Below are 144,179 nucleotides of genomic sequence, written 5' to 3'. Positions count from 1 at the left end.
TAGATTTAGATATGAAGTACAGGATGAACAACAACTAAGGATCAGTTAGAACATGGTAGATTTAGATATGAAGTACAGAATGAACAACAACTTAGGATCAGTTAGAACATGGTAGATTTAGATATGAAGTACAGAATGAACAACAACTAAGGATCAGTTAGAACATGGTAGATTTAGATATGAAGTACAGAATGAACAACAACTAAGGATCAGTTAGAACATGGTAGATTTAGATATGAAGTACAGAATGAACAACAACTAAGTATCAGTTAGAACAATGGTAGATTGAGATATGAAGTACAGAATGAACAACAAACAAGGATCAGTTAGAACATGGTAGATTTAGATATGTAGTGCAGGATGAACAACAACTAAGGATCATTTAGAACATGGTAGATTTAGATATGAAGTGCAGAATGAACAACAACTAAGGATCAGTTAGAACATGGTAGATTTAGATATGTAGTACAGGATGAACAACAACTAAGGATCAGTTAGAACATGGTAGATTTAGATATGTAGTACAGGATGAACAACAACTAAGGATCAGTTAGAACATGGTAGATTTAGATATGTAGTACAGGATGAACAACAACTAAGGATCAGTTAGAACATGGTAGATTTAGATATGAAGTACAGGATGAACAACAACTAAGGATCAGTTAGAACATGGTAGATTTAGATATGAAGTACAGAATGAACAACAACTTAGGATCAGTTAGAACATGGTAGATTTAGATATGAAGTACACGATGAACAACAACTAAGGATCAGTTATAACATGGTAGATTTAGATATGTAGTACAGAATGAACAACAACTGAGGATCAGTTAGAACCTGGTAGATTGAGATATGACGTACAGAATGAACAACAACTAATTTATCGTACGTAATTTGTGTAGTCATTACCACGTGTGACGGTAACCAGAAAACATTACTAATTTTTCCACACTACAAGAGTCTTGATTGATTTCATTCGTTTAGAATCTCATATGATTCGTAGTTTTTTCAAAAATGTTATTTCTTGTAAACTGTGTCGTATTCTGCTCCTACCACATTTTCATATATCTCTGAATTATATTTAAATAGAGTTTGTGTTGCAGTAAAAAATGATGAATTATGGACAAAGTAATTCGAGGCACTATTGTTACCAAGGTATAGAGATTTTTTGATCTGATGGTCGACATCGAATGTTCGAAAATCCCCACATTATCTTAACACTTGGTTCAGTCTGCGTACTTCACTATCTACGAACAACTAACTTAAGTGCATACTGTTAAATATTTTCAGTTGACTTGTTTGTGTGTGTTTTTTAATTTAGATATGTAGTACAAAATGAACTACATTCTGTTTAACAATGGGCTATTTCTGCTCTGGTCACTACGGATATCGAAACCAGGTGAGAGTCTGCAAACATATAGTTGTATCACAGAGGAGGTTCAGTCGACTTGTTATGTGAAAGCGTCGTTTGTTCTTGTACTTATTCTGCGACCACAGAAGCTAATTGAAAATACACTTTGGTCTAAAAGAACACGCAGAATACTTGTCAAGATATTCATGTTAATGACAAGTTGATAAGATGAACTTATTTTCAAAATCTCGTCGTTACTATGATCGAGATAAAGGTTGGATCCAAAAAAGAAACAACCATGTTTAAACTGGTTTCACTTTTTATAGTTGTACAACTCTAGCTTTTAAATAAAAAGATTTTGAAAAGCTCTTGAATTTCGCTCAGATTCATACGCGTTAAAATATTATAAATATGACTAGATTCTGAAACTTTGATGTGTGCTGCTATTAAAAGGTTCGTGAAGATCTTTATTAATTCCAACCAGTAAGAATGTTTAAGTTCCCTTTGTTGTTTGGTATATTGCCGATGCTGTTCTCAGGTAAACATCAGTATTGATCGACTAATATATTTTTCTGTCTTTCCGATGATAATTTTTTCATATTACTGTTATTGAGATGAGATATTGAGCAAAGATACAAAGGGACATTGAGTAGTTGTCCGTGATAATACCTGTTTTTGTAGGCAGAATATTTTTTGTGGTATCTACCATATGATGTCCTGAACGTTGAGTAAAGCATTTTGGATGACAAGATATTGCTGCCAGACTTCATCCAAAATAAACATTAGACACAAGTAAGGTTGAAAGTATAATATTGATTCTTTCCGGAAAGATCTTTTATTTCTCACAGTCCTGACTGGATTTCTTTTCTTGAACAAATTTGAACCGACAGCATCTGGTGTTCCACTAGATGTATAAAGAAACATCCAGATCCAGAACTTGAGGCTACAGTTTTCTAAGCGTATAGAGAAACCAATATTGTACTGAGTAAGCTGAAGATTTTCATCAAATCGGATAAGAGATGAAGATAAATATCTATACGATGAATAATATTCAACAAAAGCCATGGAGCTGTAAAGTTTCTTATTCCCGAGAAGTTATGTAAATAAGAAATAAACTTTTATTTTACAGAACATCGTAACTTCCTGATGGGGAGTAGGTGCTGTTAACTAGTTGTGTTTACTCTAGTCTGTAGCTGCTAAATTAGGAACGGATAACACTGACAGCTCACGAGAACAGCTTTACACAAAATTAGAAACAAAAACATATCTGCATGAACCTTCTCTAGATGTATAACAATGTCTAATCATAAGATGAAGTGTAGAAGTACTAATAAATGGGCGTGACGAGTACAGACAGACATCAAAAACGTTTATAAATGGTAAAGAAAAAACAAATATCTTCTGTGAATCATATATCGTGAAAAGGAACAACGAAATGTAAACTTCAACAAACAGTTTTAAATATCTGTTACGTACTTTCGTCCTGAAACTAAATTCGTAAATACTTAAAAACAAAATACAAAAATGAAATATACTCTTCAAAACAAGAAAGGCGAAAGGGATATTTTTTTTTATTCTAAAGAGAAATATTTGTAATAACGTTACAAGCTCAGAGTATGTTATGTTACACGTGTTAAGGCACTGATTGTCAGACCAAAATGACAATAAAAGTTGTGCACTTTGAAAACGGAGGAAAACATCGGATTTTTCGCCAAAACGCATTCGTGTCCAATAAATTTGTTTAAGAGATCTGCATGTTCTGCAAGTGCAACATGTGCAAAATCCCTATAAAAGTGACGGGTTCTCGGTTTCCATAGCTCAGTGATAAGCCACCGACACGCAATACAGTTACTCCAAGACTGACTGAAGCACAACGCAAAAAACGCCATTGGTCGCTTGGAAGCAGGCAAATCTCGATCAGATGTTGCCAGAGTTGTGAATGCCCACCCAAGCACCATCACAAGGCTATGGAATCGTCACCAACAACAGGAATCAGTTCGTGACCGTCCACGATCTGGCAGACCTCGTGTAACCACGCCCGCACAAGATCGCTACATCCGGTTACGTCACCTTCGGGATAGGACCACCACTGCGACGTCTACTGCCTCAACCATACCAGGGCTGCGTAGGATTTCCAATCAGACCGTACGCAACCGTCTACGAGATGCAGGAATCCGACCTCGATGTCCAGTCAGAGGCGTCATCCTCACCCAGCAACATCATCAAGCACGGCTGCAGTGGACTCGGACACATCGGGTATGACTTCATCGACGATGGAGGCATGTTTGGTTCAGCGATGAATTACGTTTTATGCTTCGTATGCAGGATGGAAGGACCCGTGTTTACCGTCGCCGAAGTGAACGTTTTGCAGCAAACTGTGTGCAGGATGTTGACAGATTTGGTGCTGACAGTGTCATGATGTGGGCTGCCATCGCCTACAATGACAGAACAGATCTTTTGCACATTCGAGGAATCTTACGGCTCAACGATACGTCGACGAGATTCTTAGGCCCCATGTGCAATCCATCATGGTGAACGTCAACGACGGTTTTCCACATGACAACGCCCGTCCTCACACAGCCCGACTCACCACTGTTTTCTTGAGACACCATAACATAAACGTTCTTCCATGGCCCTCCAGATCACCAGATTTAAACCCCATCGAACATCTTTGGGACGAGTTGGACCAACGTCTGTGACGGCGACAAAATTTTAACAGAAAGCGTCACTTGGTATAAAAATAATCTACGATGAAGCTTTACAGAGAAAATATCAAGGAGTTAAAATTGTATTAATGTAATTGTAAGCGACGGTTTTATGTCTGATAAAAGTTTATTCAACTTCTTGTTGACTATAAACGTCAATCATAAATCACGAGTGAATTAATTTATGGATCATGTTGGCGAAGCATGATTATACTTGTCATCAGACATGAATGTTAAACTTATGACACTTATACTACTATATTCTATAGTTAGTCCTTTGGAAAGTTTCAACAGTTAGAAGGATTCAAAATAATAGTAATCAAATCACACTTATTCAGTCGTATCCATTGAACACGATGCATTTCACTCAGTCCAGACCTCATTAATGTAGTACATTATGAAAAGATATAATATGGCTAATACTAGTATATGATAATTGAGTTTATTCGATTGTTACGAAACCTACAAATGACTAGTTGTGTTCTACACTCCAGGAGTATCGAAACCTGGTTTTTAATGTCATGAGACTGAATACCTACTACTGAGCCATCAGAATGAAAGATGTTTTTTTGTTTGTTTCTTATAGACAATGATTAAAATGATGTTCAACATGAGGCAGCGTTTAAAATCATAGAATACACCCATTGAATAACGTGTCCTAAAACAACGACAATTGACAAATAAAGATTTAATATCTGCTTATTAATTATATCTTCAGTATTTTGAGTTGTTTTTTGTTGTTGTTTGGGCTCAACATAATAAATGTATATTAGTGTACGTTTTCAATATATATATTTATAATGACGAAGTTCGTGTTTATTTGCACTCAAACTTCTCAGAGAAACCTGTTAAGCCAATGTCAACCAAAATGTGTATTTCAACATTATGATCTGACTGATTGAACGTTGTACTGGTTGTTTTCTTCTCTTCGTTTCTTTCTTTCTTTCTTACTTTTATGTATTCTGATAATATAGTTGTTATACAGTTTACTTTAAAGGAATATTTATGTACATGTGTGTATTTATATATTGCATGGCCTAAAGCTGATATGACAGTCGTTTGAATATTATCTTACTTCCATAAGAACAACGTAATGAATTAGGCTTGCTATAAGTAATAAAGTGACCCATGATGGTTATGATAACGATGTCTGGAACGAATGTTTTGTGATATTCATTTCGTCCTCTCCCAGACTAGCTGTGTTTCATACATTGGACACGTGTTTTCGTTATAATAGTGAAGGCCAAACCCTACTATTTGTTCAGACAAGAAACGGAATAGGTTGGCGATGTGGACTATCTGCCTCCGTTCTAGTCTGTCTTTTCAGATTTAGCCCAGATAGCTTTGATGTGGCTTTTTGAGAAATCCAACAAATGAACAAGCAAAATGACATATTTTAAATGTGTTAATTATTTGTGTTTAGGTGAACAGCGTGTTCCTCAATCATATCTGACAACTTTCTTTTTATATACTTTGTTACATTTGATGGTTTTTGACTGTCAGAAGTAGGTTCAGAAAGGCTAGAAAAGGATCACGTGATTTTTTCTTCTGTTTCTCGAAAAATATATTTCTGTTCCATATAAAAAATTTCTAGTTCTTCTTTATTTGTAGTTAATAACACAAAACTACATTATGGATTATCTGTGTCATGCCCATCACATGTATTCTAGCGTTGGAAATTCGCAGTCATATCTTTATGCTACTAGGAGGCAAGAGAACTTTCCATAGATACATTATTTTATATTGAGTTTAAATAGAAAATCTACGTCTTGTACCAGAAACACATAACTGTATGTTGTAAAATGTTCTCTCCAGGTGTTACTGCTAGAAAAGAAGTTTGATTTTTTTTTTCTAAATATTATTTTGTTTCTTTGTTTGGAAATTCTCACAAAGTTACAAAAGGGATATTGGTGTATAGTTGCCCTTAATGTCGAACCTGTAGACTATGGTTTACTTGTTTTCATTGTTACTCCTTTAATGTATCGATGGTCCCAAGGTGTTACAAGCATTTTTGTAATAACTCTAGTGAACAAATGCACATTTCCGTTTTACATACCCTGAATATATTTTCTCATAAATCGAAGCACAAATAAAACATTGTTTATGCTAAAACTAAACATGAAAGCACGTTTTCCACAGATCAAAACCGGTAATTACCCAATGTCTGATTCCTAATTAACTACAATAACTTATGTTTTTTCATGAATAACAGTAAAAGTACTATTATACGTGTAAAATATAGAATATTGGCTTGTTGTTGAGCTTCTTAGTGCTAAACAATAGTTTGTCTGTGTTCTGTTGCTTTATAAAAGTGACGATCAATTCATTTATTCAGCCAAATGTTCAAACAAATATTTGGTAACGACCAATAATTTTTTGCTAGTTGCTGTCACTCCGGTCAAGTGTAAAATAGAAGCAAACTTTACCTGAGTTTTTGCTGGCCTTTGACTTGGCTATTGCCTTATGTGTAACGAGGGGTGAATTTTATATTGTGGACTTCTTTCTGAGTTATATTTTGTCAAATATATATCACGTTTTTAAATTTTCACAATCCTTTAATTATTTAAATCTCGATTATAAATGAACTAAAATATTATTTGTTTGTGTATTTTCATTTAAACTGCTACATTAATGTCATCTCTTGCATAAAATGATTCTATGTATGACAGTTGAACTGCTTAACCTAAAGAATAATTTTATATTCTATTTACCAGACATTGACAAAGGAGTAAACATTTTTACAAAAAATAAAATAATTTTCCATACCCTCAACCAATTCTCTTAAAATTATTCTAGTTTTTTCTATTTTGACAGCAATACCATAACAGCACAGCTTCAGAGACAATGGTCAATATACAGTTTCTATTTTACCATTTTCTACTCCCTTTCTTCTGCATTTACTCAGTATTTGCTCTATTTCATTTTTTTTCTGACTCACAAGTTTTCTCAAATTTCTAAAGTCTAAAAATTATTTCCATATCTTTTGTACACTTATTAGGAAGAATTCTGCTCCCTTATTGTAAACCTAAAGGATTTTGTTATTTATTGTAAATTGTCTTTATTCTGTGCACCTTTGTAGTGCTAATACAATATTTCTTGTTCAGTATGTAATTTACCTATTTTGTATTCATGTGAATTAAAAAGTTTCAAGTCAGGCATTGACAGAGCAGTATGCCTGCAGAATTAATACTCAAGAAAACTGATTTCGAAACGTATAGTGGGCATTTACAGCTAGATAGGTAGTTATGTGCTTGTTAACAAATAAACTAGTTTCAGTTTTGTTGCTATTTTGTTCGTACGTAAGTCAAGAGAGGTTTTAACCTATCTTTACTTGCTTGTACTCCATCTATACTTACTCTCCTTTTTAATGCTTTGAGAAGCCCTTAATGGATTAAACAGTGTCAATTGTTTTTACTCCAAGGCTTTCCATGGTTTATTTTCAAAATTCAATGCTTCCCTTTAGGTGTATGTGTGTGTGTGTTTTCTTTTAGCAAAGCCACACAGGGCTATCTGCTGAGTCCACTGAGGTGAATCGAACCCCTGATATTGGTGTTGTTAATCCTCAGACTTACCGCTGTACGAACATTGATTAATGTTTTTTTTGCTAACAATAAAGACCGACATCATAACTTTTTAATGTTTTTTGTTCCAGTTAGCATTTGTGGTCAACATATGCATCTTGTACTTACATTTGTAATGTAAATGTATACTTTTGCTGAATGCAAGAAAACCCATAAACCTGTGAATAACATATCACATTCTCATGCTGTATAGCTTATAGGTTAATACCCAGTGTAATATAAAAATAATCCTGAATTTATTATTTTCTCACAGGTTAAGTATTTATATGTTTAACACCATTTAACAATGAAAGTAGTTATATTAAATATTTAAATGTTCAAGTACTTGTTTTAAGTTTCAATGTTCCACCTTATGGATTGTAAGAAATTTATTGTCACATTAGAGTTGTAACTGTAAGTAAAACCACAAATGTTCTGTGGTTAAGAATATTCACGAGTTTATTTACGATTTTTAAAATATAATAAGAAACCTTAATGAAACATTTTTATAATAAACACCTAAAATGCTTTTAGCAATTCTTTAGATATCTGATAAAATTACAGTTCTGGGTGCTTGTTTGACTTGTTTCCACATGCAGTGAATGATTATACAAAATGTTAAACTGATGTTCAAATAACTTAGATCTATTTCATTTTTTGAAATATGTTACTGATTACTTTTGATGAACTTATTTATAATATCATTTGATGAAAACCATTATGTAACACAGCCATTTGCATGCTTCTTGTAATAGTTAACCATCAGTCAGTGTAAACAAATACTAAGGTCACTTTGTTAAAAGATGTCTTAGTTAAAAACATTATCTGAGGTATCAAATATGATACAAATAGATAGCACTTGTCTCACTCCCTATATGAATTCATTATGTACATACGGTAATTTGTGCAACAGCTGTTTAAAACATTTTATGAAGATACTGAAGTCATATTCATAAGTGAATACACAAAGACCAATAATTAACACAAAAAGACCAATCCCATGTGTTTGCAAGTGACAAGTTACATACCTTCTTCCCTCACAAAATTAATAAATTGTTCTCATTGTTTCTGTCAGTGGCTGAATGTAGTCCACGTAACAAAACTCTTTGATAATGTCTGTCATCTCCATGTGTCCAAATGAAAAAAATTAATAGTTAAAAGTACATTAAATATAAGATCAATGATTTCAACAAATATTTTATGAAAGATCTTATGTTAAATGTTACATTAGTAACCAATAACATGAGGATATTCTCAGTAGCCATGATGCTTGAAATTATTTTAAGTACATGAAATTAATCAGAAACCATTTTAACCTTTCTATTAGCTATATTTTTGTGCACAAGCAATATCAAGCATGAAACACATATAATCAGTTCAATTTTGTAACTTATCATGCAGAATTAGAATAAATGAATCTATGCGATCTTGGGCATGGTAAAATATATCAAATGAAAGGGTTTGACTGCCTGAAACTAAAACTGTAATTAGATCTCATATTGGTTAAGATTTGCTGGAGCTATAATCTAAAATTTTGTACTTGACAAAGCAAACAAAAACTCAAGGTTATCCTGTGAGCTGCTATGCTGTGGCTAAAAACACATCATTAGAAATTACTATTCATAATTCACTATTAAGGACAGGAAAACTACTCAATCAACAATGTGGTACAACCACAAGGATCTATTGAGTATATAAAATTTAATAGCAAATAACTTGGTAAAAAAAAAAACTTATACAAACATCTATCAAATGTGTATAATACAACAGCAAATAGCCTGGTAGGCAAACTGTTTCATAAAGCAAGCATACCTACTTTATGTACAAAACCTAACAGACCAATTGATAAATCACCTAGCATAGCAAATACCTAAAGAACATATAACATCCAGAACCAAACAGTCCAGTAAACAACCTATTTAGCACAGTAAATATCTAACATATAAACAAAATCTTACATCAAACAGGCTGACAGGCAAACTACTTGGTACAGCAGGTATCTAACATTTACATAAAATTCAATAGCCCAATAGTCAAACTAGTTAACACTAACTACATAACACCTAACAAACATTCTAACAGGCATAAATTTTGGTACAACAAATGTCTACAACATGTGTAAAATCAAATCAGAAGTTATATCCCACAATACACAACAAAAGCTAGTGACCTACTTCCCAGGTTTATACAGCTATTGCTTTGACTTTTATTTTCTATATAACATTTCTATCCAAGTGGGGTGATGAAAGAATAAAATAGCCTAGAAGTAGTGACTGGGAATCATAAATTGTGAATCTTCAAGATTTAGTAGTTGAATGAAAACAATTAAACTACTAGTGTTGACTGGCATTAAATTTTTTTGATAAAGGTTAGTTTTCTCCATTTATAATAAATACATACACATATATTTGAGTTTAGCTAGAGATTCCATATACATACAGCCTAATAATAGGTTAGTTGTTATAACTGAAAAAAAAACACTTAAGTTGTTGACGTGGTTTTTAATGCACTGTACAGAGTTAATACTTCACAATTATAGGTACATTGTTAGTATAATCTTATAAAAATTTTAAACTACACAATCAAATAAAGTGATAAAGTTCTGTGATGTTTAATCTGATATTTTAAATGACTGAATTGTTTCTTGAAACATTTGAAATTATAGCATATTTACATTTGTATTCAATATTTCTTTAGACAAAACCTGAAATCAAATTTGTTCTACCACTAGCAACAGAGATGGTAGATGTAAAACACAGGCAAAACTTCTTGTCACTTTAAAATACACCTTGGAACATATGAAAGTTTTTAACAGAACTGCAGTTAAAATTCAAACTCCACCTAACTTTCCTGTATATTCTACAATGAAACGTCATCATCGCTACCTATTTACTCAGATTTTTCAAAAATACATTGAATGAAAATTCAAGCCTAAGTTGGTGTTGAAATTGATTCCCACTTGTATTTTCTCTCTGTAAATTGAGTTTAAAACAATGTTTATTGTATATTTATGTTGGTATTTATACTAAACATTGTTTAATTCATTAATATGTTATGTGTTGAAGATAGAACATGTGTAATTCCAAAACATTCATTGATGATGTTTACAACTGTTGACATGTCTACTATTCATTATCAGTTTTGTTTCTGTGTTTTAAAAAAATAAAGTTCTAATTACTGGAGAAAGTATTTTTACACTAGATGAAAATGAACAAAAATAAAACACACATCAATGTTAATTCACAACCAAAGCTTCCTAATTACTTTAACCAACAAGTTCCACTGTATATACTAGAGACAAAATCTCAGATCGTACTAGCCCCTCATCTTGAATATGTCTTGTACTCCTAGTGTTGATGACACAAACACAGTGAAACAAGCCTTAATAAAATATTGTGTGATAAGTAAACTTTTCCAATCTAGTCTTTACTGCTGAGTCACAGAAACTAAAATGAGTATCATGATATCTAGGGTAACTCAGTAGACCTGTGGTATCTGAAGATGTTATTTCAACCCAATTGTGTTTTAAATTTACTTTTTTTAACTACTGTTTTGTAAACAATATTTAAATCAACACAAGTCATTGGTAAGTCAATGTGACAAACCTCATACCAAACGAAGCATTAATCGATAAACACATAATGAAATTTAGTCATTTGTGTTCAAGCATTAGCATTGTCAACATCTCCCACTGACAACTCCTGTGTTACATTGGGTAAAAACATGGCAAAGGCTAGAAAGTTGACAGAGTTTGAACGTGGCAGAATTGTCGAGCTGCAAAAGCAAGGTCTCTCATACGTGACACTGTGGTTAGATTGGGCACAGTAAAACTGCTGTTGCAAATTTCTTAAAAGACCCCGAGGGATATGGAACAAGAATTTCAAGTGGTCGGCCCAAGAAAATTTCACCAGCATTGAGCAGGAGGATTTGATAGATTGTCCAGCACGATACCAGCTGATCATCGAACCAGATTAAGGCCTTTACGGATGCAGAATGCAGCTCAAGAACAATAAGATGGCATCTACAAGAGAGAGGTTTTAAAAACTGTAAGTGTCTTCCACACCACAGAACAGCTCAGTTCTTTGCCAAGAAGCACCAAACATGTGATGTAAAAAAGTGGATGAAGGGTTTGTTCTCTGTTGAAAAAAAATTTAACGTGGATGGTCCAAATGGCTTCCAACGTTACTGGCATGATAAAGTTATCCCATGGGAGACATTTTCTACATGACACAATGGAGAAGGTTCCATCATCATCTTTCTCTTTCCATGGAACAATGGAGCTTCAGGTTATACAGGGGCATCAGACAGCAGCTGGCTACACTGGCATGTTGAAGAGTCCATCCTTATTGACTGAAGGCCCTAGCTTGTGTGGAAATGACTGGATCTTTTAGCAGGACAATGCTGCAATCCACAATGCCCACAGGACAGAGGACTTTTTCATGTCGAATAATGTGATTCTTTTGGATCATCCTGTGTGTTTGCCTGAACTGAACCCAATTGAAAATGTTTGGGGGTAGATAGAAAGGGAAGTTTATAGAAATGGACATCAATTCCAAACAGTGCATGATCTTCGTAAAGCCATCTTCACCACTTGGAATAACATTCCAGCCAGCCTTCTGCAAATGCTTATATTTACTACGCCAATGCGAATGTTTAAAGTGATTCGCAATGATGGCCATGCAACTTACTACTGAGACCTCTTGTTGGGCATTTCCTACCCTGTTTAGGACTTCTTTTTGGTATGGTCTAAAACTTTTGACCAGCTAGTATTTAGGCTAATTTCATAGTGTTCACATTTTCTCTATTAAATGCTAAAAAAGTTTTTTATTTTTATTTTCCCTTTTCTTATTTTCATCTTTAGAAGCTCTACTCAAATAAGTGGTTGAGTCTAACAATGCAAAATGCATATTTTTTCTTTATGTTCATTGGCCTTTAGATTTTTGCTAGCATTGTAGATCTGAGGTATTTGAATATTAGTTTAACATTTTGTACAATTATTCACTGCATGTGGAAACAAGTCAAACAAGCACCCAGAACTGTAATTTTATCAGATATAAGTAATTGTTAAAAGCATTTTATGTGTGTATTGTAACAATGTTTTAAAAATCGTAACTAAACTCGTGAATATTCTTAACCACAGAACATTTGTGGTTTTAGTAATAGTTACAACTGTAATATAATATAACAATAATTTCTTACAATCCATAAGGTAGAATGTATAAATCACATTTAAACATTTAATATGACTACTTTTATTGTTAAATGATGTTAAACATTTTAATACTTAACCCGTTTGAAAATAATAAATATGGATTATTTTTATATTACACTAGGTATTAACCTATAAGCTATACAGCATGAGAATGTGATACATTATTCACAGATTTATGGGTTTTCTTACATTCAGCAAAACTATAATTTATGTTACAATTGTAAGTACAAGTTACACATGTTGACCACGATTGCTAACTGGTATAAATATGCACTATGAATATATTAAATCATTAAACACATCATACCCATTGCAGCTGTGTACATTTAGTGAAACTTTATATTTTATCTGTACAATGTTGATCAATTTGACCCCCTTTCTGACAAAGAAAAGTTGAAGTCAGAAAAACTGTGGTAGTTAAGGGGAATTATCTGATATTTAATGATATTAAGTGTTCTTAGAGACCTTGTTTAGATGTAGTACTTATGTGGTGACTGTGTGTAAAGTTAATAATTTCACATCATGAAGGTCAAAGTGTACCTTTTAAAGACTTATTTTAAAACTTAAATCAACTACTTTTTTAATCAATGTACATAAATACATTTGGTATAAAAACACAGTTGGTTCACCAACTTTTAATATTATATCAGTCTTTAAGTTTTAAATAAATCTATAAAAAATTCTGATTGTTTCCTAACATGAGAATTGCAACAGTTGCTCTGCAAGATTTTCCTCTTCTCTAATTTATTGAACACCTCTCCAAGAAATAAAAAATGTAACATAGATTGCTTATTGTAATACAAAGTATAATTTTTATAGCTCTAATAAACTGGATAATCAGACCCAACTCTTGCAATTCCATCTTTCACAAATTCCAATAGTTACTTTTAGTGCTCGGCCTGGCATGGCCAAGCGTGTAAGGCGTGCGACTCGTAATCCGAGGGTCACGGGTTCGCGCCCGCATCGTGCTAAACATGCTCGCCCTCCCAGCCATGGGGGTGTATAATGTGACGGTCAATCCCACTATTCGTTGGTAAAAGAGTAGCCCAAGAGTTGGCGGTGGGTGGTGATGACTAGCTGCCTTCCCTCTAGTCTTACACTGCTAAATTAGGGATGGCTAGCACAGATACCCCTCGAGTAGCTTTGTGCGAAATTCCCAAAACAAACAAACAAAACTTTTAGTGTTTCACACTATATTATTTATACCCAATAGAAAAATAAAATTTTAATCTATCAAATGATCTGTATCTTGTTTTTCTTCATGCAGTGCTGTCTATTTTAACTTCTTGTTTCAAATTTCTTTTTTGTGAAAATTACTAATTACCTTGGAGAGCTTAGCTGAATTTCTTTACAAATATTATTACGTAGTTAAAGAGACAGAATATTATTATATTTATAGGACAGTGCTTTCTGCGTGTTATTATTCTGTGTTCTTAGTTGTTTTATTTAATTGCATGAAAACATTATTGATTCTATCAATACCTTTAGTACATTAAAAAGTAAGCTTAAGTTTCATGACAGTTGACAGCAAAAAAAAAAGACCCACATGAATATTATATTCTTTGTTTTTCATGTGTGTTTTTTATTTATTATTCATATCAGTGAGTAAAATGTAAAAAATAGTAACTTATGAGATGAGGTAATTCTTCTTAGTAGGGTATGCTTGTGAGCAGCTCATGGAATACGTAATTTGACATGGTAATGTTATTTGTGTATTTGTTGAGTAGTTTACAACTTGTGTAGCAGTATTATTAGTTAGATACCATTCAAGGAACAATAAATTATAAGTAGATATATAGTGTTACAAATAACAAGGTATTTAAAATGAACAGTTCAAGTAGCCTGTTACAACTTTATATCATTCTATAAAAAAAGGGTAATTTGGATTTATTTCTTAATTTTATATGATGGTAACAAGGTCAGTTAAACCCACCAACCAAGTAGATGTTATGGTAGATAAACTAAGAGAAACAATACAAAGTTTTCTTGAAGGAAAAAAAATTGTATTTATTTAGAAAATTTTGAAGGTAATGCAAATGAAGTTTGAAAAGTTTCAGATAAAGAAAAGTATTTTTATTTTAACATAAAAACGATTTTGCATTTGGACCATTCACTCAACCTTTTACTCCATATATTTATGGACAAATCCTAAGTAAAAATACTAAATTGAAAAAGTTTATTATATTTATCTATAAAGGACTTTTACATTGTATGTCAAGTTTTGTGAAACCACATTAGGTACTATTACTTTTATGCTGCATATATATATATATTCATAGTTACATGGTGATTACTAGTTCATGTTAAACACACAAACCAATTATGGAAGTGTTAATATCAATTCCTGCTTTATATCTTGTGTAACACTATTCTTTTGTAAAAATATGGCATAAAACTTTGGTTTTAAAATATTTTACTAAGGCATTTCTACTTCTAATAAAACAGAAACGATATATTTGAAATTTCTGTTGTTCTACAGAGAAAGTTTGAAAGAGATAACCAAATAGGAGGAGTAGTTGTATCATGACTTAAGGTGTTTACCTTTGTGGTTTTAATTTTTCACAGGTTGTTTTACTCATTTACAGCTATAATTGGAATTACCACACCTTTCTGAATATTTAAAATTCATTATTTTCAAAATTAAAGGAGAAGACACGGTAAGAATCCATTGTATTTATTAATGCACACTAGGTGACAGCTGTGTTGTTCCAGATAAATGAAAACAATTACAATTTAGTGAGTTTGTTTATTAAGTTAAATATGGAAAGAAAAATTTTATTCAAGTATAATGTTCAACAGACACAAAAAATGGTGGCATTTTTTTCCAATGAAAAGTAAATGTATATAAATAAATAGTTTTTTATTTGTTTTACCATTTATTTTACTGTCTTCTGTGCAAAACGTTTTCAATTGTTAACATGGAATAGAGCAGATTAGAATGTAAAAATCATATCCAGTACTTTATGTTACACTAGTCATACATGTTGATATTGGTATTGGAGGCTGAATCATGAAAACTTGTGTTTCATAAGGAAACAAAACTCATTATTTAATTTTCTTACCTGTATAATCTGGTACAGAACTTATGTAGAAGTCTTTTTGGTGGAAAATCTCACATTATGAAATCAGTCTGTAACATGAATTTACTTTTTTCTAATGAATTTTAAAACTAGTGCATTTTCAAAGTAATAAATCATTGGACCAAGATATTACATATGTGGTGATGATAAAATTAACTTCCACAAATATTGAGCAAGGGTAAAAGTTAGGAGCCACACTTTTTGTCTTTTGATTTTTGGCATCAGATAAAATCCTTTGTAAATTAATGTCAGCAAATAGAACACCACAGTTTATCAGTTACAAGCAAGTAAAACAATTTTTTCTCAATTGTAAAATTTCTGTTTGACTTTCTTCTATTAGAATAGAATACTTGAGATAATGAAGGTATTTGAACAGTATCAAAGTGTATTATAAACTCTAGCAACAAATGTGGAATTAGCAGGCAAGTAGGTCCTATGATTTTATCTTTCAATTTTTTTTACTTGTTTGTAGGTTACCCATTAGAAAACCTCTTCCATTTCTTTTTCTGCTCTTGAATTAACTATCAGAAACTGTTCATGATCTGTTACTTTGTGGATCAACTATATTCAAGCCTCAGAACAGTATAAATAATCTAATTACAGGGTCAACTGTCAGTAAAACATATATATATATTAGGTTTCTGATACAGTACTTGCATCCCAACAATTAGTATTGAAACATCCTAACATCTATATACCACAGTTGGATCTGTAAGGTTGTCAAATCATAACTTTTCCTAAACAGTATTGCCAGTAGATATTTATACTTACTATTAATTGTGATGTGATTTCAATAATGAGTAAAATCCAAGAACAAGAGTTAGAACTTGAGTCAGTTTACTACTTCAAGTTTAACTGACACTTTAGTTTTCTTTTATGAGAACTCAGATCAGGGGTTTTCAGATGAGTAGGATTTATTGTTACTGTATAGGCATCAAAGAAAGACAAATTTATTTGACTTTTAATCAAACAGCAGTGTAAAATAAACTAATTATCTCATAAATGATTTTAAAAAATAACTTTTAAATTCATTCAACAATACATTTTAGATTCATCAATTCAACACTTGTTACTAATTTTCAGAGTACTGATTACATGATTTTGTGTACAGGAAAAGTTAAAAGAAATGAATAGTACCAGTTTTTATACTGAAATTAGAACATATGATTATCATAAATCCTCAAACTGCTTCAGAAAAAAATGTTTCACAGTCACACTATTTACTCAGGTTCACATGTTAGGTTAGTTCAGTATCTTAATGTTAATTTATAGTTGCATCTTAAACTTATAATATAAAACAAAGTTAATCATATGAAACGCAATACATTAATTTATTAGCAGAATGTACAAAATAAACTAACAAATAATATAACATCATGCAAGTGTTATGAAGCTGTTGTAGTAATACTTTAAAGTTTTCTTTCACAAAAGTCTGATTGTTGGACCTATTTGTGCTAATTCTTTATTCAGATGATAAACATATAATTCATTAAGGAAAACAATAAATTCTTATATTTCTACATACTGGTATTATCATTTATTCATTGAATGTGGATGTGGTAATTATTTGTTCAGATGATATACACAAACTTCACCAAAAGGAAAAGTAGATGTTTACAGTTCTACTTATTACTGTGGTCATCTGACTGTTGAACTAAGGAGCATTAAATCTTTGTTTGAATTACATGAAGATTAATTAAAGAGAATCAACAGATACTTACAGTTCTTTATATTAGGGTGGTTTTAAGAGTAATGGGGCAAACTGTTACAATTTTAGCAAAATACTAAACAACAATTAAAACTATTATTATAGAACTTTGAGTCATAAAGACACAGCTTCAAGTCTTTAAAAAATGATACTAATTTTGATTCCAAGTTTGCTCCTGAAGGAGGAAGGTCTACTTTTAAAAAATGCTTGGGTTATACGGTGTTTATCACTTTATAGAGCTTTGAGTTTATTATTTAAATTACTGTTCTGTATATTGAGAATCATGAATTAAGTATGTCACAGTTATGAACATTTATAAAGTCTGTGACACCTCTTAAAGTTAAAAATCCTTGTGACCCATTCCACAAACACAATTATTTTTTTAATGATAGTTTATAAAGTCTCAATAAAAATAAAAATTTCTATGAATATGATTTGTGTACTTGACACTGAATCAGTATGTACAGTTACAGCCTTCACCAGGTGTGTATACATTGGTAATAGCATGTTATAAAGTAAAAAGTATTTTAGAACTGTTTCAGTACAGTATTTATACTTGTAAGTAACATTATTTTAATTTAGCTTTACACTGATACACACTACTAAAGATATTTGTATAAAATACATTTGAAAGTCTTGTAGGCAGTCATTTGTGTATTTGAAATTAGTTTTTAAAATAAACATGCCTTAGGCTAACACTGCCATATACACCAAAAACTTCATATTTGTCAGACCCATAATAGTTAGTTAATTAATTTAAATATTAACACTAAAACAAATTCATAAATATTGGGTTTTCTGTGTAATGTGATATACTGCATGTTTCTTTGGCTTAAAATATTCGTTTCTGATGTCCAACGACAAAGTCTGTAGTTTTTTTAAGAAATAGAAACTCAAATTACCAATATTTTAATGTTAGAATATAAAATAAGACCCTTCTATATTATCTGTTTTATGAGAAATTATATTTAGAGAATCAAACAAGTTGGTCACATGCATCTTTTTTTGTTTTTGGAAATGTTTATTTACATGTACTTACTTTGTTTGCTCTAAAGTGTTTACAGCCAATCAAAAGCTCGGAATTTCCACTGCATGATTTCTCAGCCTTTGAAAAATGTGTTCATTAGTAAACCTATATTTTCTATTGTAGACTCACAAAGAAAAATAAGATGAAAAAACTTCCACACTGCTCTCATGTTATTCTCACTAACTTCAAGCCATGCTTCGTTGATGTTGTAATTTTTCCATAATTCAGATAAAGATAGTGCAGCCTAGTTGAAGCCTTTATTACTAGAGGAAATTTTTGCTTCAAATAATAAGCTTTAAGCATTGCAATGAGGCCTTGATTCATTGGTTACAGTAGAGATGTTGTATAGAGTGGAAGAAAAAGGATTTTGACATTTTCATTAATGTAATAAAGTCCCGTTGGATGGCCTGGTGCATTATCTAAAAACAAAGCTTTAAAGTTTTATTTTGCAGTTGAACAAAAATAACTTTTTAACCAGCTTTCAAACAAAGTTTTCAACTGGGAGAGCCTTTGCAGAGCTGCTTAAGTGCTCGGAGGTTTCTGCCCAATATACAAGCATAAGTTTCAATTTAAAATCACCAGATCCATTTCCGCCTAACAAAAGTTTTCTTGTGTCAGCTTTGGTGTGACATTTATCAATGCTAGAACTGAATAACCTATTACAGGTCGTATATGCGTTTTGTATATTATTATTATTATGATGGCGGCTGTTTTAACCCGCTAGATTCCTAGCACACTTTGGTTTTGTCAAATTTGAGGTTTTGTATTGTTTAAATTATTTATACATATTAATTTTGAATTATATATAAGGCCTAAGAATTTAGCGAATGTATCAGTATAAAGAAGTGTTCCGTTCATATAAAGTTTTGATGGACTTTTTTCATGTTTGGTTAATTTGCTAAAGATCATGATTTGGTGTTTCAGTACGTTAATTTTGATGCTGTATTTTTGGAAACATTTGGTTATTCTGCTTGGTTGGGGCTATAAATTTGCAGGTGGTATAGATGAGATAGGAGTGCTTTTCCATTTTCCATCTTCAACGAACTGTGAAGAATAACCATGATTTGGATCTTTGAGAGGCATGTTGTTAACATATATGATAAAGAAGATAGGGCTAATTATCCCTGTCTGGGAACACCTGTCTCCAGAGTACATAATTGTGACAAGGTTACTACTTAACGTCTTTCTCTTTAGCACGTCCTCATTTATAATTTCGTCTTTTTAAGGATTTAGGTCCGTTATTATTTAATCACATTATTTGTGCATGTGATTTCCATGTTTGTGCTGTTTTTACAAGTTTGGACAAAAATACAATATATCGCTTGTGACATGTGCGCATGAAATATGTGAGGGTTGAGTTATTTAATAAAATTGTATTTGTATCTAATAAATGTTTATACAGCTTTCTTCTATTTGAATTAGTTCAGTTATAGTTAAAAATTGTATGTTTACTATTTAAACCTCCTGTCATAATGGTATTAGTACCATGATTATTAATACGGCATGATAGATTGATATCTAAATTTCTGTTCGGTGAGTAGTATATGCCTGCTAACGTTACAATAAATGTATTTTCAATTAATACATCTATGGCCATGCATTCATTTAAGATGGTAACTTGTATTTCCTTTACAATGGGATCAGATTTATATAACAGTAGAGTTCATCTGTATTTGTACCTATTATTTTTTTTCTTTTCTTAGTACTGAATCATTTGATTATAAATCTATGATTTGCATATAAACAGGTTTCACTTATTACACAAATATCTGGTTTAATTTTGTCAGTAATTTGATCAATGTTATGTTTCTTAGAAGCAAATGCATCTTTTATGTTGATATGTAAGACTGTGAATGTAAGATAATAATTATTATCTTATTATATTGTCATAATAGGTCTTTAGTGATTTGGTTGGATTAACTGTGGTATGTATAGTGTGATGTGTTGTTTTAGCATTCTTTGGTTTATGTTAGTTTCCAATATTATGCGATGAAATACATGATGTTTTATTACGATTTTCATAATATGTTTTTATTTCGTTTTTGTTAGTTTCTGTTGTTGTAACTTTGTTTGTGCGCTTTAAGGGCACTTTTGTATTTCATTATAAATGGCTTGTATTGTTCGCTGGTGGTGGTGCCAGTTGTTTTGTTACTCTTTTCTGTTGTGTTTTTAATTTCTTATATACGTTGTTTTATTTATTTATATTCCTGACAGACTTTGTTATATGATTTTTCTCGCTACTACAGCATTTAGGTTGTGATTTACCTTTTTTGTGATGTTCATCAACACATCCGACGCATTTCGCTGTGTGTTTCTGTTGGCAACACGCTTTACTCAGTCCAACTTAAAATTTACCTAACTTTCTCAGCTCAAGTCGTCATTTTCCCACAGATGTTTGCTTGAAACATAATGGATACTTATATATTACAACATGATCCAATGACATTGCTATTGGTATACAGTTACTAACTACACTTGTCTTGTATCTGGAATTTAAAATAATATCTATGCTTAGAAACAGACTGTTAATCATGTCAGTACAAACTACTTTAAGTGATCCAACTCTTATAAACCAAATAACAAGATTTAACTATGGCATTACTTAAGCAGGAGCGTGCAGTGATATGTCCTGATCGGGAAGCTTGTTTTTTGTTTTTTTGAATTTCGCACAAAGCTACTCTAGGGCTATCTGTGTTAGCCGTCCCTAATTTAGTAGGGTAAGACTAGAGGGAAGGCAGCTAGTCATCACCACCCACCACCAACTCTTGGGCTACTCTTTTACTAACGAATAGTGGGATTGACCGTCACATTATAAAGCCCCCACGGTTGAAAGGGGGAGCATGTTTGGTGCGACGGGGATGCGAACCCGCGACCCTCAGATTAAGAGTCGCACGCCTTAACACGCTTGGCCATGCCGTGCCGATGGGGAAGCAAAAGCATATAGTGTGGATTATAAAATTAAAACAAATCGTACAGGACGGCCACTAAAGATAAAATGAATTACTTGTAGTCATTAATTATATTTCAGATTAAGTACTTTCAATTAAAGATAAAAAACAAAACATATTCGGCTACGTTTTTCTATGTTAATTCTCACCTCCTTTCCTTTTGATATAATAAACATATTCATAGAGACCATCAGTCATTATTTCCTCAAGAAGTTTTTTCTCAATCGCTATTAATACTAAACTTGTAAGTCTTTCTTCTTGTGCATTTCTGGTATAGCTGAATATTATTTTTAAATGAGAGAAAGAACGCTCAACTGAGGCACTGGTGGCTGGAAGAGTCAAGGTTAACTTACATCACTTTGTAAGTTGGTGGAAGGCAACATCTAACTTGGTATTTTGCAAACAATAAAGTAATTCATTCACTGCTTTACCTCTAAAATCAAGAGTCAGAGTATAAAACCGAAAGTTCACTTTTCAAGCGATGAATATGAAAGTATTCTTTATAATTATCTCATAATGATTTCAGTGGTAATTCAGGAAATATTTTTTATGTTTCCTCCCGTTTTTTTGTTTCAAGAAGTTCAAGAAATGCCACGTTTTTCAAGCTTTGAAACCTAATTTTAATTTGGCCGCAAACTGCATCAAAAATTTCACATTTTTCTGTATCTGATTGTAATGTCTTCCCCGGAATCATTTCTTATTCGCTTGGTAGAGGATTGTTTTCTTTGTTCTTTTAATTTCGCACAAAGCTACACGAAGGCTATCTGTGCTAGCCGTCCCTAATTTAGCAGTGTAAGACTAGAGGGAAGGCAGCTAGTCATCACCACCCACCACCAACTCTTGGGCTACTTTTTTACCAACGAATAGTGGGATTGACCGTCGCTTTTTAACGCCCCCACGGTTGAAAGGGCGAGCATGTTTGGCGCGACGGGGATGCGAACCCGCGACCCTCAGATTACGAGTCGCACGCCTTAACACGCAGTAGTAGAGGAGGATAATCCATCGACTACTGCCCATAATTAATCAAAATATTTTTTCTTTTTTTTACAGAATAGTTACCATTTTATTTATTTTATTGATATAGTACGATATTTATTTAAAAGATCCTCTTCTGTAGGACATCAAATATAACATTTATATAAGAGAAAAAAATAATGGAAAATATTTTCAAAAATAAATTTAACTTGAAATCTCTACGATTTGATGAAAGTTTCTGGGCACATGTAAAGGTTTGAGTATCCCAATTGTCAAAATTATCAACAATATTTTGAAATAAGTCAGCATATTCTTCCTTGTAATCCAACATGGTAATGATTATAATTCTAACGAGTCGGGGCCACTTTCGGAAATCTTTTCTTCAGTTCAGTATCTAAAAGGTACACACGCTTTGTTGATTTCGCAAAAAAACAAAGAGAATGATTTAAGTTTTGCAAGCAATCTGTCATACTTTTTTATCTTCGTCATTGCTTGCAACAACGTTAAATTCAAACTACACGCCACATAATGAGTGAAAAGAGCTTTTGAATACTTATCTCTAATTTTCTTTTGATGGCGAGGCTGTAAGGGAGCTCGACCCGTAATCTGAGAGTCGCGGGTTCAAATCCCTGTCACACTAAAACATGCTTGCCCTTTCAGCCATGGGGGCGTTATAATGTGATGGTCAATCCCACTATTCATTGGTAAAATGGTTGTCCAAGAATTGTCTTATGCATATTATTTAAATCGTCAAATCCACTTGAGTTAAATCCAAATTTACTGTTAAATAATAAACACAACCAGCAGAAAAGCTTCTGCAAGCTAGGACAAGCAGTTATCCATGATGTCCTGTCATAATGGTTTACACTGAATTTTAAAACTCACTGCTTTGTTCTTCCACTTAGGCTTAGAGTTGTCATCGATCTACAATTTCTAATGTTGCTTTCTATAGCGCTAACACTCTTTGCACCAAACTTGTTCACAAATAAGCTTTCAATAATAGAGCTACAATTTTTCTTATTATCTTTTGAATCCATATTCAAATCTGAAAAATGACACTTCACAAAAAATTTATGCATATACAAAAAAACAGTATTATTTAATAAATGTCTGAAGCGCCGTCACATCACGTGACATCAAAGAGGTAACAAACAACTCCGAGTGTGAGGTACAAATAATAATAAAAGAAAACTTTCAAAACATTGCAGGAAAATGAACTATACATTTTTTTTGTTCTTATTATACTTGATTTGTTTATTGTATATTTCGGCCTGGCATGGCCGAGCGCGTTGAGGCATGTGCTCGTAATCTGAGGGTCGCGGGTTCACATCCGAGGCGCGCCAAACATGCTCGGCCTCCTAGCCGTGGGGGTGTTATAATGTTACGGTCACTCCCACTTTTCGTTGGTAAAAGAGTAGCCCAAGAGTTGGCGGTGGGTGGTGATAACTAGCTGCCTTCCCTCTAGTCTTACACTGTTAAATTAGAAACGGCTAGCGCAGATAGCCCTCGTGTAGCTTTGTGCGACATTAAAAAACAAACAAACTTTTTTAGGTCATCTTCAGAATAGCGCATACGAGTTTTCCAGAATCCCATTGACAACTTTGTACTATGTAAGCTCCGTAGTTAGGTCAAACATATTTTCGAAGTAATTGCAAATTACATTCGAACAAGATTTCAATATGTTAACATATCTTTTAATCAAGCGTAAAGTAATATCTATTAAAAACAATTAATTTGACAAGATATTTTTATCACTTTATGATCCAGTTATTATAGATATTATATATCTATAATATCATCAGATTTGACAAACAGATAATGTGTCTAACTGTTGTTAAACATTATCTGATCACAGATGACGTTCTCAAAACTATAATAATGCATTCTCTTACGCATATGATTACCAATTTTATTTTGTGTGTGTTTTCAAAAGTAAAACACACTTCAGTCTTTTACTTTCAGTTGTAAATTTAAACCTTCAGTTTTTAAAATGACTATGAAGATAAATTGCATAATTCGCGAACATTTTAATGTCTCAGCCATTACATTGAGAAATATCTCGAATGGTAATACACAATGCAATCTAATACCCGAATTTGCAAATTAACATAAACCCAAAAATAATTTTCTGAATTTTTAATTGAATCTAGCTGAATCTAATTGAATACTTGTAACTTTATTCAATAATAACATTTTTGCCTTCCAGTGGTACAACAGTCTGTCTGCAGACTCACACTGCTAGAAAGCTTGTTTGTTTTGGAATTTCGCACAAAGCTACTCGAGGGATATCTGTGCTAGCCGTCCCTAATTTAGCAGTGTAAGACTAGAGGGAAGGCAGCTAGTCATCACCACCCACCGCCAACTCTTGGGCTACTCTTTTACCAACGAATAGTGGGATTGACCGTCACATTATAACGCCCCCACGGCTGGGAGGGCGAGCATGTTTGGCGCGACTCGGGCGCGAACCCGCGACCCTCAGATTACGAGGCACACGCCTTAACGCGCTAGGCCATGCCAGGCCACTAGAAAGCTAGAAACCTGGTTTTGATACCCGCGGTGGACAGAGCACAGATAGTTCATTGTGTGGCTTTGTGTTTAATTTTTAAAGACAAATAAAATTTCGGGATCAAAAAGTAGTCCCTAGTTCTCTTTTAATTACTATTAAAGTAGTTTTTATCCTAAGAGTACAGACTGTATCATGAGGTCTTTCGGTGGTTCTAAGATCCGATTTTCCGCGGTGCACAGAGTACAGATGGTCTAATGTAGCTTTGCGCTTAAACAAAACAACATTTATTGTGAGATTTAGCATTGTGTTATATTTTTTCAACAAGAGTGTCTTCTCGGTGTACACACCAAATAACCCGATTTAGCTTTGCTATAAGAGATCACACATGAATATGTTTAGAAAGTATAGAATTCTTGCTTGCCTGGTATATATTATATACAACAACAACCTTAAGATAACGTGTAATATACAGTCATATTCATATCTTGATAAAACGTGGGAGGCAAAAAACTATCTTTTCGTCCTAATTTATCAATCATCGACAATACTTACTGTTTAGTAAAACAATGGATATTTTCATTTTAACTATATGAAATGTATTTGGAAATCTTTGTGTGATCATAAGATTACAAATTCATGATATTTTCAATTAAGTATTGAAGAATATTTCGAGCAACTTATGTTTTGTATAGCAAACTTAATATTTTCCTCAATGGAAATTCTATAAAACAACATTTGCAATATTTACACAACTTACGCGTAAGATTTTACGTCTAAGCCTTGATGAATTTAATTTTTAAAAAATCATGTGATAAACATATATTATATTTTGTCACAGTACTAACTATTACATGGTAAACTTAGAGATTTCTTTAATCGTTACAAATGTGTTGCTGTTGTTTCCTAGTACTGACTATTTATAGTCTATGATAACAGTCTACCTGATATAAGTACCTAATACATCACATGATCACCAATATGGTAGGAGAAAAACTATATTCCCCACAAGCATGAACTGAGCTGAATTAAAAAGTTTTCATATAACATGAAACTTTGTATCGTTAACTATTAAACAATTATAGAAGTAAAAATAAAAATCGATCAAAAAGATAAGAGCTGTATTTAAATATTTGATGTTCACGGTTTAGTTAATAAACAGTTTATCTAATCATATCTTGTATTGATTTCATAGCACTTCCTTTTAAATAAAATATTCGTTTAATGCTTCAGTTTCAAAATTTAAAGTTAAAAAGCACTCAATCAAAAATAAAAGTCAAACTTTCTTGTCAAACATGGTTTAGGCGTGTTTAATATAATTTCGATATTGTTTTGTGATTTTAAAAACTAATGACTCAGTTGCTTGAGAAACATGTATTAGATAATGTTACAAAATTAAAAATTGTTTCAAGTTACATGTTATTATACTCTTTTTCACAATGAAAAGGTTTAACTTTCACTGGAAATCAAACTTAGTTTCGAAAGCAATCATTAGTGGGTCGAGCATGGTCTAGTAGTTAACGTTTCAGGCTGCATATCAAAGCTCCTGGATTTCAATATTTGTGGATGCTAACACACCTTTCAGTTTTGGGCGTTTCTTAAAAGAGATAGTCCTTTCTACTATTTAGTTCAAAGAGCTAGTTAAATTTCTTGTGGCAGTGATTGGCTGTCTTCATCTTGGTCTATAAATCAAAATTAGGTATGGCTACCCCTGAATCCCAGAATTATCTGATTTGATCGTTTATATGCTGTAAGAATAAGGTTTCATTAAAATTGAAATTCTATTCAGGTGCCTCAAAGTGCTATTTAGATTAGCTTAGCTGCTGAATTTCCAAGACAAAGGTAAGTAAAATTAAGCCTCACCACTGGATACAGAGTAACAAATGTGGTGTGATAGTTTTATTCTTCATATTAATTTTAAAACGCTTCTCTCTTTACTCCATAAGACATCTTCATCCAGTTACAAACTCTCAAGCTTGTTCCGCCTACCAAAAATCTAAGGCTTTGTTTCATTAGTCCCTAATGTTTGTCTGCTTTTCCGAATTTTAAGATTTCTTTGCTAGTTTAACTTTATTCATGCCAAATTTTTCGTATTTGTAACTTAACTTATCCATGTCAATCACTTTCTTACAGTTGTCTTTGAATAGTTCTTTTGCTGATTCTAAGTTCACTGTAAATCTAAGTTTATTTTTGCAGGTGTTTGTATTAGGATTACTTAACATTATTCAATTGAATAATGCTTGAATATCTTTTAAACTTTCCGTCTTGTAAGACTTGAAAGCTCAAATTTCAATAAAATGTTGTTATTTAAAAAGTTTTCTTAGAGATGTACCAAACTACATATCTCATTCTATCATAATATACACATTTCTTATCTAACATTGTTCAGTTTTGTCAAACCTCTAGTTCCAAATTTGCCAATTCTGTTCTAGGTTGTTTGTCCACAGGGAGAGCTGCATGCACATTTGTGCACATGTGAACGTGAAAGAAGTTTCACTTAATTTTAAAGCAGTACATAAGTCTGATATATGATAAAACAGGGAAATTTTACTTTTCATATCTTTTACCCTGTAATGAAACTTGGACATCTGATTTATCATGGGTAGATAATTCAGCCCTTCCCCTGTTTTTTTAAGTTTGAAGTCAAATAATGGTCCCGCTGCATTTTATAATTATTATTACTAACAAGTGTTTTTATTTTTCAAGGACGAGATAAAACATGTATTTATAAGAGAAAGATGTTTCTCACATACACTTAACACATATTTATTTTAGTGTGGAGTAGTCGCCCTGAATCGACTTTCCTGCAATACTCTTGTTATGATTTCCTTAAATTTTGAAATAGTTTTATTATAGAAGTCAAGTTTAGAAGTTAGCTAAACAGATTTAAACAAATTTCTATGTAATTAAACAGATGCTGTTCTGTTTCTCGTTAGGCAGGATGTTTATTCAATAGTCTAGAGCTTCTGTATATATAAACGTAAGAAATAATCTAAAATATATTCTAATTTAAAAACTAAGTGACGAATTATTGTACACGGCCATAATTATCTTAATAGATCTATAATTTTCTTGGGGAGTTCACAGAAACTCGTATCAAGAATGAGGCTATCAGAAACATTGAAAACAGAAATAAATTATGACGATAATCGAGCACGTGTCACTTAAAAAGACTGCTGAAGGCTGGCCTTTGAACAGACACATCAAAGTTGTTATGCAAGTATATGGCCAGGATCTTTGGTTTTTGGTGCATATTGTTCATGTATTAACATTTTCGAAATTTCGAAACATCTGACAAACTCTCAATAAAAGCTGGGATTTGTTGAGAGCGCCAGTCAGCTTCATCAGTCTCCCTCGAGAATCACAGTAGGAAATCAACCAGTCGTGTATAGTTTGGACCTCCAAGAAAGTTCCTTATTGATACGGAACAGATACAAGGCTCAGCTTCGGCATAAATAATGTTTGAATATTTTAACGTAGTACAATTTGATCATAAATGTAAATAAAGCAAATACACCACGAGCAGCACTTATCTATTTCGTAACAAGAAAGAGCTCAGAGGAAAACAAATATCTGAGCCAAATATTTCCAAGCTAACTCATTGAGTGAGAGAAGCAACAGGTCAAAATGGCAGATTAGAACCATAAAATCAGTGCTGAAAGATAAAACAAATGTAAAATGTTTCAATTGTAGTAGGCTCAGAAATGACACAAGCAGATAGATTGTTTTAAATACCCTTTAAAATATCACATGGACCGTGATTGTATGTGCCCATAGAAACAGAGATTTTGTAAAAGAGTCAGAGGCAGAGATTCCACAAAGTGAAATTTCAGTTGGAATATGAAAATGAAACTAAAGGCAGGTCTAAAAGTTATAAAGAAGGATGTGTACAGAAAGGAAAATTCACCAGCAGTCAGCTTAAAGGTAGAGCGTATAGAATGTTTGCGACTAATTGGTACAGGTACGAGGTTTTAAATAAGAATCTGGCACTAATGGATAATGTATGTAAAAAAAAAAAAAAATCAAAAAGTTAAATTGTTACAAAAATGCTATTTTCCAATCGAAAGTGGAGATGTAAATCTTTAGCATTTATCTTATATTTAAGCAGGTAAATTTAGAAGGAGATCATATATTTGACTGAGGTTTCTTAAGTAGTTATAACAGTTACTTATTCATTATCAGATTAAATTGTACATGGAGATCTTACGTTTTGAAGAAAATATACCTTCAGACTTATGATAGGTTCTTGCTGACTCAGCCAGTCATTGAACGCAGATACATTAAACAAAATAGTGAGGCTAAGGATCAGAAGCACTGGTACTTATAATTGCAGTGATACATGTCAAAGTCAAAATGGCAATAGGTCCAGGTGTCAAAAGATATAAAGGTAATAACAGTAAGGAGAAAAACGGTACTTGTGGTACTAGTAGTAACAGTAGAGAGGAACTTAGAAGCACACATAACCAGTAACTAGAAGTAAAGCAGCACATAGCAGTAAAGTAAATCAAGATAAAGTAAAAGTGGAAATGCCTAAAGAAGTACACAAATGGACAGACGTTTCAGACTACTCTACAGCTATATATGAAACATAATACCTGTAAGATTTAATTACAGTTAAAGTCAGATTGTTATTGAAGCTAGATTAGATTATAAGGTAAATGAAAGAATATTATTGAACCCTCAGAAACAGATAATCAGGCATTGTTTTGGCTGCATGTGTTATTAGAGCATTAGAGTGAAATGCGTAACTAAAAATATTTTGAATATAAACAAGAATAGAGTGATATTGTCTCATCGCAGAGCAGTAGGTAAAATTAACAATATAGAGCAAGTAGTTACAGTGGAGAAAAAAGTTACAAATCACATACCTTTATGGTGAGTAATGACATTAAAGGACCTTTAATCTAATTCAGCAAGATGATCTCTTTTATGAAAGGACTATAACTTTGAAGTTATACATAAATTAGATGAGAAATATTCAAATGTGAATGTATTAAGTAGAATTAAAACATGAGGCTTAGAAGATAATTCAGAGCAAAATATTAATAAAATCAAAAAGTAATAAATATTGCTGAAAGCCACTATGATTGGTTAGGTTTGTTTGGAATTTCGCACAAAGCTATACGAGGACTATCTACGCTAACCTTCTCTGAATTAGCAGTGTAAGACAAGAGGAAAGGCAGCTAGTCATCACCACCCACCGTCAACTCTTAGGCTACTCTTTTATTAACGAATAACGGAATAGACCGTCACATTATGACTACAGATGATGTAGCAGCAGTAATTAAAAATAATATATTAGGTTGTCCAGAAATAAATTTCAGAATTCTCACGATGACACTTAGAAGCTGAATATTGAGTAACTTATCGTTGATTGGTTTTGTTTGTTTGTTTTGGTATTTCGCACAAAGCTATCCGAGGGCTATCTGTGCTAGCCGTCCCTAATTTAGCAGTGTAAGACTAGAGGGAAGGCAGCTAGTCATCACCACCCACCGCCAACTCTTGGGCTACTCTTTTACCAACGAATAGTGGGCGTTGATTGGTTGGTTTAATTCAACGTTTGTCGCTTACAAGGTATTTTAATTGTCTACTGTTTCAGCTCTACTCAGAACAAATTTCGCAACTTCCAAGGCAGCATGGACAAAAAGGACTTTCGTCTGATTTTTCTCCGTGACTTCAAACTGGGACAAAAAGCTACTGAAACAAGACGGAACATCAACCAGGCATTCGGTCATGGATCTGTTACTGAACGTATTGTTCAGAATTGGTTCCAAAGATTTCAACATGGAGATGAAAGTCTGGAAGACCACAAAAATCGTGGAAGGAAGCCATCCTTAGATGAAAACACATGAAGGGAAAGAGTTGAGACACAGATCCTCGCACAACAGTACAAGAGCTTTCAGAAAAGCAAGGCACAAGCAAATCAAGCATTGCCAACCAACTGAGTGCGATTGGAAAGATGAAATAGTTGAATAAATGGGTTCCGAATGAGCTGACTAAAGATCAACAAAATCGGCATTATGAGACCTGTTAAGGATGACACTCCAAAAATTGAACGAATTTGAAATCGAGGTTCTGGCTCATCCACCTTATTCCCCAGACCTTTTATCTGCAGATTTTTATTTTTTCAAGCACTTTGACAACTTTTTGAACAATATACACTTTCAAAACCAGGCAGCTGCAGAATAAGCTTTCAGGAAGTTCATTGGCCATAGAAACTCTGAATTCTACAGTAGGGTATAAACAGCATTGTTACATGTTGGCAAAAGTGTGTTGAGGCAAATGGCGGTTACTTTGATTAAAGCATGTTTTACAACAATGGATTCATACTTTTCCAAACTTCACAGCTCAAAAATGACTTTCATTTCTAGACAGCCTAATAGTTTTACGTAAAATACAAATAAGTGTATTTACAGTTATACAAGAAGAATAATGTTATTTCTTACACTTATGGTGCAGATAACTTATGGTGCTATGAGAAGATAAGCATAATTCTTGTGAAAATAGAGCAGATATAATATTAGATTTTATGTGATCAGGGGATAAATAGATAATTGTTGAAGACGTATTGTTCCAACAATATTTTCGGTTACTAATACGATTACAAGAATAATTCCATACTTTCGAGAAAATCCTTAACTGCAAATTCAGTGTTACTCTTAAAGTATTAACCACTTTCATAATAAATGGAGTAGTTGTGATGCGAGGTTTTTAAACTGTTAAAAATAACACAAGAGGGTTAATAGAAGATTGTAAGCAATTAGCTATAAAGTAACATAATTAAGTAATATATATAAGCTTTGTTTGTTTTTGAATTTCGCGCAAAGCTACACGAGGGCTATTTGCGTTGCCCGTCCCTAATTTTGCAGTGCTAGATTAGAGGGAAGGCAGCTAGTTATCACCACCTACCGCCAACTCTTGAGCTACTCTTTTACCAACCACAGTGGGATTGAACGCCCCCACGGCTGAAAGGGGAGCATGGTTGGTGTGACGGGGACTCGAACTCGCAACCCTCATATTAGTGCCTTAACCACCTGACTATGCCGGGCCTCTTTTTAGCATTATACCAAAGAATAATTATAGCTGTCTCATGGACGTGAGGACAAGGTTTCTAGTATGGCGATTGAAAATTTGTACTGCAATTGACAGAAGAAAGAAATTTAAATACTTACAACGTGTTTAGGCGAGACATAGTTAGTGGTTCCCTTGCTACCATCAACATACTGAGTTACTAATATCACTAGTACAAAATATGACTTTTATTCTCAACAGGTTTGAAGAAAATGTTGTAAAATAAACTGAACTTGGATTTAAATCAGAGAACAATAAAGTAATAGATTTACACAAATAAATATATAGCTTCAAGTGATCTGGTATAAAATATTATCCTTACTATAAGGATATCATTAAGGATGAACACTTCTCTCTGATTGATTCCTGCTTGTTTACATCATCAACTTCATACATTTGACAATGAGCAATCAGTCTTCTGTGAGGCTGGGCTAAGTTCTGGAAAGTTAAATCAATCAATTACTAAACTTGAATAATATATCTCATTCATTTTATTAATATTCATCAAATTCCTAAAATCGTCATTGCAGTAAACTTTTACTTTAAAAAAGCACCAGTTTTTATGAGAATATAGTTGTTACTGTGTTATAGTCTAAGTATTGTCTTTGAATACAACATTAAAGCTTGAGAATCATTTAATGATTGGGTAACTTTTTATGTAAGTTTAGGAGTATGTCACTATAAATGTCTTGAGGTACTAGAAAAAAGAAACTTCGTTTTTCTGACTGCTGCCTGGTGTCTGTAATTTAATTATTATAACAAAGTCAAGCAGACAAAGTTTCTGTGGACTTGTTATGTAGTTTGTTTTCAGTTTCAAGATGATATTTTTGAGCTCTTTAATCAACGAAGAATTCAACAAGAAATCTTAAATGTCAAGAAAACAGTAACAAAATTGAAGAGAAAACTTAATCCACATGTTAACACTAAGAAATAAGTAATTCATTTACTTACTGGTTTCTTGCTAACAATCGTCTGCTGATCCTTAATTACTTGGGTCCCGTAGTCAGATCGAGAATTAAATTCACTTGCTTTCATTCTTTTTGTAAATTCCTGACATTATATCTCAGTTTAGATTGTAACCATCATATATTGCAAGTTATAACAAGATCACAAATATTTAAGATTTTAAATTAATAAAACATTTATTCAGAATACTTATGGAATGTTTATTACTATCTTTCATTTCATCTCAACAAGTTTGAACAATAAAAAGGGTTGATCATGATTCCAATATAAAATATGTGTTGTACAATACTAAACTTTCTTTGAGGACTTGGGTTTAAATCATCAGTTGAAACATAACTTTTATGGAAACAAAATCCATATTAAAACAGGCTTTTTTACAAGTGAACAGACCTGAAGGAAAAAAATTGTTAAGGGAGAATTACAGTTATATTAAAAGAATATTGTAATATAACTTGTCAAGAAGCAGGACTAAGAAGGAATACAGAATAACTTGATAAAAACATGGATTAAAGAAAAATTATTGTATAACCAGTTAAGAGACTGGATTTTGTTGCTTTAACAAAAAACACACAATTCTCCAACTCACTGCTCTCATATTATTATAATTTTTCAAAAAATGGAACTAAATAGCTTTGGTAAAATGTTGGCAAACAATAATTTCTTTGTATAATAAAGTGATTTAGTTTGAGAGTAATATACTTTATGTTGTGACACAACATTTGGTTTGTCTTCTTCTGATATTAAACATATGTTACGAATTTATAAGAAATAATCATTTTAATATAACCATAAATTGTTATTTTCCCAATGATTATTATAATAATAATCATTATAATTGAAACTTGGATTTACAACGCTAAAATCAGGGGTTCGATTCCCCTCCGTGGGCTGAGCAGATAGCCCTTTGTGGCTTTGCTATAAGAAAAACACACAAACACACGAACTTCAAGGACAAATTGAATTAATTTTATTTTAAATGGGCCGAGTGCATGGTTAGCGTTAGGGGCTTTGAATTCAAGAATTCCTGTCTCTTGCCTAGTTAGTACAAAAATATAAAGTAAAATAAGAAATCGCACTCACCACATTGGGGGCAGTTATTCGATTACAGTAACTTAAGCATTGCCATTTGGTGGCGTTACATCTAGACTATCACTTCAAAACGAAGAACGGTTTTCGCAGATAGATCACGTATATCTTTGTACGAAATTCAACAAATAACAACAGTCATCTCATTGCGTTTTTGCAAGTTATGGTGCCTTATTCCGGGTAAGATTCTGTATTCTGTAGCTTTGCACAACGACGAGAGGAAGAAAGTAGTGGCAGCTGCTAATAATTCATGATAACGAGAAATCCACTTGAACTAAAAGTGTATCTCAAGATGGCTGGTTGGGGTATTAAAGCTTTTATCAAAATAAAGTAGAGAACAACGTTTCGACCCTCATATATCATCTCCATGCTAACAAAAGATTAAAGTGAAGATGACCTAAGAAGGTCGAAACGTTGTCCTCCACTTTCATACTCATACCAGCCGTCTTAAGATACAGCAGATAATAATGCTTCATTTCGACGTCAGGTGTAGCGTAGACATCGATAATCATTTGAGAAAATTCTATCACGTGCGTGTACATATATATTAATAGATAACATGCATAACAACAATACCGTGTTTGTGAACAAGTGTGTATATTATTTCAACAGATACTTATTCATATTATTCCACAATGAAGATTTTATTGTACGACCGTAATAACGTTAATTTTTTACACAGATATATACAATTTTATATACATGACATACAATAAAGAAGCCGAATTATTACGAACAAAAGTAAAATTTCGCCGTTATCAGATTTTGTAGCTTTCAATTTTATTAATTGAAGGTGTAACTATTAATATAATTTTAGAAAACAAAATATACAAGGTTTTAAAGGACTTGCTTAAAACAAATTTAAAATGTAATTTTGACTAAAACACTTAAAAATCATTACAGAACTCATAGAAAAGGTGAGTTTGTAAACATATTTAAATGAAAAAACAGCAACGACTGTCTCTTATTAATCTGATACATTATTTCAGATCTTGTGGTAAATAGCATTTACTTCTCAAACTTTTTTTCCTCTTGAGCCGATAACGGAATTGCTGTTTTTTGATCAAAATAACCTTTTGTTTCTCTTGAGCTGAATAATAGAGTTGGTGTTTTTTTTATCAAAATCCTCTTTTTTTCTTCTTGAGCCGAATGATAGAGTAGCTGTTTTTTTTTATCAAAATCCTCTTTTTTTCTTCTTGAGCCGAATGATAGAGATGCCCTTTTTTGATCAAACTGCTCTTGTTTTCCTCTTAAGCCGAAAAGCGGAATTACTGTTTTTTGATCAAAATCCTCTTCTTTTTTTCTGTAGAGCCGAATAACGGAGTTGCTGTTTTTTTTTTATCAAAATCCTCTTTTTTTTCTTCTTGAGCCGAATAACAGAGATGTCCTTTTTTGATCAAACTGCTCTTTTTCACTTCTTAAGTCGGAAAACGGAATTGCTGTTTTTTGATTAAAATCCACTTTTTTTCCTCTTGAGCTGAAAAATGGAATTGCTGTTTTCTGATAAAAATCCTCTTTTTTTCTTTTTGACCCGAATAATAGAGTTGCTGTTTTTTATCAAAATCCTCTTTTTTACTTCTTGAGCCGAATGATAGAGACGTCCTTTTTTGATCAAACTGCTCTTGTTTTCCTCTTAAGCCGAAAAGCGGAATTACTGTTTTTTGATCAAAATCCTCTTTTTTTTCTGTAGAGCCGAATAATGGAGTTGCTGTTTTTTTATCAAAATCCTCTTTTTTTCTTCTTGAGCCGAATAACAGAGATGTCCTTTTTTGATCAAACTGCTCTTTTTCACTTCTTAAGTCGGAAAACGGAATTGCTGTTTTTTGATTAAAATCCACTTTTTTTCCTCTTGAGCTGAAAAATGGAATTGCTGTTTTCTGATAAAAATCCTCTTTTTTTCTTTTTGACCCGAATAATAGAGTTGCTGTTTTTTTATCAAAATCCTCTTTTTTACTTCTTGAACCGAATAATAGAGTTGCTGTTTTTTATCAAAATCCTCTTTTTTACTTCTTGAGCCGAATAACAGAGTTGCTGTTTTTGTTCATCAAAATCCTCTTTTTCCTTCTTGAGCCGAATAACAGAGATGTCCTTTTTTGATCAAACTGCTCATTTTTCCTCTTAAGCCAAAAAGCGGAATTACTGTTTTTTGATCAAAATCCTCTTTTTTTTTCTCTTGAGCCGAATAACGGAGTTGCTGTTTTTTGATCAAACTTCTCTTTTTTCTTCTTGAGCCGAATAATAGAGTTGCTGTTTTTTTTCAAAATCCTCTTTTTTTTCTCTTGAGCCGAATAACGGAGTTGCTGTTTTTTGATCAAACTCCTCTTTTTTCTTCTTGAGCCGAATAATAGAGTTGCTGTTTTTTTTTCAAAATCCTCTTTTTTTCTTCTTGAGCCCAATAACAAATATGTCTTTTTTTTTTATCAAACTGCTCTTTTTCCTCTTAAGCCGAAAAGCGGAATTACCGTTTTTTTTATCAAAATCCTCTTTTTTCTCTCTTGAGCCGAATAACGGAGCTGCTGTTTTTTTTTATCAAAATCCTCTTTTTTCTTCTTGAGCTGAATAATAGAGATGTCCTTTTTTGATCAAACTGCTCTTTTTTACCTCTTAAGTCGGAAAACGGAATTGCTGTTTTTTGATTAAAATCCTCTTTTTTTCCTCTTGAGCTGAAAAATGGAGTTGTTATTTTTTTATTGAAATCTTCCTTTTTTCCTCTTGAGCCACAAAATGGAAATGCTGTTTTCTGATAAAAATCCTCTTTTTTTCTTCTTGAGCCGAATAACGGAGCTGCTGTTTTTTTATCAAAATCCTCTTTTTTTCCTCTTAAGCTGAAAAACGGGATCATTTTTTTACTTTCAGCATAATGTTTTTAAAATCTGAAGCCGGAAAACGAGCTTGAACGTTCATCAATTTCTTTCACATCTTTCGGAGTAGACGATTGGGTGACAGGTACAAAACCTTTATCCCCATCATTAGCATCTACCTGTGAAAATAAATGGTGCAAGTTATAATTCTAAAGTTTAAAAATACATATTTTACAATATTTTGCTTTTTCTTTCTCTACACAAGTTTTTAGTTTATTTAAATCTTAGCCCATGGAAAGTATATTCTATTTTCTAGCATAGAAGAATCGAAACCTGTAAAATAGTACTTGTTTTAAAGTGTATGATGTGTATTGTTAGGACAAAAGTAATAAAGAAAAGGAATCCTGAACAAAGAAATAGCAGAATCTAATGGAATAGTTTGTTTAGGGTCGGATTGGCCCTCGATAGAACTCTGGATTTCGGAGATGGAAAGTCATGTTTGAGTTCGTAAAATACCATAAATATTTCTCGCACTTGAATATGTGAATGCGTTATAAGAATGGCAGCCAATATTTTAGTAGAAATGTTTGGTGGTGAGGTGTTTCTGATTGGTTGACTTCCCTTTTCTTTGTTTTTTTGTTTGTTCAATAATCGCATCTATACTTTTTTGTGTGAGCGGATAATGAAGGAGATGTCCGGACAGAATCTTGAACTTTGAACTACTGGTTTCAAAGTACCTGTTACGTTAATGATGGCCCGGTATGGCCAGGTGGTTAGGGCGCTCGACTTGCAATCTAAGGGTACCGTTTTCTAATCTCAGTTCCCTCAAACATGCTTGCCTTTTCAGTAGAGGAGCTAATCCCACTCTTCGTTGGCGAAAAAAGTAGCCAAGAGTTGGCGGTGGGTGGTGATTACTAGCTGCCTTCCCTCTAGTCTTACACTGAAATATTAGGGACGAGTAACGCAGATAGCCCTCGGGTAGCGTTGCGAAAAATTCAAAACAAACTAATGCTAAAAAGTCAATTAAATTTGTTTATTTTTTAAATTTCACGCAAAGCTACACGAGGGTTATCTGCGTTACTCGTTCCTAATTTAGCAGTGTAAGACTAGATAGAATACAGCTAGTCATCACCACCAACCGCCAACCCCTGGGGCTACTCTTTTACCAACGAATAGTGGGATTGAATGTGACATTATAATGCCCCCACGGCTGAAAGGGGAGGATGTTTAGTGTGACGGGGATTCGAACTCTCAGATTACGAGTCGAGTGCCTTAACTACCTAGCTATGCCAGGCCTCTTTTTAGCATTCCCCCAAAGAATAATTATAGCTATCTTACGGACGTGAAGACAAGGTCTATCATACGAGGATTAAAAATTGGTACTGCAATTGAGCTGTTCAATGCTTTCAGTATTTTTTGTTGTTGTTAATGACAAATACAAAGAAAATTGCTCTCCTGGTAAAGACATCTTTGTTCATGCATTTAGTAATCTGTAGTTTCGTCAAAGTGATTGTACGTAAATTAATTATTGCAATCTCTTATATGATTACCGCAATGAGGAAGTTTTGGAAGTAATACCTCACTTGCTCCTATTCAAATCATGTTAGTAAAACTAGGAATTGCATTAATTTACCTCAAATTGAACAGTTTCCCTTGTTGTTGTTGTTTGAGTAGGTTTGCCAACTTCTGGTATCAACGCCAAAAGCATCAATAACAGAAGAGCGGAACTGCTCGGAAACAAGGATGTCTCACTTATTTTCATATCGAACACCTTATCTAAACAAATAAAATGAGAAATGTAAGAGCCTTTATAGAAACACAACATTGGGAAAAAAGAAAATCTTCGAGGTAAGGAGGTGAAAGAAGATTTGATGGAGAACTTCGAATTCAATTTCTAACATGTTACCCTAGTAAATATAATTCTTATTTAGTTTACTTAAAAAAACAGTAAGTCATGAATCAACAAAGGAGGAACTTGCAAAATAAACTGTGATTTATGGGGCTTCCACCAAATGTTGATCCACAGAAACGTGATATTTCTGTTCCTAGATGGGTCCAGCGGTAACTTTATCGACTTGAAACTTTAAAATTTTTCATTTGATTTCCATGCTTTGCAATAAAAAACAACACAAACACATATTAACAGTATGCTGTGTTTTTTTTAAGATAATACATCGTTTGTTCTACAATACTTTGTTTACTATGCATAGAGATATTTCATCAATGTCTATTGAAGATCGGTAATAATTTACGAGTCAAAAAAGAATCTATATAAATATAAAAGTATTGTTTGTTTATGTTAATGTCACTACTTTGCAAGATGTAGATGGATCCTCACCAACACTGATGTGGAGGATATGTACAAATTTTCAGTTTTGCGATTTTTGGATGATTTTTTTTTACCCCTACTTCTCCCCTTCGTGATAGATCTTCACCAAATTTGTATGCTTAATGGGTGCATGGGGAAATACATAGAAATTTGCAGTTTCACATTATGTGTTTGGCAGTTTTTATGGGCGTTGTTTTTACAATTGCATATAAGAGAAGCAACTTTTCATGTCCATTAACCATAAATTTACATAATTTTCGTCCAGAGGAGGAATACTCCAACTAGTATTGAAATACGTCATTTAATTTAATTAAATTAGAATTAAGCTTAGGCGTGATTCATAAACTGTACTAGATACTTCAGAATACTTACTGTAAGGAACAGTTTATTTTAGAATGTAACATTTGTTTTCACAAACTAATTTCATATGGTGTTTTGGACGATTTTTTATTCACTAGAATTAATAGTAATATAACAACAAAAGATCCTGTTTGTATGTGTGTGACTACCGTAGCTTGAAGAGGATATAACCCAGAGACCTGAAACTTCACACGCATACAAGGGGAATTCTAAGGGTGTGCACCTGTGCATTACTGTTTAGATTTAACGTTTTGGCCAAGTTGTTTCCCTATAGCTCCATAATTTGTTTTTCCAATTCTCACTTACTAAATGATTTGTATTTTTCTGTTTGTTTTTGAATTTCGCGCAAAGCTATACGAGGGCTATCTGCGCTAGCCGTCCCTACTTAAGCAGTGTAAGACTACAGGGAAGGCAGCTAGTCATCACCACTCACCACCAACCGCTGGGGCTACTCTTTTACCAACGAATAGTGGGATTGACCGTCACATTATAACGCCCCCACGGCTTAAAAGGGGAGCATGTTTGGTGCGACAGGGATTCGAACTCGCGACTCTCAGATTACGAGTCGAACACCTTAACTCACCCGGCCATGCCGGGCCCATACTAAATGAACGATATATGGAGGTTCTTCTACCAAATATTCGTTTTAGACACAAACATGGAAATAAAAATAGATGTTTGAGAATTTAAAAAAAGTTGAATTGAACTAAATTGAAAAAAAAACATCAATAAACAGTGGGATGAAAAATATTAGAGAATACTGGATAATTATGAGAATGAAAAGAACACAGGAAGAAATAATCTGAAAAGCAAAATCAAAACTGTTTGTTTTAGAAAGAATTGAATTAAGTTCGGGAAAGAGCAACAGACAAGTCAAATAAAGAATTTGCACAATGAGATAACTATAGGAATAATTCAGATAACGGAGACATTTAAATGGTACATTGAAGTATCTATGAATCACGAGGGGACCTTAGAATCCTGAAGAGAAACGTGGATATTTTAATCTAATGAAAAATGTTTCACAATTATGCTACTAATATATTATTTTGAATTATTTAGTGGACACCTGTTCCGGTGGCTCTGCAGTAAGTCTAAACCACGCTAAAAATTGGGTTTCAGCACCTACGGTGGGCACACCACAAATTTCACATTGTACATATTTGTGCCTATCAATAAAAAAATAAGCAGGAAACACAAGACTTAAGATTCTACAAAGAAATATTAAACCCAGTTCATTATTCGGTTTTCTACTTATTACCAATTAGACTGGTTTGAGGGAATTCCACCCCTTATGAATAATCCCGAATATTGTCCTTCTTCCTTGTGAACACTCAACCTCTTTATTGGATAGGAAGCTGGCCTTTAAATTATTACAGATATTGAACAAACTGTGCAGCTTATACAGATCATCCATTACTCGGTTAAATAAGAACGTGATTAATAAGATGACAGTTGCTGCATATTTCTGATAGGCGTGTGCAGTGTAACGAGACATAAAAAGCTAGTATATGATTATGTTTTAATCGGTTTTAAAAACCACTTCCTAAAAGTTCACGGCTTTATTTTACTTTGTAGTTAGACCCAAAACTACACAATGGGCTATCTGTGTAGTATGGGGTTTTGGCGTTATAAGCCTTTAAAATTATCACTATACTACTAGCTTTATCCTGTTTAACTATTTTCCACTGATAACAATCATACTCGGTATTGTTATGTAACATCGAAGTTTATGACAGGAGAATTACTTAAAATTTAATTATGCTTCGTCGAACATTATGGAATTTTCTTATAAGCCTTCTATCCTCCCAAAATTTATTTCTGTGTTACACTGTTTAATTTGCATTATTGTACGAATGTTTTATCAGTAAACTTTCAGGTTTACACGAAATTCTTAACACGTATCTCATACAAACAATCTTACCGATATGATTACAATCTCAATACGCAAGTATAGTATTTCCTATTATAGGCAAATAAAATCTGCAAAATGGATCAAACTTTTAAGAAGTTAAACGAACACTTTTCAATCACAAAATACGCCTAGTAACTCGTTTTTTGTCGTTAAGGGATCAGTAACAATATATTGTTCGCTGGTATACTGTGATTCGGTATTGTTGCACTGTCAATCAAAAAAGACGTTATGCCAGTTAGTTTGTTTATAAAATATTTAGCATGCAGATATTGTTATTCTATTAAAGCTTGAATATTTTTCATTCAAAGGTTGTATTTTAAGTATTAAATTTGCCGACGTTTTCAGCAAACGTGACAACGTGTGTGTGAACTTTTAACGACAGTGGGGGCCTGGCATGGCCAGGCGCGTTAAGGCGTGCGCTTCGTAATCTGAGGGTCGCGGGTTCGCGCCCGAGTCGCGCCAAACATGCTCGCCCTCCCATCCGTGGGGGCGTTATAATGTGACGGTCAATCCCACTATTCGTTGGTAAAAAGAGTAGCCCAAGAGTTGGTGGTGGGTGGTGATGACTAGCTGCCTTCCCTCTAGTCTTACACTGCTAAATTAGGGACGGCTAGCACAGATAGCCCTCGAGTTGCTTTGTGCGAAATTCCAAACAAAACAATTTAACGACAGTGACATCTACTGATCTTCTGATCTCGTTAACTAAATAACGCGATAGTCTTTGAGTGTCTCTAATAGTCATGGCGTAAAAATTATTTTAATATTTTGTTGAAACCAAGCAGCATAATAAAAAAAAAAGTCGCTCGTTAAAATATGCTTTTCTTTGGTGTTTAAATGACACTAAATATTATTGAAACTTAAAAAGTTTAAGAACCATTTGATATATTAGAATAATTTGAAAACTTTAGTTTAAAACCTTTGAAGAAAATGTTCGAAATATATTTTGTTAATGTACGAATATAAGCATAAAATATCTAATACCGATTAGCTTTTCGATTACCAATATAGGAACTTTATGCACTCAAAGTATCATTATCAGATCTTTTGTCTTTATTATAATAATCCAGTGTGTTATGATATACAGTTGTTATTAATGCATCTCAAAATTTCTTTACAGATATATAACTTAGACTTTAAAGTATTGTCACAGGTAAATTAATATTTTAAAATTTTATCTATTTTATATCGTGTAATTGTTAATGTGTAGTGGTTAAAAAGTTCAGATGGTGCCTAAAGTGACTCCTCATGGAAGTTTTGTTACATAACTTTACGAGATGAAGCTATTCTATTTCGCAATAAAAACATGCAAGGTGCGAATCCTTAGGGTTTAGAAGAAGGATTTTTGTAGTGTTGGAAAGTTTCAGTTAGGTAAAGGAAGCATGATCCCAACAGGGCTACGTTGATAGGATACTCAACCATCAGCTATCAATCTCGCACCGGCGACAGTGAAAAAAGTAAAACAGTTTGTTAGTGAGAGTAAAACAATAACACAGCGGTTCATTGTAGACAAAGTAGGAACCTTCCTTGGAACTGTGAACAAGATAATTCAGATGGATTTTTATTTTACAAAAGTGCTGCGAAATCCATTTTCTCATCTCAAGCTCTTGTTAAACACGTAACATATTGAAAGAATATCTGTCTGTTATGAGGTAAATGAAAGTATGCTATCACACTGGACAAAATGTATATATATTTAAATGTCTTCAAAAATCGTTTTTTTTTTCCTTCATACAGTATTTCAGATGTTATTATAGAGTATATTTATAATGCTAAGTTAAAGACGCGGATAAAAAATGTCAAAAATAAGGCTAAGTACGTAATATATTGGATCAACATGAAGAGCAATATTCAGTAAGGAAATGCCAATTAGTGATAACTTCCTCAAGACAACGCATTCAGTTATACGTTCAAGACAGCATAGCATACCAGTTCCTTCAGAGCACGAATACATGCTATACCCTTCTTAGATATCTCCCATAAGTTTTGGGTCACTCATAATGGACCCTTAGACCCGGACTCGGTTGATTCGCTTCAGAGAGGAGTGAAAAAGTGGGGAAAAACAATGACGTTAGTAAGTTCAATGCCCCTTTTAGTTGAAATCGTGCTGCACAATAACAAGTTGTAACCATAACATATTCTGTCTTTGTCACTATTACACAGAAACAACAGCTGAAACTGATGCTCGAATTGGATGTAGTGTAATGGTTAGTGTGTTCACGTTGTTATTCCCGATGTTTGTGGTTCGAAATCTGTTGACGTAAAAACGGGACTCTTACCATCAGTTCCTTGTGTTTCAAAATTACATATTTAGTTGTTATTAAGCTATTTTTTGTAAACATTAACATAAAATGTGTGTATCGATAAATTGCGTGTGAATATACATTTTAAAAATGATAGACGTCTTTTATATATGCCGGTTAAACATATCTTAAACCTGGTACATTGTGGTAGTAACTATCGCTTCAAAATTAGTGAAAGATAGTCCTCGAATAGCTTTGCGCGAAATCTATCAAACAAACAGAAGTTTAAACGTTGGGTAGCTATAAAATAATGTTACCTTATGAAAAAGTAAATATATGTAAACAGTTATTCTTAGTTGTGGAAGCCAGATTAGAGACAAGTATACAATATGCGAGAATGTTCTGACTGTTCGCTTCTCTAATGTCTCGATGGATCAAACGTTTGGACGAAAAGAGAGTTTGATTAAGCCGGTTGTTTTCTCTAAATGATTAAAGAAATAAATAAATCTGCGGTTTCTATTAAAGCTCAGGATCTGAGATCCTTAATTATTTAGATTTATAGTTGCTTAGCGAGTATAAATAAGCCTAGACATTAATCAATCAGTATTTCGAAAGTCATTTCAAATTACTTTGTGTTTTTGTTTAATGCCCTATTCTTACAGCATACTATTTTGTAGGAATGCCACAGATAATTCTCAAGGTAAAATCTCATTTTCAAGATCCTTTTTGTCATTAGTGAATATTATTTTTCTTCTATATATCCTCTCTCTACGATCGTTTTTTAGCTGCAAATTTTATCAACGATTTTAAAAAAGAAAGCACAGATAAGTTCAAGCTTAAAAATAAAACAGCCAAGCAAATAAAACGAAAATGGTAATTGAAACAGATAAAACAAACCTATATTTTTTATTTATAGTCAGTAACTCTCACTGGATTCATATGCAGACTGCAGTTTGGCATAGATAACTAAACTTTTTAAACCTAATGACTCAAAATAAGTTATAAAATTACTGGTAAATGTACTAAAACACATATTATCAGAAACATGATTCATAACAAAACGATTTTCCGAGTCTCTACAATAACAACAACAAAAAACAAAAAATTTAAGAGAAATCAGCAAGTCTTCCTGTGATTGAAAGCTACACTATAAAGATTATAAGACTAAAATTCTGGGTTCAGTCTTTGTTAAGGGCATTGAACAACTAGCTTATGGTGTAGATTTGTGCTTAGCAACATAGAAAGACGAAAACAAGAATAGAGAAATTACAAAGTGAAGTTGGCTAACTTATGATAGTATGTATTTTCATGGTGTTAGTTGTATGCTGACTTTCGTAAGAGAAACGCTTCTCTTTATAATATATTCATAACACATACTTAATTTAATGAGACGGGAGAATGTTGTCCACGTGTAGATTGTAAAAATTTTCTTCTCTTAAAATCGCCAGCCTTTATTTGTAATTGAATTGTCCTACTTCACTTTTACAATAATCAGTTTTGTTGTTTTTTGTGTTGTTGTTTTATTTTGGGGGGGGGCTAGATTAACCTTCTAAACTTGAACTTCACTTTGGGGCTAGGTTGTTCCTCCTAAAGTTAAATTATTTTTACAGCTTTCTGGAGGTTAGAATGACTTATGAAACGTGGAACACTTTTATAATCAGCAGTCCTTCTTTGAAAATATGTTTTCCTTCTCTACTTAGGAACTATTTTTAATGTTCAATTGCATTACCATTTCGGATATTAATGTATTTTTCAACAAGTTTGTTTAGCTTAACAGCAATCTAATAACACTCAATAAGTTTCGAGATTTCTTAGTATAAAGGATGTCAATTGAATTATTAGAAGTATGTGCTTGTAATCAGTATTTTTCTCAAAAAATAAGTTTGCTGTGTAACTAAAAACATCAACCATATTCACGTTCACGTCAGTGCCTCACTGTTACGAAAAAGAATCATTCGATATTACGAATATATTTATATACATATTTATAATACTACCAAAATAATAACCTGTTTTCATTTACAAACACTGATGCTGAACTTTAACATTGTAGTTGATATTGTTACAGTGTAGTATAAAGTTTGCAGACGTTACACTTATTTCACAGATATCTTCTCAAAAACATTTAAAATGAAAAGTCTTAATGTTCAGTTATAATCAGTTCAAGATTCGCTTTGTGTAAATCACTGACGATAGAATTTACAGATTCCGAAACGTTTATTTAAATATGTTTCAACTGTTACCGAGGTGAGCTACTTATGTTATTAATTACAAAAACATAACAAGTGAAAAAGTGTAGGTATATGTGAAATACGACACGAGCTAGTTTTATCTTGGTTAAATCGAACATGGGAACTGTGTTTCTTACAGGAGCTCCCTATATAAAGTATTATGGCTTACCTTTAAATCAATCTCACTTACTGAGTCTCCATGGGTGTCTTCATTTGTTTCTCTCCTGAAATTTGCAAGATTATGAGGTATTGACGAAATGTTCTATACCTTTAATTACAAAATCCTACGCTGTTATAATTTATCTCTGACGTCATTTTGTATTAGTTACATTTGCACGTGGTCATAACGTTTCAAACAACCAACAAGGTAGCAATAAGTCGAACATGGTACGTCTTTCACGGGCTATACATAACTACGAAGTTTCTTAAACTAACAGGAGCCAGCACATCAATAGATAGGATTGATTCGCAGTTTCAACAAACCTTCTGTTCCCATACACTCCAAATTCAATGTATGACTACTGTGTCTCTAAGAAAAATTACAATACTACGCAAAGTTTTTAAGACCAACCTAACCGAATTTTGTGACTGTAATAGATTTTTATAGCTCCATTTGTACGAGAAGGGGTGCCTATTTTAAGAATTATTGGCCAATCACGGTTCAATTTACAGCTTTCAGTTGGCATTAAAAAATGTCCACAGTTTGCAAATGGATAGAGTAACTTTTAAAAAAGTCAACGTTTTTCAGATATTTAGCAGAAATTATTAAAAACTGTAATGGTGGATTAACGTTACTCCAGCTATCTCCACAGGACAATTCATGATTAGCTTGAATTGAAAAGCTAAATTATCGTGGTTACTAACCCTTCGAGATAAATATTTTATATTCAAAAAGAAATCCAAGTTTTTTTACCGTATCATTGATAAGACTAAAAGAAAACCCAGCCTCGAAAGGTACGAAAGATTCTTTTTAATTATGCAGCTAAGAGGTAGAAAAATGCCGAAGCTTCAAAAAAGGTGAATCTAGGTAAGCAGCACCGTAATACTGAGACAGTAACTGTCTTACAACTTCTGTGTAACATTACATGATAGAGTGAACAGGATAGATCACCTCAGTTTTCAGCAATATTATAACACACAATATGTGTATGCAGTCAAATGGACAATGTTGTTATAACTCCCAACCATCCAGACATTCTCATTAAAGCAAAGGCTGCAACAGCTGCAAAACTATTACAATAAGTGTCATAAACATGATATAAACTAGTCCTTACACAAAGGCTTTTTCTCCTTACTGTTTGTGCATGTTCAGTGTTGTTTTACCAGTATGTTTGTTACTCTGAACTAAATAAAAGACATTATTTCAAAAGAATTTTTTAAAATTTATTTATTAAATACACAAAACACAGTCATAAATGAGCAATCTATAGCAGTAATAAATAATAATAGTTATAATAATAATATAGTAATAAACAGCTTAGAGACATTAGTCAGGCCTAGTAGCTGCAAATGATAAAGGGCTCTGTCTACAATCATTACACTCAGTTATTTGAAATAGTTGGCATCTCTGAAATAAAAAAACATCATCTCCAAAATCAAAACTATCTCTGTCATCAGAAGTCACTTATACTGCATCTGACTCTGACAAGATTAAAGTTGAACCAAGCTCCACATCTACAAGTACTACTTTGTCCAATGACGCTGAGGTGTAACAGGCTGGTTCAACTAGCACAAGTCTCACAACTGATTTCACTTTGCCTGTACATTCTCCTGATCTGTCTCATGTTAATGTTGATGCATGTTGCTCTACAAGACAGCCTGAAATTGAAATAACTGCTGAAATGAAAATTTACTGGATTGTGGTAAAATGGTTCAGTCTGCAAAAAATGAAGAAACTAAAGCAAAATATCAAGGTTGTCGCTCGATTTCTCTGCTGATGATGTGGATTATTGGATTGCTTGTGGATCCACTGACTGTCAACACCACAATGGGTCATTTGGCAAATCTTGCCAGACTTTTAATAGTGGCAAACCAACAAGATACTGTTTACAAAAACTTTTCTTTGGGGTAAAAGCCAATAGTGAGCAATATAAGAGAGAGTGGTTATTGTATTCACCCTCAACAGTCAGTTTACTGCTTTGTTTGTAAACTTTTTGTTACTTAATTCTCCTCGCATTTTGGTGAAAGAGTGGGATGGGTTCAGTGACTGGCAAAGGACTGTTATAATTTATTATCATGAAAGAAGCACTACTCACCAAGACTCTATGATAATAAACTTAACTCACAGACAAGTGGTTTAGGCTTGCAACAAGAGTTGGTGAAACATATTAAAGAAGAGTGCAATTACTGGGAACATGTCTTGGGGTGTGTAATAGCTGTTATTCGTACATTCACTGAACATGAACAGGCTTTTCGAGGAACAGATGAAAAATGTGGTTCACTGCAGAATGGGAATTTTTTAGGTTGCTTGAGCTCACAGTGAGTTTCATCCATTTTTAGCAGGGCATATTTTGAAAGATGGAAATTCTGGAAAAAGAAATCCTTCTTATTTGCCCAAAACCACCTGTGAAGAACTCATTGAACCAATGGCTCAGAAGGTCCATGCGTTCATTGTTGATGAAGTAAATTCTTCTGGTTACTTTAGCTTCTCAGTTGACTCAACACCAGATCTATCACATATAGATAAGTTCAGTGTTTTACTTCGATACTTAAAAGATGGGCAGCCTATTGAACGCTTTTTAACCTTTCTGGAACTGAGAAGCCATACCGGTGAGGAAATGGCAAACTGGGTATTGCAGTACTTACATGAAGTTTGCAAACTTAATTTTTCAGAATGTAGGGGTCAGTCTTACAACAATGCTGCTAACATGTCTGAGCATTATATAGGGATGCAGAAAGAGATTTTAAAAGAAAATAAGTTTGCCATATATTTGCCCTGTGTAGCCCATTCACTAAATCTGGTAGGCTGAAACACTGATGACTGCTGTCAATTCACAGTTAATTTTTTATCTACAATGCATTTGCTCTATACATTTTTTCAATTTCAACCAGCCAGTGGAAAATTCTTAAAGCTTTTCTTGGAAATGAAAGTGTGTTAAAATCCCTCTATGATACCAGATTGGAGGCACATGCTATAGCAACAATAGTAATTTGAAGTCTTTCTTTAAGATTTTGGAAGCTTTGGAATGTCTAGTTGAAGACCAGTCACAAAAGAGAAACACTAAAAGACAAGCAGACAATATTGCAAATAAGATGCAAGAGCCAGAATTTTTTTTTATGTTGATCATGTAGGATGGAATTTTGCAAAAGTTTCATGAAGCAAGTTAAGTTCTGCAAAATGATAATGTGAACTTTAAAACATGTGCAGATCTGTACGGGTCACTAGCTGACCAACTACACACTTTAAGGCATGACTTTGAAAGATTTGAAGCAGTTGCAAAGGAAATACTACCAGATGTTAATTACAATGCAGCTTAAACTCGCAAACATGTCAGAAAGAAGGTACTTAATAATGGAGATGCACAAATAGTAGTTCTGAATGCCAGAGATAAACTTCTTGTTACCACCTTCTACACAATTGCTAACAAACTAGAAACCCAGATGAGAGGAGGATGAAAGGTGTACAAAGAAATAGCAAACAGATTTTCTTTCCTAAGTGATGAGCCAAATGATGTCACTTCATCTGCTGAAACTGAAAGGTACTCTCAGTGTTCCCAAAAGCTAATTAATGCTTATCCAGAGGACGTGGACAATAATCTCTCTGCTGATCTTTAGCAGTTTCACTCATATTTGCACCGTAAGTTCAGTGCAACAAAATCTGTAAAACCCAGATTCAGTCATGCTGAACTTTATAAAATAATTTCAAAAGACAAAATTGAATGTGCGTTTCCAAATGTAGACGTTGCACTGGGTAATTTTCAACATTAATGGTCACAAATTGCACAGCTGAGCATTCATTTTTTCAACTCAAGCATATTAAAAATCCTAACAGAACAACTATGCGACAAGACAGGCTGGATGCCTTGTCTCTGCTAAGTATAGAAGTAGATTTGTTGTGCTAAATTAGTTTTGAGGACTTGATCAAAGACTTTGCAATTAAAACACCTAGAAGAAAACTGTTTAACATTTAAATAGATATTAAGGTATAAGTAAATAATTTGCTTACAGGGTTTTAAGTTCAAAGTGAGAAATTATTGGCATCAAAGAGAGAATATTTTTGATAAAAGGGTTTTGAGTAAATCTTCCATTTTTGTTAACATCAAAGTGTGAATTTGTGAACATCAAAGTGAGAACTGTTAATTCAGAGTGAAAACAAATATACAGTAAAAATAATTCTTTTTAATTATTATTAATCAAAGAAGTGATTTTCCTCATCATTTCTAAATAAAAGGCCTCAGTAATTGCTTGATTTTGATCCATGTCCAATCTGTTAAATAAATAAAGTGTTTATTTAATATAGTTGTGAGGTTTGACCTGGAGGAAAACTGAAGGAGGATAATAAATTTTTAAACTTTTATTACACTTTCAGCACTTATTGAGTCCAACTGTCTTTTCAGTTAAGCAATGGAGAGGACGAGGGGGACACCGTCGTTGGATTGTGCTTAGGGCATCAGTTGCCCTTAATCTGGCCCTGAGGCCTAGGTAAGTTAACTACAAGTTGACCATGAAATATATTGGCATTTTGTAGCAAGAATATCAGGATTCAAAGTTGTGTACATTTCCATTGTTGTCAGTGCCCAGTACCCTGTAGAAGGAACGTTTATTAAGCACAATAGGCAGGTTATAAAGGCAGCACTTCCTTTTGCCACACACATGAATGTATGGAATAAGTATAGATCATAGAGTTATAACTAACTAGAGAAAGTGCTCTGGTCATGTGACCTTGTAACGATATGTGAAAGTCGACACCATTTTCAAAACGGGAATAGATGTCCGAATATCACTGACAGATAACTGCCAACTTCTCACACAATGCCTGAGAGTTGTGCTTGTTTTAATTGCACAGATAAGCATGAAAAGGCCACACGAACCTCCTTCCATAAGTATGTATTCACAGTGGTATTTCAGTATAAATTGTGAGCCTGGCTTTCTCAAAGAGAATTCGGATCACTTGAAAGAAATTAACAAAGATAGAAGAGACTATGCTCCTTTTTGATGTCATGGCAATCAAGAAGGAACTTGTTTTCAACCCAGCTGCAAAGAAATACACAGGATTTGTTGATTGTTGCCACTTTCAATTATCTTGTGGGGACTATCTAGCAACTGAAGCACTCATTTTCATGGTAGAATCATGTGGGAGATAGAAGTATCCAGTTGCCGACTTCCTAGTCGATCACTTGCCAGGTGACATTCAAGTACAAATTATTTGACAATTGCTAATTGCCCTAACCGATGTTGGACTTAAGGTTCATGGTATGGCATGTGGTACATCATATGCAAATCAGACAATAGCCTCAATGCTTGGATGCTCTCTTATAAGCAGTGCTATTCTACCTAACTTTCCACATCCAGCACATGCAAAAGATCTTATTCATTCCACATTTGATGCATGTCACATGCTTAAACTGGTGAGAAACTGTTTTGTGATGCAAGAAATCATCATTTATCAAGGTAAAAAGATTTGGTGGGACTACACTGAGAAGTTTCATGAAATCCAAATATCAGATAATTTATATTTAGGAAACAAACTGCGTGCCAAACAGATTTTGTGGCAACATCACAAAATGGATGTCACACTAGCAGCACAAACACTAAGTAGATCAGTGGCAGACACCATTGATTTTCTACATGAAGATCTCTGTCATCCAGACTTTGTTGGCAGTGGGTAAACAACAAACTTCATCAGAAGGATAGACAAGCAATTTGATTTATCAAATTCCAAAAATCCTGCAGCTGGTAAACAGAAGGCTCCCATGAAGTTAGGAAATTTAAATGCAAGGTTGAAGTGGCTTCTAGAAATGGTCTCTTTTATATTACAGGGTTCGAAGACTTCTAACAAGGGTCTGCAATGAACTGTCTTATGTGTGTATTTACAAGATGTCTCAGGATCACATTGAAATGCTGTTCAGCAGGATACGTCGTGGTGGTGGATGGAACAACAACCTTAAAACACTCTGCAATTCAAGTATGCTATTATTCGTCAGAATAATGATTACAATATTCTACAGTAGTTCATTTGTAATATAGTTGCTAAAATCAAAACTGGGGATGTTGCAATAATTTTTGTTTCTATTATTGTAAAATGTTATAATTCAAAGAACTCCAACAAAAGCAAATAATACATTATGAGTGTATATCAAAATAATTGCAATTAAGAAATACTCGCTAATTAGTTAAACTATTTAAAAGATTATGTACAATGTATTCCTTTTATGTATGAGACCCTGAGCTCATCATACATTTACATCTCATTATATAAATTTATGTAAAAATTGCTAAGCCGTGTATGCCAATTTAACGTTGTTATACATATAATACTGCACAACAATGTGACACTGTAAAAATGATTTTATGCTTAACATAGAACACTAACACGTACAATGTATAGAATATACAATGTAGTAGTAATATTTGAAACAAAATAGATACTTAATTAGCTATGCTGTTACCTTATTAACATTCAAAATTACAAAAATAATTTGTCAATAATACACTTTTGGTCAAAAAGGTTGTTACATGTTCGAAAAATGTGATTTTTGGTCACTTATATCATTTTAAAACTAAATTCATTTTGAGTGTTGCCCTTAAACTCTCAAGTTTTATTTCTCTACTACTATGCATTACCTGAGTTCATTTTGATTTAGTTTAATCCCTTGAACAAGGGAGAGTTCTAAGACTTGTCCCAAACACAGTGTCTGGAGTGAGGTATAAAAGCCAGGATTTTGGTGTTACAGTTGTACCGTACCTGTTGGGTTCAGGATATCCTGAATCACCACTTACTGCCATTTGTCCAGTGTATTTTCCAGAACAATTTCCGGCTGCAGCAGGACAATGCACCAGCTCATATTGCTCGCAATACACAAGATTTCTTGCAACAATGTGGTGTGTTGGTCCTTGAGCAACCACCATTAAGCCCAGATACCAACCCGATAGAGCATCTCTGGGATGAACATGGCCTTGCAGTCAGGAATAAGAACCCTACAGCAGTTACGCCAAGCACTGACTGAAGAGTGGGACAGAATTCCAAATCAAAGACTTCTTACATTAGTTGAAAGTGTGCCACGCTGCCTAGCGGACATTATTGCAGCATGTGGGGGCCACACACATTATTGAGTTAAATATTCTGATGTGAATGTAACTGTTGCACATTTACTGAAAGTTTCAGATTGATATTAAATATTTCCACAAAATGACGGTCTTATTTGTTTGACTTAGAAGTGAAGAAAAAAAGTCCATTTCTGGTGATACAGATCTTAAGTCTCACAGAAATTTCCATAAAAAAGACATAATCATGAAATATTACACCAATATTCATGTTATAAACATACTTACCAATAATTACCAAAGGAAAGACATTGCACACATTAAAAACACAAAAAAATAAAGGAACAAACAAGCTCAAAATATCACATGTAACAACCTTTTTGAACAAGAGTGTATATGATTATATATACATGTAGCATATGTAATTATAATGTGTGTTTTTTTAATTCAGCTGTGTTGCAACATAGGTGTTTCTGATGTTCTGAAAGTCCTTACATTCACCTGTTATTTATGCAAATTCTTTAATCCTATATGCCTATTCTGAAATTAAAATAGCAAAATTTAATACACCTTTGACATTGTATACATATAACATAACTAATGCTAGTTGGCCATACCTTCCAAATAACAGTGCATATTATGACTTATTTTTGACTATATTATTATGACTAGTAATATACATGTAGGTCTGATTATGTATTATTCACTGTAATCTCACAAAATGTATATTTGTTTGTTTTCTTATAGCAAAGTCACATGGGGCTATCTGCCGAGCCAACCAAAGTGAACGAAATGTACGACGTGTAATAGGTTGATATGTAACTAAAAAAAAATGATTGACAACTTAACAAGCTAGAACTATGGTATGCTAAACATCCCGACTGGCCACAAGTCAAAATTTCCCCTTACATCATTTTACAATGTACCAGACATGACGGGTTTCCAATTCAGGCAAGATTTCTGGGTCATAACAATTAGGGCCGAAACAGCACTGGCAGCATATTAGTCTTTATCATTTTTTATCTTCATGTCCATTTAATATTGGCTTCTACAAGATGAATGGGAATTAGCGCACAATGAACGGAAATAGCGCCTCGTTGCACATTTTGAAACTTAAGAGCCACAGGGCCTAAATTTGCCACTGGGCTTATAAAACTCTGCAGATTAGAGTTATCAATGTGGAATTTGAACATTTTTATATTCCAGACTGCCTACAATGCTTCTCAGTCACAAAAGTCAGGGAAATTTATTTGCTGAAATAAATATAAATAATGAGGTTATATATATAACCTCATATATATATATAACCTCATTGGCAAATTTAGACAGTATGGCTTGTACTCATACGTAAATATAGACTAAATTTCTACGGAATCAGGTACGTTATGATGCTCACCGGACATTATTCAACAATAAGGCTGGCAATTAACTGTGCATATTTACTTCATAACTGCTATAATCGCAGACATGTTTAGCCAATTACATGGTATTCTCAGCAAATACTCACCCCCTTCGAAACTCACATGTGCTAGTGTTTTGGTTGTGTGTTGTTCACATTGTTCTCGTTTTGACAGCCATTTTAAAACATTATTGCGTCACAGTCTGTGATCGGTCAATGTAAAAAACGTGCTCTCTCTCCGTCTATAACTCTATAGTACAGATCTACTCTAGGTCAGCCTGCACGGCTAGGTGAATTCATGGGGGCAATTTGCAAACAATCCCTAGCTAGCCCCATTGTGGCTGACACGCCATAATATATGTTGATAGGAAAAAGTTGCCGTACTTGGTATATTTTTACCAAATGTGGTAAATTTGGTAAAACCTTCATGAAATTTGGTAAATTTTGCTAATTTACCTGTTGCATGGCCAATAAAAGATTTTCAAATTTATTGCCTCCTTTATGTGAAATTTGACATTGTGGTAATGCTTTGTAAGGGCGAGTTTGAATGTCTAAGTGTTTGAATACGCTTTATAAGGGCTCATTGTGAAGATGCAAGATAATTTCAGACGATGATCTACCAATGACCTCAGCTTCACAAGAATAATGAAGTAATCACTGGACTCTTAACTCATGAAACATGCACATTAATTACAGAACGAAAATTCCTGTTAGCCAACAAAAAAAAAAATTATATTCCACAAAATACAACATAATAGTACTATAGTTAAACCACATTTACAAAAAGCAAATATATTGGTCCACTATTATGAAAGACCTTCAGCAATTTAAACCTGCCACATTTTAACTCCCAAGATCACAGTTAGATAAATAACTACACCAACATTAACCCACCACTTTTCACTCCAAGCTTCTCAGCCAACAACCAAAACATTCAATATAACAGTCCCAAAAGGATCAATCCTCTTGCCACTTCTATATATCATCTTCGCAACTACATTATTCTCCCTTACCTAACATATACTTACCATTGCTATTATGACGAAATAGTTATCTGTAGCACATCAAGAAAAATGCTAACATCAATTGGAAGTAGAAATTAAAATGAAATAAATCTAAATTTCTTTGAATCATATTGGACACGCACCTCATGTGGATAAATCACGTTCAAAACATACAAGCCTCAATCAGCAAGTGCACCAATTATATTAAATTCATTGATGATAAACACACAAGCTATTCAACAGACAAATTTCAGAATATATATAAAACATTTATACACCTGATAACAGAATTTGGCTTCCAGGTAGCACACAATGTCAGACACTAACTTTAAAAAATTAACAAATGAAACAATCAGATTAGTCCCAAAACTTCCACTTTAAGATAGATTAACAACGCTTGATTACCAGGACTAAAACAAGTAGAAAAAGAAACAAACTTACAGCTACATTACATAAAACGACAAACATGTATCAACACAAAATTTACGTTACAAAAAGAAAAACACAAATTAATCAACCACACACACTAACTGATGCTTGAAGAATATGTTTTATCTAACTGTCATGTTTATATTTACAGCCATGGCACAGGATACATATATTGTTAGATGGATTTCCTGTGAAAGTGGATTTTCTCTGGGTACTCCGGTTTCCCCCCTCTCAACAACAAAATTCACTTGGGCATTAAATCTTTAAGTCCCATTCCCTTTGGAAAGAGCCTTCTATCTCACTGATTTTCTTTCTTTCAAAATAATTCAAGGCCATATCAATTATATTTCATATTTAAATAATTATAATTGCAATTGGCATCTTAACTACAAAATTTAATCAACGTTAATTAAAAATTTAAGTAAACTACGTTCGAACTGGATGCAACGGAAACACCTTTTGGTCTCTTCACAACATCAACTGACAACTTTAATGATCAGGATAAAGAGGAAAACCTTTCAACAATAACATTTTCCAGTTTTCTCCGACCTCCTTCAAGGCTTTCCAGCAAGACATCTATGTTGGGTATAATCCTAGCAGTCAATATGTGACAATCCCTGAAGTGAAACAATTCGCTCTTGAGGTTGATGGAGAACGACTGTTCCTGAACATCCTCTTATGGGAAAAGCCCACATATACCATGTGGTACTTTATTCTTTCAAACAAAATTCCTGCCAACGTAATCGTTCTTAATCTTTGTAGCATGTAATATATTGTACCATAAATAAAATTATTTTTTACATTATGAGTCGTTGTTTATCTTGTTATTGTATTAACATAATGTTTTCTGACACACACAAAATTTAAACAGTTACAAAATCAAAATAAATAAATAAAACAACGGAATAACTTACAAAATTATTCAAAATAATAATTAAGATTATAATCATTGTGTCAGGATATTATACAACAATACTTTTTAACCATTAACCATTATAACTACTGGGTGAGTTAAAGCATCCGACTCAAAATCTACCGCTCACGGTTCGACGCCCGTTCAAACAAGCATGTGCACTCTTTCAATCATGGTGGCATTATAAGTTGAAGATCAATTTCACTGTTAGTTGGTAAAAAGAGTAGTCCAAGGATTTGTCAGTCAGTGGTGATGACGAACTACCTTCCCTCTAGTCTTTCACTCTTATTAAATTAAGAACGGCTAGTGTAGATAGGCCTCGCTTAGATTTGGGGGAACTTCAAAATCAGTACTACCAGAGATCCTTTTATTCTAATCAAATTCTTAATTTTATCGGCTTAACAAAGTGGTCTTGTTTCATAGCCCAAAATATTTGTAGAATCTTCACCTTTAGCAGCATATTTATTCTTCTTTGTTTATTGACTTCTCATACAAACTCTTATAAACATCTTTAGCTATACTACCTGTAGTTTATTAGCATAAGAACTCTGTACAGTACCTTTAGTAACGACCTGCATGTTTTCCTGTGTAAGAGTATGCGACGTATCGACTTATGTACCGTCCATCTATAGTTAGTAGGCTAGATGATTATTTTAGCACCATTAGATTGTGTATAAAAAATAATCTCTGAACAAAAGATTACGAAAAGGAGATTAAAACAGTTAGAAAGTTTGTGTTGAAATATAAAAAGGTTATCTTTCTTGTTGGTTTTCTTAGAAAAAAGCTACACATAGGTTATCTACTCTCTGTTTAACAATCGAAACCCCAAATTTTTTTTATTACATTTCCTTCAACGAAATGCTAACTATATAAAAAATCACTGTTTGATTTCTACGTTTTGAAGCAGTTGATATACGTAACAAAATTTAATAAAAGGCACTCTTAACAGTAAAAATTGTAGAATTATTGAACTTTGTGAAATGCTACTCGATGACTATCTGTACTAGTCATCCCTACTTTAGAATTCATAGACTAGACAGAGTGCAACTAATCAACACAACTCTTTGAATACTCTAGCTGAATAGTTGAACTGACCATCACATTTTAACATCCCCACATCTAAAAAGACAAATATCTTACATTAAGAGATTGGAACCTCTGATCAGCAGATTGTAAGTGCCCTAACCAGTAACTCAAACTATTTTTATTGGTAGTTTACCTGTTTCTGAAATTATACATGTTTAGAAGGAAATAAATAATCTTTATAAAAATTTCTAACTTAATTAATTAATTATTCATGTGTGACACTTTCACATACTTTTAAAGTGATGAAGTTCCTAATAGTAACATCTGAATAAATTATTTATATACAAACATCACCAAAGTTCATTTAATGTTATATGAAAAATCCTACTATACCATACACTTTCATATAACTTCAGAAACATCAAGGAAAGAACTAAAATACCTATAAAGATTTTTATATTAAATGATTTTAATGAAGTTCATCATATTAAAGTTTCGTTTGTGAAACAGATAAATCAATAACTTTAATTGTTGTTATGAGCCATCCTGTGGCACAGCAGTAAAACTACATAATTATGTCATTAAAAACCAGGTTTCAATACTTGTGGTGGGCAGGACACAAACAGCTCATTGTGAAGCTTTGTGCTTAAGAACAAACAAATAACTGTTGTTAAGAATGAAGCTTTGCAATAGTTTATCTCTGCTGTGCCCACCATGGGTATCAAAACCCAATTTTTAGCATTATAATTCTTTAGACTTGCCATTGTGCCACTAAAAAACAGTTAAAGAAAATATTAATTAAAACAAATCACGAAATCAAACCACTAGGTGTGACAGGCATAAATTGTATATCAAAGATAGCAAGCATTCCAGTAAACAAAAGAGAAGGTGGTGTAAACTGAACGAACAAGTCTGAAGCCAGAACATTAAAAAACTCCAGATATCCAAGAAGTGTTGTTGATGTTAACATGCTCCTACTGCTTCCCAAGATAGTCACCAATACCATTGTAGTCAGTTCAGTAAAGAGACACATAAATGGCCAGTATCAATTTGAGATCCTAATGTCTATGGAACTTCAGTAAATAATACAAGAAAAAAAGAGCTTCTTTTAATTCTCTAAGGGCAAAAGATGGGAAATGAACCTTTCTAACAAAACATCTCTTCCCAATAAATCCCAATAACAAACCAGTCAGGAAACCAAAGGAAGAAAGAAGACAATCTGACCATGACAGACATCAACAAAATCACCCAAATCATTCTCAAACTACTGAGGGGATCATTGATAAGCTTCAGAAAAAGTTGGGTTGAAGATAAAGACCTCCGAGAGGGCAGCTGTGAGAGTAAAACAAATCCAAGGAAACTATGGTTTATTTAAAGTGATCACATATTCCAATCCAGGCTCCGCACAGGACTGAGGGAGGTACCATCCATTCTTTTCAGACCTACTTGAGCTTCTAAGATGTTATACAGATTAAAAATTTATACTATACATGTTGATAAGACAATTTTAAAACTTCCAATCATCTTCAAATACAGAAATGTAAATCAAAGTCAAACCCTCATGTCAGACCATTTATCACATAATGTCTTTCAAAAATATGATTTTTGCTACATTATTTATCGGCAACAGAAATATTAAATTTACTGAATAGTATATAATATTAACTCATTGTGACAACAGCTTTTGAATTGTTCAGTCTATAGAGCCAAAGTTATCATTGATTTTTATCTTAAACATGGTAAGGAAATTATTTTAAAGCACTTATAGCTTACTTGAAAGTTAAAAAATAATAGTTGATAGAATATTGTATTACTTGCACATGTTGATATTTTGTGTTCCAAGCTGGATATTTGAAATATGTACAAATTCAGTAAAGTGCTTACAACAATCACGGTTAATTTTTATCAAAGCTTCATATGCAAAAAAAGCAGTACATGGCCAATATTTGAGCACTAAGTGCCTCTTTGTGGTTTTTTTTTTTTACTTGGTTATAAAAGTACCAGAAATATAATAACTGAAGACATAGTAAGTTACGTAAGATAACAAGAATTAAATAGAAAAATACAAGAACATTTCTCAGCAAGATAAGTACAGAACCTGCATTTGAATTGTATGTGTCAATAGTTTATCTTCACTTGACCCATGATCTTGATAAGTGGTTTATCATTTTGTTTTGCAAGATTAGTTGTGAAACACATTTCAAAGAGCAATAAAATAATAAAATTAAATGATAACAGGTGTTAACTGTACAAGCCTGAGGCTACTTAGCATAAATAATTACTATTTTCTGTCACAATCTGTAATCATTGTGGAAAAAAAGGGGTAATTTAAATTAATTTATTTTTTTGTGGTGGTTACAAGACTGGTCACAGGAACCAAGCCTATAAAATATTAAGGTTGAGAAAACAGCAGATCAAATACAGTTTTCGAGATAAAAAAACAACTTTTATATTAATTTAGAAGGTTCCAGAAGTTGTGTAAGTGGAATATGAAAATCACCTTGTACTCATTTGAATTAGAATATGGATCAAACTGACCAAGGTAAATTCAAAGAGAAATATTTGGTAGAAATACTTTGTTAAACATTTTAAATTTTTTTTTGTATTCAATATGTTTCCTAAAAGTGTACCAACTTTTGTAAATATATGTTAAGTAAACATGGAATTATGGAACACAGAGTAAACATTTATTCTGCAATATGGGTACAGTCCAATGGACCAACCCTGTCCACATAGGATTCCTTACTGTAGCAAATTACATCACAGAACTGGCCCCCAATTTTCTGATAGAATTCTCAAGTTTGGTGAGCATTTTAAAACATAAGAATATTCATCATGCATTTATCAACCCCTATGGATTCAAGTGTAACAGATTCCACGAGTCTGTTAAATAATTCTAATATTTCACATACCAATTCTTATAAAATAAATAATTTTATCTTTGTTTCCACATTATCTTAACATACTTGAGGTTCCACTGCTCCTTCAACCTAATCTCTGTACTCTTCATAAGCTTTCTCTGTATCTTGAAACATGTTCCATTAAACACAAAAAGATCCAAAGCATACATCTGTGATCACTCATTGTAGCACTGTACAAAATTAATGATGAACGTTTATTTTTAAAAGATAGATTGTGTGGTTTAGGAAAAATGGTACAGAAAAGCTACATTATAAAACAAACAAATATTGACAACTTGATAAGTAAAAACTTATTATTTTAAAGTAGGTGTTACAAACTTCTTCCCAAAAAATATGAAGTTTACTGTTTCATGTGACATGTATTGCAGACAACAAAAATAAATTCAATAATATTTTCAAAAATCATACTATTGTAAATCAAACAGTAAAAACCACAAATATTTTATTTAGTACTTTTATAGAAACTTAAAAAAAATTGATCAAACTGAGAAAGACTATTCAGGAAATAAAAATATAATCATATCACCTACCATTTCCTAACCTGTATATTTTAGATATGTGTACTATCTCTATACTTAGAAATACAAGTTATGATAATACTTAGGAGCAAGAAGAGACTTGCTGGTCCATCTAAGCTCTCTCAACCACTAAACTAAAACTTTTAAGGAAAAAACTCAAAACCAGCCTCATCATTCATACATTTATAAACCCTTCTCTTGAATTTACTGTTCACACTATATACAGAGACAAGCCCTTCCAAAGGCCACTCTACCCTGCTAGAAAAATAAAAATGTCTCAGTTGAAGATGATTTCTCCTTAGTTACCAAAATGTATATCTGTGCTCCTAGTCCTAACGTTCTCACCATTAAGTAGAAAAGAGATGATGCATCAACACTATCGATTCTTTTAACAATGTTAAACACCTCAATCAGATACCTTCTAGTTCTTCTATCAAGAGTAAACAGTTTCAGAGATCGTAGCTTCTCTCTGTATGACAGTCTTTCTATCCAAAACATCATCTCAGTAGCCTTCATCTAATCCCTTTCAAACAATTCAATGTCCTTCTTAAGTAAGGAGCACAAGCCTGAACATAACAATCCAGTCACCTATACAAACTCCCTGCATACTTCCTAGGTCACAGCAGCCTGTGTAATACAGAGGCCAACAGCAGTAATTGCCCATTCAAAAATCTCTAAACATTTTCCATGCAATCTTCCACTCTCAGGCCTCCAGCAGAAAATTAAACATATTCTTACCAGAGAACTGTAACTAAAGATAAAAGAATAAAACACAGCTACTTTATGTATACTGTCACAAATAAAAGAGCTTATTTTGAAAACTACCTTATTAAAGATTAATTTACTTAAATATATATCCTCCATTACTGCTGAAATAATCACAACAGGGTGTTTCAAAATTATATACAAACAACTCAGAAATTTATATCTCTGGAGACCTTAGAGGGTATTCAAAAGTACTCCCTTTGCAACCTATCCATTGTTCATGAAATTAATTGTCCAGATACTCCCACACAGCTGTATGATCATCTTAGACTGCATGCAGTATTCAAGGTACAAATAGCTTCAACTTTAAGTTCTTTATTATTCCAAAAACACTCATATGGCTCAATTGTATCTCTCATGAACAGTTCTGTTAACTTTCTTGGCCAGCAGTTCTTTGCATTCCTGACAGCTTCAATGTTTCTGCTACTTCTTAACACTCTTTTCCTTCCACATCTTCTCTTGTTGATATTCTGCACAGTTCCATGTTCCTCAGATTTTTCATGCAGATGAGTAATTGTTAGACATGTTGGTCCTTTTGTTCCATATTGTCTTTCCCCAGGCATGCTGAACTTCAGAGACATTTTCAAATTTCCAGTACCATTTTAGAATCGACTTTCTCTCACTGAAACTCAACTGCATGTTCTCCATCCTTTCTGTAGATATCTGTAAAAAATATTTAAAAAATTATGAAAACTGTGTATGTGGTTAATGAGACAAGATAAATTTCTAAAGTGTGTATACACAATTTTGAAACACCCTGTATTTGTTATCTTAATATTTCAGATACACTAATACTCCTTATAAATATTACCTTTCATAGCTAAATAATTTCTCAAATGCAAAGACACACACTCACACACATACTTAATTGTATCTGTATTTTCTAATTTATATTTGATGTACACAATTGTTAATCATGTCATTTATAGTATCTTATAATAAACAGTTACTTACAAATTCAATATTTCGTGTTTTATACTAAATTAAAAATTAATGCAAAATTTCTCAAACACTATACACCTTTATAAAATCTTAATACTTACAGCTTAATTATGTCAAAAACAGATCATGTAACATTACAGTAATAATTTTTTCCTGCTCAATTTAACAATTATTAATACAGTTCCTTTATCCAGCCACATTCACCTGTCAACATTTAAAGCTTTCCACATTAATCAAAAATATAATGTTATATATTATTAATTTTTAGTACTTACACAGATAGTCATCTACATCTGTTTCAAACAATTTAGTAACACTTTCTCTCCAGCCTCAGACACAACAAGTTCGGACTGATCAGTTAATCAATTCATCAACAAGTCTAAAGTAAGATAAAACAATATATATATATATATAATGAACAAAAAGAAGAATCCAAAAGTCTTTGTTAGTTACTAGAAGTTAGATTAAAACATTATACAATGTCTATGTTTAAAGTTCAGATTAATTCACACAGAATAATAATTAGATAGTAGTACTGGCCAACCATTTTTCTGAGGAATAGAAACTTTCAATGTCTCAAGATGGACAAAAGGACCAGACTGTGTTTAAAATTTACAAGTAATTTTTTTTGTAAGTATACTGTGTAAGTTATTGTAATCTGTATGGATGTAAAGATGTTTTACATGAACTTATTCAATTTTTAACAATGTTCCACACTTGATTCTTCCATTTTTGCTTTCTCTAAAAATTTTTCAGTTACAGATCTTTTGTTCATGATTTAATCACATGAATCCATACACTCAATGAAACTGGAAGAGTGGCACATTTGTTAGGGTAAAGGTAAATAATTTTTTGAACTTAAGATGAAAATATTCTACTTCATGGATAAATTGTTTCTTCAATATTACTTAGTGAAAAGTAAGCGTCATATATATGTAACACTGAAAATGTATTGCACAGAAATCCTCAAAGGAAAGTCAAATATTATTTTAAACCCCCTTTACAAATTCTGGAGATGTTAATAAAGCTGCAAGAAAAATTAACATAGCATTTGTTTCATTTAAAAACTTTTGGTATTAAAATGGAATTAAAATAATTATTACAAGTAGTAAAATGATGTGTAATTAACTTATCAAGTGATCTTTGATCAGGCCTTTATTTCTTTCTCTGGTATTTTAAGATATCATTCACTCACAAACTATTTCATAGTTAATGAAACTTATCCAAATTACAAATCTCTACCAATTCTATTCTTTTTTCTTTCTTCTTTTTGATTCTTGACATTTTGTACTTTCAAATTATTCTTTAAAAAATTAATTTTACACTGTCCTTAGACTATCTTATTCAAGATTCATCTGCTTTTGATATTCTTGTAATTCAATATTAAAACTGCTCCTTCTGTGTGAAATGGCCTTTCCTTATTCATTTCATTTCAGATTGAGGGAATTATAATGGCTCTATAGGCTTATGGTCTACTTTCATTTCAGCCTTTCATTAATGCTGATCTTTCCAAAAAGATAGTTTTGCTTCTGGTCTTTATTGTTCTGACTTAAAAGCAATTTATAATTCAAAACTCTCCTGATCAGGAATGGCTCACTCGTATTATTTACTTGTTCCTTTCTATACAAAACTTGTAAAGCTGAGCAGAATGATAATGTTTTTCCCCTGTACTCCCACCATCAATTTTACTATAAAGTACACACTCCGAGATGAGTTACAATTCTGAACTGTTATCAGAAATGAGCCACTATTGACAACACAATTGTCTCTTCATACACTTTAAATGGTATCTTCATATCAGATAGATATGCTACTTGCTACTCTTATTACACTGTGAAACAAAGATTATAGTTCATGACATATTTCTGGTGAATCATTGTACTAATTATCACATTACAACTGATTCACAACTTGTATGTACCACTGAATGACAATGTTTAGGTTTAGTATAAATATTTCTTTCATGTAGATCTATATCATTTTACTTGTTCAGTATTACTGTTTGTTTAGTACCTGGGTCTGTGATGATCTTACAGAAACTGAAGTTTTAAATACAAATAATGTGACATAAAAAAACAAATACAGTAACTATATATGTATTGTTTCTCAGTTTATGTATTATATATTCTTCTGGTATGAATAGGTTCTTAGTTTTAGTATGTTACCCATTGTATTATTACAGCATATGTACAATATACTGTTATAGAGTAGTGATCAATTTCATGAAACTTACTATGACTATTACTTTTGGTTCCAATTTTTACCATATACAGCATTTGTCACCTGACAATTTCTTCAGGACAGATCGTATGTCACAGCATGGCCAAAGCCCTCTAAAAACCAATGTTCCCTTTCCTAGTTACAGAAGGATGTTTCATTTATTCAATATGGAAATCCTAGCTATGCATTCATCTACAAGTAATATATGTAATATAAATTAATATTTCTAACATAAAAATACAGAACTTAAATCAGTGCTCATCTCCAGATGAACACATTCACATTCTTCCAATCATTGTATAGACAGCACATTCTCTATAAACAGTTATTTATCTAGGAACAGATATAACTAGTCTAACCAAACCACTAATTTGAATGCTAGTATTTCAAAATTAAATAAAGACATTTATGAGCTTCCACATAGAAATATGGATGTAGAAGATAAAGTACTGTTGTAAGCTCTATTTCATTTAAGATGGTTGTAATGATAAAAAAGTTTAATAAGATTAAAATGTTTTAAAGATTTAGGCATCAGATTATGAGATCAAGCAAAGCATCAAGAAGATTGCATGTGTAATTCGAGATAGAGTTGTTTCTAGCTGATATCATGAACCACTGTGTTTTTTGTTTCAGCAAATTCAAAAGACAACAATGAAGGTATCATTTTGTTTCCTGTTTTGTCAACATATGGTAGTTGAGCCAACTGAAATCCCTTTCATTTTCAAGAAAGAAGTTTTTACTTTAGCTTCTCTATGGTATGCTCCTACTTATATCAAACACATTGACTTCCTTAAGAAATTAGATTTACATTGTAAACGCCCTTAAAAGCAAGCAGAACATGAACATAATTAATCATATTCATCTTAATACATTATGCTATGCCTATTATATATTTAGCACTACTCTTTTCATCCATTCCCTAATGGATTTTAAAGAATTAAGATAAAAGTATAATAATAATAGTATTTCAACCACACTGTATTCATCACATCCACTGTCAACAATACATTTCATACAATCCTGAGCTACAACTGTTAATATACATAGGATACAATGAAAACAATAGTGATGTAAAAACGTTTTATATAGACAGTTCATTATAACTGCAATTGTTACAGTTTAACTGTCTTTAGAAGAAGGTAAATTAATTACGTTTGTCATAAGACATAATGTTAGGCTTATTATATATTTCTTAACACCATTTCTTGTAGATAAATGCATGTAAAGTTAAAATATCTTCACAGTACTTGACTGGAAAATAGCAATAACTATACAAAAAGTTGAATTTGCATTTACAACAGGAAGTGTGGACAATGTGTGAGATAGCAAATTCTGTGTATGATTATTAGTTGTGCTTTTCATTCATTATTTTCTTCTATTGCTTAGTTTATCTGTAAAAGTTTAGTTGTATTATAGTGCTAAATAACTTTCCACATAATCTTTTGTATTTTGATTAAATATGTGTTTATGATAAAACTGATATCAGATCCACTAGTGATGATATACAAGTACTATTAATATAGCAGAAGAGCATGTAAATTTAAAATCATGAGGTTTTACTCCTATGACCTGCTTCGTGAATACATAATACACTGCCAGAAGCTTTGCCAGAAAAGAGACTAACAAGATAAGCATTTTTGGTTTGCTCGCAACATTGTTATTGATATTGAAAAGTATTTTTTTAATATTGTATTTCCTGTATTTTTAGTACTGGCTTATTCTTTCTGGATCTTTTTCTCAATTTCATTATTTGAATAATATTGATATTATTAATATTAGTGATAAGTCCTGGCTGGGCACTTTATTAACTGTGTTTTGGTAAGTGTTGAAATTGTTATTGCTGAATAAATTGTTTTGTCACTGAACCATGATTGTAATGGCATGTTAATTTTTTAAAACTTTACAACTACACCACCAAGAAGTGAAGTATTCAGACCAGGTGTTCTCAGCAATAAATTTATATCGAGAAATGATGGCAGTAGAACCAAACACTGAGACACATCCTGAGGAATTATTGTTGGAAATGTTCTCATGAATTTGAAGAGTAAAGATAAAGTACAATATTTCAGCTGGGAAAGTGTGAAATCAGCTTTTGATAAAATTAAAAGTCGATATAGTGTCACTACTTGCTATATGATTCCATGAAGGCAGAATATGGTTGTACACCCTGCCACAAGAAAGGATAACTCCAAAGTTAAACACGTGTTAGGAAAAGCCATATGTTGTACTAAAAGGAATAAATTATGTGGTTTACAGAAACCAAAAAGGCACACAGTTCAGGAGCAAAGGTCATCCAGCATGAACATCTGTGAAAGTATGTCAGTACAATAATGGCCAAATGGATAACTTCAGAGAACATATGGGGGGGGAGGAGGGAGTAAATCTGCTAAGGAGCCCAGAATTCCTGTATGAATAAAAGAATACAGCCACCAGTGGATTGACTTGCCTATCTTCTCAGATAAAACACACCCCACTGTCATCAAGTGACAGTTAAGGACAATGGGTCATCCAACCTCTTTATATAATATATATTATGTCATATAATACCAATGACCATCCCAGTGACTAGAAATTGGGTGTGGTAAGAACTCCCTAACTCCACTAGTAGAATCTGAGAGAGTTATAGACACTGAGAAGCTCTGAGGAACAGTGTAATAAGTGAACCAAGTTTCCTTCATTTATAAAAGCAAACCAACCTTAATTTATTCTATCTGATAATCAGCAAGGATGGAAAGGATCCTCTTTAGCTTTACTCACGATAGTCCATGAGTAGCAGTAGCAGTCTAGCAGGAAATGGTAATACCACTTGGAGAGCTCCTAGATGGTCTTATAGAACACCTCATTTCTACAGAGCCTGTTGCAGCCAATAAGTATAGTGAAATTGGATGGATAAAAGTACATCTGCCTAGGCAAAACCTGCACAGAGTGAGATACAGTAAAAAAAAAAAAGAGGAAAATAAAGAAATACCTCCCCTCTTATAATCTATTAGATGTTGTCAAGACAGCCACAGTGGATAGTTAAGAACCCTCAGAATAATAAACTGCTAAACTTTGAAAATAATGTAAGAGAAGAGTATTGGTAGAAGTTCACATACCAACCCACCTGTTATCCTCCAGAGGGTAATTCAATCAGACAGCTAAAGATATAGAAATGTGATGAATCTGACAAAATTCAACTCACAGAAGTTTCCTCACCTGTAAAGAAAGTCCAAAATATGCAACATGGATCAATTTGCAAAGCAATCTCAAAAACGTAATCAGAACTAAATCCTGGGAAACTGAAGAATCTCAACAAATAAAGAGTCAATTTCTAGTACCTATAAGGGAGTTACTGTGAGCCACATAACACCTCAGGGCTCTAACAGGACATAAAAGATCTGGGTCTAATCAGTAAAAGAAGTGAAAAGCAGCTCAGATATAAACTAACAAGAAAGATTGTCTCCTTCCCTGACTGGCAGTGTCTTAGGAAGAAAAGAGCCATCAGGGTATGGTAAGAAAGAAAGAAATGAAGTGATAAAGTCCTGTGCAAATGTAATGCAAACAACTATGACCCAAAACATCCACGTGCCAGCAGTAACATAAAATACACTTGAATAAACATGGTGCACAAAGCTAGAGGTTTGAATGAATGTTGTGATAGAGCATTTAATAATAACATAATATCCCAGTTGACTAATGGAAAAGCCCATTTGGGAAGAAGGACTAAAAGGATCAAGAAAGGCAGACAACAAAGGAGATTCAAATACTTTTCAAAGTTTAAAATATTGAAAAGTAGTCAATAAAGTTGTCTTATATAAAGGGACAGTAAACAACTTTAAAAGTGAAACCTTGATGCCATTCAAAGTACTGCACAACTTCCACACACGAAGTTTAACTTGGGAATATCTGAATGTAGAATGCTGGATCAAGATTGCCTCAACAGAAGTGGCCAAAGAAGAAGTGGCATAGGGAGACACTCTTAAAGATACTATCGATAATGAAGGAAACCATGGTTGGGCCATAAAATATGCAGCTACTAACAGTACTCAACAAGAAGTGGATCGAGTCATAGCCAAAACTCTGTGTGACACACAAATTGGGGGAAAGACATAGAGGTGCAATCCCATCCAATCTTAACTGAATGCATCTATTGCCAAATCCCAAGGAAGAGGTACCAGGGATCAAAATTATTGTAGTTGATATTTCCAATGAGTTGTGAATGCATCAATAACTGGAGTCCTGAAATGAGAGCAAATCCACCAAAAAAACTCACAATGGAGCATCCATTTGGTCAGTAGAATTCAGATGGACTGAGACAGAAGATCTGCTATTAAATATGTCACCCCTGGAACATGACAAGCCAGAAGGCTGATATAATGGGAGTTAGCCTGGTAGAGAATATCAAAAGTTTGAAAATAAATGTCCTCAGAATGCAACATCTTGATAGGAAATGTTGGAATGAATCATAAAGATTTTCCCCTTCAATACATTTAGAACTTGAACCATTGACTGTTGGGCAACTAGAAGTTTTAGAATATCTACGTGAAAGGAAGATTCATCTTCCACCCATAGATCTGGGAATTCTTTACTGTCAATATACATCCCAGAAGTGAAGCATCTGTAAAGAGCTGAATCTTGGGATTAGAGGGCAATATAAGAATACTGACTGTAGTGGTGGCCCAATCCAACCACTACCTGAGATTTAAGATGTTGCTCCCCATTAAAGAAACTGGATGCTCCAGTGAATTGGAATTCATGATGCATTGATTATGAAGCAACAAATGAGGGACCACATATGTCCTCAACCCAAAGATATCTGAGATCAAAGGGTTGTTCATATCCCAAAAAGACAGAAAACCATCCACACAGTAGAAGAAGAGGATATGAGTGAGAGCCTGACTGTCCATTCCATAGCCTGGAACTGGATGGGAGTCAGTTGAGCCTAGCTGAGAAACATGTTGAAAAAAAAAAAGACACCCAGAAGGACAATACTTTGAGTAGCCAAGAAAATGGATTTCTTAGCTGTGATAAGAAAGCCAGCAATAATAGCTTTTGAAAGGACAATCTGAATGTGTTGTTCTATCAACTGACAAGACAATACTAGAAGTAACCAATTGTCTATATAATGGTGTGTGCACAGACTCTAAAAATGGAGGTGGCAAAAAAAAGCTCGTATGACTCTGTGAAAGACATATGGTTTTGATGCTAAGCCAAAGGGCAGAGTCTTGAACTGCAGAACCTGACTCTTGTACATGAAACTTAGATAGCAGCAGAATAGCTTTGTTCTGGCAACGTGGAGATATGAACTGGCAACTTCAAACTTGGTCATCTATAAACCTGGTGAAAAATGTTAATGTAGTTGAAAAAAAATTGGTTTGAATAAGAAAGATCATTGATTATCTGCCAATTTCCCACCTTCTTGGGTACAAAAAATAAATGTGTATAAAATTCCACAAGAACTGGATTGATTCACTATTCTACCCCCTTGTTCAATTGCTCTCTAATAACCTTATAATGAAGATTCACACTCCACAGATCTGTTGAAGGTAGAAATACCACAGGTTGGGAGGATAATGGAGGTGGAGAAGTTAACTCAATTATCAACTCCAACACCAGAACCTGTTTAAAGTGATTGCAGAATCCAGTCTACATCCATACATATCCAAAACAATAATCTAAATATACATCCCCATGGCAGTGATCAGACAAAGTATGCCATTCAGATAAATATGGGAGTCAAAGCACAGCTATTTCATCATGTAATTGAGCAGTAAATCTCTCAGCATCAACAAAAATATTAGGTAAAGGAGGAAATTAAACAGTCACACCTCAGACCTTTCAGTCATCAAGGAGTAGATTCAAAAACAACTGGAGAAAGCCCCAAAACCTTACAAACCTGACTGACGAACAGAAAAAATGAAGGAAAAGGTGAATGAGCCAAACTGGCCTCATGAGAAGCTGATGTAGTAAATAAAGGTGCTAAAGTAAGAGGAATCCAATTCTTCCTAGTCTTTCCTGAATCACTGAAAACTTCAAAACCCCCTGGAGAGACACTCCCATGCAATTAATCAGATCATATTATATCACAAAACATTTTAGATAATAATTAATAAAGTATACAGAAAGCCACTTGGCAATGCACAAATTGCAACCAAGTATGTTAACTATCTCACCACTTCTGTAGAGAAACCCGTATCTAAACACTTTGTCAAGAAATAGCAATAGAGGTAACTGAATGGAGTGCTTACGTACAGTACTAGGACAAAGGGTGCAATGATGTAGGTGGTGAGTATCAAGACAAATATTGACAAGTGAAACCGGGTGGGGTATGAAAGTCTGAAGCAAATATGAAAAAAATCAAACCATTGTTCAGCTGGGCAAGGTTGAAACCCCGACAGTCAAGTAATAGCTATATGTATCAGCAGAAGTGTGTGTGCTGTGGAAGAGGAAGTTCTCATGAGTCTTTGAGAAAAAAAAAAAATGTCTGTGGCTACTTCAACTGAAAAATGCTGAAATATGAAAGTTCACAATTAAAAAAATACATATTCTTTACACACATGCCAAATTGAGAACTGATGTAACTCTAGAGCATACAGGGAATCAGCTGCACTAGAAGGGTGTGTCATACTCCTACTAGTAGAAAGCTGTTATATGCTTATTTGCATGCTGCAGCACAGCTATCATAAGTGTAGGTGGGAATCTCAAGACTAGTGGCAATAAAGAAATTACTACACATATAGGGGGCAGTACAAATCAATAAAAGTTATTATGCAAGAGGAGGTAAAGCTTTATGTGAGAGGAAGTAAGATAGAGTATTCAAATTATGTTCAAAGGTAAAAATTGTAAACCAAGGAGAGACAGATTTAGGATTTGGAAAAATTAAAATTATCTGTAAATTATGCAGTCTATTTTTGAATATGATGGTTAACATTTAGAATAAAATAACCTAGAACAAAGTAAACACAATATCTTTAAAATAGTTCAAAAAAAGGCTTGCTTAATAGATGAGGAGTCAAGGATGGATATAGGCTAGTGGATGTTTGATTAAATGAATGGAAAAGCCATGACAGACCAAAAAAACCATTGCTGTTCCTCATTATTCATGTTACTATTAGTTACAAAGTCTGTTTTGTTTAAAAGAATCATCCTTGTACTTCAAATACCTCACTTGAAAGCATAAAACTTACAAATTCACAATTAATCTGTCATATTATATAAGCATAACCCAAATGTATAAAAAATATTTTTAAATTCATAAGCATTACATCAAAAGCACATGAGAACTTACCTAAAATAACAAGTGTTAGCCAACATATAAGATGAAGGTCTTTTGATAACCAACACTGCGGATCATTTACCACAGGATGAGAAATATACCAAAAAACAGCACTCATAAAATCAGATAAACTTTTTTCATTTTCAGACTTTGCTGAATGGAACTAAACAATGATTAACTCCATATTCTCTGGAAATCTCAATTTTATATTGTGCAGTGTAAATCAGGAAAGATGTGATACAACAATACGTGAATAAATCCAGTACAACAACTTTTCTATTTAAAATGTAAATAGATGTAAATCAGGAAAGATGTGATACAACAATAAGTGAAGAAATCCAGTACAACAACTTTTCTATTTAAATTTTTGGAGAGTTATAGGGATTGTTATACATTCAGCCAGTTCCAAAGCTACAGAAAAATATCCAAAGTTTTAAAATACCATCTTTTTATCATAGTACGTTTATACAGGAGTATGAAATGAAGAATCTTGCAAATATTTTAAAGGTTACTAAAGAAGCTGTCAGTATCTTTACTATAATCAAAATTTTGTTGCCGCAAATACTATCAAGCAATGCTATAACATCATTAAATCATTTTGCATTTATTTCAACCATTTACAAACTTAAAATATCTTATACCATAAAAGAAAGTCAATATAGATTGACAAGATTTTGTCTAACTTTTCTGTTACCTTTTTTCAAACAAAATAGTTACCTGGATGATGAAAAACAAAAGTATTTGCTACAAAGATATCTGTGAAAACTACTTAGCTGAACTCTTTAAGTCGTGATTGGACAGGCAAGAGTGAAAGAACGCGACCAATGATGTACAAACAAGTACTAGGTGATAAGAAGTATTTGATAAGAGTGATGTAATTGGCAGGATCATCAACTGGTGCAGCACTGCTGATAACATGATGTTTCTATGTACAACCATAAAATAAAGAAAAAAAGTGACCATGCTGATAAACAACTGCATTCCTCTAAAATGTTGAAACATACTATTAATCTTCCTATTTTAATCTAGTTTTTGTGTTTTAAATAATATTAAAATTCTCCATTTCATATGATAGCCATCATATGGAAGGTTCCATTTGCACATTTTGAAAAAACATTTTTCAAAAAAAAAAAGGCACAAATTTTCTTAAATAAAATGCTAATACAAACTAGAGATGACCATACAACTGTTATTTAGTTCCTTTGTCAAATGTACAGTTATCCCACACTCATGTTTCAGAATTAAATAATGGAAGCATTTTTACTGTCATCAATTTGGGTAATACAGCTTAAAAAAATATTTTGTTTACTATAACACAGCATTCAAAAATAAGTTAAATAGATGATTTTTTTTGTTTTTATAAACTATTTTTCAATGTAATATATTAACAAGTATTAAAACTTTCCTACACTGAAAATACATTTCCAATAGATTCTTACCTTCACTCATAGAATAGTTTGTTTTTTTCAACTTGTACAACCTTCTATATGCAAATATTTTTGTTTGGCATTAGCCTTGATACTTCCACCTGACCACACATTTTCACATAAAGCAACTACTATATAGCATGCAACAACCTTCCACCAACAGGAGTGTAGTACAACTCTTAACACAGCTAACCTCTCTCTGTGCCACTCAAATCCATTTCCAGATTGAACAAAAGAAAATACATCAAAAGTAGAAAAGTGGGAAGTGTGAGAGGAAATGAAAAATTTCGGTGTAGAAAAATGTTAAATTCTGATATGATATCTTACTCTTGCTCACAAAATAGCTAGAATCTCGTACTGACCTAGTGGAGGAACCAGTCTAACAGTACCTAGATGAGTTCCCTTCAGAAAGCACTCAAAGGAAGCCCATAGGGTTTGTGAATAGAACATAAAAGACACACCTGGGGAAGAGCACACAACCTCTGAGCCAGAAATTCCCTTCACCCACAAAAATAGTGTGATGCACTAAGGGAAAAATCATCTTAGGGATCCCAGAAATAACAAAGACTCCCCTTATATGGAATGGCTATATCACTGTGGAATGTAAGGGGGAGTTCAATCTCAACCAACACCAGCACTACTGTGATAAGAATATCTGATCCACTGTAGAAGAGTGTCCTCTACTGTTCACCTCAGACAGGAACTGCAAGATCTTCCATTCTAAAGACCTACATCATCATACGGGTGTGTCAAACACAACCAACAGCAGTACCCCAAGGAACTAATTGACATCAAGACAATGACAGGAATGTAGACAACAATGTAGTGGTTCAACTCCAGTCCAGAAATACTCAGCATTGGGAATGAATCATCCAGTCCACAGTTGGAGGAGGGTACCTGAGCCACTTGCATGTGAGGACATATTTGGTTGATCCAGCTCCAAACAACATTAGTACACCCTGAGAACTAACATCCTGGCAATGGTAGGAAGAAGAGTGCTCAAATGGAATGAACTGCAATTTGGCAGAAATTGTACAATCCATAATCTGGAATAATACTTCAGGTCTACTGTAAAAACATCTATACACTATTGACACTAGCAGAATACTACTGCCTTATTCTCGAGTGAATGGATTTGAGCATGTTCAGGAGGAAGCCTTCATGATCCACCACCCCAGTAATTAGGTGAGAAATAAGGACTCCCACACTTCACTGGAATAAGGGAAGAAAAAAATGGGATGACAAGTCTGGAAGAACACAGTACCAAAACAAAAAGTTCAACTGGTGACTACAACCATACTTTGAAAAGCTAATCATTAGTGATTGAGTCAAAAGAAGTAGTGGCAGGGATGGGCAACATTCTCCTTCTACTTTACTCATGTTAGCCCATCAGTGTACTAGATGAGAAGTAGGGGAAGGTACATCCCATCTGACAGGGGACCAAACAAAAGCCACAGGTGAAGATAAATTATTAGAAGAGAAAAATGTAACCCACCTGAGTGAGGATGTCTGAGGTGGCATCAGTAGAAGCATGCACAGAAGTATAAATCACAACTTGAGTGGTCAAAGTTGTGCCTCAGATATGATGCGATATGGAGTGGAATGGATGATGGAAAGGATAAGTGGAAGAAGATAGATTGGGGTAAAGGTATAAAGGGAAAGGAAACCCAATCTTGACTAAGAGCATCAACAACTACAGCCAAAGCATATAAAATTGGAAATCAAAACCTTGGAAGTTTGGAGTGCAATTGGGTGGCAAATGCATCCAGTTCAGGTGCACTCCATCAAAATACACCCAATCAAACATCTGTGTCTCAAGGGACCACTCTGAGGAGAGAATCTTGTTAGGGCACAATAAATGAGCCATAACCAGATTCATAGCACCCAATATATGATATGCTAACAAGTAAATGTCATGGTCATAAGCCTAAAACCAGAGGTTCAACATGCAGAAAGAAAGAGACCTTGACCAAGTTCTCCCATCCCAAGAGAAGGATGATACAGCAAATGAGTTGTTAGAATGAAACTCAACTGATTGGGATCTGAAGAGAAGTAAGGAAATGAACCAAATCCTCAAAGTAGGTAAATAATTCCAAGAAATGACTCACTGATAGACAAATGGCCCCCAAACGCCTTCATATCCAGATATACACTCCAACCTGAATAAAAATATTTATTGAAGAGGTGCACCACCAGACTAAATGAAGAGGAACATTAACTTCACAGTTGTCTCTGTCCAGCCATTTAGCAAAGTCCCAATGAAGTGAAAGAGGGAGATGACAAGAGGCATTTCAGAGATGCCAACTATTTCAAATGACTGAACATAATGATTGTAGACAGAGCCCTTTCACAGGTTTAGTCTTTTTAGATTTGCCAGAAACCAGACAATCTGGTGAATAAGGCCTCTTTTTTTCCATCTTGTGAACAATCGCAGTGGTGTTTCTATGCCACTTAGAAAACGAAAAATACCCATCTATGCGAGTACTGATTGGCTGACAAGCACTGATGATGTAACTATGGATTCCCCCACATACCCAGTATGGAGAAGCACTGCACTCAAACTATTGGTAGACGTCATAGATACAAATATTTTTTATTAATTCAAGCACAAATGTGATTATCGCAAGTAGCCATTTGGACTATGTCTTTTATTTATTATCAAACTTTATTTGTATCTCACTAGAAATGATCTTTTCACCCACTTCAAGCCATGGGGGAACAAGTTATCACTTATTGTATAGGCCTATATAATATATAATAATTTGGGAGTTGCAACAAGTCGTAATATTCATCTGTATGTGTGTATAGCCGTAATGTATACACCAAAATCATAATGATTACGCTCAAATCGTAATGGTTGGTATCTCTGGCATTTAAGAGATCCTGAACAAGATTCTACTGATCAACATCCTGAAAATACTGTATGCGAGCTTGACCAAGGGGAATTGGGGCCTCCAAGTAAACCTATGTCCCCAAAAGGAACAGAGCCTCTAGTGAGATAAGGAAAGGAGAGAATGAAATGTTCTGAACAAGAAGTTCCATAAATTGAATAAGTTTTCTATTCAAATTTCAGCTGGGCCTATCCCTTGAGAGAGGGAGGAGAACTTATCTACCCCAACCAGCAGGTTCTTGTGATACAAAAAAACAAAAGTTCTAAAATTGACAAGTTCTCCCCCTGATCTTATGATAAATACAAAAATGTATCTGTATGTCAAATTCTAGGTTATTTCATGCAAGTTTGACCCCTTCACAGATCACTTAAAGGTCAACACAGACTGTCTCATGCAAAAAAAATATACATAATAGTGGTGCAGATATGTAAATATGATATAACGATGTAAAACATCAATGAATGAAATAAAAATGAGTATAAGTAAACTTAAAAAGTAAATAAAAATAAAAAGGTGAAAAGTAATTAACAGTCAAAATACAGTCATTGGATCATCACATAAAATAAATATTCATTACAAGTCAGTCTATGTATGTCATGTCAAGCTAAGCTACATAATACTAAATCAAGTTACCTCACATTACAGGAGCATGTGAGTTCTAATCAGGTAATATTAAGTTGTATCAGGTCAAGCATATCATGTCATGCCAATCTGTTTTAAGAACTCATGTCTGTGACTATACAGGAGATATTTAAATAAACATTACAAACTTTATTTCTTCTTTTCTGGTGCAGTCATGGCTAAAGCAATAGCAGGATGATCAACTACAAACTCAGTTCTACATTCTTTCCTTTTTTTTCAAATCATTATCCATTACTGAAAGACAGTTAAGCAAGATGTTATGAAAGCAGTCATTTGAATAGTGCAGACATTTCAACTACATCCATATGAAGTGATCATTCCATTGTCAAACTCATAAAACTAATCAGCAGCAACTGAAACCTATGAAAAAAAAAACAGGTGACATTTTCTTAGACATGGAAATGCCTTCCTGAATTTTTTAACTTTACTTTTTGATATTGCCCATAAAAAGGCCATTCATATGATTAAGTATTACACTTGCAGAACAAAAGCTATTATCACAGAAGACAGGATCTTTTGGAAGACCAGTGAAATTCATGACAAATGGAACTAAAGTCACTAGATAGAAAATACTACCAGAAGTTGCTAAGAAAGCACCAGTCACCAGTTTTCTGGAGGACTCCAAACAAATGGTAACAACAACCTGGTTTAAAATAACTTCCCTGTTCTATACCACCCTAGTGAAGAAGATCCAGAACTGTCTCAAAAAAAAAAAGGAATCCTGAAGAGTGGGAATGATATGAAATGAGAGGACAGGTAAGAATGGGAACTGAAACAAACTATGTAACTGTGAACTGAACATGCAGAACCAAAAGATCTGTGGTGAAGGATTCCCAAGCCATGGCAAAGCAGAAGATCCTGGACACACAGTCACTGGGATCACCAGGAGCACTGTGAAATTTGAAAACCTGAAGAGCAGGTACTGGTAAAAGATATGAAAGAGTGGATGAGACGCAGACAGAGGTGCAGGATGATAGAGAGACAAATAGAAATCCAATGAGGAAAGAGAGGCGTGCAAAAGCACAGACTTGACTCTAGCTACCAAAAGTATCGAAAAGACTCCCAAAACCATCTTGCTTTAAAAAGGGAGTCATGCACAAATTCCCTAAAGAGGTTAAGGTAAATGTACACTAGATAAAAAGGTATTCCAGCTCATGGCTCCCAACAACAGGGGAACCATGTGGGTAAGGAAATGGCATAATGTGACAACCACACAAGCATGGAAAAACAATCAGAATACAAGTCACCACCAAAAACTTCTCATGGAAACAATGCAAGAGCCTCAGACAGAAGTTGAATTAAGAAAAGGGAAATAATAATTGCAGATACTGAGATGCACATAAAAAAACTGGGGTTTGGAAAACTTACTGAAGTAGTGAAATTAGAACCACACAGAAACAAAAGCAATTTTTTCTAATGGGACTCCAAAGAAGGAAGAGCAAACATATTGCAAACTACAGCAGAAACTACTATACAGTATAGGAGCAGAAGCATACTGACCCCAGAATGTAATCAGTATGCAAACATAATGTCACAAATTCCAATATCTGGTGAGGTGGGGGAGAACAGTGTTTTGCAGCACAATAACAATAGAATGATGTATGTTCAGGCTATTATTATGGCAACTACATTATTTTTCAGACCGAACTTTAAAACTGTTTACACAGCAATATTAAACTAAGCACAGGCAACTCATTTTAAACTTACACCTATGTTACAATGCCACTGTGAATATGATCGCAAGAAATCAAGTTTGTAACTTTTATTTTTATTATACTTGGATGTCTCAAAAGATCCTTGAATTAAGTATGCCATATTTTTATCCTCTACTTTTACCACTTTCATCACTAGAAAAAAAAAGGAAGATCTACCAGAATCTCAAAAATCTCAATTCCATCTAACTACTAGTTTTAAAAAAAAATTCAAAGGTTTCAACTTGTTTTTAGAGAGCATAATCATACTCAGTATCTTTTACATCCAATAAAAATTAAAGAATGAGAACCTTACAATTATAAATAGGCATTTTATCTTTGCTTTTAAAGGGAAATTAAAATCAGCCTTTCCCGTTCCCCAATGTAACAAAAAGATCTTGCATGCAAACCATAACTAAACACTTTACATTATTTATGAACAAACCAAATTTGTGTTGATTTAAAATGGCAATTCTTGCTCCATTCATAGTTGTATAATGGATCTCATTATTCTAATGACAACATTTTTTGTTTCATGATTTGAAGTACCGCAGTAATACAAAGCATCTGATATGCTTAAAACTTTTACAAAGTTTTGACAAGTGAGTTCTCAAATAATTCCCTTTTTTTTGTTGGAAAATATACTAGATAAGTAAACTGACTGTTGGGTGAGTGATTGAATGTTGTTCCTGGTGGAGAAAAGTCACAAAAGTTTAATATTACAAGTGTTTCAAGTTAGTACCATTGAATTTTCTCATTTTCATTAATGATACTGATAACAGAATAGCCAGCAAATTATATAAATTTGCAATTCATACAGTTGTAAACTAAGGTTTTAATGTTTGAGTTTAAAAGTTTGCTGTAGGAAGCATGTAATTACACTAACCTTAAGATCAGGAAAGTTAAACATCAGAAAGGCTAAACAATACATTCAAATAAGCATGTATATCATTGTCTCCACACCTGAGTCGATTTGGTGTCAGAAACGACATTTGGTGTCAGACATGAATTAAAGCCTATTCCACTGTTTAGTTACTCTGTCAGTTACTTGTTCATCTATCAAAGCTAATTAAAATAGGTATACATACCATAACATTAATATATCTACTGAAACAGTGTTTGTGAAATTTGGCCAACATTAGTTTCTGAGTTAATGTTGAAATATGTACTTATCAAATTAGCTCCACAACTTACAATTGAACATGACTATAGCACACATTTAATAAATTATTAGAGAAATAAATTAATCTATCATTATAAATGATTACATGGACGGACTGAACTTGGCCTTAGAAGTTTTCATTTCATTAAATTATAAGTGATCCACCCAATAATAGAACACGCAACAATAACTTTAATTAATCACGTTTGTGTTTTCTTACATCAAAGCCACATCGGGCTATCTGCTGAGCCCACCGAAGGGAATCGAACCCCTGATTTTAGCGCAGTAAATCTGCAGACTTACCACTTCCCCCACCTAGCGTAATTCAAGTAGCAGTTACAAAGTGATTCTGGGATTAATTTCAGTTATTTTCATACTATAATGCTTTAAAAAATTAAAAAGAATTGAAGAAAAATTTATTTTGTAATTTTAAATATGAATAGACATTTTTTTCTGTTATTAAATATTATTATAAACATAAAGTAAAAAACGTTATTTACCACATCAAATAGAAACAAGCAGAAATAAGACATTTGAATTCTAGTAGACATCGATATTTATAAAAATATTATTTTTCAATAGAAGAAGAATATACACGAAACCTCACAAACTTACAAAGATAAATAATTTTATTTTAAATGATAACAGTGTTCACAATCCGTGTGAAAATATTTTCTATAATTAAATTATATAGTGCAAAAATATTCTTACATGTTGTCACTCAATAGATAACAGCCGTAAGAATATCATGAAGAAAATTTTGATTTTGAAACCTTCTTGATGGTAAAGGAGTTAAAGCAAATGTTCAGGAGTCATGCTCTAAGAATTTCGTTCCTGAAATACGCAAAAGATGTGTATGTATGTGTGTTTTCTTGTAGCAAAGCCACATTTGGCTATCTGCTGAAACCGCCAAGAGAATTCGAACCGCTAATTGTAGCGTTGTAAATCTGTAGACTTACCGCTGTACCAGGTTGGAACTACGCAAAGGGAGTAGCAAGTCTTGTGTTATGTGTTATATCTGTAACTGGCAAATCTTTACATAGTGCAAATTAATATCTTCTCTATTTTTCTAATGATTATTTGTAAAGGCCCCACAAAGCATTTTGTCAAAGTTATGCATTGGAAAGCTTGAATTTTTTGCAAAAGGTTAACTTTTTTTTTCATTTGGCAAGTAAAATTTTTTCCTTATGTCGATTTTATTCAGTGACAGTGTTAAGACTTCAAGCCTTAACAATATTCGGTCCAAGCTCAGAAGTAAATATCGGAAAATACTTTCTCACTTTGAGTTGAAATTAATAAGAAATAGGGTTAAATAGAAGATGATGAAAAAAAAACATTTTTTTCATCATCTTCTATTTAACCCTATAAGATTTTGTTGTCTTATAACTCTGAATCGTAATAAATGCTACACATCTGTTTTTTGTTTGTTTTACACAAAAAATATTACAAAATATTCGTTTGTTTGTTTTTGAATTTCGCACAAAGCTACTCGAGGGCTATCTGTGCTAGCCGTCCCTAATTTAACAATGTAAGACTAGAGGGAAGGCAGCTAGTCATCACCACCCACCGCCAACTCTTGGATTAATCTTTTACCAACGAATAGTGTGATTGACCGACATTATAACGCCCCCACGGTTGGGAGGGCGAGCATGTTTAGCGCGACGGGGATGCGAACTCGCGACCCTCAGATTACGAGTCACACGCCTTAACGCGCTTGGCCATGCCGGCCTGAAATATTCGTAACACAGTATACAGAAATTGCATTTCGTTATTTACGTGATGAGCTTCAGCTACTTTTCAATGCTTTATTCAGTTCGTACAACTCATACTAGATAGGCTGTGTTTAATACGTATGGAAGAGGATTTCAATAAATGCAGTAAATTACTGTTTCTCTGAAAACTGTGACGAAATCTTGGAGCGACAATGATGTGTGCGGTTGTTGAGGGATTTTGCAATTTCGTCGTTTCTAAAAGAGCGCGTTACTCATTATAATTTGTCTCAAACGAGTCTCCGATTTATTATGTTACGTACATTACGAATTACAATTGAATGTGAATTTAGAAGTTAATTGAATATCAATATATATCAAATGTATGATATTTGCCAAAAACGTAATACTGTTTCTTTCTTAACACAAATATATTTGAACCCACAAACAACAATACAATTTATAATGACGGTTATTACAAATAATTATTTATATATAAAAATGTTTCAAACTCACAAACAATGTTTAGTCTTTTATCTGCTCTGGAACTGAATATTTTATCGACGGTCCAGGTCCATACACATATGTTCATACAAAGATACGCTTCACTTGACAAGCATGCTAGCTAGTTTTATTCTTCACCTGTGAGTTGTTCCTGCTGAAGTTATGCGGTGGCTTCGTAGATATGCTAACCTTCCGAAATTAACCTTCTGACGCTTAACGGTTCGTAATGTTCAAAAGCCATAAACGTTCATAGTCAGATATCTGTAGTTTTCCTATTGATAAGCGTGTGTCACAAGTACACTGCTGGCCAAAATCTTAAGGCCAATGAACATAAAGAAAATAATATGCATTTTGCGTTGTTAGACTCAACCACTTATTTAAGTAGAGCTTCCAAAGATTAAAATAAGAAAAGGAAAAAAACAATTTGCATTTAATAGGAAAAATGTGAACACTATGAAATTATCCTAAATACTAGTTGGTCAAAAGTTTAAGACCATACTGAAACAAAGCGTAAATCGGTAAACATGTGAAGAAATTTAGTCACTTGTCTTCAAGCATTAGCTTTGTTAACATCTCCCACTGACATCTCCTGTGTTACATTGGGTAAAAACATAGCAAAGGCAAAAAGTTGACAGAGTTTCAACGTGGCAGAATTGTCGAGCTGCAAAAGCAATATCTCTCTCAACGTGCCATTGCTGGTGAGATTGAGCGTAGTAAGACTGCTGTTGCAAATATCTTAAAAGACCCTGAGGAATACGGAACGAGAATTTCAAGTGGTCAGTCCAAGAAAATTTCGCCGGCGTTAGGCGGGAGGATTCTACGGGTTGTCCGGCAAGACACCAGCCGATTGTCGAACCAGATTAAGGCTTTTACGGACGCAAAATGCAGCTCAAGAACAATAAGACAGCATCTTCGAGAGAAAGGCTTTAAAATCCGTAAACGTCTTCAAAGGCCATGCCTCATTCCACATCACGAAACAGCTCAGTTAAACTTTGCTGAGAAGTACCAAACATAAGACATAGAAAAGAGGACGAAGGTTTTGTTCTCTGATGAGAAAAAATTTAACCTGGATGGTTTAGATGGCTTTCTACGTTTTGTGATAGCTACCTTTTATACACATTAAGCGAAATTCTCGAAAACTTCTATTGGTCCAGCAATACGCCAGTGTTTTCACTCTTGATTATTACACTCGAGAATGCTATACAAATTCAGAGAATAAGTTAGACTTGTGCAATACACATTTACGTAACATGCACTGAAACAATCGTAGATATTAAAATAAATGCACAACAAAAAATGCGTAACAAACGCTCGTCTTTTTAGACTCGAAATGAGCACATTATTTTTCCTGACGACCTGGTTGTCAGGACGCTCGATTCGTAATCTCCAGCTTGTGAGTTCGAATTCCCGTCACACCAATTATGCTCACCCTTTCAGCCATGGGTTGTTAGAAAGGTACGGTCAATTCCAGAGTAGCTCAAGAGTAGGAGGTGGGTTGTAATGACAAGCAACCTTCTCTCTAATCTTACACCGCTAAATTAGGGGCAGATAGCCTTAATGTAGCTTTGCGCGAAATTTAAAAAAACAAGCAAACAAAGGCAACAGGTAATATTATAAATGTTTTTTTTACACTTTCAGTAAGATTGATAAAGAGAATTATTTGGCCTTCTACTCTCCAGTTTTTTACTTATTGACTTTTAACCAGTTATGAAAAGATTTTATAGAATAGGTTAGATATTACATGCGTGAATGTGGTAAATACGTTTTAATCAGAAATAAATTTAACATATTTTCAAGTATAAAAATGTAAAATAGTATGCTATATGTTTTCTTATGATTTCCAATACGCATAATTTCTTTTGGAACCTAATAAATACTATACCACTTAACTCAAACAAACAAACCATTATTACTAACGAAGTAGGCTGTTCACAACAGCGATGTATGGGTTTTCATTCTCTATAGTTAAAGCTAAAGGGTGATTTATTGCTAATAGTAAGAGTACAATTCTATATAGCTTAAACATTCTATCACTTGTTTTCCAGGGTGCCTCTACAAACATTCTCAAACTATCTCTTACTGCAGCAGTATCACTATGTACAGAGGCCACAGACCGCAAGAGCGGAGGTACTTTTCTTTCAATTTTATTAAAACTCTTTTGCCTGGAGAAAGAAAGTATTAACTTAGCTTCTACTGCCGGCACATGCAGTGCTTGAACTAACTAAGCTAACTCAATCCGTACCGTAGTCTTATAGTAAAAAATAGGCCTGGCATGGCCAAGCGCGTAAGGCGTGCAACTCGTAATCCGAGGGTCGTGGGTTCGCGCCCGCGTCGCGCTAAATATGCTCGCCCTCCCAGCCGTGGGGGCGTATAATGTGACGGTCAATCCCACTATTCGTTGGTAAAAGAGTAGCCCAAGAGTTGGCGGTGGGTGGTGATGACTAGCTGCCTTCCCTCTAGTCTTACACTGCTAAATTAGGGACGGCTAGCACAGATAGCCCTCGAGTAGCTTTGTGCGAAATTCCCAAACAAACAAACAAACAAACAGTAAAAAATAATTGTTGCAAATTATTCTTAATCCTAGTGTTGAAAACTAGCATTCCCGCTCCTGCTTCATAAAATTAGGTTTGTTCTACTCAAGTTTATATATTAATGTGTTAGTGATATTTAATAGTACTCTCGATACTTTCCTAATTTATTTGTTATGAAATTTCATTGTCTGAATTCAGAATATATTACTATTCGCGTGTTTATCTATCAAATGAACCTTTCATCTGGATATTTGTCTCTGACCATCTACTTTCTAATTTAATTCATATAAACCGTTTGTGGTCGCTGTTCCAAATACAATTTTTTTAAGACGCTTTAACCTGCATTTATCAAACCACGTTTTCGTTAGTTTCGACCCGATATGAATAAGATATATTTAATGCTTTTTTTTTTCTAGCAATAAATTACGTATCTCATCATGATACTGTCAACACTAGCGAAGCTTTTTTCTGATTTTAAGATAGTTGTTCCTTGACTATCACATGATATGACTTCGTATTACCATGTAATATAATCTACCATGTAAATTACTTTTATATAAGCTATTATCTCCTTTATAGGTAGCATACATACATCTCTACTATGAATATCCCCGTCATGCCAAACGTGCTCGTCCTTTCAGCAGTGCGGGCGTTATAACGTGACGGTCAAACCCACTATTCGTTGGTAAAAGAGTAGTCAAAGACTTGGCGGTCGGTGGTGGTGACTAACTGCCTTTCTTCTTGTGTTACACTGCTAAATTAGGGACGGCTAGTGCAGATAGCCCTCGTGTAGCTTTGGAGAAATTCAAAAACAAACAAACAATCTACTATGAAGTAGAAAGAATGGACTTTCCTGTGTAGATTCAATTTCTGTGCTTCGATTTGCTGACAAAAGTAAAGGAACTTCCTCGTTTTCTAATATTTCTCACAGTACTGAGAGATAAGGTCTAATACAGAGGCCCGGCATGGCCAAGCGCGTAAGGCGTGCGACTCGTAATCCGAGGCTTGCGGGTTCGCGCCCGCGTCGCGCCAAACATGCTCGCCGTGGGGGCGTTATAATGTGACGGTAAATCCCAATATTCGTTGGTAAAAGAGTAGCCCAAGAGTTGGCGGTGGGTGGTGATGATTAGCTGCCTTCCCTCTAGTCTTCCACTGCTAAATTAGGGACGGCTATCACAGATAGCCCTCGAGTAGCTTTGTGCGAAATTCAAAAACAAACAAAACAAACAATCTAATACAGTTCTGTTGAATCTTTTTACTAAACCATTAGTAGCTGAGTGAAAGGCAGTGGTCTCTGTTTTGTTTTTTTGAACACTTAGTAATTCTCAAATTTCCTTCATTGATTTAGAAATGAAGTTACTACCTCTGTATTTCAGCAAACACTGGAATATGCCACGTTTACCTTCTATGTTATTTATAAATGTTTTAGTGATCGTTTCTGCTTTTTTGTTAAGGTAAACATATTGCCTCAGGAAATCTAGTTAGTAGGCCTGTGACTACTGACACATGCTTGTTTCCTGCCTAGAATGTAGACAATGGGCCTAATATATACATGGCTATTAACTGAAAAGGCATAGTTTAGCTTGGCGTTCCCTGTAAGTTAGTCTAAAGTGGTAGCTAGTTTACACTTCTTAAATTCCAGGCATAGTTCATAATAATCTTCAATATCTTTTCTGATATTCAGCCAAAAGAATATTCTACTTATTCGAAAGCTATACCACAAATGATGTGTCATGATCAATTTTTTTATTATGTGCAACAAGTATCCCAATATTCTGTTATCATCAGTTTTTTCACACAAGTTTGGCTTTAAAGTGTACTCTGGATGTTATTCTTGTAGTACCATGTTACTTCAGGTTTTCTTTCACCGTTAAACAGGTTCGCTTGTGTGTTTTGAATTTTGCGCAAAGCTACACGAGGGCGGTCTGCGCTACCGTCCCTACTTTAACAGTAAAAGACTAGAGAAAAGGCACCTAGTCATCACCACCCACCGCCAACTCTTGAGCTTCTCTTTTATCAACGAATTGTTGGATTAACCAAGAGTTGACTTTGTGTGGTGATGACAAGCTGCCTTCCATTTAGTCTTATACTGCTAAATTAGAGATAGCTAGCGCAGATAGTCTTTGAGTAGCTTTGCGCGAAATTCAAAATAAACAAACACAGTGGGTTATTTACATTCCATCTACCATGTGGAATCGAATCCGTTATAATATGTAGATATAATTTACAAATTACAAGGAATTTGTTTGTCCATTTAGACCGCCCATCCTTTAAAGTAAAATTCAAAACAAAAACAGAACACTCAAAGACAGCCCTCATCATTCAAATATTTATCTATCCTTCCCTTAAACTCCTTTAAAGTTATTACTTCCATCATATCTGAAGACAATCGATTCCAAAGGTCAACTACCCTGTTAGAAAAATAACTCTTTCTCATAATGAATCTGACTCTTAACCTACTAAGCGCTTAACATCTGCTGGTAGATGAAACTGACAGAATTTCGCGCTTAGCGACGGTATTTTCCGAAGGACGAGTGATGAGAGCTCGTGTACTTAACATCGTTAATTACTGGTGGATATTGTGTTAAGAAATAGCAGTAAAATTATTAAGTCGTTCGTTATTTACTTTAGGTTCCTGAATCAGGTATTTTTACTATAAAAATGAATAACAAAATCAAGTGTTTGGTCTCAATTTACGCTAGATTAACTAGTTATTTAATTGTAAAATATTAAGTGAGAAAATGGTCTACCATCAAAAATATTTCATACATGACAGTAGTAGTTAATAACTAGTCATTTGGTTATTAATATTCCATTACAAAATATTTCGTCCATAGAGGTGTTCTTTTGATAGTGGAGGTAAACAGATAGTTAATGAAATATAAGTTTAGTTTCCAATTATTAGTGACAAGGTCTACTGTTTATTAATGTTTATACAATCCGGTCAAATGTTTAGCTACTAAACATTACAAGAATAACTGAACTTGTATTTTTTAATATGTAGTGGATTAGGATTTAATTTCAATATATAAATTATGTAGTTATGTATTAGTTATAAACTATGTTTGTTCGTCCTGATAAGTCCCGTTTAATTTTGTACCTTTTCATTGGGTGGTGGATAAAATAGGAATAATGACATGCTAAGAGAAAATTTGTCATGTATGTTACACTATAGCGAATTCATGATTTTTTCAAATGTTGTCTTGTAGAATTAAGAACTTAAATTTTATATATTAATAAAATATGGATTATTAGCCAAGCTAAATTAAGTATTTATCAGTGATGTAAAACAGACTAATAAAAATAACAGTTTAGTTATTACTTTAAATTACTTTCTAATTTCTACCTTAATTTCTTTATTTCTTCACCTGTTGACCTGCAGCTACCGAATTTACTTTAGAATGTTTATCTGTCCATACTTCATATTGAATCATTATTTTGAACCAAAACATCATTTCATTTCGGGGCATCATAAACTTATCAAAATGTACTGGAAATGAAGGAGAATAATTTTCCCTGTTTTGAAGCATATATTATTCAAATAATGTTTTTTCTCTCGACAGATTTTTTGTGATTATTTAAGTAAAGTAATGCAAGGTCCAGTAACTTAACAGTAACGAACGAAATTTATTTCATCGATTGCAAAGTACAAGGCGTACAGGCTTTGTTATTTATAAACCTAACTTACAAGTAAAACTAAACATTCACTTGCTACATTTCTTAACATATCTAGGACTCAAATTAAACTGGTTAACTAACATATTGAATAATGGATTGATAACACTATAACTAATTTATCAAATAACTAACAAACCAATCACTAATCGGCTGACTGACTTCAGGGTTAACATTAATTTAATAAATGACTCATTTGTGTTTTGTAAATAGCAATGTTTGCTTTTCTCTAATTTTCACGATAATTCGAGGAGACTTCTCGTTGAATCTAAACACTCGGGAAAATTGTCTTTCAGGAAAATAGTTGACGGAATTTATTGTTGACTTTCTTCTTGGCAACACTTCGAAAGTGATCCTTACATGAATCCAGGGCTTTTCAACATGTTAACTTTACTCTTGCAAAATCCTCTCCGAAGCTAAGAAATGGGTGAAAACAGAATAAAAGCCCTTTAACAAAAGAAATCATATTCGTTTTAATTTCACTTTTAACAAATAACGAGGGTTTCGCTATTATATATATATAAAGTATATACACTTTAAAATATCTCCCCCCAAACCAAAAAAAAAAAAAACTAACAAAAAAAAACAGCAGACGGCAGAAGTTTCTTTAACGTGTGATTTATTGCGAGAGATAGGTCTTACCCTACATTTCTGCCTTAAACTTCAGTTGCAATATATGTCATTTTCTCACACTAGTGCTCATTGTCTTTTGTGCTATTCAGGGGCGTAAATCCTGAGGGATGGGGGATATTCATACCCCCTTCATTTTAGGTGGGGGGTATGGTGCATACAATCATTCCCCTCTACAGTTTGGTCTGTTAAATTGTTTTATTGCATCACAGGCCTACAACTTGTGTGTTTGTTCTTCTGATTCTCGTGTTCTTACCAGGTTTTTTCAGTAGCCGAAATGTACATTTTTTAATATTGGCGTGCTTCAGCTTTTCGATCCAAGAGATAGTTCGTAAGTATCAGTCAGAAGGCCCAAGTATACCTGCAAGTATCGTGGCAACAAGATGACTGTGTGACTGCATGTTTACAGCTTTCAGGTTCACGTAATCAAAGATTACCAAATTGCAAATTGGACAGTCCACATAAGTGGTTGCAAAAATCATCCCCCCCCATGGGGTGTAAAAAATCTACCCTCTGGTGCTATTCACCTAGATAATACACAATTTGTTCATGGTTCCCAGCCTTTCCAGTCCCTGATAGGAGTATATAAGTGATGATTTAAATTGTTTAAATGCAGCATTTATTTTAAATTGCAGTTGTTATGAATTACAACATCTTGGAGGTCTGTAATGTCCAACAAGACAAAATGACCCTCAACTTCGAAAAGTACATTTTTTTCAATATCTAAAAACGTTTCATGTCGAGTCTTTGTTTTAACTGGAAAAAAACAATTATTCTAAGATATGGCTCATTTTAAAGCCTTTTGCTTTTCCATGAAACTTGTCTTAATTGGTAAAAATCTACATTCAAAGTTAAGGTGCCCTTCTTATTCCACTTTTTATTTCATTATATTTTATTTAACTTGTTTGAACATGAAACATATTTCATTTAAAATATTTATGATCACTTAACTTTTATTTTTTGTAATTTCATTTAACTGGTGGCAGACAAAAATAATCTTTTACTGAATTTGACATTTCTCGAAGATTTATATTCTTCACACAATTACTGAATTTTGACCTTTTGCAGGTTTTATATCTTTCGTATAATCTGAAAATCCGTTTACCAAGAAAATTTAATGTCATTTGTAAATGTAGTTTATTCTTTGAACAATAAAAATTAGGAATGTCAGTCAACCATCTTTTTTTAATATATTGGTAACTAGTTACATTAAAGATTCTTTTTCAACATTTTTTAGTCCAAAGCAATGATTTGTTTGCGCTATTCCAGTTGGCGAATTAGCCAATGAATTTTAACGTTGAAATTTTATGAGCTTTTCGCTGACTCATCTGGAATGCTTAGATCAAAAGCAGTTCGTATGTACTATCTATGCTCAAGCTACTATATATACAGTCTTTTCTTACATATTTTGCAGCTACAGTTAAAAATTAAGTTTCAATAATTCTTTTCTTTATTGTTGTTTATAGATTGTGAAATAATTCGAAATCACACGAACAATTCAAGGTTACGCTAAACTCTCAGCGTTTGAAAAAAACAAGTTAAACAAGCTACCGGTTAGTAACCCTTTCTTCCTTTGTGAACCTGACGATGATCGAAGAAGGTTGAAACATTGTTCGCTCCTCTATTAGTGTCTTTTCTATCCATACCAGCCGTTTTTAAATATATAAGTTTGTTAACGTTTCACAGAGGCTTTATGTTTAACTACGGTGGCCCGGCATGGCCAATCGCGTTAAGGCTTTCGACTCGTAATTCGAGGGTCGCGGGTTCGAATCTCCGTAGCACCAAACATGCTCGTCCTTTCAGCCGTGGGGGCGTTATAATGTGACGGTCAATCCCACTATTTGTTGGTAAAAGAGTGGCCCTAGAGTTGGCCACTCTAGGTTGTGATGACTAGCCGCCTTCCCGCTAATCTTACACTGCTAAATTAGGGACTGCTAGCGCAGATAGCCCTCGAGTAGCTTTGCGCGAAACTCAAAACAAACAAACCAAACAAACGTAACTGTGGTAAATTGGTGTACCAGTAACCCACGTTCATATAACTTATGCTTTTGTTTATTCATGTAATATTTGGTATACAAAAATAGTAATTCTGTTCTTATTGGGTCTCATCTGCTATAAATTATTAATTATATTTAACTATGTCAATATCGTCTGAAAAATGTCGAATGGCGTTTCTTCATCCGAAATTAATAAAGTGGAATTCTTCTGTGTAAGTCACAGTGTATTTTCATTATTTGTACAAATACCAGACCGACAATTATTGTTTCAAGATCCATTGCTTCATAAGTTAAGTGGCGTAGCAGCTTTTAGTTAATTAGCACAAATGTAATTCAACAACTTAACAAGAACTCTTCTAATTTCAGAAACTCTAACTTAATTCCACTGTTGATCATCAACTACCCAGGAAGAAGAGGTTTTTGTTGACTAGAGGCTGAGGACATATAAAATTAGGCAGACTGGATATAACTCCAGTCTTGATATCAAGTGTTCTCTTTTTGAGAACTCCACAAGCTATTTCCCTCCTCTCCAACTGAAAACCCCCAGAAGTGACCAAAGGAGCACCTCCCTGGATAAACTAGACGGTACAGGCGTAAAATATATTATGATTTGATTTTGTATAAAATTACTGATCTTTTTGAGGCCATATTGTCTCTTCATGACACCACAGTATATTGCTTTCTGTATAGGCATGTTCAGTGCTAGATTTGCATACATAAGACATATCTTAAGAAGGTCAGACTGATAGTTATCGTCTGTCGACGAGATAGAATATACACAAAGGACATCACAATACCTGACCAGTTCTTAAATACACGAATTATTAGCAATGTAACGTCACTACGAGCTGAATATTGCACTGAAAATCGTGATATTCGTGGCTAAAATATTATTAAACATGGATACATCACAGCAATGAATGATACTTTATGTTTAGAACTTTCAACTTTATGTTTGCTTGAAAGAAAAGGTGAAGAGTCAAGATACTGCAGCGACGCGTTTATGAAATTTATCGTAACAACAAGAGTGGTGAGCTAATATTAATCATTGAGGTTTTAACCTTTAATGTGGTCTGAAACTAAACCTGTGAAGTATTCGTTAAACTCGGATAAAGAATCTCTCTGGTATTTAGTTGTTTGAGACGGCGTCTATCTATTCAAGGTGGTTAAGGTGCTCAGCTCCTAATGTAACAGTCGTGGGTTCGAATCCTCGTCACACCAAACATGCTCGCCCTTTCAACGGCGTAGGCGTTAAAATGTGACGCTCAATTCCACAATTCATTGGCAAAAGAGTATCCCATGAGTTGGTGGTGGGTGGTGATAACTAGGTGATAAGAACGGCTAGCGCAGATAGCCTTCGTGTAGCTTTGCGCGGAAATTCAAAAACAAACAAACAAACTGACCAATATAAAATAAATGTAGTAAAGTGCTGGTGCTAACATAAAAATAAAATGATGGTTCAGATTTTTCTCGGTGTGATGTAGTATTACCAATATATTGTGAATTATCAGGTCACCCCATTTCTTTTCTTTCATAAGTTTCACTACAATGTATAAAATAGTTTGCTTAAATTATACAAAATAATATAAAACAGGCGTTTAGTATTTTACACAGTAACTTCGCTTGGCTATGTTTAAGTGGACTAGTATTTTGTAAAATCCAGTCATGTTTCAGTTTTAATACATTACATATGCATATACATTTTTACAATGTCCTTCGCTGGTACAGCGGTACGTCCACGGACTTACAACGCTAAAACCAGGTGTTCGATTCCCTTCGGTGGACTCAGCAGATAGCGCAATGTGGCTTTGCTATTAGAAAACACAAACACACACACTATTTACAAATAAGTTATTTTTATCAGTCAATGTTATACAACCAAGTTGTATTCTTATAGTTCTATTATCCAGCGTAAAACCATACCTTTGTTTACTGTGAATTTCGTCAACCACTCCATTATTACATGTTCTACTCTTAGAGCAAACAGTAATTGATAAAAATAGTGCAAAAAGTGATGACAAAATTCCACAAATATGAGCAACTCTTCTATCAAAATGCGGTAACAACGTTAAGCTGAATTTAACATAACTGTTGTACGCATTATTTGTTCTCTTCACTCTTGGGACTTTAATTGCACAGCTTTAGTTCCCAGTTCAACGACATAATTTATGTCCATCATAAACAAATAGTTTGATCTGGAGTAATATAGCACCGATTCATTTGCTGAAGCTTGCTTTAATGGTTTTTTCAATCTTCAATTCAGTAAAAAAAGGAATCAGCTTTAATGAAAGATATTATTTAAATATCATGTCATTCCTTTAGTAATGCCCGATTTTATGTTCAGAAAAAGAGAAGGGATTTCAAACGCTTTTAATGTTATTTAATCAATAATGTATGTTTCATTATTATTAATGACTTCCTGTTCACGATTCACAAGCTTCTGAATGCCACTTCTATAATATTCTTGGGGTTTGGAGGAAAATAATGTAGAGAAGGTAGTTTTGATATCTTCATGTGTTTAAAGCTCTTTTCCATCAAGATATTCTGCAAACTTCAGAATAGATGATAATTAGATGGAGCAAGATCTGGAAAATAAGGAGGATGTGGAAGATTTTCTCAGTATAGCTCTTCAATCGTTGCAGATGTCATCCTTAGTGTACGTGGCCGTGCATTATCCTGGTGTAACACAACACCTTTACGACTGATTAATGCAGGCGTCTTTTTTTTCAGTGCGACATCCAAGCGCCCTAACTGTTGACAATAAAAGTATGATGTAATCGTTACATTGAGTGGCAACAACTCAAAGTAAATCACACCCACAATATCCCACCAAATGCTTTACAAGAATTTCTTAGGGTGGAGGTCCATTTAGGGCTGTGCTTTAGCTAGTGTACCGGCACTGAGCCTTTGTCTGCGGCGCTTAACATTTTTATAAGATATCCATTTTTCATCTCCTGTCACTAACCTGTCCAAAAAAGGTGAGTTACGTTCACGAAAGTGCAGAGCGGTGAAAATGTCTACTCTTGCTCTCAGGTTGGTTTCTGTCAAATCATGGGGAAACCATTTTCCAAGCTGTTTGTAGATGACGGTGAATTGTTGAATTGGTTGAATCAAGCTTCTGTGCTAGTTCTCCAACTGTTGCAGCACAATCTTCGTCAAGTGCAGCCAACAGCAAGTCATCATTAATCTCAACAGAATGACCTGAACATGGCGCATCACTTAAACTGTAATCACTTGATCTGAACTTTTGAAACCACCTTCGACATTCCACACCATTAACACCTTGATTGTTTCGTGTAGTTTCTGCTGTAATATCACCTTTTTCAAAACTCATAAAGCATTATATGCATAATGTGCTCCTCAGACACATCCATCATCATAAGGATTTATTTGATTAATGATATGAAACAGTGGAGTTGGGTTAGTTTCTTTTATTTGTCTGAACATTTTTATACACGTCCTACTACATATTTTAGTCATTAAAGCCTTCTACAAAGACAGAAATGATGATGCACTTTCTGTATTATATTTTCGGGCATTACTTATGGAAAACCTGATATAAAGTAAATGTTGAAATGAAATATTTCAATAGTTGCATTACACCTTTGATAACAAGGATAACGTGTCAATATCTGATTTTTTCGACGCTTTACAGGCATGAATAGCAAAATGAGCCAAACAGCGTAATAATAAACAGTTTTCAAATGAATACCTTTACTATAACTTTACATTAAAGTGATCATATTACAATATTTACGTTCTAATACCAAAATTGTGGTCATTGTGATAGTTATTGATACCTTTATTTATAATTACCGGGCTCTAAATATATTTTTCCACAAACACACAAAACAAATTAGTTTATTGTAGCCGAAAGCCCTTTCTTTACAAAATGTTTAAAATGTTAACCTTATCAACACAGAACCCACGGATGTTGATTATCCAGTGAAAGAACATAATAAAAATAGGAATTTTTGTCACTTTGACATTGTAAAAGAAGCTAAAAACTATCGCTTTTCTTTAAGGACTGGCATCAAAACAATCGCACCATCGGTATTGACTTAGCGCATGACGCCTTATCTAAATAAACAAAAGACTTCGTAATATTACATTCCTGGAATTTAAAGTGCGTTTAGGTCTAGCAGAAAACACTTCCTTAAAAGGCAATATGTTTAGAATATAAGATGTTAGTCCTTCAGCGTTAAAAAGTTCACTTTCAGAAAGTTCTAACATGGCAATCTTGACACTGTGCGAAATCACGTGAACATGCTCTTGTCACCAAGGTTATAAAAGATCAGGAAATAGAATAAACCATTATTCAATTAATGTTATGTTTTTTTAATATAAATTCACGTGCATTTTTCTTATAAATAATTCAAACTTATAATAACTCATGCAAGAAATAATTCGGTACTTAATTTGTTTACCAAGCCATAAACGGAACTTTATTAATAAATTAATTCACGAAAAGAAAGAAGGTTCGAAAATATTGTGGTATAAAACCAACAGTTAAATAAATGTACACAGTAGTTTCATATTACCCACAGCGGTTCAGCAGTAAATTTTGGGTAAATCAGTCTAAAATTTGAGTTCGATTTCTGCAGTGAATACAGTGCAGTTTTACAATTAATAAAAAAACATTATTGGATTAACAACTTGCAACGAAAACTGTAAGTGTTAAAAAACGCTGTTTTAACTGATTGTTATAATGTAAGATTTCATAACCAGGTGGTTAAGGCGATTGACTTGCAATATGCAGGTTGCAGGCTCGAATCTCCGTCTCACCAAATAAGTTCGTCCTTTCAGCGGCGGAGGAGTTATTAAGTTACGATCAATCCCAATATTCGTTGATAAAAGAATAGCCCAAGAGTTGGGAATGGGTGGTGATGACTAGTTGTCTTCCCAATAGTTTTTTACTGCTAATTTAGAAATGGTAAGTGCAGATGTCCCTCATCTAGCTTTGCAAAAAATTGAACACAAATCAATGTAAAATATATATGAGATAGGAAAAAATTTAATATTAAAAATTATTGTCATAGAAAATTTACGCTGTACTGCTTGTTTGTTTGTTTTTGAATTTCGCACAAAGCTACTTGAGGGCTATCTGTGCTAGCCGTCCCTAATTTAGCAGTGTAAGACTAGAGAGAACTCTTGGGCTACTCTTTTACCAACGAATAGTGGGATTGACCGTAACATTATAACGCCCCCACGGCTGAAAGGGCGAGCATGTTTGGCGCAACGGGGCGCTGTATTGCTACTACCATAATATGAGTGAGAATTTGAAAGATATAAATGTATAATTTCGTGTTATCTATTAACATACAATATACTAAAAAATCTTATTTTGATAAATCTATGTGTCAATGATATATTTAATTTTCTTCGCGTAAGTTAATGTTTATATGTGCGCGTGTGTGTGAAAAACAGAAAAATTGTGAATGAAATATAAGTGTTATAAGTTATATTTTCATTGCTCTAGTTTAGGTATTAACTAAAGCGCGCATGACGTAAAGATTAAAAGTTATAAGTGTTTCTAGATGATGTCACGAAAATCTGGTAACTTAGATAAATATCTAGAACTGAAGTAAAATATGTAAATATTAGCGAACCAATGAATTAATAATCATACAGTGAATCAGTCAGTTTTGTTCTCAGTGGTAGAGTGCAAGTGAAATATTTAGTTTCAACTTGGATCAGTGTTAGTTATTACGTATATTCAGTTACTCAATCGATTGGCCGTTAATTATACCAGTAAGTTTAGTTTTACATCAGTCGCAATGCAGTTAACGGGGTATTTCCGTCTGAACGACATTTGTAAACGTAAGCCTAAAAATTTCAACAAGGTACAATTGATGGCCATTTGTAGAAACGTTATAGAAGAAATAAATGAATATATTATCGTTATGTGGATTGGAATTAATCTTGTCTTTCACCGCATAATTTGAAAGAACAATCAAGGAAAAAAATATGTACTGTTGGGAATAAGTAACCTTTAAAATCCTTTCGATTTATTTTTCTTTTATTTAACTTGGTAACATATAGAGCAGGGGTGTGCAACATTTTTCGTCGGTGGGCCATATAACCAACTTCATCAATCAAGCGGGGCCACTTAAAAAACAAGCTTATTCGTGTACATGCACAATAAATTAAAAAAAATTCTCAAAATGCAAGCAATAATATTTTATATTTTTGCATGAGTGATCATTTTAGTGCGACACTTGAAATTTAGAGTCCTTGCAGAGCTTGTCAATATCAGCTTTGACAGAAGTGGTTGCCACTCTTAACTGACTGGTCAAATGTTCATCAGTCAGCTGACTTCTACATTTGGTTTTGATGAGCTTCATTTTGGAGAAAAATTGCTCACAGCAGTAGGTGCTACCAAAAAGGGAGGCAATTCTTTGTGCATGACGGGACAAATTGGGAAACTTTTCACGTACACAGAGTTTGTAAAAGTCTAGCAAACTGTTTTCAGAGAATTTCCTTTTAGTGTCCATGTCAGCCTGCAGTTCAATGAGTTCCATTTGGCAATCATCAGGACTGTCTTCCACTGCCAAATCAAAAGGTTGAGCGAACAATTTCAATCTAATTTCAGTTTGTCTGAAATCTGGAAATCTGTTTGCAAACTCATCACGCAGCTTTTGTACACTGGTTCCATATTTGGTGCAATCCAGATTAGGAAATTCCAGTTTCCTGGTTGCAAGACATGTAAAATGGGTCAATATGGCTCTTCTCAACTGAACCTGGAAAAGTTCCAATTTCTTCTCAAAAGCACAAATATGCTCAAACAACTTATTCACAAATTGACTTTTCCCTTGTAGTTTTAAGTTTAAATGAGACAGATGCTGTGTAATGTCTGTGAGGAATGCTAAGTCATTCAGCCAGTTCTCATTGCTCAAGAAGTCCACATTCTGACGTTTGCTCTCCATGAAGAACTTAATCTCCTCTCGCAGATTCCAGAATCTCTTCAAAGTAGCAGCTCTACTAAGCCAACGTACAGCAGAGAAGTACAAAACATCTGAATACTCACTGTCCAGCTCATCTAAAAAGTTTTAAATTGTCGATGATTTAATCCTCGTGTTCGAATATAATTTACGCATTGGACAACATTTTTCATGACTTCTGCAAAATCCAGAACTTTGGTGTACAAGCTCTCTTGGTGAATAATGCAATGGCTTACAACTACGTCTTGTGCTCCAATTGCAGTTAGAAATTTCTTGGTGAATCCATTTGTCCTACCTGTCATGGAAGGAGCACCATCTGTTGTAACACCACATAATTTATAAGGATTCAGTTCAAACTTTTCTACAATTTTAAGCACTTGTTCACAAATATCCTGTCCTGTGGTTGTGGAGGAAAGGCTTGCCATATCTAAAACTCTTCGAAAACATCAAAGCCTGCAGTAACAGCTCTGATGAAAATGACAAGTTGGGATGTGTCATTGATATCAGTGCTTTCATCCAAAGCCAGACTGAAAGCTTCACACGAATTCAATCTCTCTTTCAAAGTTTCTTTGATGTCCTCTGAAAGATCTTTTGTCCTGCGTGAGACAGTAAAGCGGGAAAGGCTAGTTTGCTCCACCAAATATTTTTTCTCTGGACATGCATATTCTGTGAATATTGTTAAACAATTTTAATAAATTCTCCATCACTGAAAGGCTTTCCTTTTCTGCCATACATTCACAAAGCTTAAAACTCAGTTTTGTCACCAGTTCTGAATTTTTCTTGAAAGTGGTAAAACACCTTGTTGCTTTTCAATGGATGTTTTAAATGTTCAATTTTGTCCTTTCGTGCCTGACCAACAATTTCATCAAACTGGGAGGAGTGCTTAGTTGCGTAATGTCGCTTAATATTGTACTCTTTCATGACTGCAATTGTAGTTTGACAGACGAGGCAGACAACACCTTGATTATGTGGGACAACAAGATATTTTGTGCACCATTCACTGTTGAATAACCTTCCTCATCATCAATTTTTCGTTTCTTAACTGCTGACATTTTACTAGCCCTGAAATCAAAACAAAAATTATTCTCACGAAAATAGCAAAGTAGAAAAAACATAGAATTTATTTACACATGGAACCTCTTATGGACAGAAACACATGTTTCTAAATTGGCATCCCGATCATAGCCTTCCGGTACTTAAATTAATTGAGAATAGCAAAATACAGTGTGACCTCGCCTATTCGCGGTTCGCCATTCGCGGCCCCGCATATTCGCGGGTTATGCGCGAACTGCGTTTTGTAGGTCACAGAGACTGAAAGGGCTTTTCGAGAAGATTTCTGTTGTATTTACTCAATCAAGCCGTTTTATCAATTGTCGTCTTCACCAAACAAGATTGACTGCTATTGGCTGACTGCCTCAGCTTCCCCAACAACGCAAACGGCAAAGCACAGCCCGGTAACGCACGGTACAATTTAGTGAAATACATAACAGTATGCAATATTGCTACATTATTACTGCATCAATGAGTATAAGTATCATTAGTGTTTGGGAAGCATTTCATATAGTATATAATCGCATACATATACGTTTTAAAACTGCGTCCAATATTCGCAGTTTTCGCTATTCGCGGAGGGTAAAGAACGTAACCCCGCGAATAACGAGGTCACACTGTACATAGAATCAGATGCATCTGAAAGCAAAAATTTTAATAAATTCAGTAAAGTCACAACAATATGCTAAATAATAATCAATTTACCTTCAATCTCTTGTAGTAACTGTAAAAGGTAATAAAATTTTCACCAATAATGAATGACGGACAGCAGAGGTTAGGGAAAATTGTCGCCAGCGGGCGAAGGCGAGGTTCAGGACATGACGTTGAGTCGTAGACAATAGTGCTAGTGCACGTCACCTATTCATGCCCTAAGGAGGCCGACCAATCGAATTCGGCCCTCTCCTCTCTAGCAAAGATAATTTTAGAAGTTTGTCGAGTCGAAGCCTGGGAATCCCGTAGGATCGATGCTTTTAAAAATATTCCATTTGCGTTGGATTACAGATCAGGCCACATGGTTAGATTACAACAACTAGGGCCACAATAAATGGCTTGGCGGGCCGGGTTGTGGCCCGCGGGCCGCCTGTTGCACACCCCTGATATAGAGCAAGAGCTTATTATTTCAAACCAAATTAAATCTAGTCGATTAATGACCAGCCACCGTTGAACATTATGAAAAGTATAGAAAGCATGATGACAGAATGTAATGCGACATAGAAACATGAAATTTAATTAACACTGCATAATAATAACAATATAACAAAAACTAGACCTACATGCCTCTAATAAAAAATGTATAAATTAAAAGAAATGGAAAATAAACACATCTTTGATTAACTTGTTTTTCACCACAAATTTTAGATCTATTGGTTCTAATGGTTATTCAGTTTAAAGTAACCAGAAGTATTATATTGCATATATAAATGGCATTTCAGATGGGCCTGGCATGGCCAAGCGCGTAAGGCGTGCGACTCGTAATCCGGTTCGCGCCCGCGTCGCGCTAAACATGCTCGCCCTCCCAGTCGTGGGGGCGTATAATGTGACCATCAATCCCACTATTCGTTGGTAAAAGAGTAGCCCAAGAGTTGGCGGTGGGTGGTGATGACTAGCTGCCTTCCCTCTAGTCTTACACTACTAAATTAGGGACGGCTAGCACAGATAGTTCTCGAGTAGCTTTGTGCGAAATTCCAAAACAAGCATTTCAGACAATCTTTTGTCTCTCAACGGACAATTAAACTGACGAGTTCTGATATTCAACAAAAGGTATCTTGGACAGTGGCTTGTAGAAAACAAAATATAGAACTAAAATGCAATTTTTACCCTTATCTGATTTGAATCCGCAGTAGACAAATTAAGAGGAATATGAAAAAACAATCATCTGGACAGTTAATGTGATTTTTATCACAAATTTTAGACTTTGAAACAATAACGAGCTGGTGAATAAAACTATGAAAATATTTGGTTTATAGCAAACTCACATTAGAATATCTGTGGTAGACACCACAAACCTCAAATGTTATCGTCTAAAGTTCGTGGACCGGACAACCAAAAGATGTAAAAATAACTTAACAATACACAAAATATGTAGAAATCCATTCAATATTAATTTTAAAAAGTGAAACAAACAACTTACAAGTTTAAAAAATATGTTAAAAGAATTCAGAAAAAAAATGTATGTATGAAAAGTTCTTTTTTTTAATTTGTAACAAAGCTGAAACTTCAAACTGAAAAATGACTTATTATACTTAACTACTTCTTTATTCAGATTTTGTGACTTAACAATTAGTTTAATATACTCCATGAAATAACCAGCTTTTCTGGAATGTCAAACTATAGGTTTATTTTATCTTTCACTGAAATGCTTAGAAAGTGTGAGTGTTCTCCTTATGTTCAGTGAGGACATAGCTGATTTCTTCCATGTAAATCTGGGCGCAGTTGTCGCAAATAATGAAATTTTTGTTTGTTTTTTAAATTTCGCGCAAAGCTATACGAGGGCTATCCGCACTAGCTGTTCCTAATTTAGCAGTGTAAGACTAGAGGGAAAGCAGCCAGCCAACACCACCTTGGACTTCTCTTTTACCAACGAATAGTGGGAATGACTGTCACATTATAAAGCACCTACAACTGAAGGGTTGAGCATGTTTGGTGTGGCTGGAATTCAAACCCGCAATCTGGGATTACAGGTCGAGCGCCTTAACCACCTGGCCATGCTGGGTCCCATAATGAAATAAATTAAAACATTTAGATGTTCAAGTGAAATAGCTATTAGCAGAGCCTTTAATAGATATTTTGTGATCATTGTAAAGAAATGGGTTGTATCTGATCCTTTGGTAATTGTACGTACCAATATAAGTGATGTTTTATATTACAGATTTTACAGTACGCTTTGTATTAGAACAGGTGCAAAGTTTCAATGAAGTGTGCGATCATTCTTAGGTACACAAAAATTAATTATTTAATAAAAGCAACATGCAATTATTTAATAATGTATTTAAATTCAGGTATTGATAGCAATTACTTACGCATGTACATATCAGTTTGCATGAATTGGCACATTGCTTGTTTATGGCAGATTACTTAATTGTGGCAGAACAGGAAAAGCTTAAAGTGATAAATATAAAGAAAACAAGGAAAGTATAAGAACATTTACATAAGGTTAAGAATGTGTGAGGAAATAACATATAGAGATGTTCCTGAGTATTTATTAATTGTGGGATCGAGAAACTAAACATATATTGAGAAAATTATATAACAAACCCACCCAATCAGGAAATATTTACATTATAAAGTGTAACAATTGTCCAGGCTCTTACACAGATCAAACAGATTGCAACTTAAAGAGCAAGTTAAAATAATACCAAAACCCTCTTTTCAAGTCAGTGAAAACAAACACAGATTTTCTAAACAGAACATCACAATACTAAAACAAGTGCCTGACCGTAACAAAAGAAAAATTATAGAAGTTTTATTAATAAAATCAAACAATCCTACAATTAACAAATACTCAGGCGCATCTCTGCATCTCCTTAATCGTTATTTCCCCGCACAATCCTAATCTTATGCGATTTAGTCGGGCATGTATAATACTTTTTTTTAAAGTTTTTAGGATACTTTTGAAGATTAAATATGTTTCCGGTTGCGCTTTCATGGTATAAGGGAGTTTTCGGGTCCTTTGCAAAATGGCCGCCACCGAAAATCGTAAAATTACACGATATATATGAAATGATCATTATTTGCATCCACTTGGCCTATAATATTTAAATTGTTGTTATTCACTTATGTATAAAGCACAAATTGGACCAAAATATGGAATTTTGAAATTTTGTGACATGGCAGAAATCCAAAATGGTGGCCAAATTTTGGTGCATTTTCGCAAAATCGCTCATAACTTTTAAACCAGTTAACGTATAAAGTTGATTTTGGTGTCTAACCATATGTTTTGCCACATAAGGAATTCAATAGAACCATAATTATGATTCATTCAACCCTAGCCATATTAGCAACATATTAATTGTGCACAATGAGTGCAAAGTGATTCATGCCATTTTCCGAAAAACGCCCTATTATTCCACTCTATACTCAATGCTTCGTACATTTGATTTCCAACATTTTTCTGAACTAGGTACATAACAAATGACTTTATTCTGCTATTTTATAAGGTAATATCGTTATTTTATATGGTATTAATATCACTGCATACAAAGAAAAACCAAGTAAGTATTCATATGATGACGAATCACATCCTGTGGAATGGCTGTCCACTCAGCCTGCAAAGCTGCTGCAAGCCCTAAAACCACAAAGCCCATTAGTGATATCGAAACCCGGTTTTTAGAGGTATAAGTCCGCAGCCATACTACTGTGCCACTGGAGAACCGGAAGATAATAAACGTTTTACTTTCACAGCAATTTGATATAAAAATACCCGTGCTTTGGATACTATAATAGCACATGCCTATTGGATGCTAGAGAAACCTATGTATCTCGAACTTTATTTAGCCTAATCTGTGAACAATAGTTAGCTTAATCAAATAAATATTTTCTTCGGTTAAATTGTTTGAATTACGCCAGTAAGGAATGGTTACTTTACTTGCTATAGCCATCATAGTTAATGTCTCATAAAACGGCTAATAAAAAAAGTAGTTCAGGGTCTTGTTGACAATGTTGTATAATACACAAAGCGTGGTTAATAATGCTAATGTACACTTGTTTTCTGAAGATCTGCATATGGTCTTGACAGGACTTACAGATACTTATTCCAAAATCCCACTACTTGGTGAAGTCAAATCTGCTACTTGCATCATATTTCCCTTATGAAACCACAAGATGAAAAAGGAATGTGTATTTTATTGCTTTATGTTTACTTATACTATAGGAAAATTATTAGTTTGCCTTGTACTGATGAACAATTTCTATGAATTACTTTGCTGCAACATCTTTGTAATGTAATATTTCACTAACAAAAAAAAGCTAAACAATATTCTGCTTTCCATTGAATTTCACGACTGAAAACACTACAGTAATAAAAGAGCCTCTACTATGTCGAGATTTTTTTTCAATGAAACTAAAAAATGTTTAACCCTGATTTTATAAAAAAAATATGTCACATTATTAAATGCTTGTTTTATTTACGTTAACTTGCTACTTACGTGTATTTATAGCTAGCACTCGACAGAAATGTATGGGTCATTTTATTGATGTTTATATCATAGAATGTAATTCATTACATTACTAATAAGATCAACTAGGTATGAAATATGGTTAACAAGATAAGAAACAACGAGTTGCAACTGGCAAAGTCTCACGAGCCTAAACTGTCACAAGCTAATTGCCACAAATTAAAACCAAAGCACTTTTCACGAGAAAAGTTTTGAAATCATGGAAAGAATATTTGACCACGTACTTTTCAACTCACTAAATACAGGTCAATGAACATGTGTGTCTTTGGGTCTTTATAAACGTGATCTTAGAAGTTAACATACAGTGGAGAAAGATGTATAGAACGTTTCAAGATATGCTATGTCAAAGTGACCTCACAATAGTTTACAGAAGATTGTGGCAGAGGAATCTAAGATGTTTAACAATAGTGTTTATAGCCATCAAGCACTGAATGAAGGATTGTGAACAGAATGGTTCCGCTTAGCAAAATTTCAGTTTTTTGTTTTTTTTCTGTCAACGATATACATCGTGTGACTTATGGTAGTGAAAGAATTGTTTCAAGTTCGGTAAATGATTAGCTAATAGCAGTAAAACGTTTTTCTAGTCAGTTTTGTTATCTCAACATCCCATTGTTTTAACACCTTAAGTATTTTATACCACTACATTAAATTTCTTATATAGTATATATTTATGCTGTATAATTTAATGCATAATGATAAGGACTAACAACTGATTATTAGTTAGAATCTCGTTACTGACACCTCGGTTTTGATTTATACACACATTCACAGAAAATTAAAGACATGTGAAATATTATTTTATGGGCATGTCATTTGAATTTAGGTTTAAGGAAACAATAATACTTTAAGTTCAAACTCATAACACGTTGTTAAATAACATGAGTATCGAGCGTCGCATAATGATTAGTGTGCCGGAATGTGGATCCGTGTTTCGGCTTCTGTTACAGTCAAAAACAAAATTGCACTCTTTGTTAGCCCCACAGTGACACAGCGGTATATCTGCGAACTAAACATACTAGAAACTGGGTTTCGATATTCGTGGTGGCCGGAGCATAGATAGCCGGTTGTGTATCTTTATGCTTAATCGCAAACAAACTGTACTTTATGGCCATTGTTGCATTATAAAATTGACGGTCAAATCCTACTATTTCACCAGGGTAGTCCACGTATTGATGGTGAATAGCGTTAACTAGTTATCTTTCATATAGTTTATCAGTTTAAAATTAGGGACAGCAAGCGCAGTTAACCTTTGAATAGCTTTTGCACGAACTTTCACAAACAACATTTTTAATATGGTTTTATTAGTCCGAAGCGAAAAATATAAATTTACCTATTATTTTGAAATCCACAGTTTTATTGATAAAATAGATGTGGGTCGATATTTCATACTGCATTGTTTAATATAGGCCAGAGTCATTTCAACAACAATAACTTTTATTGAGATGGTTGATATAAAAAACATAACAATAACGTTGAAATATTTAGTTACACACAATAAAATACTTAGTAGGAAATATGTTTTCTGAATATATTCTGTGAATAAAATCTTCAACATTATAAAAAACTAAAACCTCCTCGATTTTTTAAATAGTAGCTATGTAGGTAGACAATAAACGAGATAGTGCAGATTTAGACTGTGATCCTTTAGGAGTACTGCGAGACCTAGGGAGTAGAGTGGTGCATTCTGTGCTGTTTCGTCCATAACCTGTGCAGATTATTTCCGGTACACGGGAAACTGCCATTCGCAGAAGTTCTTGGATGAATTCAACAGCACTTTTTCCACATTTTTTCTCCAGTCTCTCTCGGAAGCAGGTCTCGTATCGGCGGTAAGCACTGATAAAATGAAATAGTGTAAATTCATACGAAAGAACTAGTGGTTTTGAATAATTACAAAAATTATTTAACACGTTATTATTTAAAACTAGACACTTTCGCTGTACTCGAAGCAAGAAGTTAACCGCGTCATTAGTTTTCACACCTTAGTGCTACGAAATGTATTAATTGAAACCGTGAAATATATATCAGAGAACTTAAAACTATGAAATACTCTCAATATGTACATTAACTTTAATTATAATGGAAACGTAACAGAGTATTTCAGGTTGAATTTCAGCCAGATTACGTTATAAAACGCAACTTTTTCCAGTTATATTTAATTTACATACGTTACATATAAGATCAAGTAAGTTAAAAATAAATAATTGCAAAAGTAAAAACTACGATTGATATATATTGTCTAATATAATATTGTAATTAGTACTACAAGTGTAATCTCTTTGACAAATACAATTACATATCAATTGTTAATGACAGTGCTAGAACTTAAGAGCTTTGAAAATATTTGGAGAGTAAACATGGTACAAAGAATATCACACGATCTGTTGCACAGTCTTTGGTGATAGCACGTTATACTTTTCAAATGTATATTCATGTTATTCATTAGTTATTTCTATCACCTTTTCAGTTTTGTTTTTTTTGTGTGTGTGTTTATAAGGACAAAATACGATCAGTACACTTCATTGCACGTGAAGCTTACCTATATTAGTTTCTTATTCTAATACGTAAACAAAAATCCAAACTTTCAAAAAGGGAATTAACTTTTTGTATCAAATAAGCAATTCTTACCAGCAAGCGATGGGAATACGGTTTTGAAATTTTGCAGTCGCAATGACCTCTAAAGCGACTTGTAGGTCTCGAAGACATTCTACATTTTCACCCGACGCGCTGTTCAAACAAGGAGCGTTTTTAAGGTATTCTGAAAATATATATTTACAATACTTTAATCACGAAACATTAAAGGCTAATAATGACGTTAATAATGAAATAATGTAACAAAACAACGGATGTTATTCATTCTTAAATGTTTGGAATTAGCCATTTAGTGCTTGCAAACTACAATTAATTCAAGCATTATATGTTCATAATTCTACACACAAAATCCCTAGAAAATTATTATTCTAATTTAACATTATTTTTCATGAAACTATCATTAGCATTTTTTGAAAAGAGCACTTTGAAATTTCACTTCTTTCCCCATGTTAGTTTTATATTTATAACGTAAAATATACATTGTTTTCTGCTCAATCAAACACTTTCGTCTCAGTAGCTCTACATAAGAACACCAAAAATGTACCGTCTCGTATACTGGTACCAACAGTACAATATTCTTTCAACAATTTCTCAGAGCCTTCGCTGAACAACCCAACGAGCTCACGTTGAATTGGCGTCATGCAATCTATTGTATAGTTCTTCAGGCACTGATATACTTCTCGAATATAACTGGAAAGAAATAGAAAAACAACTGTGAAACGATATGAATTATAGGTTATTAAAAATAGCATTAAGTCAATTACCCAGAAGATTTAAATATTTTCATCTTAACATATCAGAGATATAAATGTTATACGTCCACGAATTAGTACTCATTGATACTTAATGATATATTAACTTGAAACAGTTATTTCAATTCCTACATATTTGCACAATTTTATATATATAACTGAGTTGCTGATAAGATAAAACAAAATAATAATACACACGTGCACTGTTTGTCCAAATCGGCTTCTGTTTGGGCAATTCCGTCATCTTGATTAAACAGCAAGAGTGTGGATGCACATAAATCCAGCTCCCTCATGTGACAGTCCTTAGAATAAACTTGATAAGTGGCTGTGGAAAATAACGATAGTTTAATTTAATAAGCTACATACTGATCCAGGAAAACCCTTCAAATTGAGCCATATCAAAGACAGTGTACATAATTATAGGTAATCGTTTTAAAAGCCAAAACGTAGTTTGATTTATTTTTCTCCAAAATCATGTTTTTCGTCTGCATAATCAAATAGTTGTAGATAGGGATGAATAGAACAAAATTTAAACTAGAAGTAAACTTTCGATACACACTAAGAATTTATAAGACAGCAGTGAGGTTTCTAATGTTCACTGGTGACAGAATATCTTTTATTTAAGATGTAGATTATTATTTTTACAGAATTGTAATAATAAAGGTAGTTAAATTTAAAACATCCGAAGAAAGAAAACAAACGATATTTGTTCACGTTTTCCCTTCTTTAATCAAACGTGAATTATCTTCATTAAAACTACCTACTTTACCATGGTATGTTAAAAATACAGATCAAACTGTTAACTTCTAGTTTGCATTGTAGAATAAATAGGTCTCGTTATGAGAATAATTCTTATGACAAAACCATATAGTATAGGTGAAATATATTTATTACAAATATTATAATTGACTAAGGATATAAAAACGAAAAGAGCAAAATGAATACTTATATGAATAAAAACAGTGGGGTTAAAGCTTTACAGTAGTCATACCATTATTCTGGGTATCTGGAGCAACCTTACAAAGAACTGCCAAGTTCTTACATAAAAGCAACCCATAAAAAAACAAACTAGGACAATTATGAAAATGTATAAAGTTACCCATATAAACATATGAAAAACTTGTATGGCCTGAAGTTTTTTATAACAAGTGGGACAGAAGCATGTATTGACGACTTTGATTTGAACTGTTTATTTACTAGTTGATGTCATCTATGTAGCAAAACCTACAACCTCGAAGTCAGAGTAGCACTGCAATATTCAACTGTCATACAGCTATACCCTCCTCTTACGTAACATAATAACTTTGTTACCTCGTTTTATTAAGTACTTATAAATGATTAAAATCAGTGCAAGATCTAGGCCATAACTTCCTGTGCCCATAACAACAGACTTAATATAAGGAATGTTGAACATGAACTCAGTACTTCTTATCCCTCATATTATGTTATGTTCCGGACCATGTGCAATTTCAAACACAATGAGACAGCCTTGAATAGATAAAATGTTTTTCTTTTCTTAGCTTTTACTTTTTGGTTAAATATTAGAAATTAATATAATTTACTGTTATAATAAACTCAAGATATGTTTAATGATATCATAACGGGCCAAATACATCGAAAGCACAATAGGTGGGTTAATAATCAACATTGAAGCAACAAATGTTTCAATGTTTTAATGTTATGTTCACCTGTGGCAGTAATTATATAGAACTTATATATAATTCCTATAGACAAGTGAGCATATATTGCAAGAATTTCTACACAAAATTAGCAGTTTGTTGCCTAAATTTTCAGAAGACTTGTGTACAGTTACTGAGAAGTCAAGCACTCACCAAATGTTAGCACTAGGGAAAGGAAGAACAAAGTTTTCATGGTGAAAAGTAAATCTGTCCAGACTTATACACTATACGGTTCATAGAAATCTATCAAATGATGTTCGCTTTATATAGTCACTAAACTTTTAATGACGTCATTTGTATACATATATAAAAACGAGCAGGAGAGAAGGAACAGGTGAAGGAAAACCGCTTGCTTAAAATCACGTGGTTGAAACTGTTTGTGCTATATTTCCATTGCAAGTCGTTGATTGGCTAAAATCAGCTCATTACAAGGGGAGATCATATTATTAGATTCAAGTAGTGCCTAACTGTTAGGTAAAAAACCTTGAAACGTTGTTTTCTATTACATAATCAAAGGAATGACGTTTTTTCAGCTTATGTAATATCATATATTGGTTCCAAAGTGTTATAACAAATTTACATAAGCTAAATAAACTTCTTAGATGAGTTGTTTGTTGTACCTTACAAAACAAAGTTCTATCAGAGCTTTGGGAAAAAAAAAACTTTATTAATTTAAATATTAAATTATTCCCATTTAATATTTGCATATATGTAACACGAACATGAAAGTGACGTTCAATGAGGGCTGCATATCACAAGTTTGTTAATGAAATGGATGCAGATTACCTCTCATATTTTTTGTTGAATGTTTTATTTGCACAAGGAAGAATAATATTTTCTGTAAAGCAGTTTTGTTGTTTTAAATTATCTGTTCGAAAGTAGATGTCTTCATTTGTAATACTCCAGTTTGGCTATGTTAGCTCCTGCTTAAGAATACGTTACCGATGCTCCAACACGTCCATGTTTATTCCTTTATAAACATTCTTACTGATACTTCAATGTGGCTTTGTTATTTCTTACTCAAACATTTGTTTATACGTTTATTCCTACATAAACATTCGTTACTAATCCTCAAACACAGCTATGTTAGCTCATACATAGACATTCGCTACTGATGCTTCAAACTGATTTTAATATTCGAATTACCTTGGTTTCTTCTATTGTGAAAACTGACCCGTGGCTAAAACAATTGTAGAAAAGAAACTATGACACAAAAAGCGTGATCTAATATTACCCATTAGATAAATCAGTGATACTAAAACGAAGTTAAGAACCATCATCATGGAATAACAAGTTTCAACACTTTCATGTGTCATATTTAGTCCAACAGTCCTCAGTTCGTCTGTAAAGGTTGCGTAAAAGTATTGAAACTTGTTGATCCTTAATGTAGATCTTAACTTCGTTTTAAATTAGTTTACACGGTATAATGTAGTGTTTAATGCACAATACACTTATTTTTGCATAAGATGAAACTTTGTGTGTAAAAACCTAAAGTAATGGAATGAGGCAAAATCTCCATTTTTTTTACCATTTCCATATAAAACATGTTCTAGCGTTTATTGTTTGTTTAATCTTTGTTCGTTTACTTTGTAAAACTTCTATTCTGAAGAGAATATTTACAGTTTTGTACCATGAACTTTTATTATGATGTAACTTACAGTTCAATCGATAGTTAATTTGCCAGTGACCCATATAGTTATCTAGGGCAGAGTACTTTAAACATTTCTGCAGCTATACCCTGTAGGTCTAAAAACATGATACTTACATTTTTAAGCCTTGGAAAAAGTAATAGGAAAGTAAATATTATAAAAATCCACAGGGTATATACAGTCCTCGGTCAGTAAGTTTTATGCTACTACTTTGTTATTGTTGCATAACACAATACGTTAATTTTGGAAGATCATAACATGAATAGTGCAGACGTTTCATTGGAATTAAGGTTAAAAACAGTAAAAGTTGCCTTGAAGTAACTTGTAGTAAAAGTATTTTTTACTGGAGATTTTAAAGCTGCCTTGAAGGGACCTATAGTAAATATAGCTTTTAGTGGAGGTTCTAAATCTGTCTTGAAGGAACGCGTATGAAATATAACTTTTAATGGAGGTTGTAAAACTGCCTTGAAGGAATATGTATTAAATATAACTTTAGCGGAGGTTGCAAAGCTGTCTTGAAGGAACCTATAGTAAATATAGTTTTTTACTGAAGGTTTAAAACCTACCTTGAAGGAACCTGTAGTAAATGTAGAATGTAGTTTTTACTGGAGGCTCTAAATCTGTCTTGAAAGAACGTGTATGAAATATAACTTTTAATGGAGGTTGTAAAACTGTCTTGAATGAACCTGTATTAAATACTACTAAAACAGAAACTTTCTACTTTCGTAAAAAAAAAAACAAGTGGCTGGTTCAAAGCAGATATCACACTTTTGAATATGCTAGAGAGGTGCCTTAATTTTCAAAATATGTACTTTACACATGCATGTGGTGCTATCATGTCTAATTATGCAAAGTTATGTTGAATCTGCAAATGAAATATGAATCAACAACATATCTGCCTGTAATTAAAGAAATAAGTCAAAAAACAATTTTCTTAAATAAGAAGAGATTCTGAACAAAACCAAATGCGTCATGAATAACTTATTAGGTTATTATAAACATGTGCACTTGCACATGGCGACAGGTTCATTAAGGCGTAATTGTGTACAATTCCTATAACAAAGGAAAAGGGGGATGTAGGAATGAGAAGCACATGGTAGCAAAACAAGTCGCGCCAGCCCTTTATACAATACTGAATAGTGATGAGCCAGTGGCAAACCCTTCTTGTTACTAGTGGTATTCATCTTCATACTGAAAATATGTCACGTTGAAAGAATTGGTTGTAATTTCTACATTGGTGAAGAATATCGAGTATTATATCATTTTCAAGTTGTTGATAAAGTTTACTTTGGTTATGTTGCACACTTTTCCATACCATCTTCCAGTTGCTAGTTTGGCTAAATAAGCGGTACAGATTGTCAGTTGTATGTTTGGTACGTTTGCTACCTTTGATGAAACTGAGATGAGTGCCTTCCGTGTTTCAAAATGCTTTACCTCATAAGTGATCACAGTTGACTGGTATTCTCTGAAACTCCTCATTCTTATATGAGAGGCACATTTCACAGTGGATCTGATGTATGGTCCTCCTCCTTATTCAGATGCGTCATAGTGACCACACTAGTATGAGGAATAGCTGTATCCTGCAACAACTGAAGTCGTTTACTTCTAAGTCAGTAAATGGATGAAGTGGTTGTATGTTAAAAGACGTGTTATAAACAATTATGACTCGGTTTGGGCTTGACAGTCATGTGTTGTGTCAACAGGTCACTGGTTACTCCTGAAACTGGGTAGATGAGTTTGGTTACTCTGAGTTGTATCATCTCACTAGATGAAGAGAAAGAAACTGGTAATACTCATCTGAAATATCGATAACTTCACGAGGAGATGACACAAGTTTAGTAAATTAAAAATATCGATAACTTCACGAGGAGATGACACAAGTTTAGTAAATTAAAAATATCGATAACTTCACGAGGAGATGACACAAGTTTAGTAAATTAAAAATATCGATAACTTCACGAGGAGATGACACAAGTTTAGTAAATTAAAATATCGATAACTTCACGAGGAGATGACACAAGTTTAGTAAATTAAAAATATCGATAACTTCACGAGGAGATGACACAAGTTTAGTAAATTAAAAATATCGATAACTTCACGAGGAGATGACACAAGTTTAGTAAATTAAAAATATCGATAACTTCACGAGGAGATGACACAAGTTTAGTAAATTAAAATATCGATAACTTCACGAGGAGATGACACAAGTTTAGTAATTAAAATATCGATAACTTCACGAGGAGATGACACAAGTTTAGTAAATTAAAAATATCGATAACTTCACGAGGAGATGACACAAGTTTAGTAAATTAAAAATATCGATAACTTCACGAGGAGATGACACAAGTTTAGTAAATTAAAACAACTATTTTGCAGTCTTACCATGTTATTATAGTCCAAACATACTCTATTTGACAGCCAAACATCTTCACAGCAACAGTACAGTACTGTTTCAGGTTGCAAATGGCTTCTTCATAAGGTTGTCATGTCAAAAGCACACTACCATCACTTCCTGATTGTTTTCTATAGCCCATATAGTGTATAATGGTAATCATTTTAGTCAGTACACACCAACAAGCCACGTCAGATAAGAATCTTACACTAAATAGCAATCAACAATAGTTTTAGAATCGCAATCATATTACTTGGAATAAACCTATTTTTTTCACGGAATCAACAAATAGCCCACTAAGCCTGATATGTTCTAATAAATGTTTGTGGAAAAGTAGTTAATTTTCCTAGCATACAGTGATACTATCTTAATATGTTGGTATTTTTATTGTCATGACAAATATTTACATTTATAATACCGATATGTACTACATACCTTAAATTTCTTTTAAAGTTAAGTTAACTAAAATTGGCGTTGCTGGAGATGGTTTCTAACTTGTACCAGTCTAAAAGAAATACGCCTCTACAATCAGGGTTCAACAACAAAAATGCAATTTATTCAGCTATAACAACACTTAGAAATTAATTCAATACACAGTTAATAAACACGAGCTTGGACGTTAATGTTAATGAAAAAATATATGAAGTATTAATATTTCAAATAATGCAATGAGTAAAAAAAAACTACTTCCAATAAAATACTGCAGCATACAAATACCTTTCAATACTAATAAGAATATCGAGAAACATACAGCAATAATTCACTAACTGTATCGTTCAATAACTATCTCCTGACACACACTCTCTCCTAGAGTAGCTTATGGTAGGGTATTTATTCAGTGAGTGAGTCAAGAGAAAACACTTCATATGATCATAAATTTACATAATCTTCTCCTACATTATCTGTACGTCATCACTAGGAAAGCTGATGTTTGTTTGTTTGGAATTAAGTACAAAGCTACACAACGGGCTACCTGTGCTCTGCCCACCACGGGTATCGAAACTTAGTTTCTAGGAGTGTGAGTCCACAGACATACTGAGGGACGGAAACTAGTGCCAGTTTCATCATACACACATACACTGCTGGCCAAAATCTTAAGGCCAGTGAAAATGAAGAAAAAGTATGCATTTTGCGTTGCTAGACTCAACCACTTATTTCAGTAGAGCTTTGAAAAATGAAAATAAGAAAAGGGAAAATAAAAAAAACCTTTTTAGTGTTTAATGAGAAAAATGTGAGCACTGAAGTATTCTTGATTGAAAATTGGGCAGTAGTTATCTTTGCAGTACAATTGCCGACTGGTTTATCAGACAACAAACATTTTTTTCTGTGTTTGTTAGAATTGTTTCGTTTGTTTTTTGAATTTCGCACAAAGCTACTCGAGGGCTATCTGTGCTAGCCGTCCCTAATTTAGCAGTGTAAGACTAGAGGGAAGGCAGCTAGTCATCACCACCCACCGCCAACTCTTGGGCTACTCTTTTACCAACGAATACTGTGATTGACCGCACATTATAACGCCCCCACGGCTGGGAGGGCGAGCATGTTTAGCGCGACGGGGATGCGAACCCGCGACCCTCAGATTACGAGTCGCACGCCTTAACACGCTTGGCCATACCGGGCCGTTTGTTAGAAAGTTGAAGGTTATAATTTTTAACTTTAACTTCCAGGAAAAGCACACGCACGAACAAGAACCGATAATTTAATAAAGTATTTAAAGTATTTTTTAATCACACACACGATCACTTGCACTTCATTGTGTAATGGCCTCGAATGGACAGGTGGTTTGGGCACTCAACTCGTAAACTGAGGGTCCAGGTTTCGAATCCCCATCGCACTGAACATGTTTGCCCTTTCAGCCCTACGGACGTTTAAATGTGGTGGTTAATCCCACTATTCGATGGGAAAAGAGTAGCCCAGGAGTTAGCTGTTGGTGGTGATGACTAGCTGTCTTTCCTCTAGTCTTACAGTGCTAAATTAGGGACGGCTAGCGCAAATAGTCTTCGTGTAGCTTTATGCGAAACTCATAAAACAAACAAATCATTTTATAATATTACTTTGGGTATGTTTAACTGTCAACTATCAAGATTTAAACAAAGATATTCCCTTGTTTAAACTTGCGTGTTTGATTTTCTTTTCTTTGGCCCAACCATCACACCCTTCTGGAAACATGCCCGTATACAAAGTCTACGAACTTTTTTTTTGCGGTCCTCGACTTTTCTGCATTACCAAAAATTCTCGAGATACCACACATTGTTGGTGATACTGTATTAGTACTATTATGTAAAAATATATATATACACATAAAAGCACACACTTTTTTTCTGAATTTCTCGTCATATTCTACAATGTGTTTTCCTGTTTTACTTTAAAAACTTGAAAATAACTAAATGATTTATTCACTTTTATATCACGTCTTTCATATACATATTAAGTTTCTTTTAAACTAATAAAAGTAAATTAATATATTTTTTTAATTCTTTAACTTGTATATAATATTAATTATTCAGTAATTGAAATAAATATGGAAAAAAATAGTGCAATATACTGTTTCCTTTATAAGTCCTTTGTCAGAACATGACACTTGATCAACATGTTGCACCAGATATTAGTGATGAAAAAGTATGGAACGTTCCTTTAAATCGCATCCCACAATTATACAGGTTTTTGGTTACCCTTAACCTCCTCTTTATCCCTATAGATACAAATTCCAATAATATTAGATATAAACTCTGGATAGATCAAGGCAGTGTTCCAGTTGCATGTTTAATTGAATATTTAATATAATTCCATCATGTATTAGAGGCTGTATTTACGTCTCGATTGTTGCTTAAGATCTCAAAATGGATTAACTGATAAACAAAACCATCTTTGAAATCTCAGTCCAGTCTTTATTCATCACTATACACTACATCTTTTTCTTATGGTTGTCCTTCTACAGCAAGTGTATTTATGCAATACATTCATTCAAACTACACTGATCCAGATTGTTCCTCGTTGGCCTGGCATGGCCAAGCGCGTTAAGGCGTGTGACTCGTAATCTGAGGGTCGCGAGTTTGCATCCCCGTCGCGCCAAACATGCTCGCCTTTTCAGCCGTGGGGGCGTTATAATGTTACGGTCAATCCCACTATTCGTTGGTAAAAGAGTAGCCCAAGAGTTGGTGGTGGGTGGTGATGACTAGCTGCCTTCCCTCTAGTCTTACACTGCTAAATTAGGGACGGCTAGCACAGATAGCCCTCGAGTAGCTTTGTGCGAAATTCAAAAAACAACAAAAACGTGTTCCTCGTCATTCTCGGAGTAACTTAGACTGCTGTACTTGAAGCTTTATTACTAACTATATATATATATTAAAGCGTCTTCTATCTTACAAAGAGTATGTCCTGAGATGCGTGCGCTTACATACTGTTTAAATAGAAAATAAGCTGTTGTTGTACTCTGACTGGTGGGATGGAACCATTTATAGAGTACCGCGTCAACAAAACTGTGGTGCTTTATTGTCAATAAATAACTTCATTGATTGAGGGAGGTGTGACAGGTGCTGTATATAATTTATTACTGATTTTCATTTCTAGTTTCCATATTCATTTCAACTAGAACACTTAATTACTACAACAGACACCAGTAAGGTAAGACTCGCACCAAACCAACTTGTTTTCGCTCACTATTTGCTGTAATATTTAGTTTACCTATATTGATAATTCATGCATGACTGGTAATACATGACCAGTTAAAATTACACATTATTTTAATTCAAAGAGCTAAAAACAGAACTAATTTGATTAACCTCATAGTTGAAGTTTGGACTACCTTAAAGTATGTGTAAGAAATTTCAACCAATATTAGATCGCATTCTAATAGAACAAGATTGTACAAATATTGCTTATAAAACAACTTGTTATGTAAAATCTGTGTTATATCTGACAAAAAAAATTATAAAAACAAAAAACAAGAGGTAATCCTAAATAACGAAACACTTAATTCTTTAGGCAGGATCAGAGTAGGTTAATCTATGGGACCTTAATCTCTAGCTTCCCTCTTGAACTTCACATTTTGATTGGACTTCAACCACTTTGTGAACTTTACCAACCGAAATAATGAAAAGAAACCTACCACATAGGAACACGTACATAATATTGAATTAAGGAAACTTAACGTATGGTATGATATCTCCTGATCAACTCACCTTCAACTACAACATCATCTTAAGTGATCCTCAGAAATCTACACTTGATGGATGATTGAATTTCTCCATACCCTCCTCCAAATTTAACTACGTCCATTACCTCTATCCTTGGGAATCTTTGTATGGGAACAATTAGCAAATTTTTTGCAAAAGCAAGCACGGGACTTGTTTGGTACTTAGTTTAAAAACGTATCACTCTTTACCTTCTATAATTATAACACACAGAAAATATCCTCAAATCTGAAATCAGAATAACTGGCAGCTGTTAAAACTTTTCCTGCAAAGACAATACTATCATCACCAAACCAGACAAAGAAAACGGATTTGTAATTACAAGTAAAACTGATTGTATTACAAAAATACTTATCATGCTTAATGATCTCACTGAGGTAAAAGTTATAAACAAAGAACTACTGTCTCATACTTTACAACTTGAATAATTTATTTGAAAAACTTGAGCAATAGAAATATTATTTTGGACTATTCAGACTCCTAAATTGGTGTATTATATGGTCTGTTAAACGTTTAATCTATAAGTTCCGTTTTAGGTACTCACATTTATAACTTTGGATCAAATCCCTTTGCCGAGGGCCTGGCATGGCCAAGTGTGTTAAGGAGCGCGACTCGTAATCTGAGGGTCGCGGGTTCGCATCCCCGTCGCGCTAAACATGCTAGCCATTTCAGACGTAGGGACGTTATAATGTGACGGTCAATCCCACTATTCGTTGGTAAAAAGAGTAGCCCAAGAGTTGGTGGTGGGTGGTGATGACTAGCTGCATTCCCTCTAGTCTTACACTGCTAAACTAGGGACGGCTAGCGCAGATAGCCTTCGAGTAGCTTTGTGCGAAATTCAAAACAAACAAACAAACCCCTTTACCGATTTTTTACTGACTCCTTCTATTTTTCTCGTGATATTAGTCAATTCATCCCACGTAAAATTCATGTGATGGCTAGTTTCTATATTACTTCTGTTTTTACTTATGTTCCCCTAGACGAAATTATTAATATTGCCCATCCTAATGTCCTTGATAAAATCATCAGTAGAATTTCTAAGTCTCATTCCAAATTTATACTTGAGCCTTCGACTAAAGACTTTCTTCTACTTTTAACAATATTTTGTATGAATAGATAGGTGACATTACTGTGAGTTTTCCCTTAGAACTAAAGCTCACCAACATTTTCTTCTATCACCACAAACACTACTGGCTTGACAACTCTCCTTTAAACTCTAAGCCTGTTCTCTACAGAAGATATGTTGATGATACCTTCCTTATTTTTTACCATAAAGATCAAACCCCACACTTCATTCACTATCTTAACTCACAACAGCCCTCTATAGATTTCATTCATGGAATTAAGACTAATAATTCGTATTACCTTTCCAACGTTCTGATACTAACGGCTTCATAGCATCTGTCTATCGTAAAAAAAACATTTTCTGGTCTTTTTACCCAACATGACAGCCTTATAGCCTTTGTTCGTCATATGCAGTATCTTCCTCATTTCTAACAGTAGATTTTCTGTTTTTTTATTTTCATTACTGTATCAGATGTTTCAAATTTCATGTTTAATTTATTTTTCTTCTCAAGTGATTTTTGGTGCTTTTTATTGTTTAACATTTTTCTCGTTGTTGTAGTTGAATTTAACTGTCATGAAAGTAACTGAAGACAAGGGTAGTAACTAGCAGGTACCAGGAGGGAAGAATCTCTTCATGAAATCTTATATTACACACCACAATTTTGTTTGTAACTTGTTTCCAAATAGACGTACATCTGAAGGAAACTCATGTACTTCAGTAATTAATGGGTTACGTTAAAGTTAAAAACGTGTGTCTTTCAACGTCAACGCATATTGCAGCACATGCAAAATACAACTTTGTCAATCGACTAGCCCAACACAAACACTGTATTGCCAAATTTATTGTTGACAGGTCATTTTCACATAGATCTGTGCCTTCCAATATGATTTATTTTTAATGGCACGAATGTGAAGTTATTTATGTTCATTATTTCAGAAATATAACTTTGCTCTTTATTACAGGACAAAGTTCTAATGACTCAAAAACTAATGGTATAGCTTTGCTTGAGCATAAAAGGGCTTTCAACCTATGGCTTCAGAAAACGTTATGACCTTGAAATGGCTAAATATTCAGTTAATTTTTGTATCATTAATTCCTTAATACCGCAAGGTACCAGCACTATCAATCTGAATAACATTTTGCCAAATTAGTTTTTAATATATTTGTGATTAAATTATTCAATAAACAGTAACTGTAAGAAATTCGTTACATTTTAAATGCTGCTGCTGTAATCATATCAGGCTCTTACATGAGTAGCATTCATATCTATGAAAGTAAGCCAGTGTAAGGTGTTACACAAAACGAATATCTCAAATCGTACCTAAGTGTATTTACAATCATTGGCTCACTTTATGATTCCGAAATTTTTGTTAAAATAAATCAAACAAATCTTCTTATGGTAATATCCTGTACTAATTTTGATTTGACTCGAGATTAGGTTGAAACCATTGGTTGTTTGAATCTGATTCAATGCAGATATGTTCCACCTCAAATTTCATTTAAATGTCTCTCACAGAAAATATAATTATCATTAACCAAACCAATTCCATCAGTTATCCAAATCAACTATAACAGTGGGTTTGCTGCCAATTTCTAACGTTTTTATCTTTCAACATTTACATCCAAATTTTATTTGCATTTTTCTTTATCTACGATCTAGGAATTAACTTGCTCGTAAATGTATGTGATTTAAATCTTGTAGACAGTTTTTGAGCAATTCTTTTATCCTGGATCTTTGACCTCTCACTGTCTTCGTAATATCCTTTAAAAAGAATATTCCAACACAGCCCACAGTCTGGAAGGGCATTTTTTGATAAATGTAAATTAAATCGTATCCCATATGTTTTATTTTAAAACTTAATTCTTCAGACTCATCCCAGACTTCACGCAGTACTTAGATGAAACATAATATGTGTATGTCCAACTCACGTAGTTTGTATGGAAATATATATATATGTATATATGACAACTTTGCCAAGACCCCTGTTCATTGCATTCTGGTTTGTAAGCCAATTTTCCTTTTCTTAGTAAGAAATGAGGAGTAAATACTGCAAAGTGAGCAGATATTTAAAGTAGGTTATCTACGTTAACCACGTTTAATAACATGCATACTGTTTGAAGATAGTTCAACTGTACGAAATTATGCTTCTAACTATGAAGACTTTGTAACCTTATGTTTAGCAACCCTAACGAACCCTCTGAAACAAGTTAAGTACAAAAGTATGGAGAATTAATTCTTTTGTTTGTTTGTTTGAATTTTTGTACGAAGCTAGGCGAGGACTATCTGCGTTTCCCGTTCCTAATTTATCAAGGAAAGGCTAAAGAAAAGGCAACTAGTCATCACCATCCACCACCAACTCTTGGGCTACTCTTTTACCAACGAATAATGGGATTGCCCATCACTTAAAACGTCAGTCCTGGCTGAAAGGGCGATCATGTTAGGTCTGACGGGATTTCGAACCTGCGACCCTCAAATTACGAGTCGAGCACGCATAACCACATGGTCATGCTGGGCTAGAAAAGTAACATCGTGCTTGATTCAACAAATAGCTTTAAAACCACATTCATGAAGTCTTGATAATAATTGTAATACCACAAATAAATAAACTTAGCACAAAGTTAGTGTACAATACTTATCTTGTTCAGAAATGACGTCCTGATAAAACATTTGGCAGTATTCATAAAGTTTGTAAATAGTTCATTTATACAAAATGAACATAATTATAATCCAAAATAACCAGAAAACAATAAACGAAATACGTCTTCTTTCATTCTAAATAAATAATTAATCGTGATTTAGTTTTACACAGTAACAGAATTATTAAATATTACAGTTGTTCAAAGTACAAATGCTGTTTCACCAAAATCAATTAAAACAAACCTACTCTTCCACGTTTCCCATCTGACTTGGTGTGTATCATTTTAGTACCATTGTCTCTATACAAATAAAAATCATCAATTTACAATAATTTTACTTCAACCATAAAAGTCTTCACCAACACCAGGGAAACACAGAACATGCCACATTTGCCCTCAATGTTACTTAAGTTAATCACTGCTGTATTTACTAAACACATATAACTCATTCAAATGTCTAAACTCTCAGACCCTGGAGAGTTTATTCTCATTGGCTTTAATATCATGCCATCTGTTGACCCAAATAATGCTGATGATTTTTACAATTTGGCACAACAATAGTTCACAGTGAAACAACCAACATTATGAACAACAGATCGTCCATGTAGCTTGCCTTAAGTTATACAGACAACAAAATCTCCCACACATACAAGGAAAGTAAAACAATCATCATGTTCAATATTCGAGGTTCCTGCCTGATTTTATTGATAACACTTACGTGTACTTAGCAGCAGGATATTTCAATACCAGGTCCTAAACCTGAGGTAAAACACTAATGGGAAAGGTTTGCATTCTGCTCTCCACAGTGTAACCACAAGATTTATACATATTAAGCTAAGGTGAATCAACAAAAATTATTGAGTGCAAAGGTGCAACAAACTCGTTATATAGACCTATATTTGCTAATACTACCTGGAGTGTAATTTTTACCTGTCATAGAAAACATAATGTTAGCAGTAATCACTTTATGTTTGAAGACTGGAGGCCATAGAAGAATAAAACAGTATATATCTCAATTCAAGGATTTCAAGCTATCTGACAGTGATTGTATACTTAGATATCTCTCCTTTATTGGGCAAAGTGAAAGCAATACGTACTTTTGCAAAAGAAGTATCGTATACTACTTACACCTTTAGAGCAATCTAGCTTCTGCAGTACAACAGAACATCAACAGCACGACTATGAAAAATAATTCACTAAGGTTTTTGAAGTGTATAGACCATATATTTTGACCATCTTATCACTGCCCTTTACAGTTTGAATATTCCAGTCCAGAACAACGAAGCAGGCATAAAGCAAGTAGAGAACTGTCTGAAAGGTGTATTGTGTGTCATTACCAAACCTCTGACTTCTCCTATTATCATGTATTTGAAGATTATGGTGGGTGACCACCGTTGATCATAGCCACCTATGATTTATATACACTGCTGATAGTTAGTTCGGCATTCTTTGACTTGTGGAACAACAAATTTCTGAACAAGGCTGCTAAACCATTCAAGAGTCCATCAAGAGGCACATAGGTAGAGATAGAAGTCATTAAACAAGCTTTCTTCTAAATGCTGAAAGCAAAGAACCACAAATAGATATTTTCACAAACACAATATTTACAAGTGACTTACAGACTGTAGTACAGAAAGTCACCCTATCAATGACAGGACACAAAGCAGCTGCAGAATAAGACCATCACTTGGATGTCCATTATGAAGTAAAGCTAAGTAAATAAAATGACAAGTTGGCCAAGATCAATGTCTCATAATTTTCTCACATGTCTTTTTGACGCCTTGATGATCTCCCATGGAAAATTCATGGACAACTTTCAATATTTCAAAACGATATGCTTTGGAAATAAAGATTTGTTAAACTATAACCCAATCCATCCTCTGAATCTGGCTCATCTGGTGGTTTACATTTTCTTATTAGCACACCATTTTCGGAAAAGTAACCATTTGAAACTTTCTCAGTTGATTCTTCGATAGTGCATATTTTAAAAGTGAAGCGATCAGCAGATAATTTTCTTGCACATGGATCAGTTGTCTAGTTGTCTAGGCGAACTATATACGTCACTTCCATCACTGTCACTCGATGAAGAATTGTGAGTAAGACAATTATTCACAAGATCCCCATTGAATCCAAAAAATGTCTGGAACAAATATATAATATCGTCCACTTAATACGTGTCTATCATTTGTTTTTGACTTAATTTCTTATTCTGAGCTTGAGTCACAGCACACGAGAGAAACACGCCTGAATTCTTCTCAACAACAACAACAACATCATCCTTAGATGAAACAGTGATTGGCTCATTTTGGGTTTCGCAACAACTTTTTATCCAGTCAAATCGTTTCCCAACAATAATGATACACCCTTAATTAGCAGAGTAGGTTCTATTCCAACTGTTTCCGAAACTAGGTCTGGTATTAAACAAATGTTATGAAGAGAAACATTAATAAAACCACCCTCGATGCCCTGAGAAATAACAGACTCACCAGTGGCAGAACTCGAATCTAAAAGCGGTATACCTTCTAACAGTAATGATTAGGTCACCCCAGTGTCACGTAGAATACTTATAGGTACGGGATAAGCAGTGTCATTTGTCAAAGACATAGAACCTACTGACACAAAAAGTTTACATTCCTCCCTAACTACATCAGTCTTTTTATCAGTAGCCAAATTAACAACATCAATTGATATGGTGAAGCTATGTTCATATGTAAACACGAGCACATTGGATGTTGCCTCCTTTCCTTTATTATTTTTCAAACGTTAACAATCGGACATTTAATTACCAGGTTTTTTTTTACAAAAATGGCAGATAGGCCTTAATGACTTTAATAAAGTTTTATCCCTTCTGTAATAAGATTTTGAAGTACAGAACTTGAATTTTAAAAAATCCTAAACTTTATTGGAGGAAACAGATACTGATTTTTGTCAAAATTGTAGAAATTTCTTTTTATAAAAAGTAGTTTTATGTTTTCAAGTGTAATATTCGGAAAGAGAAGCTGCTTTCTGTAGTGTTTCAAATTTCTTTTCATCTAAGTATGTTTTGAAATCGTCACTTGCACAACGTTTAGGTTCCTCAATTAGACATAGTTGCCAATATGTATAGAATTACACCATCGATCAAATTAAACCTCTTTTCGTGGACAAATTCCATATACGTTTGCCTATCTTACTTGCGATTACCTCAAAACGTTTGGCAATAAGCCTCTAGCATTAGTTCGTATGCTTTAAAAGTAGCTACTTTAACCTATCATAAGTTGTGTACAATATTCTAGAGAAAGAGCAGCATAAGATTTTTGGACTTGACCAGTCAAAACACCCTGTAATAATAATGACCATTTTTCGGTGGGCCATTCCATGGTTTGGGTAACTTTCTTAAATTTTTCGAACTATTTATCAACTTCATTTTCATTAAATAGTGGTTCTTTAATGTATCGATTGAGTTCAATTTTGTCATCGTGCTTTGGTCGATAGAAACTGGGTCTAATTTCCACTTCCTATAAAATGCCTCATCATTATACAATAATGCACATTTTCCTACTTTATGCTTCTAACTTACATGTTTAGAGCATTGCAGTACCATTATCAAGACCTTATTGGTAAACTGAAATCTATAACCAAAAATATCATCAGCATATATTGGACAACACTCCCATTGCAGTCCTCTAAGTGTAAGTTCCACCAGAATAACTGGTTCCAGTGAATAACTGAATAAACCTGTTTGAGAGTTACAAAAATTTCATTTGTTTTATTGATATTTATTTTACCAATTCCACTAAAGTTAGGGTGAAATGTGAAAATTAGAATTTTAGCATCATTAAGACAGAACTTGAAAGAAGTATAAGTAAAAACTACGGGCAGACAAGCTGATCTGATCGACAAGTAAACAAAATAACATGAGCGATAATGCAATTGTTTTGTTAATGAAAACAAACACTATTTCATTATATTGGTAAGAACATTGTTCTAAATTAACGAACAAAACGATATCATTGTAGCTACTGAATGAAAATAATGATAATGATTAACATTTGTTCACATTTAAATATGTATATTTGGCACTATCACTGAAATTGTATAGGGCTTGTTGAAGCGTTTCATCCTTTACTTGGTTACTTTCAAGGATTGTAGTATGATTATCTTTAACAAACTGAACATACTTGAGACGGCACCCGGTTTTAATTGTCTTCTTTGGGGTGAAGGTCCAAACAACAAAATAATTATATATATATATTACTTTTATAATATTTACTGACATTCATTTTCCAGGCCTACTATAGATTTTAACCTGCAGGGTAAGTATAATTGAAATATTAATCTCTCTCAAATATCATGAATTATACAAGCATATAAAATAGGAATAATTTTAGACAAATATGCAAATGAAAAGTAGAGTTATTGAAAACTTCATTAAACACAGGTCTTCCATAAATAGTTTCACTTGCGCATACTGTAACGGATTTACTGTTATACATTTATTTTAATATCTATGTGTGTGTTTCTTTCAGTTTAATACATAGTTAGAAATACATGCAGCGTATATTGTTAAAATATACTAAGTCTCTCATTTCAACTAGTTTTTTTTATAAATGCTCACTTATGATTTGTTGATAAGTTCAATTTCCAAATTTTATTATATATAGTAAAAACAGTTATCGCATTGTTGTTATTAATGAATTAACTTCCAAAGACTGTGTTTTTTCCACAATTTTAATAAGCGAATTTCAGAATTGCATTACATTTTTGGTATTATTTAAGAAATAATACTTTTTCAGCTTTAACAATGTAGTCCAAGCACGTACTATATTACAGGACTGTAAGAGAGTAATTTTCTCTAGTTTGTCATTTGTCAGTAAATCAATCTGTTTTTTGTTCCAGGTAAACAGTTATCAGTTGTATAAAAAAATCACTATGCAAAATATTAAAAACACCAAAATTTTAGTTTTACTGCTGAACAGTACTTATGAATTAATAATGATTAACATTAATTCACAATTAAATATGTGCATTTAGCACTAACTTCCAAAGACTGTGTTTTTTCCACAATTTTAATAAGCGAATTTCAGAATTGCATTACATTTTTGGTATTATTTCAGAAATAATACTTTTTCAGCTTTAACAATGTAGTCCAAGCACGTACTATATTACAGGACTGTAATATAGTAATTTTCTCTAGTTTGTCATTTGTCAGTAAATCAATCTGTTTTTTGTTCCAGGTAAACAGTTATTAGTTGTATAAAAAAATCACTATGCAAAATATTAAAAACACCAAAATTTTAGTTTTACTGCTGAACAGCACTTATGAATTAATAATGATTAACATTAATTCACAATTAAATATGTGCATTTGGCACTATCACTAATAGTTTATAGGGCTATGATAGTTTTATCGAGTGTTTGTTGACTATTGGCTTCATATATATCTCTAGACATAACACATGAACATAATTATATCACTCTACTGATATAATCAGCAAGGTTCCTCGTTTCCTTTATCAAATATTTGGGAAGTGTTACATTGTTTATGTCATATTTTCCATAAGAACGGAAACGTTCAAGGAAATTATATTTTGAATCAAATATCAGAACCGTGTTTTAAATTCACAACTTTTTTACAGGTTGTACATAGTAAAATTTTATTTTATTTACAATGTATACAGGTTTATCTGGCATCATCAGGTGGGATACAGGAACTGAGGCGAATAGAATTTAAATCGGAAAGAATCACGTGAGAAGCCATAACAATGACAATCTGTCTTTAAACACTATCTAAATTGAAATTCAATTATAATACGTAACGTACGTAGCATAATAAATCGAAGACTCGTTCGAGATCCATATTCTCCATAATTACATATTATATACATTTCGAATTTATATTGCAAAAGTCTCGCCTTTTCTCAAAATTTGTAGATTTTCGAGCGCTTACATCAACAATGTACGATGTGGTTGTTTTTTTTTTTGGAATTTCGCACAACGCTACTCGAGGGCTATCTGTGCTAGCCGTCCCTAATTTAGCAGTGTAAGACTAGAGGGAAGGTAGCTAGTCATCACCACCCACCGCCAACCCTTGGGCTACTCTTTTACCAACGAATAGTGGGATTGACCGACACATTATAACGCCCCCACGGCTGGGAGGGCGAGCATGTTTGGCGCGACTCGGGCGCGAACCCGCGACCCTCAGATTACGAAGCGCACGCCTTAACGCGCTAGGCCATGCCAGACCCTGTACGATGTGTGTGTGTTAAATATTAATAACCGCATTATTTCCAGCTGAGTTTTCGATAATCTCGCCTAACTATAAAAAGTAGCCATCGGGGAGACAGTTTAATATTGTTGGTTTACTTCAGTCTGTGTACTATAAATCTCGGAAGCTATAATGCTGACAAACGCTTATTAATCGGAAAACTACAAATATTTGACCACGATCGTTTATAAATTTCGAGCATTACAAGCCGTTTAACTTTAGAGAATTAGCTTCGAACGTTCGTATTTCTATGCGTGTGCTCAGTGAAGAAGCTAGTTATCTTCCTCGTAAGGGTTTATTTGTTTGTTTGTTTTGGATTTCGCGCAAAACTTCACGAAAACTATTTGCGCTAGCCGTTCCTAATTTCGCAGTGAAAGACTAGAGGAAAGACAGCTAGTCATCACCACCACCGCCAACTCTTAGGCTAACCTTTTACCAACGAATAGTGGGATTGATCGTTACATTATAACGCCCCCACTGCTGAAAGGGCGAGCATATTCGGTATGACGGGGATTCGAACCTGTGACCCTAAGATTATGAGTCGAGTGCCTTAATTACCTGGCCATACCGGGTACTCGTCAAGTGAATTTGTACCTCTTTACCAACGTAGTATTGATTCGTTGTCCGTGAAATTCGAGTAAATAGAAGGCTTAGTACTGTTTTTCAGTTTGTAAAACTCTTGTATATAAACCATTATTCATAATAACTATTAGTAATAACCATTATTATAAATTCTATTGTTGTTTATATATTAAAATATATTTGTGTTAAGAAAGAAAATTATATCAAATTTTTGGCAAATATCGTACATTTGATACATATTGATATTCAATTAACTTCTAAATTCAAATTAAACTATAATACGTAATGTACGTAACATAATAAATCGGAAATCTGTCAGGAATAAATTACAATACGTAAATAATACATAAATGATAGGTGTCATGATGACAAAAAAACTACTTATTTCTTCTGATTTTACTGGTCTCGTCTGAATTCGTGAAGCTACTTTCTAGACAATTCCAGATTTAAAGACCAGGAATGACCATCTCTGTTAAAACGTCCGGGCACACGACAAGTCGTTTGAAGCATTTTTGAACTATTACATTTATGAAGCAAACAGAAAGCACGATAAGAGCTAGAACTTGGAGAATATAAGCATTCCATATATGACTATAGACAAGGACCTTATCGTTACTAGTGCCCTCTACTGGTATAATTAGCAAGGTTACTCATTTCCTTTGTTATCATATCTTTAGAAAATTTTGTATAGTCTATTTCATACTCTCCATACTAACGGAAATATTCACGAACTTTTATTTCGAATCAAATATTAGAACTGTATTTTTAAATTCACTTAACTTTTTATTTGTTGTACGTAGAAAACCTTCATTTTATTTACAATGTTTATAGGTTTATCTGGTATCATCAGTGGGATACCGGAACTGAGGCGAACAGAATTTAAATAAAAAAAGAATCATGTAAGAATTTATAACAATTCACTCACTAATTGCAAAAAATAAAGTATTTTCTCAACGAACTGTCAAATTAATACAGGTTAACTAAATGAACTTTTTAGGCCTGAGTTTTTAAGTATTAAACTTTGTTCTGCGTACCAGAGGTGAAGAAATTAAAGTAGACATAAATGAATACCTTTGTATTTGTTAAGAATAGAATTATGTTTTTTATTAATAAGGCTTCTTTTAATTTCTCATTAATTGATGTTGTTCTCTCTGCTGAAGATTTTTATCTGAGAAGAATAAGAAGCATTACTTTTCCTAGACGTGTTCTGTTTATTCCGCATCCAGATTTAGGTCTTTAAACATCAGAGAGGGTAAAAAACATAAGATGAAGACTTTAAATGATTCCAAAAACGAGTAGAAAGTTGTTTGTCTCGCCAATGTAACATATTTTGTAGTTTGTACATTTAAATGCATACACATATCCTAAAGTATCATTATCCATATACTTTTTGGATAGCAGTTGATTTTGCTATTTTATACGTAAAAACGTAAAATGTAGTTTAAAGCAAATTGTATAATCTCTAGTTATTTTGATAAGATAGGTTTACAATGAATGGTAAAACATAAGTGAAGGTCATATTGGGAAGAATAATTTTCTTTGTCAGTTTATGGATTATTTTTAAAAGAAATTACATTATTAAAACAGTGGGAAGAGAATTGTTTTTCACAAAACTGGAATCTAATGTTTTCTTTTTTAAAATAATCGATGTTAGAATTTATTATTTTCTTTGTACAAATGGTACCTTTTAACCGTATAATCTCTGGTGCCACTTTTAAAATTCCTATCTCATAGGTATTGCGTTACATTCAAAATTTAATTAAACCAATTTATTTTTAATGTATTTTAAAGTATTTACTATTATCAAGTATGTTATAATTTAAAGTTCTATATAATTCCTTTATTTAAAAAAATTAAAACAACAATTAAAAACTGAAGTTTTTGCTGTCATATAATCTGCTCGCAGTTACACTTTTTCAACTTTAATAGCTGATAGAAAAGAATTGTGCATGTACATTGTATACTTTAGACTACCAAAGTACACCGTACACGTTTTTAATTATTTTCTCAAGCATATTCGAATAATTTCTTCCACAAGAAATCTTTGTAAATATTTCCTTAGTTTATAGTCGACCGTGCTCGCTTCTAAAGTCAAAACTGTATTGCTTTGCGACAGCTATAAATTAAGTGTTATGTTTGCAACCAACAGAAAGAGCAGATTTCGCTGTTATCTATATTATTTTGTCCATAAACCAAACAGTGTAACTTTCATGCTGATTTGGTGAAGCTGGTTACTCAATATGAGCTTTTATTTATTTTGTGGTTCAGAAATGGGAAGCACTACTCCATAAATAACTTATAACAGCAGGTTGTGGAGGAAAACGTCTTGCTATAGAAGCTGATGACGTGGACATGGATGTGATTGTTGATGGAGGATGGAGTGAGAGAAGTTGTTGACACAGATACACAGCCAACTCCTGAGTAGATGTTATTGTTAGTCAAATATACACAGCCAACTCGTGAGTAGCGGTTACTGTTGGTCAAAGAACAAAAAAAAAATTATTGTTCTTAGTGTGAGAAATAAATTTTGTTGTTTATGTATAGCAGCAGCAAGGAAATGAGAAGAGGTCAAGCATACTTGTTACAGAAATTGGAATGAGCCTTCTAGTGTAATTGAATCTGACATAATTGTAGAAGGATTTCAAAGTCAGAAGACATGCATAAACTACAATATAAGAAAATGATTAGTGATGGTGATTAATTTGTACATAAAAAGTTATGAAGCATGTGTTTTATGGTAGGAATGTACACTAAATGGAATGTGCTAATTATGCTGTAAGACTATACACAAAAACTTTATTCCAAATAGCAGAAGAAATTACAGAAAACTGCAAACACTTGGGCAAAAACAGAATATTGAGATTAAAAAAAAAAATTCCTCGTGAAACTATTCGGCATAATATACAAAATAGTATCATAATTCTATAGAGGAACTGAAGGATGATTTAAAGAATGCACCCTACCGTATATTTAGTGATTATAGCAAGCGCAAATTCTATTACTGTTCTCATGAAAATATAACTGAATGCATTAGTCAGAAAGGGGCACCGTCTGATAATTAATTTAACAAACAACTTAGCAGAGACTTATATGCATCTTGTAACAAGGTTTATCGGTGGCAAACAGATCTGTAGATCAAAACGAGTATCTGACAATAGAAGAGCATATACTTATGGTTTATCATTTCAACTTGATCCAGCAGGGCAGAGTCTGGTCTGGAAATCCAGCACCATAAAAAGTGTATCTGCACTTTAAAGAAATATATAGCTAAAATTCAGACTTAAATTATGATGGCTCGCAAAACACTTTTAACTCCTGAAGCTAAAAAGAAACGCTAAATATCCAAGAAACTTCTATTTATGGATAACAATGGAAAGAGGGATTATGTACTTCAGTCAGGAAAGTCTGACCTTCCAGATTTAGAGTACATAGAACTGAAAATGATTTGTTAAAAAATTATAAGTTACAAAATAATAACAAATTGAAAGAGAAAAACAAACACAATGTCAATACAATAATTATTCATTGAGGACAGAAGGGAAACAACGACTTTCAACTTCCCACTTTAGAAAAATTTGTAAGATGAGGGGTACTACATCAAGCAGTTCTAAAGTAAAAATAATTTTACACAGTTCGTCTTTATCTACACCCGCAATAGAGTATGGCAAAAGTAACGAAAGAAATGCCCTGCTTGATTACTCCACTAAAACTGGAAACTATGTACAAGAGTGTAGCCTATTTGTAAACATAGAGAATGGATACTTAGCAGTCTTCCTAGATGCCGTTGTTGGGTCTGTTGGTATTATTGAAATCAAGTGTCCACTAAAAGCTAATGGAATGACTCCTTTACATGCTGTACTGTTAATTAAAGATTTTTATTGTACTTTACTTGATAATACTTTGAAACTGAAAGGTACACGTATATATTATTACCAAGTACAGGGTCAACTTCATATAACTAGTAAAAAAATTGTGATTTCATTACTTAAACACCTCTAGACATTAAAATCAAACGAATCCTTCGAGATGATTTTTTTTTAAATTAAAAAAAATGCTTCCTAAACTAAATAAGTTTTATTTTCACGCACTATTGCCAAAAAATAATAGATCCAAGAATGACTTGTTTGTTTGTTTTTGAATTTCGCACAAAGCTACTCGAGGGCTATCTGTGCTAGCGTCCCTAATTTAGTAGTGTAAGACCAGAGGGAAGGCAGCTAGTCATCACCACCCACCGCCAACTCTTGGGCTACTCTTTTACCAACGAATAGTGGGATTGACCGTCACATTATAACGCCCCCACGGCTAGGAGGGCGAGCATGTTTGGCGCGACGCGGGCGCGAACCCGCGACCCTCGGATTACGAGTCGCACGCCTTACGCCTTGGCCATGCCAGGCCCAAGAATGACAAGAAGCATGGTTTTACGAGAACCAAACTATGTTCTTTAGGCCAAAAGAAAGATAAAAATAAAAAAACAAAACGAATTATAGACAACCTTCTAGATGGTTTCTTTGAACCTACGTTTTGATATATATGTCTTGTTTTATTTGAGATGTAAAGGCATCATCGGCCTTGTGATTTCTGTTAGCAATTATGCATGTCTTCAAACAAGTTATATTTTTATGTATTTATATTATGAATCAATCTTTACGTTGCGAATGTTTTTTGTTGTTTTAAAATGCAAGTATTTTTAGTGTAAATAAAAGTTTAAAACATATTTTCCATTCCAATTTATTGGCGTTCGCAATATTACTTCACAAAGCACGTAGCTATGTTGTTTATTCTGATCATTTTAACAAAGTTGCAAGGTTCAATCTCACAAACAATTAAGATTTGTGTTAGTTTTCATTATGTAATATAAAAAAATATTAAAACATACATTACGAAATTAGTTTACAAATACTTTTAATACTCTGCAGTTATTTCGTTGCGTTATTACAAATAATATTTTTAATTTAAAAAATCGTAAATTTATTTGTCTTTGAATTTCGCGCAAAGCTACTCGAGTGCTGTCTGCGCTAGCCATCCCTAATTTAGCAGTGTAAGACGAGAGGGAAGGAAGACTAGTCATCACCACCCCCCACCAACTCTCGGGCTACTCTTTTACCAACGAATAGTGGGATTGACCGTAACATTATAACGCCCCCAAAGCTGACAGGGCGAGTATGTTTAGTGCGACGGGGATTCGAACCAGCGATTCTCAGATTACAAGTCGAACGTCTTAACCTCCCTGGCCATGCCGGACCGAATTTCATACAAAATTGTAACTTTCCTAACTCTCGAACTTGACTACTTTTGTGACGTCAGCAGGGGTTTCCTAGAAACTTCCTTATTTACCACAAAAATAACCTAAGTAACAGATATTTGTAATTATTTCTTCCATCATTGTGTTCCGTGTCTCCTGGAGCGTTACTTTGGGTGTTAGGGGAGAGACGAGCGACCCCTATAGTTATGGTAGTTACGTGCCAGATTTTGCACATCGATTTGAAATAGGCGGAAACGCCTTTGGTATATGACCACTTATTTTTTTCAGTTCATAGTCAAGAACGCAAAGCAATCTCGTAAATTGATTCATATAATGATTTATAAGTGTATTTTTTATTTTAAACAATCATACAGATTATTTATATGTAAAGATTTTACACGTGTTTTTGGTTTTATAATTATTTATCTTCAGCTCACACATGCTGAAGACATCTTTCAAGTATTGTCACTATTAAAGTTATTATAGAAAACTAGCAAATAGTTTTATAAAACAACTTATTACGTAATTATGAATATTATTGCATTTTAGTTTTATGTAATTGTAATTATGTGTTGTTGTCAAGTTTTATTAGTTTACAAGTGCAGTTTTATATATCTCTTAGAAATTGATCTTTTTACGTTTATCTATAATACCATTGGTTTCCGGTGGTTCACAATTTATCACATAATGTCATTGTAATTTGTCTCAGGCAGGTTACATGCCCTGATTCTGTGTAAAATGGGGTATTTCTTAGGAGTAATAGCAATTTTGTAATTTGGCCCAGCCCTGGATTATAATGTTATGAAACCAAGAACACAATATTTCTGGACAGTTCTTTGTAGATTACTAATAACCTTGAGGATTAGCAATTTGACTGTGCTGTTTATCAGCGGCAATCTACTTTTATTGTTACCAGTTTTATGTTTCCGTCGGTGCCATGATTGGCTTGTATACATTCCTAAATATTATCTTGACAAATTGTTGATCAATGACAGCATACGAGTTCTAACAAGAATTAGTTACATACATGTCAAGTGAGTTCTTATCGATGTAATAAGGATAGTACTGTACAGAGGCTCCGCCTTTAAACTGGATCATTCGAACAATTGCAATACAACATATTCATGCATTAGTGCAATCTATTGATATAAATCAGTAACAGTTGCTTCTGAAGATAAATCCTAGAGTATAATGGGAAACAAAGGCTCATATATTCGTTTTTAAATGAGTTAAAATAAGTAAATCCATTCATGAATGGCCCGGCATGGCCAGGTGGTTAAGGAGCACGACTCGTAATCTGAGGGTCACGGATTCGAATCCCCGTCGCACCGAACATACTCGCTCTTTCAGCCGTGGGGGCGTTATAAGTGATGGTCAATCCCACTATTCGTTGGTAAAAGAGTAGCTCAAAAGTTGACAATGAGTGGTGATGATTAGCTGCCTTCCCTCTAGTCTTAAACTGCTAAATTAGGGACGGCTAGCGCAGATAACCCTCGTGTAGCTCTGCGCGAAATTCAAAAACAAATATAAAACCATTCATGAAAGCGGTATATATATATATGTGTGTGTGTGTGTGTGTGTGTAACAATATAGCCCTACTAAATGATACAAACCATACACACATACAGTGTATGCCGCTAACACCAGTAGCATACTTGACTTGTGTCTTTGCACATATAACATGAGCCAAACACTAATAACATTCCAGGTGGGTAAAGATGTTGATAGTGACCACTTACCAATATATTGCGTCTTCGATCTCGACCCCCATAAAAATATCACCTGCAGAAAAGTGTGTGTGTTTTCTTATAGCAAAGCCACATCGGGCTATCTGCTGAGCCCACTGAGGATAATCGAACCCCTGATTCTGGCGTAAATCCGTAGATATACCGCTATACTAGCGGTGGGCCCTACAGAAGAGAAATATGTAATCATAGTAAAGCAAATTGGCTTTAAACTATAAACAGGAATTAGACAATCAATTACCTAATAACGTTGTAAAAGAAGTAAAAACCCATACCGAATTGGATAACTACTGTCAAACAATAACGGAGTGCCTTCAAAAAGCAGCCAAGGAAACAATACCAAAATAACACCATAAAACAACAAATAACACATGGAAACCAAATACCGAAATAATTACCCTAATCAAAAGTCAGTTAAGAAGACAGTTCATGATAACAAGAGACAGAGAAACTAAACCGCAAATAAACAATATAAGAAATCACATCATAACACAAATAAAACAACAAAAACAAGATAAATGGAATAATTTCTGCACAAAACTAAACAATAAAACTGACCCAAAAAAATTCTGGGCACACCTCGAACGACTCACCAATAATAATTCAGCAGCAAAGAAATATTCTGCACTTGAACACAATAATAGAATAGCACACACAAATAAAGAAAAATACGAAGCTTTTAAAGCCCAACTACAAAATACATTTAAAACTCATTCTGATCTAGATATGAATACATATTTCTGCAACAAAGTCACCGACTATATACTAAACCATTTGAACCAATTTTCCCAACGAGTATATCTGAGACAAATATAAGACACATCACAAACTACGAAGACACGATACTAACGATAGAAATATCCCTACATGAATTTCTTGAAGCAATAAAAAACACAAAAAACAAATCTCCGGGTGAAGATGAAATACAAGCCATCCTTCTAAAAAAGTGCACTCCGAAACTGTTTAACCACCTAAAAGCACTTTTTAATCTATCTCTATCCTCAGGATACATACCAGTTTCGTTGAAGCTCACTAATATATTAATGTTCCATAAGGAAGGAAAGCCAGCAAGTAAACCTAATAGCTACCGACCAATCAGCCTGACCAGCTATATAGGTAAATTCTCGAAAGAATAATCAGTAATAGATTCTCCACATTCTTGGAGATAACATCAAAATTACCAGAGGAAAAAGACGGATTCAGGAAATTTGGACAAACAACAGATCATTTAATTAGATTAACCGAAATTATAATAAATAGCTTTAATGAAAGAGAATGTATTGTCGCTTGCTTCCTCGATATCGAGAAAGCATTCGACACTGTATGACACAATGGTCTAAGGTTCCGAATGAATGAAATGGGACTACCGCGTGGAATTATTCGCTGGTTATCTAACCTTTTGGAAAATAGAAAATGTAGGGTAAATCTAGAGGGTACCTTTTATGAGTACTTTACTCCAGAAGCTAGTGTCCCTCAGGGAGAGGTAGTTAGCCCTATACTCTTCATCATGTATGTAAACAATATGCCATTGAAGGATCCTAACTACAGATTCTCTTCACAGTTTGCTGATAATGTGGCAGTCTGGAAAAGTGCCACAACACCAATAATAACCGCCACAAACATACAACCGCAACTAAACAGAATAAGCGAATACTGTCAAAAATACAGAATAAAAATAAATACAGCAAAAACACAACTTGTCTTTACAAGATTGATAAAATACAAAAACTACAACCTGAAATATATATGAACTGAACACTTCTTCAGACTGCCACATCGGAAACATTTTTAGGTCTAACCTATAACTCAAAACTAACGGATTAACCATGTAAACGAAATTAAAAATAAAGTCTGGCGAAGAACCAACTATGCTAGGATTCTAACTGGCAAGAATAGCAGAGCATCTACAGACAACAAACTAAAAATTTACAAAACATACATTAGACCAGTAATCTACTATGCAGCTCCAGCATGGATGACTGTAAGTGATAAAATAATTAAAACCAAACTACAGACAATCCAAAATACACTCCTCACAACAGCATACAGATTTCCCATAGCAACATCATCTCAATTTATACATAAATATTCTAAAATATCAACCATACCAGATAGACTCCTACATAACACAATAACGTACTTCGATAAAAATTGAATGAAAAACGTATTACTATGCGAACTAGACAGGTACCTCATACATGATGAAGTTAGCCCTAAACATCTCTCACCGATCAATATATATTTTAAATATAAAAAAATTATATATATATATATATATATATATGATGTAAAAAAAAAGTACTACCAAAAAACTAGACATCTTACTTATAGGGCAAAACAATATCTATACATGTATATCAATACATGGACATTGCCATGAAAAGAGTCGGAGTAAATTCAGCTCACTCTTACCCAGAAATGCAGTAACTACCACCATCAAACACTGTACGACCACACAAGTACAGGAAGGAGGAAGAGGTCAAAGAGAACCTGACCCTCCAGGTTGCGTACATATTATACCCAAACCCGAGAGAGATGAAAGCGGTGTCCATTATGCTTGGCAATTTTTCTCGTCTTATATGAATTAATTTAATAGACAATTAAATTGCGTTTACGTTTTACTTTTATATTCTAAATTATTAAATGTTATTTGATTTTAAAATGCATATTTGAAAGGTTTACATGTTTTTGTTCGTTCAACTTGTTACCTAGATTGTGAATGCTTATAAACAAATAGCGCGTACAAACGTTATCTTGCTTACAAAAACGCGTCTCTGCCTGGAGTCGACGTATAAAACACCGCAGGCGTATCGGCATAAAAGACAAAGAATTAGGAAGGAAAATAAAAATAATAGTGAACAGATAAAGACATGAAATTAGGCATATAACAAAACGAAGTTTGCAAACGTTTATACGATTAGTTAAAAATTATGAAATATTTCCATTTGTTAATTTTAAACAATTTATTTCACTGTGTGTTGAGGATTAATAGCTGAAGTTAATGATATTGTGGAAGAAATGGGAGAAAAATATAAACATTTACCTTAAAACACATTTAATATTAATTTAAGAGGTTCTAAAGATAATGCAAATAAACTATAAAACTGAAAGACAATAAATTGTACTTTGATACTCAAAATAAAAAAATATCTTTCCACGGAAACTCTTCCAAGTGTGAATGCAAAACAACAACAGTAAATAACGAATTTTGTTATTAGAAATAGTAGAAGAATAAAAAAACCAATGCAGAAAGGAATTTTTATAATGGCACCGGGTAACGTTAAGATTATCGAAGGCTGAAAAAATGTCATCAACGTATCAAAACCAAGAAAATGGTTTATCAAATGAAATAGCAGCATTTTCAATACTCACGTGCATGGCTACGTGGTTAGAATGCTCGACTCATAATGTGAAAGTCTCAGGTTCGAATCCGTGTCACTCCAAACATGATTACCCTTTCAGCCATTATAAATTATGGTTAATTCATTGGGAAACGAGTAGCACAAAAGTTGGTGGTGGTAAATAGCTGCCTTCCCTCTTGTCCTACACTCCTAAATTACAGATGACTAATGCAAATAGCCCTCATGCAGATTTGCGTGAAACTCAAACAAACCATAAATGTGGTGGGGCTCCAAGATTTCCCATACTTCAACCGTATTTTAGATACTGTTAAGTATTATGATTAATCCCGGACGAGCTCCCAGTTGATTATGCTACGTAATATAATTTACTTGGGACGAAGCTCCGATTTATTATGTAACGTACGTTATGTATCACTATTTCAGATAAAAGAAAATTTGAATATAGGAGTTCATGGCCAAGCGTGTTAAGGCGTGCGACTCGTAATCTGAGGGTCGCGGGTTCGCATCCCCGTCGCGCCAAACATGTTCGCCCTTTCAGCCGTGGGGGCGTTATAAAGTTACGGTCAATCCCACTATTCGTTGGTAAAAGAGTAGCCCAAGAGTTGGTGGTGGGTGGTTGATGACTAGCTGCCTTCCACTGCTAAATTAGGAACGGTTAGCACAGATAGCCCTCGAGTAGCTTTGTGCAAAATTCAAAAACAAACAAACAAAATACAGGAGTTAATTAGATATTAACATGAATTTTCAAACAAGATTGATAGACAATTTAAGTCTTTTATTTCTTAACACAAATATATTTTAATGTACAAACAAACAAAAACAATATAATTTATAATAACTGTTATTGTTAATAGTTATAACAAATTATGGTTTGCATACAAGAGTTTTATAAATGTACTAACTATATTGAGTCTTCTATCTGGTCTAGAACTGAATCTTTCACCGACATTCATGGAGAGCAAATTAATTATTTTTGACAGACCTCTACATTTCGACCAGCATGGCCAGGTGGGTTAAGGCATTCGACTCGTAATCCGAGGGTCACGGGTTCAAATTCCTGTCGCCCCGAACATTTTAAGCCATGGGGCGTTATAATGTGACAGTCAATCCCAATATTCGTTGGTAAAAGAGTAGCCCAAGAGTTGGCGGTGGGTGGTGATGACTAGCGGCCTTCCCTCTAGTCTTACACTGCTAAATTAGGGACGGCTAGCACAGATAGCCCTCGAATAGCTTTGTGCGAAATTAAAAAAAACACAAAAACAAACACTTTCGCCGATGACAATGTCAAATAGATTAATATCCAGAGAACAGAATAACGATGAAAGAATTAAAATTTATAATAATTTTGTATGATAAGAAAAGTTACTGCTTCAGTATATAAATCTTAAACAATATTTCTTAATAGGAATAAAACCGAAAACGATTTACAGATTATTAGAATCCAAACAACCTTTCTGATTAAGAAATATGTTGACTTAAAAAAAAGATTTGTTTTACAAATTGTAAATAATTCTGTGTTGAAAAAGACTGTGGAAAATATTAAAAAACGAGTTTATATAAAATTGTGCCTTGATGCAAACAAACTTAAAAAATTAATACCGAAGCCAAATTTCAAGTAAAGAACAAAATTTGCATAAACGTTATCAACTATTTATAGGAATAAAAAATATTAAATAAACCAGTTTTTCTCAATATGAATATTATAAATCTTTCGAAAATAATAACGTGTGATTTCCACTATGGATTAATGTAGACGAAATATGGTGAATACTTGAGATACCAATTATATTTACGATAAGAACAGACAATCGATAAAGGATATAAAAGAAAGCATTCATTTATTTGATACTATAGACTATCCAAAAGATTTGTTTGTTTTGTGATTAAGCTGATTTCTCCAAGCCCGTTCCCTTGGCTGTGGTTTCGCTAGATTGTAGAAATTACCCAATTTTACGTCACGGTCGACGATACCTACAGATGCCGGCATGAATAGAAAAGTTAAGAAGTCATAGTTACACCTACTACCCAGCCTACATGGAATTTCTTCACTGTGATGTTCATAGAACTGGGCAGATAGTCATAGTTACTCCCGCCGTTTACCCGCGCTTGGTTGAATTTATTCACTTTGACATTCAGAGCACTGGGCAGAAATCACATTGCCAGATGGCAATAATACTTTAGCGTGGGGTTATTTTTTGTATATATAAAAGGAGGTATAAAGTTTTTACTGCATATAAATAGAAGTTGTAAACAAAAATTAATGCTATTAGAACATTTCAATATATCAAAACTTTTAAAATGAATTAAATCCGGGAGCTAAATTCTCTATCTCTAAATTTAAAATGATTAAAACTCGATTTAGCGGTAGAATTAGGCATTTCGGGTGAATTCAAAATATTTTTACCTGACTGATTCGTTAAAATGTTGACTGACAAAAGTATAAAGAAAATGAATGAAATAAAATATCTTACCCTTGTTGAAAAGGAATGGAGGATTGTAGAAATTCCCAAAAAATTTGTTTTACAAGCAAAAAAGTCCAATACACTTGGCAAAGAAAGTGATTGTTTTTATTTTCTTTGATTTTTAGCGATTTTGAGCTATTTTTAATATTTCTGATGATTTTTGGCTATTTTGTTTTATTAATTGTCGCTTGTTTTTGGAGTTTTGTGTTTTTCTTTAGTTTTCTTTTTCATTTTGCAAGTTTAAAATTGATTTGCTTTTAAATGGTGCAGAAACCCAGGCGTAATTGAGAAAACAAAAATTATTTTTAATTGTTTTTGTGCCTTTGATGATTTGGGGTGTTTTTCTTTTTTTGGTGCTTCTTGACATTTTGCAGTTTTGTTTAATTCAATTCCCAATCATCCAAACATATGTGGTAAAAGTAGCACAGCAATCCATATTTTTATTACAGCGACACAACAGAGCATCAAAAATATTTGTTTTCTGAAGTTTCTGATGTTTAGGAATGATGTACTACTATGAGTGGATCTACTGTATGTTCTCTTCTCAGTGATTATGCTTTATAATAATACACAGAAACTGATGTAGTATCTGTCTTTCAGCAATAGTTGGTGTATATTAATATGAAAATTATCAGATGGGTAAAGGAGTTGTATATCGAATAAGAAGTTACGAAACAGCAGTGGGATTAAAACTTAACCTGATGAGTACATGTGGTTATGATATTCACTTACAGAACGTGAGCATCTTGATTATGACTTAGCTGATCCATATCTAATGTATAAACATCTCAACATGGTGAACCATCCATGTGATAAGTGCATTAAAGGGCATAAACACTTCAGAAATTGAAATTCTTTGTCATTGATAACTGCTGGATTAACGCATAGACCACATGGGACACTAACCGTCCTCCACTGGCACAACGGTAAGTCTATGGATTTAGAACAATAAAATCAGGGTTTCGATTCCCCTCGATGGACACAGCAGATAGTCAAATGTAACTTTGCTATAAGAAATCACAAACTTAAACACGGCCCTGACCATAGAAGGACTCTGCCGGCCTCACAAGTAGAAAAATTATATATATATGGTTCGTAAAACTAGCAAATTAGAGTCAAGAGTGAGTTATTATCAAACCAGAATCTTGTGAGACATCAGTAACTACCCAATGTGTCTAATGAGTTGTAATCAAATGTGTATGAAGGAACCATTGATACGATACTAGCTGTATAAACACAGTTAATGTAAATGAGATCATATAACAATTACAATTCATTTTAAGAAGTCAGTTTTAGTTGGGAAGTCTGACACAATAATAAGCTGAAAGAACTTTGCAGTCTTCATTTTCGAAGCACTACGTTAAATTTTATGGCGAATGTTGGAGAACATTTGTTTGTAGAAATTTCTGATTAGCCACCACAGCTTTGACTTATATGGAAGTGAAAGATTGTACCTATGGGTTTACTACGCTTACATCAATCTTTGAGAAGTTTACTAAAGCATAGCATGAAAGGTTATAGCATGTATAAACCCTGGAAGAATGTGTATCATTTAATCTGCTAGATTTTTGACGAGTTATTTTTGTGTTTGCATATTGTCATGGGTTGTACATCCGCTAGTTGGCGGATCAAGCATGAAAAGTAGTGACTCAAACTAGTTTTTGCAGTGTGGCAGTTAAAGTTATTTTGCTTTCGTCATTGGTGACTTTATATCATGTACGTGTGTTGTAATAGACAAAATGGTATCTGATCTGGATGCTGAATTACATCCGAAATTAGATATATCTTCCAGGTTCTGTGCGTTATTACTTCTACTTTTGAAATATCGTCTGCATGGGTGTTATTCTTATTCAATAGGTGGCGCTAACAAACAAAAGAGAAGACCAAGAAACAATGCATGTGAACTGTAATAGCATGTACATGTACTGCAATTATATGTTGGTTAATATTTAACACGTAAGCTAAGTGCTAGTGTATGTCTTTGCATACATATCTTTCGTTGCACATAGCTCGACTGTTGTCTATTTCATAATCTCCATAACTTTGAAACATGCGTAACAGATGTTTCCAGGCAAATACAGAGTTTGAAATAGAATACTAGGATGTTTATACGTTTCAATAAAAAGACAAAAAAAATGGAATTATTAGATTGTCTCACAAAAAGAAAATTGTGATTTAGTGTGTTTATTTCGTAAACTAGGTTATAAATTTAAATATTAGTAAGAGTTTGGCTTTTCACCGAGAGAAACAGAAAAAGGTCTGTTGGGAAAATTACACTACACAAAAATTGTTTATTTATTTTTTGAATTTCGCGCAAAGCTACTCAAAGGTTATCTGCACTAGCAGTCCCTAGGTGAGTAGTGTAAGTGGAGAGGGAAGGCAGCTAATCATCACCACCCACCGCCAACTCTTGGGCTACTCTTTTACCAACAAATAGTGGGGGTGACCTTCACATTATGACGCCCCCACGGCTGAAAAAGCGAACATGTTTGGTATGACGGGGATTCGGACCCGTGACCCTCAGATTACGAGTTGATTGCCTTAACCACCTGGCCATGCCGGGCCCAAAATTGAAAGAAACATGCTGAAGCAAGTTGTTGCCATTGATGTTGGTAAAATAATATTGCGACGTTGTGGCACTTGTAACATTCCTAGATTTTGCTGAATTTGTCTTCATCATGATTCCTAGATTATTCGTTAAGTTTGTTTGTTTGAATTTCGCACAAAGCTACTTGAGGGCTATCAGTGCTAGCCATCCCTAATTTAGTAGTGTAAGACTAGAGGGAAGGCAGCTAGTCATCACCACCCACCGCCAACTCTTTTACACATGCTTGGCCATGCCGGGCCTATATTCTTAAAAAATAACTTGTTAACTGTATTATTTTCAACCATCGTGAA

The 144,179-nt window shown here is 33.6% G+C and overlaps 2 protein-coding genes and 2 long non-coding RNA genes across 15 annotated transcripts; all 4 read right to left on the bottom strand.

Moving 5' to 3' along the window:
- Nucleotides 1-22,731: 22,731 nt before the first annotated feature.
- Nucleotides 22,732-34,837, bottom strand: LOC143227065 (IQ motif and SEC7 domain-containing protein 1-like). 2 transcript variants are annotated; one of them, XM_076458609.1, is made up of 4 exons: nucleotides 34,187-34,837; nucleotides 33,092-33,190; nucleotides 32,463-32,578; nucleotides 22,732-22,960 (listed from the first exon to the last, which is right to left on the bottom strand). In XM_076458609.1, coding segments are annotated over exons 2-4 (201 nt in total). In that variant the 5' UTR covers nucleotides 33,176-33,190; nucleotides 34,187-34,837; the 3' UTR covers nucleotides 22,732-22,959. The 2 variants fall into 2 exon arrangements, with proteins under 2 accessions (XP_076314724.1, XP_076314723.1); XM_076458608.1 differs by lacking the exon at nucleotides 22,732-22,960 and having other exon boundaries at nucleotides 32,307-32,578; nucleotides 34,187-34,796.
- A 1,718-nt stretch (nucleotides 34,838-36,555) lies between these two features.
- On the bottom strand, nucleotides 36,556-83,777 carry LOC143225162 (uncharacterized). 10 transcript variants are annotated; one of them, XR_013013651.1, is made up of 5 exons: nucleotides 82,702-83,777; nucleotides 73,358-73,588; nucleotides 65,422-65,600; nucleotides 63,464-63,567; nucleotides 60,716-62,909 (listed from the first exon to the last, which is right to left on the bottom strand). It is a non-coding gene; the product is annotated as an uncharacterized LOC143225162 (long non-coding RNA). The 10 variants fall into 10 exon arrangements; XR_013013649.1 differs by having other exon boundaries at nucleotides 65,422-65,543; XR_013013653.1 differs by having other exon boundaries at nucleotides 73,381-73,588.
- A 22,326-nt stretch (nucleotides 83,778-106,103) lies between these two features.
- Nucleotides 106,104-110,016, bottom strand: LOC143225161 (uncharacterized). Its single transcript, XM_076454105.1, has 5 exons — nucleotides 109,861-110,016; nucleotides 108,227-108,353; nucleotides 107,821-107,966; nucleotides 107,313-107,442; nucleotides 106,104-106,520 (listed from the first exon to the last, which is right to left on the bottom strand). The coding sequence occupies exons 1-5, from the start codon at nucleotides 109,898-109,900 to the stop codon at nucleotides 106,271-106,273; spliced, it is 693 nt and encodes a 230-aa protein (XP_076310220.1). The 5' UTR covers nucleotides 109,901-110,016; the 3' UTR covers nucleotides 106,104-106,270.
- Nucleotides 110,017-112,180: 2,164 nt separating this feature from the next.
- On the bottom strand, nucleotides 112,181-137,296 carry LOC143227064 (uncharacterized). 2 transcript variants are annotated; one of them, XR_013014847.1, is made up of 4 exons: nucleotides 137,193-137,296; nucleotides 135,452-135,622; nucleotides 113,739-113,879; nucleotides 112,181-113,120 (listed from the first exon to the last, which is right to left on the bottom strand). It is a non-coding gene; the product is annotated as an uncharacterized LOC143227064 (long non-coding RNA). The 2 variants fall into 2 exon arrangements; XR_013014848.1 differs by lacking the exons at nucleotides 112,181-113,120; nucleotides 113,739-113,879 and adding an exon at nucleotides 130,064-130,943.
- Nucleotides 137,297-144,179: the final 6,883 nt, after the last annotated feature.

The sequence above is a fragment of the Tachypleus tridentatus genome, chromosome 9 (genome assembly GCF_004210375.1).
Source record: "Tachypleus tridentatus isolate NWPU-2018 chromosome 9, ASM421037v1, whole genome shotgun sequence".
Classification (NCBI taxonomy): Eukaryota; Metazoa; Arthropoda; class Merostomata; order Xiphosura; family Limulidae; genus Tachypleus; species Tachypleus tridentatus.
The sequence above is the reverse complement of the archived record's forward strand: the minus strand, read 5'-3'. Positions and strand labels throughout refer to the sequence as shown.

Excerpts from the sequence above, each read along its gene's own strand:
- LOC143227065 (XM_076458609.1), bottom strand. The coding sequence starts at position 33,175 with ATGAAAGCAAGTGAATTTAATTCTCGATCTGACTACGGGACCCAAGTA. Across the intron at positions 32,579-33,091 it reads CGATTGTTAGCAAGAAACCA|AACTTAGCCCAGCCTCACAG; the intron begins GTAAGTAAATGA and ends TTAACTTTCCAG.
- LOC143225161 (XM_076454105.1), bottom strand. The coding sequence starts at position 109,900 with ATGAAAACTTTGTTCTTCCTTTCCCTAGTGCTAACATTTG. Across the intron at positions 107,967-108,226 it reads GATTTGGACAAACAGTGCAC|TTATATTCGAGAAGTATATC; the intron begins GTGTGTATTATT and ends ATTTCTTTCCAG. Across the intron at positions 107,443-107,820 it reads TGGTACCAGTATACGAGACG|AATACCTTAAAAACGCTCCT; the intron begins GTACATTTTTGG and ends ATATATTTTCAG.